The following is a 144179-nucleotide window of genomic DNA, read 5'->3' on the forward strand; positions in this document are numbered from 1 at the left end:
TACTCTAGGCTGGAAACAATCTCTCTTCATGTCTCTTAAGAAAAATTTACACAATAATGATTATTATATGTTGTCCAAACTCAATAAATCTATTTACCTAACCCGCCATGTTAAACTTCCCTATCCCAAGCGTAAAGTTTCAAAAACTCAGTCGGTGAAGTAATGAAACCCATTCAAATAACATTGAGTGCTCAACTTAATAAAATATACCTCTATGGAGCCAACATCAACACTAGAAATCAGCTGTGCCCTTGAATGTTATTGTTATGCCTTAAATTATTTTCCTAACAAATCAAATCAAATCAATTTATCGTTGTAGACATTTCACAATGCATTAACAATAGTCACAAAATGCATAATGCTGTTATTAAATACAGCAAATGAATACTTACATGTAATCAATATAATATCAATATAATCAATCAATCAATATAATAATACAGTACAATAAAAAATTATATATATACATATAAAATACAGGCACAATTAAATAGAAATATTTTGGCATGAAAAAAAAAACTCCACTGTATACGGGCATTTTTGTATTAAATATGTTTTTATTTTTGATTTGAAAATTTTTTTCAAGGACAACTCCCGAGACTCCACTGATAAATTATTAAACAATTTAGCTGCCATGTATTGAATGTTTGTTTGACTGTTTGAGTATTTACAAAGCACTGTTTGTAAGTTGTCTTTAAAACTGGTTTCATAATTATGTTTATTTGAATTTTCTGAAAAAAATTCCAAATTATTTTTTGACATACAACAAAACTTGAAGAATATATATTGCAGGTAAAGTTAAAATTTTGAAATGTTTAAATATAGGTTTACAGTGAGTTCTAGAGTGTACACCACTTACAAGCCTTATCGCCCTTTTTTGCAATTTAAATAACTTTTTGGAATATGATTGGAAACCCCACACCAATATTCCATAACTCAATTAACTATGTATCTGTGCATAATATACTGTTCATCATAACATTTTGTGTTACACAACCTTTTAATCTTCTTAAACAGTATACACCTTTCGACAGCTTGGTTGAGGTTATGTCAATGTGATCCTTCCAATCTAGTTTTGAATTTAAATTAATTCCAAGAAATTTTAAAGGTTTTATCTCATTTAATAGGGGCTGCCTATTTGAGAAACAAATTTCCAAATCTTGCAATTTATTTAGATTTAGGCATAATCTATTTGCATTACACCACTGATAAATCAGATCTGTAGCATTTTTCAGGATGTGATTCATTTGATCTCTAGATTCAGAACAAACATTCAAGCCTAGGTCATCAGCGTAAAGAAAACTATTAATATTTTCACCTAACAAATTGTATGGCAGATCATTGATGTAGATATTAAACAGTAGTGGCCCTAAAGATGAACCCTGAGGAACACCAACGTTTATATTATTTCCTAGAGATAGCTCATTTTTTAAACTAACAAATTGTTCTCTATTTTTTAAATACAAATTGATAAGTTTAATTGAATTGTCTTGAAAACCATAAAATTTTAATTTGTGTATTAATATGTTGTGATTAACAGTGTCAAATGCTTTTGACATGTCAAAAGAGCGAAAACAAACCAGTCTTTTGTTCTCTATATTTTTAACCACATCTATGACTAAACTAGCAACAGCATCATTTGTGCTCTTCCCAGAGCGAAACCCAAACTGCCTATCAGTAAACATTTTATTACTTAAAAAGTATTCATACACCTGGTTATGTTAACATAACCTAGCTTTTGTTTGTAAAAGAACGTTACTGTTAGAAGATGAGTGAAAGGTATACGTTGTGTTTTAAAAGTTGTGTTTCCAAGTAAAAATACCATGTATTTTATTGTAATCAATAAAAACAGTTCACTTACTGTAAAATCAAACCAGTTTACATTTTGAAGATTAACTTATTTACACCCCCGTCCTGTATATTGTGGGGACATGAAAAATATTGTACGTAACCCCTGTATATTGTGGGGTCAGGTAAAATCTTGTACATTACATATTATGCAAGAGCGTGTTTACATCACTTAGGTGAATTAAGCACTGCGTGATGTAAAAACGCTCTTACTACACTTGTAACCTAAATAGCTATAAAAAGGTTAAAAAACCTGCTATTAGGTAATTCAATCTTGTTGAAAACACAACTAGTTTCGGCTCCTAAGAGGAGCCATCATCAGGCTGTACAAGGACGTTTTTCTTTCTTCATACGAAGGGCATCATATTATTTAACACGAAAATAAATAAAAATGTGTTTATAACACTGATATTGGGAGGTGTGTGGTTGCTGTAAAAAGGATTTCATGAACAATTACTTAACATTTTACTAAAATATGCTATTTTTATAGCATAAACTAAATCAATGGTTTAAAATATTAATGTTTTCAAGCTACAGGCCTATGAAATATCAAGACTCATTTTCTGTGAACCAATTGAACATTTTCAACCAATTGATAGAAAAATACAATTTTATTTAATGAGAATTTAATTTATTTGACTTATTGTCTGACACTGATAAATATATGTGTTTTTTTTTATATTTTTACCCCTTTTAAACTTTTATTGTATTTAAAAAACTTAATATCTCTTTAAAGTTGTTTACTGTTTGACAATAGTTTGCAATTTTGGAAGGTTTTATAGGTTTGCAAAGGATATTTTTTTTACTATTCATCACAGTGGGGGGGCTTTTTTGGTAGTTAGTTTTGTTTCTTTGATTTTTTGTGTGTTCTTTAAACATTTTTAAGTCCTTTGAAATATTGTTATCACCTCTTGCAATTGTAGCGGCTGAATAAGAAGTACATAAAAAGACACTAGACTTAATAGTGTCAATCATAGAAATGTTATCAGTTTTTGCCAAAAATAAATGTTCTACATCTGATTTGGTTTTTTTAACACTATTTTTCAGATTTGATTGGTAATCTTCATGAAACTTGTTATTACGAGTTTTGACTAAAGTTTGTGTATAGTATATTGCTGAATAACTGTTCTTCAGTCTAGGAAACAAATAGTTGTCAGTAATGTTCCTTTCTAGCAAGCTAACTGAATCTGCCTCGACTCTGTACATGTTTGAGCAACAAGTTAATACATGGGCTGAATTTGTATAATTCAATCCTTTTCTACTGATAGAAAGATTTTGATTAGCGGTATTTATAAGTAAACTTATGTCACAGTCCTCTTTGATTGGATTTGTTTCATTCAAAACACTTGATTTGTGGTCAAGCACTACTTTACTGATCTTGCTGTTTGGTTGATTATTGATCTTGGAAAGATTTGCTTGTTCTGTGGTTAATAAATAAACATCATCGGCCGTTTGTTTCTGTGAATTATTCTTTTGCTCTGTATTCTTTGTCTTTTCTTTACTGCTTCCGTCATTTTTGTTTTTCACTTTTTGTTCTGCTATGCTGGCTGTTCCTTCAGATCTTATCACTATTTCAACATCAAGAATGAAAGACTTGTAAGTCGCACCTTTTGAGTTTCCCAGAATTGCGTCCTCCATTGATAAAATTGCTTTTTCTCATTTATTTTTGGACATTTTAATATTAGTAATAGACTTTGATACAAACTATTGTTCCCGGATAAACCTGAAAAAGTTAATACTTGTTTTTAATTACAGTACTTGAAAATTGCAATTGTTTTGGGCCATAAAGTAGACCCCCATTGCTGTATAAAGTACAAACAGGTATTGCAATTTTTGTGATTTTCCTATAAAAAAACATACGCCTAGTTACTTTAATAGGTACTTTACTTTGAAATAGGGACCATTACTCCCACTGCTTACCCATGATAAGGGTTGTTGACAAGCTAATGGGAGAAAGTATGTGTCAGATTGCTGATGCCGTTTATTTTGTCTGTATCAAAATTCTTTCCAATGATCAATATTGTTGCATACGCTTGAATGGAAAATATTAAGAAAAAAACCAGATCAAAATTATTTTTTTTCTACAGTTACCTGACAAAGTGGGCTGATTATGGCACGCCAAGTAGCTAATTGGTGCATTTACTTACTTTTGCTGCACTCATTTTTTTCCACATTCCAGTTATCCACAACAGAAAAAGTGTGCTTTTATTAGCCACATAATAAGTGTACGCTTGGAAATAAGTTGGCAACCCTTAAAGATACTACGACTACAATCAGCTGGTGCAGCGTTTCACATTTTGTTCAACACTTGGATTAAACCTAACCTAAAAACGTGTTGTATAGTATTTGAAAGACTTATTATTTATATGCTTAAAAACTCCAGGAAAAATATAGCCTACTGTAGAAAAAATATAATGTGTAACGCTTCGCACACTAGTTACACAAATAACCATTGTGTAACTAGTATACAAAAGTGGCACTTTGCTGCACATGAGAGTATAATGTTTACGCAAAAGCCGCAGGCGAGTGTGGAAAGGTTCTTGAATGCAGCAAAGGCACTTTCCACTCGCATGACACATTACATTTTCTACAGTCACTAAAAAGCATATAAATAATTAGTCTTTCAAACACTTTACAACATGTTTTTAGTTTAGGTTAAATCCAAGCGTTGAACGAAATGGGAAATGCTGCACTAGCTGATCGTAGTTGTAGTATCTTTAAGTGTTGGCAACTTATTTTCAATCATAAACGTATTAGGTGCCTAATAAAAGCACACTATTTTGTGTTGTCTGGATGAAATACTGGAGTGTTGCAAAAAATAATCAATGCGGCAAAAAAAAAACGAATGCAGCAAAAAACAAGTACGCCAAAAGTAAATAAATGCATCAATTAATTAGCTACTTGGCGTGCTATAGCCAGTGCAAGGAAGCCCACTTTATCTGGTAACTGTATGAAAATAACTATTGTTTATTGAAATTGGTTATGATACATATGTTTTAAAATGTGATTTTAAATGTTAAATTTGGCTAGTTTTATTTCCCAGAAAGCTAATAATATGAAAAACGGTGGATTTCAATGTTAAAAAAATATAAAAAGTCATTTTCTAAAGTAATTTTTACAGTAATTTAAAAAACATATACTGTACCCCTAATAAAGAGACAAAGTTTTAAAAGATAAAAATGCATTACAGTATGAGCCAGGGCAGGTGGCATTCCCTACCAGGCTGCTTTGACTACAACAGGTTTGATCTGTTCAGGATGAAAATGGGAAGCTCCCTATAAAACGCTAATAAGATAATCTGTTTAGCTTTATATTTCTGAAATAACTAATCATTGTGTAATGATTTTTTTAACTACTGTAGCTATTTAACCACATATTATGCATTTAGAGGATATGGAAGCTAGGTAAACACATTTCAATTCTTAATTTTATATTTTATATTGAGTGTCTCTTATGTTACACTTTTTTTATTCCTTTAAAAAAGCCAAATTTATGAGCCTGTATTAAGAAAGTTACTGATCAATGTTTCTTCATTGATACTGTAAATGAATCGGTTGTATTTCTGTCTGTTTGTTGGTTTCGTAGATGCCTTATGATTTGTTACTGCACTGTTTATGAACACACCGGTCTTGTTATCTGATAATTCATAAAATACACGTTTTGGATCAATATTTTTCTCCCTTTAACGATTTACTTATTATTTTAATTCAGTACTTAGTTAAATTTTCATCTAGGTTGAATCGTCAGATTTCTTTTTCATTAGTACTCACTAGTCTAACCTTATCATCATTTCCATCCTTATTAATACCATTGTATTCTTCAAATATTACAGACATTTTAAAAATGATGTAAGGAAATGTTTGCTGATTACATCCAGTTTCATTATCATTGCTGTTGTCAGTATTTTGATTTTTATCAATATAGTTTCTTGAGTGTGTATGGTTGGAGCTAACATCAACTATATAATTAGGAAATATATCATTTTTGTTTTTGTTTTGCAGTTTGGTTTTTTGTCCAATGAAATTAAATCTGTGTTCACAGTTAGTTACATAGTTTCTTATAATTCTTTCTTCAAAAATGTTTGCACTCTGAGAATCTTGATTAACCATTAGAATTCTCTCTTTTTCATCATTAACTGGGGCTGGATTTTTATTATCTGATTCTGTTAATTGAATGTAGGAGGTAACCGTCCTTTTATTTTCCAAAGGATTACAATGTAAGGCATTTAAATTGGGCTCACATGTATCTTCTTCATATCTAGAAATTGACTGATGATCATTCCAACTGGAAAAATTATTCTTAATTGCCAAACTAAAATCGTCTTTTTTGTTTGGATGTAACATGTTTTTATTTGTTATGGAAAATGATGAATTGGTCAAAGTGTTTCTATCTTGATTATATTGAATTGTTTCAGAATGTAACTGTTCATTATTTGATTGAAATACTATCCGATGTGTTTCATATTTAAAACCTGTTGTTTGTTGTATATCTAGGTGATGACTTTTCGCTGATTTTATGTCTTCAACATAAGTTTTTACGGTGGAATCATTGTAGTCATGAGGCAGACATTGTAAATTAATGTTTTTTTGTTTAGATTTGTACTCCCATAGATTATATGAGGACTGGTCCACCGTTTTTATAATATAAGGGAATTCATGTAAAGATTTGTTTGCTAAAAATATGTCATGGCTATAATTGTTTATTCTAGAGTATTTTTTACCTGGAAATATAGGACTAACAAAAGATGATGAGGTAGTTTTTTTCTGGCACTCCAACGAATTATGTTTTTCAAGAGTGGAATATTTACTTTCTGAATCAATTGAAACAGTGGTTGTTCCATAGTAAAATGCTTTATATGTATTTAAGTTGGACTTGAAAAAATTTGAAACCTGGTTGGGTGTTGCAAAAGGCTCTTGGAGATTACCGTGAACTGGATATAACTTCTTTTGTATTCTGTATTCTTTTATTTGGTGTTGACTAAATCTGTCATTAAACATATTCATGTCATATTCCAAATAATTAATAACATTTTCTCTTGTAGAAGATTTAGTTATAATAAATGTATTGCTTTGTAATTTTTTGGGTTTTGGTGGGGTGCCAATATGACTTTTCAGTACATCGCCATGAGAATGACAATGTGTACTTACATGTCCAGTCATCCTTGTTATCCCAGATACATCCATTGCTAAATATCTGTCAGTTTGTACAGCAACATTGTTAACATTTTTTGCTTTTGATATTGGAACTTCTGTGTCACTAGATTTTGAAATTGTTAAAACTTTCTCAGATATGGATGGCAAAACCCTTTTTCGTTCCAAATCTGAGTTTGTGTTGGTTATGTCGCTATTGTTACAAACTTGTGATATATTTGTGTTGAGATGGCTGTCCCAACAGTATGAATCAGAATTAACATTTTCCTCATGGCCAGTTCCAAGACACTTTGAGCATTGACAGATTTTACGAATTACACAGTTAGCTTTAGTATTAGAGCACTTGTCTTGTGCTAAACTGGCAAATAGATCACACCCTGAGGAGTCATCATGTAATTTATGTTGTTTTACACGGGAATAATCAACTTCCTTAGTTATATTGTGTAATCCTTTCAGGCCAACCTTTTTACCTTTTGAATCTCTGGCACTTTTGTTGCTTATCTTTTTCTGAACTGATAAATCATGTACTTCTGAGTTGTTAATTTGACATTTAGATGTGTTATTTTTCAGAAATGTTGATATTTTACAGAACTGACTTTGAGACACATCCAGTTCTACAACATTTTCAAAAATGTTATGAGAAGAAATAAAATTCTCTAACATTGAATGTTCTGGTTGGTATATTTTTTCAACAGTCTTTGAATTATCTTTTGGTTTGTATAAAATAGTAGAATACTTCCCTCCTAGTAATTGATTTTTCTCAATCATCTTTAAATCCATATACCCATTATTTTTCTGCATATTTTCAGCCGCATGACTTGCTGATTGAGCTGAATAACCTCTTGTTGAAATCAATTTTTTTGAAACCTTCTGATTGGTCATGTAACGTCTGTAACAGTCTTGACATCTGCAGCTATCCTCAAATTGAATCCTCCTAGGTTTGGTGGTAGGTTCAGTAGATTCATACGTTTTTAGATTTTCAACTTTTTTTACTTCCTCTGAAGGATAAGCTCTCTTTACATTTTTTGTTTCACAAATGCTGTGAGTATGTTTAAATCGACCTTTAGTTTTGGAATTCCGTTTATTGTTCTGGCTATGACAAATACATTTGTCTGCTTTATTATTCTTCTCAACCACCCTAAGCCTTTTAGAGTTAAATTTAAATAAATTGCAAAAGCAAGTTCCATAATATCCTATAGATTTTGTATTTGGATTGTTCTGTTTGAGAAAAGAAATTTTTCTTGCCAAGGAAATTTTAAAGCGATTTTTTGTTTGAGTTAAACTAGAGGATTGTTGAATCCTCAATGGTTGGGAATGCGACTTGCTCAGTTTTTTACATATTTGTTTTTTATGTCTCACGACCATTGGGCAGTGAGTGCGACTTATTGAAAACTCAAGCAAGTCTTCAGTACTAAGAGGAATTCTTTTTGTGATATAATCTTTCTCTTTTACATAATATTTTTTTTTAACATGATTAGTAGATTTACCTAAATTTTCACATTCATATTTTGACAGAATTGATTGTACACAACTGACCAGTGTATGGGCATTCGGTTGGTGTGAGCTCGATTTCAAAATTTTCTTAGTTGACATTTTATTTCCTACTCCTCTATGACAGGTCCTTAGTTATGATTGACTTGTTGTATCATCTGGGGAACTGCTAGATTCTCTTTGTAGAATAGCAGTGTTCCTTTTTTGTTGTTCTGCACTACCAGTGCTGGCTGATAATTGTATCAATTGTTTTTACAGTTCCTAACTTACCTGTATACTGTACAAACTTACCATTACTATTTTTGATCTCGCAAAAAAACACACCAATGATGGTAAAAAAAAATACTCAAATGATCGGCTAATAGTTCCCTTAGAAGTTATGATTTGTTTGAACTAAGTCGGTTTGGTACAAGCGGTCTGTTAAATTGATGAAATTGTAACACGCAAGGTTACTTTGGAGTGTAAGAAGGAACAGATGAAAGCTAAATCCATCTCAGCTTTTAGAAATTTTAACTAATACCTTCAACACTATGTGTTCCTATCTACAGTCTAGCTAGAGGTAAATTAGCACAATATGGGAAAAAAAATTTTGCATTAAATTCTACACTTAATCGCTAATTTATAATTTGAACTAATACGAGGAATTTCATTAACTTACAAATTTAGAACCACAATAATCACAAAAAAATGTTGTCACTTCCAATTGATGAAAACAAATAAATTAATCATATGTTTTTTTTAGTTTAATTCTTTTATCCACACATTTAAATGAGTAAGATTTTTTATGATTTTTCTATCAATGTAATAATTATTTAAAATTGATTTGCTTTATGTCTTTTAGCATGTATTTCAACACTATTAATACTTGGTGTGTTACGAGCCGAGCTGGCCTTACGCACCTGTGAAAGGTACAGCCGCACAGGGCCCCAAACTATAGGGGCCCGGTACTTGGGGCAAGAAAAGTTCTTAAAAGTCAGTAAATAATATGCAGATTGAATATTGGAGTGCAAAATATTAGTTTTAGAATAATAGTCTAAAGTACAATAATACCCCCGCCGCAGCAAACCTGCTGACTGAATTTCCATTTGTCTTAATTGATTTTCAATTAAATCTATTTAAATAACATTAGAACGAGTACCTAGGTTTGCTGCTTAAAAGCACGGGTCACACCAGGCCCGTCAGTGGTGAATTAAAAGAAGTCGCTACTGTCAGCTTAATGTGACCACAAAATTCGCAGCTGGCGCCACCAACCGGCGAATACTTGTCAGCGGCTGGCGAAGTCGGACATGTTCAACCTCTAGAAGCGTGCCAGCGGCGACCAAAGGTAATTTTCAACCTGGTTTCATACAAAAGCGCCTACTGTATCTCATTTTTAGTGAATTTCCCATATAGGGAACAAGCTATTGCCGTAGGTCTCATAGTAAGAGCTGGACCTGGGACCGATTTACTTTTTCATTTAGATGTCCCCGGAGACCAAAAACAACCATCCGTTCATATTCATATATATATATATATATATGTGTGTGTGTGTGTGTGTGTCTGTGTATGTCCGTTAGCACGATAACTCAAGCAAAAATAATCCGATTTTATGAAATTCGGTACAAACGTGTAAACCTACGTTTATTGAACGATTTCACGAACCAACGTGATCGGACCGGGATTTTATGGAGTAGAGTGAAAATTCGTTTCTCTCATTTTTGACCCTCAAAACATAACATTTTCTAACTTCTCTCTAAAACATTTTGAAGAGCTTAAAAAACAAATAATATTTAGTTTATGTTAACACGTTCACTGCGTTGTATATTTTTCTGCATTATTCCAATGGTGCGTTACAAGATCTACAGGTTTTGTCTGCTATGATTACCCATGTGCGGATACAAGACCCCGAGATTACATTGCGCAGTAATCATTTTTGCGTATAACCTCACAAAGAAAGGAGAGATTTTTTTTATGACAGCATTTATTTCTGGTTTAATGATGACATTATTCACAGAAGTGTTAACAAAATAAACAAGAAAATAACAAATAAGAACATCGTGGGTTTGCCCAGACCTGAGACACCTGTAACATAATTAATTTAGATAAAAATATTTAATCTTATTTAGGTTTCATTCATCCAATAGATCTTGAGGAAGCCTTCGACGTAGCCTCCTGTTCTCAGTTGCTTCGCCAAGATGAAAAGCTAGTGCACCAGGAACATTTGTCTAAAGACTTCAGAAATTTGGTGGTGGTTTTTTCTATAAAGGCCGAGATAGACTCCACTCCTACCTCCTCATGTAGCCTGTTTCTTACAAACCAGGGAGCATTCACAGCAATTCTAAGAATTTTGTTTTGGATCACTTGAATTTTGAAGAGTTTGTTTTTGATATAGATAATCCCCAGATAGGAGATGCATACGTAATCAAAGGCCGAATTATTGATTTGTAGATTAGAACTGTACAAGCTGGCTTCAGAGTAGATTTCCTATTGATCGAAGGGAAAAGCTTTGCTAGGCGTGCATAACCTTTGGGACAGTTTTTTATTAACGTGGCAGTTCCAATTAAGCTTTTTGTCCAGCCAAACTTAAAGATATTTTATGGCCTGGTCATCAGGGTTCCACGGTAGAAAGTGACCATATATTTGAATTCCATGTGGCAATGTATTTTTTTTTTCAAGGAAAATGTTTTGGTCTCACATTTAGTTGAATTTAGGTGAAATTTCCACTTGTAGAACCAATCAATGAGTGCATCCACAGAGTATTGCAGAGAATACATGGCCTCGTGGATGTCGGAATGTTGGCACAGGATAGCAGTGTCGTTGGCGTAGAGAGCTAATGAGGTGTCTTCTGGAAGAGGGATGTCTGCCATGTATAGATTGAACAATACAGGGCCCAATATTGAACCTTGTATTTATTCTTTTCCTACAATAATAAATTAAGAAAAATATAAATGTTATCTGTTTATTTACGAATTCCTTATAATCCTAACCGTAGTAAAATACATGGTGGAAGGAAAATGGTGGATAGATGTATCCTTCCACCATGAGTAAAATATATATTTTATCTTTCTATTATCACTTTTTATACTAATACGTTTCCTTACGACTGATTTCAGGCTAAATAAAATACAAATTAAATATGTTTACAAATTACTGTATTTATTTTGTTATAATTTTGGGGTTGGGCAATGACCTCGAAATGAGTGCGTGCCACAGTGAGTCGAGTTGGCGGGGGGAAGCGTTGGGTGCAACCTTGAAGCTATAATTTGACTTGCACCACTTCCCTAAAGGGCTGGGAAAGGGGATTCCAATCGCAAAACAAAAACCAATGATACAAAGTTGTTTATCGGAAATTCCTTGTCCGGTTTGACGATTATTTAGCAATTGATTTGTGTATGATTTAGTAGGGACCAGGATAAATATTCGAATTAATGTACCGGTAATGTTTTGCTTTATACATCAAAATACAACATTGCACAATCGTGATATTTTTAGGTCATTTACCAGTGACCTTTAATACGCATCCATTTAGTGCTGTTTTAGAAGAGACACACGTCGATGGTTAAAAAGATTTTTAATCCCGTAGTTGAAAACGATTAATATGTAAACCCATAAAACATTAGATAACTCATAAAGATAACAGCATGAAATGTCTTTATTCCTTCTCTTTGTTCTTTAATTATTTCTTGGTTAATAATCACCCCATTAGCCTCATGCGGTGCTTGGAACAACTATTTTTGATACGAGACCCAGAGGTCTCATATCGTAATACAGTAAAAGTTTATTACTTTCAGTGCGTTACAAGATCTATTTACCTCGTTAATTTAATGTTTACTATAGTTGATACATCAAGAAAAATGCATTATATATGTACAAGTTTCATTTCTTTACGATAACTGTACGCCAAAATATCGATGTCGTAACTTTTTGGTTACCGGTAGAAGCTCTTTAACTGTTCCTTTTTTTGTATGCAAGGCCTGGTCCACTAACGCCTCTTTGTGCGGTTACGCATTTTAAAATAAAGTTCTTTCTCTTTCATAAACATCCACAATAGTTGAATAATCGATTAAGAACTCGTTACGAGGTCCCACGGAGGCTGATCACCAGCGGCTGACAAGCAGCCTAGTGTGACCCGTGCTCAAGCCGTTGCTTGGTGGCGCTGATGCTGATACTAGCCGCTGATCATCAGCGGCTGGAGAGCAGCATAGCACACTCGTGCTTAAAGGAAAATTAGGTAGGAAATAGTACTTAACCTATATTATTGCATATAATTTAAACAGGTGTCGGGTTGGCAGCCCTGCGCTGGGAGAGAGAACTCGTGGTTCATGTCGTGTGCTATTTAATTAGTGATTAACTGTATTTATTGAACCATTTCGCAGTATTTTCATGGAGGTTTAAGTTATATTTCAATATCTGATTAACTGGAAACTGGTTTCACAGTCGTTTGTGCGTGGTATCAGCAGTAATTGGTGATAACCTGACCGCTGCGGTTCGTGTACGACCAACGTGGTTTGCCTCGCCAGTCTCATCAGGACGGTAACGGACGTGAGTGATTATCGAGTTACTTATATTACATCATAGTGCCTTTAGTGAATAGATGACCGAAAAAACTATCAAACAATTTTTTACCCCTCAAAGTGACAGGAAGCGTCAAAGATCGTATTCGTCACCCGAGACTGCGGCGGTTTGTGCGATGCCTGTGTCAAGTGAAAAGGTAGGCGACTGGACTCGCGCCGAACTCATGGACGGCTTAGGCCAACTATTAGACAGTAAGTTGACTGTGTTTGAAGCGAAATTAGAGTCTAAACTAGCTACTAAGGAGGACTTTTCAGATCTTTGTGCTAGAATTAATGTGCTTGAGGAAAGTAATAACAAACTTAAAGAAGAGGTTAGTAAACTGCGAGCACAGGAAAAAGCAACTGCGATGAAATTAGTGGATTTAGAAGCCCGGTCTAGGCGTAATAATTTAATTTTTAAAGGACTTAAGGGTGTAGCCCAAACTAAGGACTACAAACATTTAGTGAAACAGTTCTGCATGGACGTGTTAGGTAGTGGCGACAACATATGGATAAATCGAGCACACCCTCTGGGCAAAGACAAAAACGCAATAATCGCGCATATCCCCGACGATGCGGGCATAGACTATATAATGAGCCGGTTATATTACCTTAAAGGTACAGGATGTGTGATCCATAGGGACTACCCGCGGGAGGTGAGAGAGAAGCGATCGCATCTTGTGGCAGTGCGTAAAGAGGTAGAGCGGTTGTGTGGATGGCGCCGTATGCCGTTAGTTTTTGACCATCTCACAATAGGAAAGACGAGGTTTACGTGGGAAGAAGGCAGATTAAGAGCTGGTCAAGATGACGGTGGTCAGGTTCTTTCTACTATGCTAAAACGAGACTTTAGTGAATTCCTGGATGAACTCAAACAGAAAGGACCGGGCGGAGACCGACCGCCGACACCCCAGGCTGCAGCTTCGGATCCAGGGTCGTACGCAGAGGCAGCGGCGAGGGGAGGCCAGAGGACGGAGATCAACTCCATCAACAACGAGGACGTCCACAACGGCTAGGAGATCATCGCCAATCCCCGGACACGACAACATGGAGAGGACCGGATAAACAGCATGAGTATAGAACTGAAAATTTTAGTTTATAATGTTTGCGGCCTATAGGACAAGATTAGTGATGGCCATTTTGTTAGTTTACTTAATAATTATGATATTGTAATTTTACTAGAAACATTTATTTTAGAAAAGGATAAAGATTTAATTGTAAATAGCTTTGCAGGATTTATTGTACATTTTAATTTTGCAGTAAGGTCGTCCCATTTTGGAAGAGGCAGTGGGGGGTCGCTCTGTTTAGTTAATTTAAAATCTAAGCTACTAAGTAAAATTGAAGTGTTGGAAATCGAAAACTATAAGATTTTTAAGATTAAAGATAGTAACAGTATTGATGATGGTTGTATCAGGCTTCTCCCAGTTTATCTAAATTTTGGGAACTGGGATAGTGAATTTGAGAAACTCACAACTTTTTTGTACAATAATGATTTTAAATACCCCCGCCGCAGCAAACCTGCAGACTAAGCGAATTTCAACTTGTCTGATTACTATTTTACTAAAATATTTCCATAAATAAGACATATTATTCCCTATTTAAATAAAATTAGATTTAACAAGTGCTTAGGTTTGCTGCTACGGGGAAGGTAAAAAGTGTTTTTTGACCACACATCTATAGTATAGGATGAAATAAATAAATTTGCCAAATTTGATCACTATATACCCATAAACAAGTAAACTACAACAATTTTCATTTTCTCCATAAGAATAACATGGGAATTTTTAATTACACAATTTTTGAATTTTCTCCATGACCGTTAGGCATACAACAGCGCTTCAATATACTAAATTATTTCTTTTTTTAAGCTCTACAAAACGTTTTAGAAAGAAATCGCAAATTTTTTTGTTTTTAGGTTCAAAAATGGGAAAAACCCATTTTTACCCCATAAAACCCCCCATAATCCCCCGTTCCCATGGTCCGATTATGCTGGATCGCGAACTCGTTTGAATAAACGTAGGTTTACACGTTTGTACCAAATTTCATCAAAATCGGATCATTTTTGCTCAAGTTATCGCGCTAACGGACACACATATATATATATATAAATATATATATATAAATATATATATAAATATATATATATATATATATATATGAATTTGAACGGATGGTGTTTTTGGCCTCTAGGGACCTCAAAATGAAAAATTAGATCAGTCTCGGGTCCAGGTCTTACCATGAGTACTACGGTAATAGCTTATTCCCTATATGGGAAATTCGCTAAAACTTAATATTGTTAGGGGATTTAAACGGGAGAATTGGAAGAGAACAAAGCCTGCCTAATGAAGTAATCCCGGAGGCAATAAAGAATGTTAATTTTGAGAGGTATTCAAAGGACTTAATAACAAATCAGAAAGGTCGTAAAGTACTAGAATTAATGGATAATTTGGGTCCAATAGTATTGAATGGGAGGACTTACGGAGATAAAAATGGGGAGTTTACTTTCGTGGGTCATATGGGAAGCTCTGTCATAGATTTGGTGGGAGTGTCAATCAATTGTTTGCATGCTGTCAAAGATTTAAATGTGTTAAGTTTTGTAGGATCTGACCACCTTCCTGTTGACCTTAGTTTAGAGATAACAGCTCCTAGAGCCGAGGATGAGATTGAGGACAGGGAGGAGAGTAATAAGATATTTTTGCTTCCTAGATTAAAGTGGGTAGATAATGATAAGGAGAGGTATTGTAAAGTAATTGGCGAGAAACTATTAAGTGTGCAATTAGGAGACGACGCACAAAGGAATGTCGATTCAATTATAGGCTGCATCACTGAATCAGCGCGAACTAAACAAGTTGTACCCAAGAACAAATGTCTTATCAGTAAAAAGGCTTGGTTCGATAAGGAGTGGCAGTCAGCTCGTAGGCGCTCATTCAAACTCTTGAATAAGTTTCGGAAAACTAATTTAGATTTAGATAAAGTAAAATACTTGGAGGTGATCAAATTATTTAAAGCACTTTGTAAAAATAAAGAAAAAATCTTACTACAATCAAATTATAGATAATGTGTCTCAAGTAACGAACAGTAAGCAGTTTTGGAGTGCAATAAATTCTTTCAAATGTAAAATTCCAAACCAAATTGGTAAAATTGCGACACAGGATTGGACGAAGCATTTTAAGAGTTTATTAAATCCACCCTTGTTAGTATCTACTGTTTCGTATGCACAGCCAGTAGTTTGTGACGAATACCTCGATGCAAATATTTCACTAGATGAATTAAAAGCTGTGTTGTTAAGGGTAAAAAATGGCAAAGCACCTGGCATTGACAGGGTGCCATATGAGTTTTTTAAAAACGCACCGGATGCATTACTTAATAGTCTTATTTATATTTATAATAGTATTTTTGAGAGTGGCAATGTCCCACAAACTTTCAAGGAGTCTATTATTTTTCCTTTACATAAAAAAGGCAACATTAATGACGTCAAAAATTATAGAGGGTTGTCCTTTATCAACTGTGTAGCTAAGATTTTTATAAACATTTTAGATTCAAGGTTAAGTAATTGGGCTAGTGATAGGCAGTTAATAAGTGAGTTTCAGGCGGGATTTAGGAGAGGTTATTCAACCATCGACAATATCTTTAACCTAAATGCGATTGTGCGCCTAAGGCTGGCAAGGACCGGAGGTAAGCTATATGCTTTCTTTGTTGACTTCTCGGCAGCATTCGATACTATTGATAGGAAGTCGCTACTGTTTAAGTTATCCTGTATAGGTGTTTCAACAAAATTTTTAAATATTTTTAAGAACTATTATGATGGTACTAGAGCGGGTGTGTGGTGTGGAGACAGTGTGACAGCAAATTTTGAAACTTCGACAGGTCTTAGGCAAGGATGTTCTGCGAGTCCTTTAATGTTCACTTTATTTATTAATGATCTCCCTGAGGCACTTGGTGGCGGCTGTAATTTTGGAGGGACTAGGATAAACATTCTTTTATATGCCGACGACGTCGTGTTGTTAGCGCCTACGTCCACCTGCTTACAACTTATGATAAGAAATTTAGAAACTTACTGTGAAACATGGAATTTGAGAGTTAATCTTGAAAAATCAAAAATAATTGTTTTCAGAAATGGGGGTAGATTGGCCTCGTCAGATAAATGGTGGTTCAATGGGAAACGTGTAGAAGTAGTAAACAGCTATAAATACCTCGGAGTGTTATTCACAGCGACGTTATCTTGGCAATCACATTTTAAAGATAAAGCGAGGCAAGCAAAATTAGCAATTAACTCGGTGTGGAATAACTTAATCAATAATAAATCTGTGCCTTTATCATCTAAAATTATATGTTTTAATTCCGTCATAAAATCAATTGTTAGTTATGGGGCTCAGGTATGGGGTTGCTTCGAATCTGAATTCCTAGAATCCGTTCAAAAATTGTTTTTAAAGAGACTCTTCCGATTGCCTTATAACACGCCAAACTATGTGATTTATTTAGAAAGTGGATTTAAAAAATTGTTTTTTTATAATATGATTACGAATTTAAATTACCTATTAAAAGTACCTACTACATTTCCCCGATAATAGACTTCCTTTGATTCTAGCCAAACAAATTATAAACCATAACTTAGATTGGTGCAGACAGTGGAAGATGCTAGGTGAGAAGGTAGGGGTTGATGTAGATTTTGGATCAGAGGCGGTAAAATCGAGATGTCTGACGGTGGTGGAAAAGCTGAGTGACGTATGGATAGGAGAGTGTATAGGGCGCGCACGCACGTCCATTCACCACAGTCAGCTGATCAGCCTCGACCTTGGCCTTGAACTTGGCGATAGAAGCTACCTTACTGATAACGCCGATGTCAGCTTCGTTTCCTGGATAATTAAGGCTAGGGCAGAGCTGCTCTATTTGAATGGTAAACCTTGGTCAACGGGAAATAAGTTCTGTTCTCTTTGTAATATGGGTGAAATTGAAACCACATTTCATTTCATCGCCATTTGTCCAATTTTAAGTAATCTTAGATTAACATTTTTACACAATAGAGTCCTTTCTGAACGGGATTATATTAGTTTTTTAAATGGCAGGGATTGGCGAGCGTTAGTAAATTATTTAAAAAACGCCTGGCAATACAGGTGGATTTTAATACAAGAATTTAACAATTGAGGAAAAAATATCATAAAAAATTTAAATATCGTACTCTTCCAAACTTCTAAAAAAAAAAAAAAAAAAAAAAACCGATATAACTAGAGAAACTGGTTGGATTGTATTATATTTCTTAACTTTAAAATAATGGCCATAATTGTTAGTTTAAGGAAAGATTTATAATTTTATTTTAAAGAAATCCAATAATTGTTTTGATTTAGTTTTAGACGTGCCAACCCGGCAGACGACCGAAAGGTCATTGCTGTAGCGCGTAGGCACGTCCCCTGCGTGGGACGAATTATTGTGCACTGGGTATTTTGGAAATAAAGCGCTTTTTCTTTCTTTCTTTCTTTCTCTTTCTTTAAACAGGTGTCAGCATCGACACTCTGAAATGAAATCAGTTTTAAAATATTACACCTAACTTTTCTCTAAACAATTTACTAACTGATCAACATTACATTGCTATAAAGGTCAGGTATAACATGAGAAACAAAATAGCATAAATTACAATCTCATAGGTAGGGGTCAGCTATGGCTAGCCCCCAGACACTATATTGTCACTATTTTTGTGGGTCTCACTGTCAGGGCCGGCTAGAGGGTGAGGCAGGGGGCAGAGCCCCGGGGCCCTGGGTTCTGAAGGGGGCCCGGCCTGGCCAAATTCCTCTAAAATCTTTTCTATAGGCTACATGTAATCCATAAGTCAAAAATTTTAGCATGGTTTTCAAGATCACTTAGTAGTTCTTCACTGGAATAAAGCTGCAACTGTGAGCATGAGAATTAATCTAACTGAATTTTAGATATGTATTGTTAAATGTGTAACAAAACGGCACGGATGCGGTTGGACACTTAATCAGGAAAATAGGGGGCCCGGGATAGCTCAGCCCAGTGGCTCCTTACGGCTCTCGCAGGCCATGCTCACTGTAAGGCACTGTTAAAAGCATACATCAATGGAACACAGAATTCTTCAGAATGAAACAAAAATGGAAAAAAGGTTATAAATCTTGAGGCAATCTGGGTTTTAGCCGGCATCTTTGGATTTCAGAAGGTTGACCTGCTTTATAAAATCCAATGCTGCTGGTCAATGGAAGTTTTGTAAAGATTGTAAAGGTAGTTTTCTTGTTGAAATCTTCTCTAGGTTTGATTCCCAGTTCTAAATAACGTATTTGGCAGGTTCGAACATACTAGAGACATTTTAGGATTATCTTTAAGTATTTTGAAATTTTTGCAATTTAGGAATTGAGCTTATAATGAAGCAGATCCCAATACTATGGGCAGGCGTACATTAATAGTAGACGTAGAAGAGTTTTATGTACAGGGTTCCATTTTAAATAGACATACATGACTTTTTTTGATTAAATGAAATACTTTTGATAATCTGCCATAAGCCAATAAAAAAAAATAATATAGGCCTACAATTTCATTTTCGGTTGAAGTATACATAGACCTAAATATTTTGCTTGGTCAGGAGGGTTCCATATGCGATCTGTTCACCTAAAATTTAAATATTTGGAGGATCTGACAGGTTTCGGAGAGTGAAAATCTTCGCTTCACTCTTCATCGGACTGCGAAATTCCTTAGTTTTTAAATATCAAGCCGTGTAGTGCCAAACACATTCAAAGGCCTGGCTTACGTCAAGAAACACTGTAGGAGCACGGCGTCCTTTAACTAGTTTCTAAGTATTTCATATTTTTAACTAGTTAAAGGAGGCCGTGGTAGCAGTATGACATTTTCTTTCAAATACTTACTAACTTACACCAACTTTACTAAATTTAAAAACTTTTTTTCTTTTCCGAGTTCGTTTTGGCACTTCTATCCGACCGATTTTCATGATTGAGATCTCAAATTGAAGGTATGCTCACACAGATTTGCCATCAAGCACCGGCATATAATTATCTATAGTCTCACTCGGTTTATACGAAAACAAAATTTGCTCTCCATGTATTTCTTATGGGAGTTAAATTTGGTATCTCTTTGCCGAGTTCGTTTTGCTCTTCTACTCGACCGATTTTCATGATTGAGGTCTCAAATTGAAGGTATACACGCACAGATTAGCCATCAACCATCGGCATATAATTATCTATAGTCTCACTTGGCTTATACGTAAACGAAATTTGCTCTCCATTTATTTCTTATGGGAGTTAAATTTGGTTTCTCTTTGCCGAGTTTGTTTGGCTCTTCTACCCGACCGATTTTCATGATTGAAATCTCAAATTGAATGTGTGCACGCACAGATTTTCCATCAAGCATCGGCATATTTAAATCTCATATCTATAAATCTCTCATATATTTAAATCGGCATATCTATAGTCTCACTCGGCTTATACGTAAACGAAATTTGCTCTTCATGTATTTCTTATGGGAGTTAAATTTTAGTATCTCTTTGCCGACTTCGTTTAGCCCCATTCTACCTTCTACCCGACCGAATTTCATGATTGAGGTCTCAAATTGAAGGTACGCACTCACAGATTTGACACCAAGCATCGGCATATAATTATCTAACGTCTCACACGGCGTATACGTAAATGAAATTTGCTCCCCATGCATTTCTTATGGAAGTTAAATTTGGTTTTTCTTTTCCGAGTTCGTGTTTGGCTCTTCTACCCAACCGATTTTCATTATTGAGGTCTCAAATTGAAGGTATGCACGCACAGATTGCACACCAAGCATCGGCATATATTTACCTACTGTATTACTCGACCAAAAACATAATTTTGATTCATTTTAGAATTCTTACTTCAATTTAAGATGTATTTCACCAGTTATAATTATATAATCCTATATATTTTGGTCTAAGAACCTTCAGTGAAATACCGGCTTTTATTTAAGCTATTAGTTATTCAAATCGGACGAGTTTCAAGCAAACGCAAGGTGAACAACCAACATAAAATTTATTTTTCACAAGGGTTTTCTATGATTAAAAATCCATAGCTCCAGTATTGTTCATGTTTTTTTATATGTATTAGACTCAAAATATTCAGTAAATTATAGGCTTTAATTTGAGCTATTGATCATTGAATCAGTGCTCAAGATACTGTATTACTCAATAAAACATCATACATTTGATTATTTCTCGGATATTATACCTAGTTATTTTAACGCTGCGGAGCAGCATGGGTCCTCTAGTTAAGCTTAACTAATTTGATTTATTAGTAAGGATTAACATGTATTAATAAGTCAGCTGCAACTGTTTTTGCGTGCCGATATGTGGTATGGAGACCGGTGGGGTATTCGGGAGGGACTATGGCTAAAGGTGTGGTGACGGCATACCTCTAGTGGCTAATGGCATGACGTCACTCTTCTCTTGAGGGAACACCATTACAGTAACGAGAAGATGTGATTCCAGCGGCGTTCGTGGCGTAGATGATGGCGTCTCGGACTGATGTACTGGAGGTCTCCAGTTCGATACCAGCCGGGGGCTTTTACTTTTTGTCAAAGATATTGCTTAGAATGCGAGTACGGTACTTCTTAACTGTACATCTTTTGTTAGTATTTAAGGCATTTATAATTTTAATAATGAACAGACATCTTTTTTTAATAGTACCTAAACCTTTATTCGATTTTCATTTTATATTTCTTTTTTATATTATCAGAAAGTTTGGTTGGTTAGGTTAGATGATGATGATAGTTTAATTTTAAAATACTAAATTTTAAAATTAATTTTATAATTGAAAAAATATTAGTAAACCTTCATTCGATTTTTATCTTACATCTTTTTTATATTATCAGCAAGTTTGGTTGGTAAGGTTAGGTTATGATAGTTTAATAATATAATAACAATTTTAACATTAATTTTATAATTAAAAAGTAAATTATAAAATTTATTAAATTTTTTCAACTTAGTGGTTCTAGCGGAAAACGCTAACACTACAAGATATGACGTCGCCACACGTTTAGCTATAGCCCTCCCATGCCCCACCGGTATAGAGACTATACCGTATAGTCAATGGTGGTATATAAATCCAGTCACAGTCACGGCCACCTTTAAAGGCAGCCATGTCACAGTACTTCGGGACTTATCTTTTCAAAGTTAGTGAAAACGCTGCAGCTGTTTGTGTGGAACTACATTCAAATCGTTCCTCTTAGATTTGAGCTGCAGTGCAGCTACAAAATTAGTTCTAAGTGGAATTGGATTGAGGCAGCCGCAGCGACACACATCTCTAGCACTCTAGCACTACCTACCTACTACCACCCAAGGCCCCACTAGAAAAACCATTTAATAAAGATATATTTTTTTAAATTCAATAAACAGTAATTTTAACAATTGCCGTTTCATGTTACAGAGGTATTGGTATGACCAAGGCAGATCGAGACAATAACCTTGGAACCATTGCTATGTCCGGAACCAAGGCCTTCATGGAAGCCCCAATAGAAAAAACGTTTTTCTAGTGGGGCCTTGTTTGAATTATAGCTCAGTGAGGGCGAGTTTACAAGCTACACGCAGGCAATTTTTACACGCTGGCGAGTATCTTGTAAACTCGCCCCGTGTGAACGAGGCTATAGATGAAGTAATATTTATTCTATGCTACTGTATGTTTTGTTTTATCTATGCTACTACAGTAGTGGAGTAGTGGTTACTGGTTATTGGTTTGGTTTCTGGTTCTGGTTACTGGGTTACTGCTTGTGCTTCTGATTCATTCTGCTGTTAAGATTTCGTCATGTTCATGTTCATGTTTTTATGTTCTGTTGTCTGTGTCTGTTCTGTCTGTTCTGTTGTTCTCTATCATTGAATGAACAGGAATAACAGGATTGAGTGAGAGTGAGAGAGGATGATGGAATGAATGGATAAAATTGTTGATACTGAAGTTGATAGGAAAACTTTATTCTGATCCATTTTTAATCTAATTGCTATTTTTTGGTTGTCAAACTGAAAGAGTTGAATTTAAAAATCAAATGTCTGTATTTCACAAGCCTACTAGTTTCGTATAGTAAATTTGTTGGATTAGTAAATTTTACAAGTCATATTTTCATAACCTTACTAAATTGCTGTAACTGATAAAGACATAACCTATAAAAAATGAGTTCATCGCAAGTTTGTTATAAGTTTGGTCGATTAATTTTTGGCAACTCAAGAAATTTGCAAGGGAGAATAAGGTAAATATTATTTTGTTTCATGATTTTGGATTTAGACCTATTTAATATAAGGTAGCGTAGGTATTAGGTTAACGAATTCTTTGAAAATGCAAGGCAATTACTCAATAGCCTAAGTTATGCATTTTACTATAGGCTTAAGCTATACCTATGTTTTGTAATTAACACTGATGTAATTAACTCTAATACTGAAACCCTCCTAGGCTGACGCTAACCGAAACCTCCGGTCTGTGAGACCCCTTTTGAAACCGCTTAGAAACACACAAACTGAAACCCTGGGCCTGTGAGACCCCTGTTAGATATTTTAACAATGCAACATTAAATGTAGTAAATCAACTTTTCTTTATTTAATGACAATTCTATTAAGTAGGCCTAACTGAACCATCATATAAACAATACACAGAGGATACGCGTCCAGTAACCAGACGTGGATTAGGCGTCCGGTAACCAGACGTGGATTAGGCGTCCGGTAGTGACGTCAGCGGGTTGTGGGGTCCCGGAACGCCATTACCACAACGATACGATGTTCGGCCAGCGTTGTTCGTGGTGTAGTGGATAGAGTGCTTGGCTGATATCCAAGAGGTCCCTGGTTCGAAACCCATCGGTTTCTTTAACTTTTTGTCACAGATTTTGCTTTGAATGTACCGTACTGTAATTTCTTCTTAACTGTACATCTTTTGTTAGAATTTTTGGCATTTATAATTTTATGTTATGAAGAGAATTGTTGAACCTTCATTTGATTTTTTTCATTATCAGCAAGTTTGGTTGGTTAGGTTAGGTTATGACAGTAATTGCCAGACACCTAATCCACGTCCTGTTACCGGACGCGTATCCTCTGCGTAAACAACAACAAATAAACAGAACATACCTATGTAAATTAACAATTATAAGTTAGTAAAAGCCAGTAGGCTACATTTGGAATGGACTCATCAATCCTCCCCCTTAAATTTGGAAGGTAACATGTGGTTGATATGCCGCCTCCATACTTATAGATCCATCATCCATTTCAAGAACGTAAATTTACTGTCCATACTTGCTCTTTACTTTACCAAACATCCACTTTTTTTCATATCTTGTCTCTGAAATCATAAGCTTGAACTCTTTCCCCCTTTTTAAAGTCTCTTATTCTCTTTGCACATTTTAAGTCATTATTTCAGGCGTGTTATTTGTTACCGGTATCATCAAATCTAGTCTCGTTCTCATATTTCTCTGAAATATTAGGAAATAAGACTTTGATCCAGTGGAGTTTCTTGATTGTCTCATTTGCATCAAGAAAATTTGTAACTTTATTTCCATATCCCTCCTTCATCTTTCATGGCTAGTAGACCTTTCTTTATAGTTTGGACAAATCTTTCCGCTTGACCGTTGGAAGAAGGGTGGAACTTGTCTTGTGTAAAACACAGTAGTTTTTCAAAAATGTTTCAAAAGTATATCCACAAAATTGTCTGCCATTATCTGACCCTAAAGTAAATGGAATTCCAAAAGTAGAAAACAATTAGGCCTAATTGCCTTAATTTTGTGATACACCAATCAGGAGAAGTTGTATTAATTAGCTTGTAGATTTTCAGTGATGCAATCAATTTGATTGGGTGGGAACAGAGCTATGTTGCATACTTGGCATATGAAGCATTTGGGCAGTCCATTATCTCGCTTTTATTGATATAAAAGTCACAAATAAAAGATAAAACACGGTTAAGTCTAATAGGCCTACTTTCAGTGGAATAGATTATAGTACTAGGCAAGAGTCAATAAAAATTCTTATTTTAATAACTCTTAATGTAATGTATCAATTGATGCTTTCCAAATCCATCTTACTTAATACAGAGCCTACAGAATCTACAGTAGAACCTTTTGTCGAAATTAAAGATACAAGCAACCATTTTCTTACGAGACAAGGATGTTTATTTATAGCCTCTCACTGGAGGCTCGATCTTGACCTTTGGAGTTGTTAACCCCCCTTCCCTGCCCTCCCTACAAGTTGCGTTGTTTGTCTAATCTTTAGCGATAAGATAAGCAGTTCTCAAAATCGTAACGCACTTTACTATTTTATAAATTTGCCGCACATATAACTAGTCAGATCAGATGTGCTCACGTTAGGAACGATGATGACAAACTGACAATGTGCTATATTTTTTTGTGATCAATACAAAATAACTTATTCTTAGTCTCATCCTGTGGAGATAAGCATATGTGTTATGAACATATAAATCAGTTGTTACCATAGCAACCAAAATGTTAATCATCAAATGCTGTTTACTTTTCTATTCTGATTTCTCATACAACACAGTTACTTCTATTTCAGCATTTTGTCTTTTTATATTCTAATATTTCCACTCGAGTCATCTTAGTTGGCGACGAGGATGGGATAAAACTATTATCAATTCTTGTTTTATTCTATTATTTTCAAGATATTTTATTTTGTTAACCCTCCAAGTGTTATGTGTAGAAAAATCGACACATAACACACTTTGTGTAGTGTTTTGTGTCGATTTTTTGATTCACAAACACTGTTTACGGCGAAGGCTCTATGACTGACAAAATCGGATTGAACTGGATCGAGTTAGGTATCGTTTTATTTGGCAGATTCTAAGCTTTCTCCTGAGGTCTGTCTCTAAGCGCTTTTTTTTCTCGAGCAGATCATAATTGTAGCAGACAGCTGACGTGCGTATTTGTAAACAGCTTGGTTAACCTCGCACCGATGACTGATGTGTTTTATTACGTTTATCATTGTTTTAGTGTTAAAAATCAAAAGTAGTGATATACGTGGTGCATTAAGAAGATTTAAGTGATTTTGAAGGGCTTGTTGATGATCCTGAAGAAGTAGGTAGTGATATTGATGTAAATTATCAGCCAGATTCCTAGTAGCTATGGTTCTGGCTATGCATTCTTAGCTAAACGCTATGTACTGAAATCCGTTTTTTGCCCATAACTTATTTATTTGCAAATCTACTTCCTTATATTATTATATATTTGTAATCCTCATAAAATTTAGAACAAAGTGGCTATTTTCAAATATTAATAGGCCTATAATTTATACAATTTCATTGAGCGCAAACTTATTTTTGTTGAAAATTTTCCAAATTTTTTTTTTACTTAAAAAATTGTTTTGAAACAAATGTTCCTTATGTTTTATGTATAATATTGAAGCCCATGATTTTCCAAACAAAATGGTATATAGGCTAGAACAGTATAATTAACATTGTTTTTAAGCTTCTCGGATCCGTTTTAATAAAACCTTGCAAATCCGCAAAAAATAGGCAAACATTAAGGCCAAAACTAGGGACACTCGGAGGGTTAAACATTTCAACTTAAAATGAATGAAGAACAATTTGAAAGACTCATATATGTTTTGGCTGCAGCTCTAGGTAATAAAACTTCAACTCCTCAGATCAATCCTTTTGAACATTTTGATCCAAATAATGATAAATTCAAATCATATTTGGAACGTTTTAAAATTTTTCAATTTGAAAAACATTAAAGAAGACAAGATGAAAGCTCAACTCCTGTGCTCATCCATTCGTAAGGAACATTACAATAATCTGACAACTCTTTTAGGCCCAGACAATCCTGTAAAAGACCTTAATTTTCAAAATTAATCAAACATTTCACAGTGATGTTGTCACCTACAGTATCTCATATTGTTGCACAACACTATTTCCTCAGTGTTTCACAACAGTTGCATCAATCTATCTCTGATTTTGTCACAGTCAGGGCCGGATTTCCCAATAGGCCCGGTAGGCCCGGGCCTATGGGCGCAAGGTCCCAGAGGGCGCACGGACGAGAGTAAATTTTTTTATACCTATGCTATCTAACAATAAAAATAAATAGTCATAGTTGATAAAAAAAAGCTCCAAAGCATTGTGATTCTGAGGTTCATAAGAAGAAATAATTGTTAGGAAATGTAAACTATTTTTCAGAATTACGCATCAATTTCGTTACAAAATTGGTAACGAACATCGGTTATACGGGAGTAGGCTGTAGGGATGTTGACCTTGACGAGCGCCCAAGGGGTACGCATCATGTATTGCCACTGCACTGCCGCCACTATGCTGGCTCGGGCTCGGCACTACTGATAAGTGTGTTTAGGGGCGCATACGTGCTAGACATTGTTACCACCCTCACCTCACAAAACAAATATTTTGATTAGTTTACAACAATCTGCAGGATCAAGTTAGAATATATAATAAGTTGTGTTGCATATTAAAACAACGATGGATTTACCTTTAAAATTAACGAAACAATATTAATCTCAGTTTGCATTAGATTTAAGAAAAATTCAATACCTTCCAAAGCACCATTAATGCTGTAATTTTCTCCTCAGACCTAAGGATCGGTACGGTTGGCCGGAATATTGCTCTGTTTTGCTTTGGATGTAGTAAGACCATAGATTAAATAGGTACAGTATAACTCAAGTCGACTTCTTATGACATTGTTAATTCAAACTTTTTCATGTCAAGTTGTTGTTGGTGACACTGGACGTTGGTTTTGACGTAATTTTGTTTCTATAATTTTAGGGTTAGTTCTATGATATGTGTTTTAATTTCTTATAATATAAATATGAGACGACCTATTGTTGATGATTAGATCGTTTTATTTTGGATAAACTAGGTTTAAACATGGATAAAACATGTTCCATAAATAACAAGAATTGTATTCAGCTAATCCAAAATGATGACAAATCTACTGAAGGAGTAGGTTTAATCTATGGTATCACGTACTGTATGGAGTTCATGTTTTTGGGCTTGGAATTGGAATCAATTGCCATGTTTTTTTTTTCATTAATGCTCAGTGAGTTGAGTTGTTTTGTTTCAGTCCCATGGCCACAAACGTGAGCATTTATTAAAAGCATAAAATTGCTAATAAGTGTTTAAGACGGCAATTTGTTAAGGCTAAACAAGTCGATTCTAAAAAAAATGCAATGATTCCAACGAGGAGTGGTATTCAAGCAATTAACTTAGGCCTATAAGCATGATATAGTTTTTAATAAAGGTTTGAAGGAAAGTAACTGTGACCAGACTAGGGGGCGAAAAATTATTTGGGCCTAGGGGCGCAAAAACTCTAAATCCGGCCCTGGTCACAGTCCTGAAAAGTAACCTGAATGATTGTAATTTTTACACTTCTTGCAATGAATGTGAAAGTAAAATTTCAATTGCTGATGAATTTCTCTGCCCTCAATTTATTAGAGGACTAAAAGACAATTGGATACGTGAACAACTTCTACAAGAAACTAATTTCAAAAGTTTTGACGTACTCCTCAAGAAAGCAATTGCCCTAGAAGCTTCCCGCTATGAATCAAATAAAATTTGTAATCCTGTCACACAATCATCAAGTGAAAATGCAGATATACACACAAAATTGATAGGCATTCAAGGTCTAAGACAAAGGAATATCAAAGTTTCAAGCAATTTAAAACACAAAAATATGATAACCGCGTTTCCAATAGATATAGATCTCAATCACAACATTTCCGTAACAAAGGCTTAAAAAGATACATTGACTACAAAGCTTTGGGTATTGATGGACTTTGTTTTAAATGTGGTCAATCAAACCATCAGTCTAATGAATGCAAAACTAATAGGAACTATCTTAAATGCACTTCCTGTGGAAAACAAGGCCATGTATCAAAAGTGTGTATAACGTCTCTACTAAAGAACTCTAAAACAAACACCCTGTTGTCTCACTACACAGAAGATGAATCAAGTCACCCAGATAAGTATGGAATCACACAAATCAAAGATGTAGAAGATCTTTACATAGTAGGACCAGACTCAGACAAATACATGGTTACAGTCACTATCAACAACAAGCCTCAAACATTTGAAGTAGACTCTGGTGCACGATTTTCCTTAATCTCAGAAACGGACTTTGATAAACTTGGACTTAAAGTGCCACTTCAACCGACTCCTATCTCATTTCGCTCCTACTCTGATCATATAATAAAACCTAAAGGTAAAGTAACTGTCTCAGTCTCTTACAATACAAAATCACTAACAACTGATTCATATGTTCATAACAATATGGTTCGGTTCTCATCGCCCACTGTGGGAGCGGAAATGCCGAGATTGTTAGAAAGCAGCGGTTAAACCGAACTGCACTCAAAGCAAGGGCGGTTAAAACAAACTGTAATATTTTATGATCGAAGGCGGATAATCCGATAATCGGTTAATATGAGGTCGGTTAAGAGGGGGTTTACTGTATATAGGGTGGCTGAAAAGTAACTTGCACCCCCCCTTAACTTGTCAACCATTTGAGATATTTTAAATCTGTTTGTGGCAACCTTCTTAGATATGAGGGGTTATAATAATTATGTCCGCACTGGTGAGTATTACGACTATCCGCAGTACTATCCTGATAATTAGACCAATTCGTATATACCAAGGAAAAAATGTGGTTCGGATTCCACTATAAACTGTAGGTCCCTTAGTTACCATTAGCTGTTTGGGCTATTAATTAACAGCTGTGTCTAAGGAATGTCGGCCTTAGTCACTAACAAGACTACAAGATCGCGCCACTCATCCTACACTCATCTCCATTCATACTTGGCTTAAAATACCTACATTGTATGGTCGCCATTTCATAAGAAAGTATTAAAAGTATTAAGTATGGTCAATTTTGAAAATTTTGCCTTTAGGGGTAGGGGGGATAGGGGATAGCTCAAAGTTTTTAAATGACAAGTACAGTCAAGTTTGGTATCATTTTACAGGTCTTGACAAAACATAAAAATTTACATAAAGAAAACCAAAATCGGCCCACTAATAACAAAATGGCGCCCTAAAACGTTTCAAATCCAAATAACCATGAGGGTGGCTGAAAATTAACTTGCACACCCTTTAACTTTTTAACTATTTGAGATATTTGAAATCGGTTTGCGGCAGCTTGTTTGGATATGAAGGGCTACAATAATAATTATCGTCAGTTTTGAAAATTTTGCCCTTAGGGGTAGCGGTGGTAGGGGGTAGCTCGAATTTTTTAAATAGCAAGTAGGCCTATAGTTGAGTTTAGTATCATTTTACAGGTCTTGACAAAACATAACAATTAACATAAAGAAAATATAAATCGGACCATTAACAACAAAATGGCAGCTAAAAATGGTTAAGACAATGGTTATTAAAAGTAATTTTGAACTGCCATTTTGTTATTAATGGTCCGATTTCAATTTTTTTTTTTTTGTTAATTGTTATGTTTTCTTAAGACCTGCAAAATGATACCAAACTCGACTATACTTGCTATTTGAAAATTTTGAGTTACCCCCTACCCCCGCTACCCCTAAGGGCAAAATTTTCAAAATTGACCATAATTATTGTAGTTTTTTATATCCAAACAAGTTGCTGCAAACCGATTTCAAATATCTCAAATAGTTAAAAAGTTAAATGGGGTGGAAGTAATTTTTTTGCCATCCTCATGGTTGTTTGGATTTGAAATGCTTTAGGGCGCCATTTTGTTATTGGTGGCCCAATTTTGGTTTTCTTTATGTCAATGTTTATGTTTCGTCAAGACCTGTAAAATGATACCAAACTCGACTAGGCCTATACTTTTCATTTGAGAATTTTGAGATACCCCCTACCCCCACTACCCCTAAGGGCAAAATTTATTAAAAGACAAATAATTTATTATAGTGAAGTGTTTTTCTGCGGTTATTGATTACGGAGTAAATTCTAAAAATTGTAAATTTAAAATTCTCATGTTATTCTTATGGATAATATTGTAAAATGTTTTAGTTTGCTTGTTTATGGATATATTTTGATCAAACTTGGCAATTTTTTTCATTTTATACTAAGCTATTAATATTTTACCAAAAAACACACTTTATTAGCCTCCCTGAAGCAGCAAACCTAGGTACTCGTTTAACCTAAGGTTACCTATTTAAATATAATTAATTGTATATCAATTCAGGCAAATCGAAATTTGCTTAGTCTGCAGGTTTGCTACAACGGGGGTATTGTTATATATTAGTGTGTGCCACATTTTTTTAACAATACCAAACACTGTCTCAGAATAGCCCCATACAGCATCTCACGTAAGCCCTAAAGTGTCTCATATTTAGCCCCTCAACTTTGATGGTTTGTATTTTTACATGACATATTATTACTAACAATAACAGCTTAAAATACTGGACTCATTTATCTCCCTAAATGCATAGCAATATTAATAATTCGTTTAGTTCAATAATTTGTTCATTTAATAGAAAAATTGTTGAAATCTCCTACAGAAAGTTTTTTTGTGTAAAGTTGCATGTCCTTGGTTTTTATTTTTTGTTGTACACAAATAAGTGATCTTTAAACTGATTTGATATGGACTTTAACTAATAAATGTATAAGCTACAAAGTGGCATTTTTTATAGGCCCTACTTCTAATCAAACAAATCCTTAAAATCTATTTAGGCCTACATGAATCACATTAGCCTAATTATTTTGGTGTCTCATATTAGCCCTGATTGACCCCATTTTTAATTCCTGTCCGTAACCGCTCTAGGTGTAGCCTACTTAACTGTAAGACTGACCTGCCGCTGGGTTTTGCCTGGCACTACTGTTCTAACTGATTGTTGGAAATTGTATAGTAGATTGCGGGAGTAACTTACGGGTGTCAGCATTTGACAGCGAATCACAGCAGAGACTTCGTTGATCTTGCTACGAGCGCCCATATCAATCGTGTCGAACGGTGTTACCGCGACACTCGTGACTACTTCCCTAAATACAGGGTGAAGTCCCAGCATATCATTGGGTACCTAGCGGAATTCAAGAGAAGAAACCCCAATAGGTAGTAAAAGACTCCATGCCTGTTACAAGGCCACAGTAAGAACGTACGGATCGAAGTAAAGTAAAAATATTTTCTTTAATGCTTATTTTACCGTAAACTGGTTATCTTATCGCTAGAGTAAACAATGTTATTATAATTTCTGAGGGGTGATTAAAGGGTAACATAATTGAAATTTACCGTACATTTTCTGACAATTTAGTTAAATAGGCTTTATGGCAAATTTTGGTACAAACAAAGACGCAAGTTAAAATTATATCACTAAAATGAATGAATGTAATGAATAGGCTATAATTGACATCTAACATTACAAATTTTATTACTAAAATTAAGAAGGAAACATTGTTAACTTAGAATTTTCGGCTCTGCTAATGGCCGAAGATTACTGACGACTGCTCCTGAAGAAAAGACTTCAGCTGAGAAAGAAGAGAGTAAGAAGAGTGACTTAAATGAAGCTGGATTAAAGATGGAAGAGCTTCTAAAACAAGTTGAAACTTTAACTGATGATAAGAAGAGTCTTGAGGTAAGACTATACAATTCATCGTCCTATATTTTTTATGGAATATTTTTTAAGGCCTAAAATTAAGTCTTATCGAGACTGAACAATACCTAACCTAGATAACATTTATTTGCAGAAATTTGTTATATCTTCCCCCTATGGTTGCTTGGTATTTAAAAGAAAATGAAAATACCAAAGACCAATTCTAACTCACTTACTTAACTTAGGATCAATAACTGAATTTTCTCACTGTTTTAAGGATCAATTCTGATAATGCAAATAAGCAGCTGTTTGGTAATTGATTCAATCATTTAATCTATTATGATTGTGTTACTGTACATTATACAGGGTGAGTCAGTGAAACGGGCTATTTTCTTATAACGTTAGTGAATAGAGGGGAAGAAGGAAAGGGGCCGAGTAAGTTACCCTGCGTTCCCAACCTCTGGAAGTTTAGTTGCCATACTTAGTTGCCATACCATCAGCAAAATATGCAAGATGGCCCAGAGCTAATTCACAGCCTATGGATGAGCGATGAGGCTCATTTTCACTTAACGGGATGTCAATAAGCAAATGTTTAATATTGGTCGGTCCACAAGCACTTCATGAATGGCCAGTTCACTCTAATAAAGCTACGGTTTGGTGTGTCGTTTCTTCCCTTGACATGAAATGGGGATATTGCCTGGCCCCCTTGATCCTCTGACCTCAGCTCCTGTTTTTTTTTTGTGGCTTGACTAAAAGTTTAAGGAGTTGACTCTGATATTATTTTCAAGACTTGATGCTTGTTTTGTTGGTTCAACACAAACTTCCACTCAATTACTACGTTTTTTAATGACTAAATCGATCGTATGATGTTTGACCTTTTTTTAATACTTACCGAAAAATGGCCCGTTTCACTGACTCACCCTGTATAAAGGAAATTGACACTAAAGCAGGCTTACCTTTAAATAAGCCCATAGAGACACATAAAATATAGAACACAAAAGTAGAAATTTTCAACCACTAGTTTTTCTCCAGTGGTTAATAACTTCTGGCAAATCAAATGCCCTATCTTTTTATCAGATGTACATTACCTATATCACCTACCAGTATTCTAAGGTTATGTTTTTAGGAAACTGCATTTAGCTTGGATTAAATAAATATATAGGACTAGCTGTAACCCGCGGGCTTTGCCCCGTTTAACTTCTTAATTTTCAAGATTATCTCGTTCGCATGGCTCAATCACGTCCTGGTTGAAGTTTGTTCGCTACGCTCACTCACCTTTAGGTTGGAGCTCGTTCGCTACGCTCACTCACCTTTAGGTTGGAGCTCGTTCGCTACGCTCACTCACCTTTAGGTTGGAGCTCGTTCGCTGCGCTCACTTGCCTTCAGGTTAGCTCGTTCGCTACGCTAACTCGCCTCCAGGTTGAAGTTCGTTCGCTACGCTCACTCACCTTTTGGTTGCAAATTAGCTGTTGTCATAAATGTAAAAGAAATAATAGTGCTGCACCCTGTAGGTAATCCTTGTAACTTTAATGCTATTGAACATCATAGAACAGAACCAACTTGTTTAATTGAAACAGCTGTTAAGATTCAATAATTCCATTTCTCATAAGGTTAACATGGGAAACTCCAGAGCCACTGGGGCGGAGCCCGAAAGGATTTTTGAAATAAGAATATGCCTATATGTTAATCGGGAATGTGAGCTATCATCATGCCAAATTTCAGCCCAATCCGACCAGTATTTTTCGAGTTTACTTTTCCCATACACACATACACACATACAGCAACCACCTCTTTTTTATAATAGTATAGATAGATGGAGAGGACACAGCTAACTCACATGATGAAAGGTTGCAGACAAGTCAAAGAACACATAAAACACACACATAATAATACTTAATATTTCGCCTCTTTCTGAAACAAACTCTTTCTTGCAAAATTTGTTTTGTCCATGAAAATAAATACTTAATAGTTAGCTGTGAGGGTGAGGATGAAAGGATATTATCTAATGTTGAGGTTAGGTGGGGTTCTGGAGTTGGTCACAAACTGGTAAGCTATTTCCCATCTTCTAAGCATTGAACTATTGCATTGGTTTTTTGGCAATGATTTTAGAGCTTTTATGGTGAAACAGTCATCAAATAGAAGTTGGTGGGATAACACATGTTGTGCAATTGGTTTTTCTTTGCTAGTTTTAACATCATGTCGATGGCCGTTCATGCATTTTTGGAGAGTCTCGGTTGTTAGGCATGTACTGGGCTGGACAATGTGAGCATTGAAGCTGGTAGATAAGGTTTTCTGAGCTGCAGGTATGATGGCCTTGGATTCTGTAGTTTTTATTATGGTGTGTGCTGGTAAAAGTTTCTGTAGGATAGTGTATCTGGCAAGATTTACATCGATTTTCATTGCATGGGTATGAGCCCGGTCTAGGTTTCTCAGATGGTATTTTTTATAGATTTGGGAGTTTTAGGTGGACTAGCATATTCCTCAAATTTGGAGGTTGCCTATGGATTATAGAAGGGGCTCTTGAAAGGAGGTTTTTGGTTTGGCTGGAGGACTCTAGGATTTTGAAACCAGTTGTTGCAGGCCAGGGTGGTAAGTGGTTATCAAATTTATTTGAAGATGGTTGGTATTTCTGAGTTCTGAGCTGCTTGGATCTGAGATTTTACGAGAGTGCCAGGATAGCCTCGGTTTTCGAAGGCTTTTTGAAGTTGGGTTTGGTATTGTGTATGATCTTTCGGTTCTGAAATTAGGCGATTTCCCCTTAGGGCAAGACTGTAAGGAAGTGGTCTCTTTGTGTTATTCGGATGACAACTAGAAAAATGGAGGTATTGTTGGTGGTTGGTCGGTTTTATGTGGATAGATGTGGTGAGGTCATTGTTCCTTAGATGAATTGTAAGGTCTAAAAAGTTTATGGAAGTCTCAGAGAAATCACATGTGAAATTTAGCGGTGCAAAACTGTTGAGGTCTTCCAGGAACTTCCGTAGTGATTCTTCACTGTGGGTCCAAATTATGAAAATGTCGTCAATGTACCTAAACCAGCAGATGGGGAGGTGTTCACGGCTAGACAAAAACTTTTCTTCATAATTCCCCATGTAGAGATTGGCATAAGATGGGGCCATTCTTGTACCCATGGCAGTGTCCTTGATTTGTAGGAAGTGTTTGTCCTGAAATTGAAAATAGTCCTTTTCCAGAATTAATTTTATCAGCTGAGTTATAAACGAAGTGGTGGGTAGAGATCCCTTGGGTCTGTTTTGAATGTAGTTTTCTGTTGCTGTTTGGCCGTGGACATGAGGTATGTTTGTGTAGAGTGAGGTGACATCAATAGTGGCCATGAGAGTATTAGCGGGGAGTGGTTGTCTGATATTGTTAAGTTTTTGCAGAAAATCATTGGAGTCCTTGATATATGAGGCCAAGTTTTATACTAGCGGTTGTAGATAGGTTTTCTACGTATGAAGATATACGTTCCGTTAAAGAACCGCAGCTAGATACTATGGGCCTTCCTGGCGGTGGTGTTGTGCCTTTGTGGATTTTTGGTAATACTGTATACTGTACTGTGTTTTGGCAGATGGGTTCTTCTGGTATTAACAGATTTGGTTTCTGAGGAGATATTGTTGGATTTGGAGTGTCTGTAAATGATTTCCTTGAGTTCAGCAGTGTACTTTATGGTTGATGACTGTTTCACCATAAAAGCTCTAAAATCATTGCCAAAAAACCAATGCAATAGTTCAATGCTCAGAAGATGGGAATTAGCTTACCACAGTTTGTGACCAACTCCAGAACCCCACCTAACCTCAACATTAGATAATATCCTTTTATCCTCACCCTCAAAGCTAACTCTGTATTTATTTTCATGGACAAAACAAATTTTGCTTTTCAATATAGATATTATATGTAAATACAACATTGCAATGTGCCTGTATTTAGTGCTTTGTGTAGTGTCAGTTGGACAACCTGTCAGACATTTTGAATTCAAACTGTGTCATCCTATTTTAAACTGGTGTTATTGTAACTGCCATCTGGGCCTACTTCTGAAGAAGCCTCTTTCAGAGGCGAAATATCAAGTATTATTATGTGTGTGTTTTATGCGTTCTTTGACTCGTCTGCTACCAGTAGCCTAACTTACTCTAGTAAGCTCCGGTATCTTATGTACTAAAAAACTTTTGAAAAACTTATGACAGCTAGCCTGGCCATATTAGTGGACCGAATTACACGTCCGATTGGTACCAAATGAAAGATATTTTCCTGTAGATGTGCAGAATCCCTTTATAAATGAAAATAGGCTCTAAAGTAAGCACGAAAAATGAATTTGAAATTTCTAAAAATTGACATGGGCCTTATGGGTTGCTATGCTGGTGACAAAACAAAAAAAAATATAAACAAACAAATTCCAATCACATGTTTTAGGCCTATTTACAGTGTGGGATGAAAATTGAGAAGTCTGTACATTACATATTTTTGGTCAAATTTTCGACCATGGGGCGACCTCTAGGAATCAATATAAAAATAACCTTTTCTTATGGAAATTTAACATGGGGCTAATTATTTAGCTTAGAACAGCCAACCTGACCATACTACTGGACTGAATAACACACGAGTTGTACAAAAAGAAAGGTTATATCGGTCCTATATGTGCAGGTTTTATTTTTGAAAATATTTATGTTAATTGGGACAAAAATGGAAATTTAACTTTTCTTATTGAGATAACAAGGGGCCAAATTTTTATGCTTACGACAGCCACCCTGACCATATTACTGGACCAATTTACACGCGGGTTGTACCAAAAGAAAGGTTATCAGTCCTATGTGCAGGTTTTATTTGTATTTTGTTTTGAGAATATTTATGTTAATGGGGTCAAAAATGGGAATTCAACTTTTGTTTTGGAGATTTAACATGGGGCAAATTCTATAAATTAATAGACAAGCATGTTTATTGAAAACCTTTTTTCTCAGCTCCTATGCATCTCAGGGAAAATCTACGCATAGCCTACTGTTAGAAAGATATTTGCCTGTAGATGTGCAGAAATAAGCACAACAAAGAATTAAAAATTAAAAATAAAATAACATGGGCCTTATGGGTTGTCATGTTGGTGACGATATAACAACAAATAAACGGAAAATCTAAACAAATGGAAGAAATTTCAACCACATGTGGGGTGAATTTTACAGCGTGGGGTGAAAATAGAAAAGTAAGAAAAAACTCAAGAACTAACTTTATAATTAAACAAATATAAAAGCTACATAGGATAATGCAGCATAGATACAGCATTTACATAAATACAGTGATGCAGCCAAGTAAAAAACAGTTTTTCCAACTATTATATAACATCATCAATCATCATATTCACAGACCAAGCGACACAGTTGAGTGACAGTCATCCCTGTAGACCACTGCAAAGAATTCAGGGGCTTCAAATATACCGTTTCAAAGATAATAAGCGTTTTGATAACATTGGAACAACGACGCAAATATCAATCTATTTTATTTTTTTATCTATCCGTCAGTCTATTTTAATGTGACTAGTCTATGGGTAGAAACCGGCTGTCGCATGTGTGCGTCGCTGGTCCATATGAATGAAAAAAATTTTACTATTGTGGTAGCGAACTTGTTAATTAATATTTTCTATTTAATATAACTAAAATAGTAAAACTTAAAGTTAATACCACATACTCTTGGAAAACAAAATCTCTCCAAAAATCTCCAGTGACTAGCAGATTTAATAAATTTTCTGTCATAAAAATTAATGGGAGCTGTGTAATAATATTTTGCATTATTAGTATTTAAATGAGTACAGTAATTAAAAACACATAGCAGCATACATTTAAAGTACATGATGAAAACCTATAAAAAAATGCTATGATAATCAGAAGATCATTAACAGTAAGTCCTTTATTTGCGATTGAGAATGAAAGGACATTGGCGAGTGACTATGAAATATTCCAATTATAATTAAGCGTTAATGTAATTTCTTTTAAGAAGACTTACCCAATGTACAGGTAACCCTACCAAAAACAAAATGAAACCTATTCTGGCGTAGAACGGTTTTCCAAGAATACCTAAACATACAGTACACAGTTTTCTTTTTTACAGGACAAATACAAAAGGGCTTTGGCAGATGCAGAAAATACCCGAAGAATAAAAATGACAGAAGTTGAGAAAGCCAAAAACTTTGCTATTCAAGGATTTTGCAAGGATTTGATTGAGGTAGGTAACAAGGATGTATGTAGAAAGCACCATTTTGCTATTCTTATCCTACTAAGAAACGTGCAAAATACAGCCTCAACTTCAAAGTGATAATCAGTGTACAGAACAGCACACCATTCATAATATAGATATACATTATGTTGGGTGATAAGAAGGATTTAGCTTACCATCAATCGTAGGCTTAAGCGGCCAGTATCATCCCTAAACTCTCAATCTTCCAGTATGAGTCTCTTCAAGTCGGTATTTACACTATTTACAAAAACAGACGTTTCTTCTGTTCTATGATTTGGAATCCTCAGTAGCAAAGCTAAGACTAAGAAGGAAAAGGCGAATCATAGTTAAATACTCATAGGCCTACAGTAGGAATATGGGAGGGGGGCTAATCTTGCCAGGTAGTCCCTGGAATGTGACTTATGTTCACAGGGGAATACAGGGGTATTTTTAGGCAGATTTAAATTTCTGAAGGTATTATTTTGTATGTCTTAGGTAGTCCTAATTTTATGCTGTCATCTCTGTTTAAGTTATTTCCATTTTTATAAATTCCTATAACCTTTATGAATAGTTGGTAATAATGTGAAGGGGGTATGTACGTGGGGAGGAGGCTTCAGTTCTCAGTTTAGTAAGAAATATTCTATCAGATTCTAGAAATTAGAGATAACGACAATGTTTTACCTAGGAGGAAGTGAGGAAGACTGCACACGGCTCTGAAATATGATGACAAGCCTTCCGATCCTATTTAAGTTACTGTGACTAGAACAAACACTTTTGGACTCAAATTGGCAATTGCAGAAATGAGTGGAGGTCTGCCAGGAATCTGCTAAACAGAGGGAAGATAAATATAGGATAGTGTGGGAGCCGTTTGTGGCAGTTGGATTAATGTATCTGCAATACTTAAATGTTATGGGAAGGGAGGGAAAAAGGTCCACGACTTTGGAAGTGGTGAAAGAAGTGGTAAAGGCGAGCGGTGCAGAGTGTGGGAACTGTTTTTAGCATTTAGATTAATGTATTTGCAATACTTAAATGCTATGGGAAGTGGGAAGGGAGGGAAACAGGTTCACGATGTAGGAAGTGGTGAGGGAAGTAGTTAATGCGAGCAGTGCGGAGTGTGGGAACCGTTTGTGGAAGTTGGATTAATGTATATGCAATACTAAGACTGCTCTCAGAGTCAACTAATGATTTTCTCCGAGCAAAGCTCGGTTCCCAGGTACTTGTATTTAATTGACTGTTTATGTTTTTACAACTAAATACATGTGTTCTATGAGGTTAATTTTTTTTGCAAATCAAAAGTAAACATAATTAAACCACATTATCATTGTTATAGGCTATTGCGGATGCGCGGGCAAATAGTAAAATTGCTTTTTTAATTTTATGATTCGTATCAATATTGCCGGTGGGGTGGGGGGAGGCACTAACTCTCGGGCCCATAGCGTATGTTACTAACCAAGGGCCTTTTTGGAGACAAGTAGCACATCAGCCAAAAGGGGAGTTCTAGTATCTAGAAATTTCAATGGCAAATATAATGGGAAGAGAAGAGACTGGACAGGACAGGGTAGGCTGTCATTAGAAGCAATAGTCTTGAACCATGGTGGAAATTCAACTTTCGAAAGGAGAGGCCAAATCAACAATTGATTGACAATGACTAACCAGCATCTTGCTCAGTTCATTGGAAGCTCCCAAGGAAAAAGTGAAGTCACAGAGAGTGGCAATCATAGAACTACAACAAGTGGAATGCCGGCTCAAGCTGCGCTAGGCGCTTAGAAACGAGCCGTCCCTATTCGGCTCCCCCCACCACAAGTCAGTGTTGTGGTGCATAGTGTACTATGCGAAACATGCTCCTAGCCTATGTTTCGCATCACTAGTTCACTAGCCTTATTGTTTAATTAATCACTTAATTGAAAACTGTTTAATACGATGACATGCCTGTATACTGCGTGGACATACAAAGGCAAAAATTATCTTGATATGTAAAAAATATGTTCTGCAAACAAAAGAATGTTTAATGAGCTTTCCAAAACTCACACGCATTTTTTAATAACAAGGAAATTAAGGTTAGATTAACAGGACATATCTTAAGTAACAGTGTTACTGATGCGTTGAGAGTTTCTGTTAATTAGCACAAACTCTGATTTTGAATTTTGAGGAAACAATATAATTTATTCGAATTATATACATATTATTTAATTTGATGAAGACTCTTATGACGGCTCAAAAAAAATACCCATGAGACTATATGCGTGGGTTTGAAAAAATTTGGATCGATCATATTTTTTTAGAAAAAGCAAATTCCATTGATCACTTTAAAGTTTGTGATTTAAAAATTCAAAATGCTGTTGAGTCATTTAACACTAACCATCCTCAGTAGAATAAAATGTCTCATTATTAAGAAACTTCACAAAGTGGGAAAAACTTCTTAAATATTAAAATTTCTATAAAAGTATACAATTTGTTTTATGATATAAAATTTGACGGTAACAATGGCTATTGAAATATTTGTGTAATACTAGGCCTTGCTATGTGTTCCCTTTGTTTGGAGTTACTGTATAAAAATGCACGGATGAGTTCGTATTAAGCATTTCAATGTTCTTTTTAACAAGAAATACTTGAATGATGAACAAATATGTAAGAGTCAGTATGCTAAGATTAGGGAAGTTGGTTGAGTCTTATGAGTAGGTACTGTAAGTAAACGGGTAATTTAACCCTTTAAGTGCCAACGTCCGGGGAACCGGACGTTTTTAAAACGAGCCAAAAGTGCCGGGCTGGACGTTTTTAGAACGAGCCAAAAGTGCCAACGTCCGGCTGACCGGACGTTTCGTAATGATCGAACAGTTGTCATAACAACCGAATGGATACTCGGATTCTTTTAACCCATATATTAACATTGAGTCGAAAGTTACTAGATGCGATACATCGATTTTCGTTGGTCGAAATATTGAAAATTCGATTTTTACGAAATTTTAACCTAAAAATCGCCAGATCGCGCTCGGCATTTTTAGCGCGACCTTCGGGAAAAATCATCGGCATTTTTTGAGCGTTACTTTTATTTCTCGCCTGGCACTCTAAGGGTTAAGGGATCAATGTTTTATAATATACTAAAAAACCTTCGCACCTGTTTTTTAACACGCTTTAACCTACCAAATTGTTAAGTAAAAGGCTAATTTAGTAACTTAAATTATAATTTCATCTTAGCAAACAAAGTTTCATAAGACCAGTTTGGAGCTATTTTCTCTTGTATACGAGCCAGGCACGGGTGTAATAAAAACTGAAACATAGTAAATTAGATTGACATTTACGCAGTTAATAATTAAGAACCAAGTAAATCCATTATCATTATTATCAATATCAATTATTGAGATGAGGATTCCACCTAGGTGCGTATTTTATGCCGAATATACAAGTGGTGTGAGTAAGTTTGAGTGAATAATGAAGCAAAATGTTCTGTGTGGAATTCAATGCACAACAAACAATAAAACCTACTCGTAAAAACTAGAAGTGTATTTGCAATAGTGTGGTAAAGGAATCATCATACAACTACAAATCACCACAATCAAGTTCTTAATAATGATGATAAAGCCTGAAAACCTGACGGAATGTGTAGGAAAACGTAACGCGCCCATTGTAATACATGGGACAGTGCCGCTACGTACACTGACTTGTGGTGGGGAGAGCCCGTCCGCGGGCGGCTCGTTTTCGCTGCATTGAGTCAGCGTTCCATGTTTATAGTTCTATGGTGGCAATGGAGTCACTGGTAAAGGATAGAATGCCAGGAAAATAGCCAACGCAAGTTGAAAACCGTGACCGACACCCTAAGACACAAAATCTGAACAACGTTCCAGAGACAAGGCCAAAATGCAAGCAGCTTGATAAGAGATCTAGACGTGGACCTAAAGGGGTTGTGCAAAGCAACCATGCCAATGATTAAAGCAGCAACAAACGCACAAAGAAATCAATTTACTGGTGGAATGACAGGACTGCAGAACTGAGAAGGAACTGCCTGACAGGAGTGACAGGCAAAATAAAATCTTCAAGTTCGAGGGAAATGTAGGTCATTCAAGTAAAAACGATGCAAGCAAATCTAAAGATAGCAAAAAGGAAAAACAAGGATATTCCATTTATATTCTGCAATATTCTTAAAACCAAAATAAAAAATCTTTATTGCCTTATCATACACTATTCTATTTATTTTCTATTCTTCTGTGCTGGGTGATGGTGTGTGCATTAAGGTAGCTGTCTGTATGTGTGGGTTTTCTGTAAACTGTGAGTCCTAATAAGCCAGCTTGTTTCCTTTTTAATATGTCCAAAATGAGCAATCTATTGTTGTTTTCAATTTACAATTGTAGGTTTTTGTGGATCGAGTTTAGATGGTTCAAAATCTTTAAGTTTCATGACCAGCAGATGGAGCGAGCAGCCATGGGGTTTCCATTATCTCCCGTAGCAGTCCATTCATAGTTGAAGAGTTTTGAAAAGATTACTCTGGAATCATGTGAGCTGAAGCTGAAGAAGTGTTGCTTTGCTATGTGGACAATGTATGAGCAGCTTGGCCTCATGGAAGAGCTAATCTTGAAAGGCTTTAGCACCATCTAAAGTTTACAATGGAAATAGAAAACAACAATAGTTTGCCCTTTTTGGATTGGGCAAAACGTTTGGTTTTTTAAATACGTTAATACCAACTTGACGCTGCTCTCTCCGGAAGACCAAGAATTTAGTGATTTAGCTATCCATATTGAACAAGTTAGGTTAGCTAAAACTTTAAAAAACCCATTCATGTGTAGTTGTTAGACTTTCTAATAACCATTTTCCTCTTGAAATAAGATGTTTTTGCCTTTTGCTCGTTAAAAAAATGTTATCTTTTGTTTATTGACAATCCTTTTTAACATGTTAAAGAGTATTATGAGAGTTGTTTGCATTGGTGATATTGTTGTTAATGTTTTTGTAGTTATGTTATTATAGTTGATATTTTGATAGCTTGTGATAATTTTTTTTTTATTACAATACTTTTCTTGATAAGGTCTTGTGCACTATATTTTGTGTTCTAGGGCCAATAAATCTCTTTACGTCTGGCTCCATTGCACACTCTTAACTTGTGTCTAATTAAGTTTACTGGAATTTAAAAGTAGGCTTCATAAACAGCTTCTCAAGCATTTACAACAAAAAAAGAAGTATCATTTAGTGCAAAAGTTATAGACATAGATAAGCCTATAGTTATTTCTTAAACCACTCAAATAAATGTTTTGAAATTAGAAATTACTCAAAGAGCAATAATTTTTTACATTTTCTCCGGAGTTAAAATGTAGTTTACAAAAAGTTAAGTAGGCCAATTAATTTTTCAGTGGACCAAAGCGTACGCACATGTTCATTGACAATCAAGAAAAAATATAAAGTTGACAATTATTTCATCTGTCTAGGTTGCTGATACATTGAATAAAGCAACAGAATGTGTGCCAAAGGAAGAAATCTCTGAAGAAAAAAACCCACATCTGAAAAATCTTTATGATGGTCTTGTGCTAACAGAAAATATTTTGCAAAAGGTGATGTATGAATAAATTACTTAAATTTTTGTTGTTGACATTGTAAAAAAATTACATAAGCTCAAATGTGGTATATCCTGTAGCATTATTTAAGTCAGAATTGAAGGAAACCAATCCTGATGTTATAGATTAGTTGACCCATCAATTCTTTTCTAAGGGACGTAGAACGCTCTGTTGTATCCATTAGTTTTAAAATTTGATTTACCAAGCCCTTTAATTAGATTAATCACATCATAAAACATTCTAAAAAGAGCTATATTATCATGTTGATGAGAAACCTAAGCAGGATCCAAGATTGGTTGTAGGTCACATGGGCACCTACACTATCAAAGCAAAGTTGGGTGACTCCGGTCAAACTGTCATACTACGCAATAGTCCGTAATCCTTTCAAACTGACTTAGATGTTTTTTAAAAGAAAAAAGCAACTTGGCTTTAGAATTGTTATGGAGGAGAAAGGAAGGATACACAACTAACTCACCTGAATAAAGATCCCAGGAGGTCAATAGAACACATAAATAGTACACATTAAACAGATATTTCGCCCCTTTCAGGGGCTTCTTCAGAGGTGGAAGGTAGACTGGTCTAATGATTCTACGTTATATCTCTGAAGAAGTCCCTGAAAGGGTTAAAATATCAGTTTAATGTGTACTTTTTATGTGTTCTATTGACCTCCTGGGACTCTTTATTCAGGTAAGCTAGTTGTGTACCCTTCCGTTCTCCTCCATAAAAAACTGAATAAGAAGGAATTTCCTGTAAAAGTTACCTCTGCCATGACTTTAACACGTTCAGTGCGAGGGGCGAGGCGGTACCGGCGCTACTGGTGCGGGGCGGGAAATGTGTCCTTTACCAATGCCAACAACTTCGCTTCAATGTGAGCTCAGACATTGCCAGGGAACGTTGTAATTGTTGCCAGCCTGTAGCTTAGAATGCGAGCTTTATTCTGGTGTAGGTTGGTACTAAAATTTCCCGTAACATCCCGTCTAGCAATGCTTTTCACCCGGTTCCGGGGATTTTCTCTCTCCGAGCCACGTTACAAAGACACTGGCTATGGATCCAGGCAGTGCTGCTACCTTTGGCTGATTCAGTGAACTACGTCTACTCTTGGGGTAACGCAGCACAATCACCGTTGCTCTTTTTTATTTGTCAGACTGAAATATTTGAATGCCAATTGCGTTTGCCGATTTGGTTGCACGCTGGAGCATTAGCAAGCGCCTGTTTGAAGGTATGCCGCACTGAACTGTTAAATAAGGCACATGAACAGACGCTAACAAAGGAAGGATTGTACATGCCAGACCCTGTGTTTTTTACACATTCAGTATTTTGCGGCTTTTTCAAGGGTGCACTTTTCCTTTTCAGTAAAAACTATGTCTGTGTAAAAACAATGCCAGCAAAACAAAAACCGTATATGGCCATATTATTTATTACTTCAGAGTGTTCAAAGAGGTTCTGTAAACATGTAAAAATGTGAATAACTTGACATTATATTTTGAAAAGGTTAATCATCTCAAATATAAACCCACATCGGTACTTTTGTATTATACGGAGGCCACTTTTTTTACAGCGTGCTGTGGCAGTTACGCTGGGTTGGGTTATCATAAATATGTTTGTAGGACTTGCCTCGTTTCATTATAACTCTAACGATACCAGATGAGTCTTAACACGTTGACTGCTAACGCCGACTTTAGTCGGCGTCGCTAGCGCTTCAATGTGGCGCGCGCCGACAAAAGACGGCACCAGACCAACAGAAATATATTGAGTCAGTGTGAGCTTAGCCTCAGACGGAGACGTTATAATCGTTGCAAGACTGCCAGCTTAGAATGCGAGCTTTACTTTGATGTAGGTTGGTACTAAAATTTCCCGTAAAATCCTGTCTGGCAATGCTTTTGTCCCGGTTTCGGGGATTTTTTCTCTTCAACCCACATTACAAAGACACTGGATACGGATCCGTGCAGTGCTGCTACCTTTCGGTGTTTCAGTGAACTACATCCACTCTCGGGGTAACGCAGCACAGTCACCACTGCTCTTTTGTGATTCGTCAGACTGAAATATTTGAATGCCAATTGCGTTCGCTGATTCGGTTGCGTGGCGGGGCTTCGCCCGCCACTGGGGAGCGCCTGTACGTTGTTTTCAGCAGTCAACGTGTTAAACAAATTGTGATAACCCAACCTAAACTGACTGCTGCAGCACGATATTTGGGTGGCCTCCGTATAGTGTGAAAGTACCCTCACATCTATTCCTGAAGTAAGGACAAATATTTGTATCAACTCTGTGCACTTACCAAGCAGTATTAACTGTATGTTGTGAACTTCAAAAAGTGGTATATTTGAGGATTCAGTGTGAATGCTTTGACGTGCTGGATAGTTTATAATAAATGTGTAACTCTTAAAGAAAGATCTACCTACTTCAATCAGGTCACAGTTGTCAAAAAATAGCCTATTATAATTACATATTCATAAACTGTTTAACACATTCACTGCTAATGATATGTAATACTTTTATAAATGGCTAAAAAACATTAACATTAACATGATCATGTTAATTGAGTGACAATATATCTTTAATTAAATAAATTTCATACTATAAATTGTGGATTAAAATATATTATGTAATTATATACATCATGTATTATATATCTGCTAATATACTTATGACGCACAAGTGCGTCATTAGCAGTGAACGTGTTAATTTCTTTTTTTTCAATCTGACTGTGTACTGTGTACAGCCTTGAGAGTGTACTGTAATGAAAAAAAAAAAATATTAGCAATACAACATTTTGGAGTTGTTGCTGAAGGATCTCTTTTTTTTTTTTTTTTTTTTTTTTGCTCAGCAGGAAAACCAACCTCAGAGGTACCTCAGGGTTGTGTGAGGTACCTGTTTCAAATCATATTTATATTTGCACAGAGTAAATGTGTAGTAAATATGATATAAACAAAATAAATAGCAAACTGTGTCATAACAATTATTTTTACCTACGACCATTTTTTTAAGTAGCCGTTTCAGTTCAGTTCTTAGAATTGAAAAGTATCACATAACATCATTGTTTACTTTCATAACAGTATAGTTTTACTCATAACAACACCGGTAACGGACCAATGAGGTTCAAGGATTGAGAGATAAGAAGAGATACATAACAGCATAGTTTTACTTAACAACACGTGTAAAAGAGGTTCAATCAAGGATTGAAATTGAAAGAGAAAAAGTAAAATTGTAATGATTCGAACTTCAACTCTAATTAGCTGTTCAGGCCAAGTTAATTGTTGAGTGGTGCAATTAGTGTTTGGTACAATGTATCGTTGCATCACTGTCAGTGGCAATGAGAGGTTGTAAACGAAAACATAACCTCTCTTAGAAGTTATGAGTAGTGATGTTTAGTAATTAAAACACTATCGAAGGTAAAGTAGTGTACGCAACTCGCGTAAATAGTGTTAAGGACACAAGTAGAAAATTTAAGGTACAAGCCTTTTAAACTTAAAAATAACCTTAATCACCTTAAAAACTTCTATGGGTGTCGTTAACACTATCTTTACGCTATAGTTGTGTAAACTACTATAAAATACCTATAAATAAAACTAAACCCTAAATATAAATCATTTGTTGCCTTACTACTCTGTTTTAATGGACTTTTAATGCATGGATTTAGTCCGGAAAGCCTGCTTAATCAAATAGGATTCCATTACCGTACTTACTACTTTGTCTATACCGTAATGTATTTTGCCGGCATCAGCTTATCATAAAAAAACGTATGCTAAAAAAATTGTTGTTACTGTAGGGGGCTGTTCAGTTTTCTAATTTAGTTTACTTTTCCAGGTGTTTCAAAAACATGGTTTAGCACAGTGTAATCCTATGAATGAACCATTTGATCCCAACTTTCACGAGGCTCTGTTTCAACAGGTAAGAGCTGATATGTACTATAGTGCATCGTGTACCATGTCATTCATTCATATTTTAGAATATGTAATGCATTCAAATTAATAAATTTTTAGGTTCCTGTACCTATTCCACACTACACCTTTAATTTACTGTTTAACGTGCAGGTTACCATTAAAATCTCTATAGATATCTGAATCTCTTTATCTGTAGGATGATGAACATTTTCAATTGCCTATTCCAATAATCGTATCTAGCCATTTAAAGAAATAGGACAGGTCATTGTGTGATGCATTTTTATGTATACAGTATAACTTAGGCCTACTTCTAAAAAAATTAATTCAGTTTGTTTTAAATATTAAAGTACGCTTTTTTACTACGCCCAGTTATTGCACTAATCCAACAACACAAGTTCAATAATGATTTAGAGTTTACAAAATTGTTAAGTAAGTCTGAACTAAAGAAGCCATGCAAGCAGCCATTTCTTGTCATGATATTGTAGTAGATTACCATGTGCTATGATCCTGTCTGTAATATCTTATTTCCCTGTGAATATTTCAACCCTTGTTCTTTTTACCCAAGTATCAGAAATAAAATGAAGTTCACACTGTATACTATTGCCAATAATGTGAGTCTTTGCTATCTTAACTAGAGTCTTATATTTTGCAGGAAGTGGAAGGTAAACCTCCCAACTTAGTGGTGGTGGTGTCCAAGATCGGTTACACACTCAATGGTCGCTGTATTAGGCCAGCACTAGTAGCTGTCTCCAAAGAGAAGAGTGCATAACTTGTCTTTGGAACAAAAGATAATCTGTGGTTATGTTACAGTTAATTGTAAAATATAGTGGTGAAATTTTTTTTGTTACAGTTAAGTGTTTTATTCCTTTTCTCCTGATATTTTATTTGTATTGTTAATGTCTAAAGTATTGAACATCTAATACCAAAACATTCTCATAATTGTTTATGCTACTTCTAATATTTTTGTAAATGGGGAAAAACCAATTTTGACACCATAAATCCTCGTTCCCATACAGGTGCATCATACTTGTTCGAAAAATGTAGGTTAACTTTTGTACCGAATTTCATCATTATCGGATGAATTTTACGTGAGTTATCGTTATCATGCTAACGGACATTATATGTATTTGAATAGATGGTGTTTTTGGCTTCTGGTAAAATAAAGAATAAAATACCCCCGCCGCAGCAAACCTGCAGACTAAGCGAATTTCCATTTGACTGATTGGATTTACACTGAAATGTCTACTTAAAAATATAACATTTATTCTTGATTTAAATAGAATTAGTTTAACAAGTACTTAGGTTTGCTGCATCAGGGAGGGTAAAACTGTTTTTTTTTGTAAAATGTGAATAGTTAGTAAGAAATAAAAACATTTTCCAAATTTGATCAAAATATGTTCACAAACAAGCAAACTACAACAGTTTACTTATTCTCCATAAGAATAACATGGGAATTTTAAATTTACAATTTTTTGGAATTTTCTCCGTAATCATTAGGCGCATAATAACGCTTCAATATACTAAATTATTTGTTTTTTTAAGCTCTACAAAATGGTTTGGAAAGAAATTGCTAAATTTTATGTTTTTTGGGTCAAAAATGGGAAAAACCTATTTTTACCCCATAAAACCCCCCGTAAACCCCCGTTCCCATGGTCCGATCATGCTGGATCGCGAACTCGTTCGAATAAACGTACGTTTACACGTTTGTACCAAATTTCATCAAAATCGGATCATTTTTGCTCGAGTTATCGTGCTGACGGACACATATAAATATATATATATATATATATATGAATTTGAACGGATGGTGTTTTTGGCCTCTAGGGACCTCAAAACGAAAAAAAAAATTGGTCCCGCGTCCAGGTCTTGCCATGAGTACTACGGTAATAGCTTATTCCCTATATGGGAAATTCGCTAAAAGGGTCACCAATAAAGAAAAATTGGGCTTTTAAATTGTATTAAACGTATCAAAACTGAAAATGAAGATCATTTCAGGTAAAACCAATAAATTATATTTTAGTAACATGAGCTTAACTAGAGTATCAAATTAGTTTTGTTTCAATGTCACATTATTTAGACCTATTCTCCTATTCTACATGTAGTTAAGTATAAAAACTCAAAAGTAAAAACAAATCTTTTGAATCATAACACATAGTCTCTGGAGCATGAAATGTAGGCGTGGCATTTGTCAAAGAGATGAGTTGAAGTAACTGGAACTGCCACGCTCATGTAATGACACTACCGCTGTTAATTTTAGGGATGGAGAGGTCTCCACATGTTGAACAATTTGTGAAATTAAAAAAATTGTTGGTTCAAGCAAAATTGACTTTGCTCTGAGACAAGATAGGTGACCGACTAGGACGGTGGCGTCAACCTGTAATCCAGCTACTAGGAGGTCACGAATTGTGGATATTAAAGGGATGCACTGTGGATGTGATGCCGTGGATCAACGTCTGCACTAGTGATTACTACGACTGTCTGCAGTACTATTCTGATAATTAGACCAATTTGTTAATTACAAGGAAAAATGTGATTCGGATTCCACTATAAACTGTAGGTTCCTTAGTTGCTATTGGCTGTGTATGGGCTATTAATTACGAGCTTTGTCTAAGGAACATGTCGGCCTTAGTCACTAACAAGACTACAAGATTGCGCCACTCATCCTTCACTCATATTGGGGTTAAAATATGCACATAGTGGTGTCCCGGTGTCCCCATCTTAAATAATTGATTAATATAAATGATATTGAGATTATAAAAAAAAAAAACACCTTCGCAAAGGAAACGCAACATCAACTGCACTGTATTGCAGACACATTTTTCTAAGGCGTTTTTTAACTTTGTACATCTCAAAATCGGTTTATCTGGTAATTTGTTTATCCGTTATGATCCTGGTCCCGTCTATACGGGATATAATAGGTTTTACTGTATATGATACATTGAGATCAGAAGTAACACTGTACAAGCATTGACTACTGTAGGGGGTCACGAGATGGCCCCCCGGTTGGCCAAAATACAATGCGGAGTTGAGTAAAGTGTGGTGAAAGTTGAAGGCGTTTTACCGAAACCTGACAGCAGGCATGCTAAAAAGGAAAGCAAATTATTGTGTATTTTTATGTTTTTTGTCCAGTTAAAGGAACAATTTAGGCCTTAACTTATTACTTTCCCATAAAAATCAATAAAATAACGGAAAAATCGGATTTTCTAGAAAATGGCCTGAACAATTTTCATAAAAAAACGACTATGTTATAGTTCTTTAAATTCTGAACAAAATGGTACAAATCTCATTTCCGTAAAAAATACGGTTCAAAAATTATTCCCTGATCAAGATTGATAGAAGTAAATCAAGAATGCTGATCAAGAAGTTACAAAAATTATTGTAACTTATGTTAATTTCCCAACAAAAATCAGATTTTTTAGAAAAATGTTGGTTTTGATCAAAATTAATATTTTATGGTTCTTATAGTTCTAAAAAAAATAGTACAACCCCCTATTGCAGCAACAATTACGGTTCAAAAGTTGTTGCTTTTGTGATTTTTAACGATAAAATATATTTACTCCCACCGCTTATTATAAATGTTGTTGACAAGTTTATGGGAGAGAGTATGTGTCAGAATGCTGATACCATTTATTTTTATAATTTAATTTAAAGATTGCTTTACATTCAACAGAACTATTTAGCAGATTGCGTAAAGAAATGTTTATTAAAATCTTTCTTTATCTGGTTATAAAAATAAATAACTTATTCCCTATATGAGAAATTCGCTAAAATGGTTTTCACTTCATTGAATACAAAGTTATTATAAAGGCTGTACTGTAACGTTTTCTAAATGGACCGATTAGGCATGCATTTTTCAATTATTATGAGTTGTAAATTTCTTAAAAAATTTAAACTGAGTTAAAAACTAACTTTATAAATAACCCAAATATTTTGGGACTAGATATGCTTTATATGTTCGGTCTATGAACGATAACTTGTTGACACTTTTCATTATATTGTTTGAGTTTTTTGGTGGTTGATTTGAAAGCAGAAGAATGAATTTTTAGAGGATTTATAGTAGTTGTAGCGTAATCAAAAGGTTATTGTAGAAATAATAAAGTGGACTGTATATGGGTTATTAATTTAATTTTGACAACAGAAAATATTGGACTTTTGGTATAATTTTTAATTCTGAACTATAGTTATGTTACCACTTCATGACGTTAAGGTCTTGAAAGAAGATCTGGTCGAATGTTGGCTCTAGTTGAGAAGATAATATGTTTCATTAATGTCCAAATGTTCTCACAGTAGGTACACAGAATTTAAAGTGAAATTAAAAAGGGTTTATTTAATGAACACAAAAGGAAAAGGTAAATGAAATAAGTCAAAATAAAAGGAGAGAGAAATGAATTATGTTACACAAAGAAACGATATTACAAGAGAGAAAAGTTGCACTTCTTGAACCAGAATGTTTTTCTTGGAATGTTTATATTTTCAAATTGTTATTATTGTATTGTTGTTGACATGTGAGGATTATTTTAATATGCTCATATGGTCAGCTGGCCTTTACTGAACATACCGGCCTCCATAAAACGATAGTTTTATAACAATGAACACCAAATTGTGTAAAAAACGGAGCACTGAAGAATATTCTGAATATTATTTACAGCTATTTACAGGTCCTTCCAAGTTGTATGGCTTATTTTTGAGGGAGAGGGAACACTTTAACACCTGGTCTAGTAAGGTAACCATGTTGAGTCTTCAGATCAACAACCCTGACTTGTCCATCTGTGCCAGGATGCAACTGTGTGACACGGGCAAGGGGCCAGGACAAAGGAGGCGATGAAGAGTGGATCAAGACTAGATCTCCAACTTTTATGTTTTCTGTCTTATGAGTCCACTTGGATCGTTGCTGGAGTGTATGAAGGTACTCTAGTTGCCAGCGCTTCCAAATCCTTTGGTGGAGAGCTTGTACTAGATGCCATCTTTTGAGCCGAGTTAGTGGAATATCAGTATGGTCTTCTTCTGGAATTGATGCCAGCGGAGATCCTATGAGGAAATGTCCTGGAGTGAGTGCTGAACAGTCATTAGGGTCGTTAGATAATGAGGATTGCCTCTATTTGTGTAGTCAGAGTCATGAATTCTAGGAGAGTAAGAATGTGTTCACCCATGACACGGCGCAGATGGTATTTGACACTTTTCACTGCTGCTTCCCACAGACCACCTTGATGGGGCGAAGCAGGAGGATTGAAGTGGAAATTTATTTTCCTGGATGAAGTGAAATGCAACAGGTGTTCTTCAGATTCTTTGGTGCTCAGGGTGTTTTTGATTGTTCGACGCAGTGCAGAATCAGCGCCTACGAAGTTCGTGCCACAGTCGGAATAGATATCTTTACAGAATCCTCTTCGGGAGATGAATCGTGTGAGTGCAGCGATGAATCCCTCAGTTGTTAAATCTTCTACAACTTCTAAGTGCACTGCCTTTGTCACAAAACAAACAAAAACACAGATGTAGGTTTTGATATGACGCATTCCGCGGAGATTGACAACTTTCATGTCAAAAGGGCCACAATAGTCAACGCCACTGGTAGTGAATGGTCGAGCTGGAGTTACTCTTGCGGTAGGAAGATCTCCCATGAGTGGAGTGATGTTCTTTGGTTTCACTTTGAAACATTTTACACATTTATGAATACGTGTCCGTATGACTCGACGAGCCGAAAGAATCCAATAGTTTTGGCAAAGGATTGCTTGGGTCAGTTGTGGTCCGGAATGTAAGTGAGTAGTGTGGACAAAGTCTATGAGAAGATCAACGATATGGTGCTTCTTTGGAAGTACTATTGGGTGTTTGACGTTGAATTTCAGCGATAGCTTCTTAAGCCGGCCTCCCACACGAATTATGCCGGAAGCATCCAGAAAAGGGTCTAAACGTTGAAGATTAGAGGTACTGGGTTTGTTTTTGTGAAGTAGAGTCAATTCATTCGTAAAACATGTAGCTTGTACACACTTGATGATGGTACGCTCTGAGTTCTTAAGTTCAGAGACGGTGAGATGCCCATGTCTTCGGTCAGAGCTACGTGCATTGTGGATAAACCGCAAGACATAGCTTGTTACTCTAAGTAGTTTGGACCACGATAAGTACTTGGAGAGAAGATCCCATTCTGGAGGTTGGGTTGCAACTAGGACATTTAGAGGAGTAGTTTTACATTCTTGAGTGTCTTGCAAGTTTATGGGAACGAAGCGATTAGATGGCCAATGATCATCTGAAAGAATTAACCATGGAGGGCCATTCCACCATAGAGGATGATCAATGAGTTGAGCGGGAAGCAAACCACGTGACGCACAATCAGCGGGGTTGTCTGTTGAGGGAACGTAGCGCCAGGAGTGAGAGGGGATCAATTCTTGGACTTGAGCAACTCTGTTGGCAACATATGTTTTAAGTCGATATGAGGGGGTGTGTAACCAAGTGAGGGTTACTGATGAATCACACCACAATGTAGTTTGAGAAAGGTCAATATTTTCTTTGAAAATTGTACAACAGTAAGTTGTGAGTTTTGCAAGTAAGTGTGCACCACATAGTTCCAAGCGGGGTAGAGTAACACGTTTCAAAGGAGCTAAACGTGTTTTTGCGAGAATCTGACGAGTGATGATTTCTCCAGTTGAAAACTCACAGCGGAAGTATAAGACTGCTGAGTATCCTACTTCGGAGGCATCTGAAAATCCATGGAGTTGTAAGGAACATGTGGTTGTGAAATGGAACGAGCGAGGGATCTTAATACATGAAAGGAGAGAGGTTTCATCAACGAAAATGTGCCATTTTTCGGCAAGTTCTTTTGGAAGAGTGTCATCCCATTGGATACCCTGTGACCAGAGTATTTGCATGAGGGTTTTTGCCCACATGGTCACGGGTGACAAAAATCCGGTAGGGTCGAAAATGCGTGCTATAATGCTCAGCACTGATCGTTTTGTAGGAGGACCATCAGGGAGACTTAAGTTGTAAGTGAAACAATCTGAAATGGGTGACCAATGTAGTCCAAGAATGGAGGGTGATTAGTGGCTTCCAAAAAGACTGGTGTTTCTAGATGATCTTGAAGCAAATCTTGGAGTATTTCTGGGCAATTGGATGTCCATTTTCTTAGCTCAAAACCACCACGTGCAAGAAGTTCAATCAGCTGATCTCGTAGTTGCTTAGCTTCGTTGAGTGTATGAGCTCCACAGATGATGTCATCCACATACGTATTATCCCGTAAAACTTTGGCTGCTGCTGGGAACGACCCTCCTTCGTCGTCAGCAAGTTGATGTAACGTTCTGATGGCATGGAAAGGTGAACTGCTTAGACCGTATGTAACTGTCGTTAATTTGTATGTGGAGATTTCTTGAGTCTTTGGATCACGCCATAAAATTAACTGATACTTCTGGTCGTCAGGATGAACTTGAATGCAACGATACATTTTCCTTATATCGCAACTGAACACATAATTATGCGAACGAAAATTCAACAAAATGTCACAAATGTCAATTTGAAGTTTGCGACCGGTTAAAAGAATATCATTTAGTGAGACACCGGTACTGGTTTTGCAACTACCATCAAAAACTGTACGAAGTTTCGTTGTACTACTGGTTTCTTTCAGTACACCGTGATGAGGCAAATAGTAGTGTGGCTGCGAAAGATCGGAAGGGGATGCTTTGACCATGTGTCCGAGATGTTCATATTCAGTCATAAACTGTGTATACAATTCCTTGAAATTAGAGTTGGATTCAAACTTTCGTTCAATTGAGTGAAGTCTATGTTCAGCAGCAGATTTTGAAGTGCCCAGTGGTTGATGTTGGTCCTTGAAAGGGAGTCGAACCACATATGTTCCATCTGGAGAGCGGGAGTGAGTTGATTTGAAGTGATCTTCAGCGATGCGATCGTCTTCAGAGATAAGATTGCACTGCGGTACCTCTTCTTGTTGCCAAAAGCGAAGTAGAGTATTATGTAACTCGTCTGTAGTGGATAGTAGAGACGAATGGCATGAGGTGGGAGAAGAATTAGACAAAGTTGGTGCATTGCCCATTAACACAAATCCCAATCGTGTTCCAATAACGAATGGAAGGTTTGAGCCCAATGGGTAGGATTGATGAGTAAGAAGTTCTGGAAACAAAGCACCTCCTATGAGAATGTCAATATTCTGAGGAATATGAAAGGTCGGATCTGCGAGGACAAAAGGTTTTACTAGTTCGTAAACCTCAAAAGAGAGTTGAGTACGCGGCAAAGGAGCGGAAATTCTATCTAGAATATGGAAAGGTTGATTTGAAGCAATTACTTCACTGCCTAGTGTGGATAGTTCCAGGAGTGCATGTCCCTTTGTCGAGGATTGCGATGCAGAGATTCCCACAATTGTGTGAGTAGAGCGGTGACGAGAGACGTTTAATAGCTGTGCTGCCCTCTCTGTCATGAAGTTGAGTTGACTTCCACTGTCGAGCAGACATCGAAAGACATGAGAGATTCCATTACTAGCGGTAATTTTAATGAGAGCGGTGCCTAGAAGTACCGTAGTTGCAGGCTGAGAAATCGAGAGCGACATTTCTGGTTGAGCAGAAGCGACTACAGAAGGTGTAACAGTTGAAGGTTTTGAGGGTTTGGCTATAGGAGGAGGCTGCACCGACTTTACAACATTTTCGAAATGTAACAAGGTGTGGTGTTTTTGTTTACATTTAAGGCATGTGCCTGTTGAGCGACAATCTTTGAGTGTGTGATTGCCAAGACATGAAATACATTTATTTTGCTCCTTTATAAGTTTGTAACGCTCGTTTGGAGATTTCTTAGCAAAAACCTTACACATGTAGATTTTGTGATCGGTTTGTTGACAGGCAAAGCATGATGGAAATGTCTTTACAGAAGTGGAGTGATCATCTGAGCTTACAAGTGCAGTATAGCGGGTGCTTGGTTTGGAGTAATTTTTACTAATGTGAGGGCAGGCTTTGAATTAACCTTGTGACAAAAAGTTGAAGAGTGTAGGTTGGCATCTTCACTGTTTGAGCATTCTTCATTGAGAAATTTAATGATTTCGCCCACAGATGGTAACGAATGAGTTTCACATGATTTGAATGAGCGGTAATGTTCAAGTTTTTGCCGTAAATTTCTATCAAGTCTACGGAGCAAATGAGCTGACAGCAAAGGATTGTCATTTGTAGTGATGTCACTTTCTAAAGCAATAAGTGATTGTGTATGTTCCAGGAAATGATTTAGAAATTCACGTATTGATTTTGTATTTTCAGATGTGGCAATGGGAAGATCCAATATAGCATTTAAATGTAAAGAAGTTAAGCGTCTGTGATTGTGGTATCGATCGCGCAACAAATTGTATGCGATTTCGTAGTTAGATGCACTGATGTTTAAGTTTTTAATTAAATTTAGAGGTTCTTCAGTTAGACAGCTTAGTAGGTATTGAAATTTTGATACTGGAGACAGAGATGTGTTGAGGTGTACAGCGCTATCAAAAAGATTGATGAAATTAATCCACTCGGCTGAGTTTCCCGAGAAGGTTTTCAAGTCAAGTTGCGGTAGGCGGACAGGTTGCATGAAAGCAGTACAGTTGGAATTATTCACCATTTCTTGAGGAGGAGATTGAGGTTCGTCAACAGGGATTAGTGACTCTATAGTACTACAAAGATGGATACATAGCTCACCAACAGTGTTTTCATCATCATTTAGAATAATGCCATCGACTTCTTCGTCAGAACAATGTTCTAAAACGCGCCTGAAATTTAGTTCAAAGTCGTCTCGCTTTTTCCTGATTTCATCTAAATAGTTATGAAGTGATTTTATTTGCACAGAGGATAGGTTGTTTGCTTTAGCACTTTCATTAATAGAATCTATATTTTCTTGAATTTTTCCAAGCCTAACTTTGAATTGTTTGGTTAGTCTTTTATAAGTAGAAACCTTAATCGGGGCTAGGTTAACAGGAGCCATCATTGAACACAAATACAGTCAAAATACACAAGACACAAAAGTTATTTCACTTCGTTACATAAAACAAAATGAATTAGGCTAGTTCAATTAAACAGTTTGTGGGCCTTAACTCGGAACCAATCAACAAAAATATATAAACACTAAAGGATTGGTACAATGTTTACAAAATGACTATAATGTCACAGAGTCTTTCAGTCATTGGAGTAGGCCTATTAGGCTAATGTGATCGAGAGAGTGAGAGGGATAGAGGTAGAGGAGGAGTACAAAATATGCGTGAACGACAATATTGAGAGTTTATGAGGTTATGTTCGTCTTTAATCTTCACCAAAAGTCCACATAATTAATCCAATCAATTGGTTAATCAACAATCCGACGCGAACGGACCAAAGATGTAGCGTAATCAAAAGGTTATTGTAGAAATAATAAAGTGGACTGTATATGGGTTATTAATTTAATTTTGACAACAGAAAATATTGGACTTTTGGTATAATTTTTAATTCTGAACTATAGTTATGTTACCACTTCATGACGTTAAGGTCTTGAAAGAAGATCTGGTCGAATGTTGGCTCTAGTTGAGAAGATAATATGTTTCATTAATGTCCAAATGTTCTCACAGTAGGTACACAGAATTTAGAGTGAAATTAAAAAGGGTTTATTTAATGAACACAAAAGGAAAAGGTAAATGAAATAAGTCAAAATAAAAGGAGAGAGAAATGAATTATGTTACACAAAGAAACGATATTACAAGAGAGAAAAGTTGCACTTCTTGAACCAGAATGTTTTTCTTGGAATGTTTATATTTTCAAATTGTTATTATTGTATTGTTGTTGACATGTGGGGATTATTTTAATATGCTCATATGGTCAGCTGGCCTTTACTGAACAGTAGTAAATTGACTTTTTAGTAATGTCACATTCCTAACAAGTACCTAATAATACAAATTTCCCCCCTGTCCACAAGGAGAATAACTTGAAAAATGTACGCAAAGTACATAATTTAATCTGGAATGTATTGTTCATTTTTACAACTCGTCAGAAAAATGTCCAAACTATTTTCCAAGAAGTCCGGTCACAAATGTGCGTCATGCAGTATTTACGGCAAACTACCCTATGAGTCATGCAGCCCTTGGACCGTATTGTTTTTAAATTTAAATTTTAATTACAGTAGAGTCCCGCAAACTCGGCGTAATGTGGACTGGAAGGGTGCTGAGTTTGTGAAATGCCAGGTTATCGGGAACTAGGACTACATATAAGGACAATACAGTTTTTAAGCTTTTTACCCTTCTTTTTTTATATTACAAGTCAGTATTAAGTCATCAGATATAGTTAAAAAAATCCTTGGTACGAGTTGTGAATGATTTTACTTGAGCTGGCTTGAGTCCATGTTTAACTCGGACTCAAAATATCACAAATTTTCTGAGCCAGGTGATGGCCGAGTTATCCAGACTGCCGGGTTATCGAGTGCCGAGTTTGCAGGACTCTACTGTATTTTGAATTTTGATTTGTTAAACGGTGTATTTATTATTTGAAATGTTTCTAATAATAAGTCTTACAAATTTCAAGAAGAAAAGGTGTTTTAAATAAATTTTTTGTTTATTTTTTAAATGTATATTTTAATCTGTAATTAATTTTTATTTTGTTAAACGGTTTATAAATCTGAAGTGTTTCTAATAATAAATGTCTTACCAACTTCTAGAAGAAAAAGGTTTGTAAATAATACAGTGGCCTTTAATTTTTGAAAAGGTACCTTGGGCTCTATCCCAGTGGCTTTTAAGGTACCCATGTTATCTTTATGAAGAACATATTTGTTTACATTATGATCAGCTGGATAATTTAGTTGCTGTTTCTATTTTTGCAATTCACGGAAAAGCATGTATAAACACTGATTTGGTTGAATTAAATATTTACTATTTGGGTTTGCATAGCCTACATATTACAATGAAAGCAATCGATAAAGCTTAGACAATTTGATATATTTCACCAAATAAAAAATAAATGAATTGACACAGTACTGTATTTCTTGAGCAATCCTTGAAAGAACCAATTTGCAAACTATGGAAACATTGAAGTCATAGAACCCCACCAAGTACAAGAAATGGGGATAGTTTTTTTTTTAAGAATTAAGAATCGTTCTTAGCCTATAATTAATGACTAACCACGCAAACTATAGGTCTCTATCTCAATCCAGTAAAAAATGACAGCCAATTGAAATTCTCAGAAGTTAAATTTAACTTACAGCTTTCCAAGTCTGGAGACCCCCTGTAAATGTTGTAACGGCTCACACTAGGAAAACTAAACTCTTCACACCTTTATGGCATGTTATGAAGTACTTTTTGAGCCTAATTGCTACTTGGTTCCTAAAACAAAAATGGGGGATTTTGGGGGAAAGTCAAAAATTTTAAAAGTTAAGCCCCATCGAGTTATCCCTCATTTTAAAGGTCGTGATAAAAGAAAACTAACAACGCAAACTAGAGGTCTCTATCTCAATCCAGTAAAAAATGGCAGCTGATTGTGAATTAACTTGCAATTTTATTCAATTAATAATTTTTGAATGTTGTTTAGCAAAATATAAGGTGAACAATTTTAAATTTGTACTTGTAGGAATTTATAGAAAACCTCAAATGCAAAATGTTGAATTTCCATCTAGATTAGATAGGCTATTAGAAATTTTACTTGATTTGAAGGATGAAACCAACTTTATAGTAGCTGGAGATTTTAATTATGATGTTTTGAGTTCAAAATCAGAGGTTAAAGATTTTTTAAATATTCTTTATGTGAATGTCTTTCATTATTTGGTTGATTTTCCTACTAGAATAACTCCCAATTCAGCAACTTGCATTAGATAATTTTATTACCAACTTAGATAAATTTCAAACAAATGTAACAGGAATAATAACAGCTCTTTCCAATCATGATGGCCAGGTTTTATAAGTAAATGAGCCCATAGACCATAAGTTAAAAATTAATTTTAAGTATATTGAGAGGAGAGATTTCTCAGAAAGGAATATGAATGTTGTTGCATAATGAAAACTGGTTACCTTTGTATATCGCTAATGTAGAAGATAAGTTTACAGTGTTTGACAACATATTTAAATATTATTTTAATTTAGTTTTCCCTAAAAAGCGTGTAAAAAGGTTTTCAAATAACAAAAATGACTGGATGGATTCAAATCTGATAAATGAAAAAAATGAAATAGCGGAATTGAAAAAACAAGCCAGATGTACAGGTGATAATGAGCTTCTACATATTTGTAAGCAGAGAAACAAAGATTATAAAAATAAGTTAATAAGACAGAAGAAAAGCTTTTATGATGGAAAAATTAAAAACTCTGACAATATTTCTAAGAAAACTTGGGAAATAATAAATAAGGAAGCAGGAATAAATGCAAGTAAGTCAAATAGTTCAATCACTGTTCTGAAAAAGGAGAATAATATTATAAATGGTCCCTTAACCATCTCAAACACTTTTAATAATCATTTTATTGGAGCCATTGAAACATTGATACAAAAAACAGCATAAAATTCACCCTCAGCTACAGGAACTAACCTGCCCAAAAATGCAATAACAAAGCCATTTCGTTGTAGCCCAGTAATAGTAAATGAAAATGAAATAAGTAAAATAATTTTATCTTTTAAAAATAAACTATCTTGTGGTCATGATGAGGTTCCACTAAAATTAATTAAATATGTCAAAAATCTATATTAAAACCTATTGTGCACATAATTAACTGCTCTTTAATAACTGGAGTTTTTCCTGACAGATTAAAAATTGCTAAAGTTATTCCAATTTTCAAGACAGGGGAAAAAAACTGAGGTAAAAAATTATCGACCTGTATTTTGTAGAGCTTTAAAAAATAAATAATTTTGTATATTGAAGTGTTGTTGTATGCCTAACAATTACGGAGATAATAAAAAAAAAACTTTAAATTTATAATTCCCATGTTATCCTTATAAAGAATTAATAAACTGTTGTGGTTTGCTTGTTTATGGATATATTTTAATCAAGATTGGCAATTTTGTTTATTTCATACTAAGCTATCAACATTTCAATAAAAAACACACCTCAATACCAACCTAGGTACTCATTAATTTATGTTTTTTTGGAAAAAATCTGACCATTTTCAGGGAACATCTTTGTAGAAATACAGACAGGTAAATGGAAATTCGCTTAGTTTGCAGGTTTACTGCGGCGGGGGTATTTTATTTATAAAAATTACAATTACTACAATTGTTATATCCTCACTACAAGATGTCTCTCAACAAGTGACTACTTCCAGGGATAACTTAAACTCAATGGTTTACCTGATATGTAAGAACTTTTACCCTATTTGGACGTTTATGTCCTGGCATTTCACTGTTGTTGACCAATGACCATCCTCACAACCACTCTCTAGTACATATAACATCTAAGTTCTAAATGTGCAATCCATAAGCTTACTAATGTAAGACTTAGCTGGTAGGACATTCCTTGAATAAACTGTATCCAGTTTGGGTGGATGTTGCCAGCATAAGAGAGTTTATTAGGCACTGCACACATTATCTGGTTTGATCATTTTTACTCTATTATTGAAACATATGACATTGATATAATCTAAAGAAATTTACACTGATACATAAAATTATAAAATTGATAAAGGTTAGGTTATATACAAACAAACTAGTGTTAAAGAAAGTTTAATAAACAAAAGAATTCATTTACAATAACTGTACAGATACATAAAGACTAAAAATAGCACATAATCTCAAATTTGCTTTGGCCATTTACCATTACCGTACTCTTCTATGTGCAAAGCTCTCATGATAATATTTAGTGAGACAAAAAAGAACAAAAGAAAACTGGCATTCTTAAATAAAAACATCAGGTTTGAACTATCAACCAGCAGTCTGAATATACAGATAAAAATGAGAACTCGAGATCGGGTAATCCATCACATGAAAATGAATTACTTAACAAGCCTGAATTGGCACAATACATTCAAATTCAACTGGAATCAATTTAAGTGTAATAAGGGGTTGCAGTTTAAAACCCTTCTTGATACTGACGAGTCTCCATTCTGGTCTGCAAGATCTCGAGTTGTCTCTTTGCTTCGCACTGAGGGAAGTTTTGTAGGTCGTAATATTGCGGTGCAAGCTTCAACAGCCACTCAGGCTTGATGTCGGTGACTGTGCGGATGTAATTCTTGGTGGTCAACACAAACTCGTTGTACACCACCCACTCTGGCTTGTGGTCCAGACACGTGGACGGATGTAACTGAACCACCTGATTGTCCTTAATGGTCAAGTAGTGGCCTGTCCTCTCTAGATGAGCTACCTAAACATACAACACATTCACAAATCAATAGACTGAAGAACAGAACAGCAATAACACCAGTTTCACTCAAATGGGTTGTGTTTTAAACAAGTAAGCGCCTAACATAAAGTATTGTCACACATTTAGGCCTGGTGTAGCAGTTGTTAGGATTAGCATCTTCAGAGAGTGCCTTAACTAAGAATACACACTACCTTATATTTTCTTTGGAGCAATTAATCAACCAAGTTGAAATATTTCCTTACAAAAACCTTAATAGTATATTACTTTACTAGTCCGATAAGTGGTATTTTACAGTACGCCTCGCACAGGATTTTTGTGCGGGTACGGTAAAGCTTACTAAGCGAGTAACGTACAATACTTTACATCATGCTACATAGAAAAATTAGTATTAGTACATTTTAAACTCCTAATACAATTGATTAAAACATAACATAAATTAATTATATTCCTACTAATATTATAAATGAGAAAGTTTGGATGGATGGATATTTGTGACAGGTGTGAAACATGATAAGATGATAGCTCACATTCCCGATTAACATATAGGCATATTCTATCTCAAAAATCCTTTCGGGTTGTGCCCCAGTGGCTCTGGAGTTTCCCATATTTACCTTATGAGTAGGAGTGTGCGAATATTCGAAAGTTTGAATAGTTGAACGAATACTTTAGTATTCAAGCCCGACTAGATCTTAATAAGTTTGGAGAGAAAGGGCTTATTGCCTGAGAATAGGTGTGAGAAAGCATAGGATAAGCAGGCTTACCTTAAGAAATGTAAGAATGCAAGAAAAGTAATGTTTGTGTCAAAAAAAGTCAGCTGATCACTATTTGTTTTTGGTGTATGGAAATATGGCGATATTCAAAGATCTTAGCTGTATGGAAATGGGCTATTTTCGAATACAGAGTGATGAAAAAGTGCATTACCTTACTTTTCTGTGTATGGGCATGGTAAAGGGCAACTTTCCCGCCTATCAATACGGATGGAAAAGTACCGGTTTTTGTGTAGTATGAGGTAAAATGCTTTATCCACACAAAAAAAAAACCTAAAAAAACCTGTCTGTAAAGTTTACTTCATCTCCATTGGAAAGTCAAAATTAGCATCGCCAAAATGTTCGTCTAGGTGTGTAGATTTGCAAACTGACCTTATATATTTTTTTAAGTCCCTTGGGCTTTTCCCCAGTGGCTTTTCAAGTTCCCATGTTAACCTTATGAAGAACGTATTTGTTTACATTATGATCAACTGAATATTTTAATTGCTGTTAATTTTTTAGTTGCAATTAAAGGAAACGTGGGCTACAAACATTTATTGACTTGGTTGAAATGAAATATTTACTATTTGAATTTGGGTTGACAAATATAATTACCTGCATAAAAAACCCAGTGACAAGTGCTTTGCGAATGTTGATGTAATAATCTTTGGAGGTGAACTCGGTGGAAGTACGCTTGAGGTTGAAGCGGTCCATGATCCTACTCAGCTGCTGTCTCACATTGTCTCCAGACTTAAGAGAGCGATAGTTGACAAAGTTGTCATAACACCACTGCGGGTCCTCAGAATCTGATAACCACATTACTATTAGTGAACTTATAAACAATATATTCTATCACAGCCCAGCCTTTGCCACCCATCAGAAAAACTAAATATAAAAAAACAACTAAGCTTTGTAAGATTTTAGGGAACTTAATGAGTCTGAAATAAGTTGATGTTATAATCGTAATATTTATTGAAGTATGTTGTGTAGTACATAAACAAAAGAAAGAAAAGAGTTAATGTTTTCAAGCATTTTAATCAAAATATTGACCATGAAGTGCCTTTTAGCGAATTTCCCATATAGGGAATAAGCTATTACCGTAGTACTCATGGTAAGACCTGGACGCGGGACCGATTTTTTTTTTCGTTTCGAGGTCCCTAGAGACCAAAAACACCATCCGTTCAAATTCATATATATATATATTTATATATTTATATATATATATATATATATGTGTCCGTTAGCACTATAACTCGAGCAAAAATGATCCGATTTTGATGAAATTCGGTACAAACGTGTAAACCTACGTTTATTCGCGATCCAGCATGATCGGACCATGGGAACGGGGGTTTACGGGGGGTTTTATGGGGTAAAAATAGGTTTTTCGCATTTTTGACCCAAAAAACATAAAATTTAGCAATTTCTTTCCAAACCATTTTGTAGAGCTTAAAAAAACAAATAATTTAGTATACTGAAGCGTTATTATGCGCCTAATGGTTACGGAGAAAATTCCAAAAAATTGTAAATTTAAAATTCCCATGTTATTCTTATGGAGAATAAGTAAACTGTTGTAGTTTGCTTGTTTATGAACATATTTTGATCAAATTTGAAAAATGTTTTTATTTCTTACTAACTATTAACATAAAAAAAACAGTTTTACCTCCCTGATGCAGCAAACCTAAGTACTTGTTAAACTAATTCTATTTAAATCGGGAATAAATGTTATATTTTTAAGTAGACATTTCAGTGTAAATCAAATGGAAATTCGCTTAGTCTGCAGGTTTGCTGCGGCGGGGGTATTACTTATTTCCTGGAACAACATACAGGGTTGCCTTGAAAAAACTACCTACAGATGCCCCTGGTGTTCTGTTCTATATAACATTTTTAAGAATTTGTATATTTTATTAAAAAACAAGATTAATTACATTATGTAAAATTTAGTACCTTGCAGTGCCGATCAACAATTGAATCTAACAAAATTAAACAGTAATTAATTGTGACACTTGCTTCACTTACTTTGTTTGAAGGCATGGTAGACATTTAGGAGTGTCAGGTGATCTCCGTCGATGTGAGCGAAGCGCATCTTGGCGTCGTCAGCTGCCTTCTTGGCCTCATTAGGACGCACGAAGCACTGCGGGACTAAACAAGTGGGGAGGAGGGGGGAGAAGACCCGACCATCCAACCCATTTAGTAGCCTTCGCGACAACACTAGCCACCTACAGACCTGATGTTAGTTAGGATCTTGCTTGAGCAGTCATTTCAGTTTTCTGTCATAAGCATTACGATTTTTAAATAAAACATTAAAAAATTCAACAAATAAATAAATTAAGTAAGTAGGTAATATACAACGCTTTCAAAGCAAGATTCTAACCATCATCAAAATAGATGGCGGAAAAGGAAGAATGCAGGGGTGAATAGATGAGGAGAAGATATTTATAGCGGAAAAGAAACTTAACTATGAAAAATTTACCCTTAAACTTTGAAAATTAAAAAATAGACTCACAAACTTGGTTTAGGGGATATACAAGACAAGTGTTACAGTGATTTTCAACAGTTTCATATGTATTTAAATGGATTTGTAATGTGTAATAATAATAATGTAATATGTAATTAACAGATGTATGGAAGAAAAATGTGGATGTAACAGGACTGCACTGAATATTTTAATTTGAATATCATTTTTTTTTCAGCAGTATTAACAAACATTTAAATATAACGAATAAGTTTTTACCAAAGTTTTGAATCCAATATGAAAAATCCAAAATAAAAAGAAATATGAAAAAAGTATGAAACTGTACTTTCAATAAGTACTGGGTAAATGTAATCTAGAAATGTATTTTCCCACTATGAGATTTGCCTTTAACGTCCAGTATCTTAATTTTTTTTATATGTTTAAGGCGTATCAATCTTTTTGTTATTACTTTAAAATTATTTATACAATTAAATAGGTAAATTTGATATAAAATTAAATATCCTACTGTTATTATTGTTCATTTAGGACTTAGAAAAAGACGGGTCACATATTAATATATCAAGGTAGCCACAGAACTCCAGGAAAAAAATATACGCATATTTCCCAGAAAAATTTTGTTTTTTTGGTCATAATACCCGGTTGCCAAGTATACGTTTTATTTGGGGTCTGCAGTCGTCCGATATTTTCTGGTTGGGTCAGACCAACAGTTAGACCCTCATGATTCCATTTTGACTGCAGACCATGTTTATGTGTTTTTATGTGTTGCCATGTGTGTTTGTGTTATGTTTTAGCCATGACCGCAGAGGAGTTTCACGAATTTGCCATCACTGTGAGAAACTTAACCGATTTTGCAGTGTCCGTGGAAGACATTTACAATTTGGCCTTGGTATCAGAAAATTTTCTCGATTGTGGGAAGATATTTAAAATTTAACCGTGACCGCATAACTGTGCCATGACCATGGAAGATGTTTAGGATTTCACCATAACTGCGGAAAATGTAATCGATTTTCCATGACTGCGGGTAGACATTAACAATTTTGCCGTGTCTGTGGAAGATGTTTACGATTCTGCCGTAGGACAATTTTCCTGCAACTCAGAAAACTGTGATTGTAGGAAGACACCATTTCACCGTGACCTGAATAATTTCACAAACAGTGATATTATTTTGGTGCAGACTCGTAAGCGCGCGCCCATGTCTGACGCTGGTTGGTTGTATAAAAAAGTATTGCCTAACCTTACATTATGTCTACTGTTGCTAGATTGGTACATTTGAGTCAGTCAACACTAAGCAAATACAGAAGCCTTTTCCTAGAGGCGATTATTGGTACCTGACAGCATGGCTGTGATGGATAGAATCTCGTTGGAACAGTTGAGTGAACAGCTTGAGATGAGCAGTTTGGCCAACTGAGGGTCCAGCGGCAACTCGGCCATCACAGAGCCAAGGTCTGTGAGGTTGCCATCATCATCCAGAGCTGCCAGGTAGTTGAGCAGCTCTAACGCCCTCATCAGCGTCTCAGGTGCTATAGCATCAAACAAGAGGAATGATCATTCAATTTATGTTCATAAACTTAAAACATATGACTGTATGATTTGCATATTTAAAAAAGAGGTTATTTAACCTTGATATTGTCTAATGATACCCCAACCCACTCTAAGGAAGAAGCTTATCTCATATTGAGAAAATAATTCTTGACAATGATCTGAAGAAGGCGACATAGTCACAGAAACGATCCACATGCATCCTTAGAGGAGGTTTCAAAAGTATGTCAAAAAGCTGTATAATTGCATTTTAAAAGAAAAAAACACATAAAATAATAACTAATTGCATATATAGATAAGCATAAGAGGCATCCAAACTACTATTACTAGGTACTAGCTAATAAACCTAGTACATATATTGAGTCTAAAAAACACACCTGGAGGATCCATGAAGTCAAAATGAACCAAATCATCAATTCCTAACTTCTTCAACTGCAGAACAACTGAGCCAAGGTTTGATCGGAGAATCTCAGGATATGTATTTTCCTGCATTTCATTTTTGTATGCTTTCTCAGTATACAACCTTTAAAAAAACATTGGGTTGAGAATCACATTTTAAACTGCTAAAGACATAATAAGTTATATTTATTTTATTGTTTTTAAAGTCAATAATCAGTGTTGCAGTTTTTAAGCAAAATCACTCAATAAGATATCACAGGTTTCACACCAGTTGTGGTTTCTTAGCTTAGTGTTTTCAATAAAATTGTGATTGCTTAAGGTTGAATGATGTTAAAATAGTATCACCCCTTTAACCTTTCAACAATAATTTAAATAACATCGATTTCATGTGTAAAGAAAAATAAAACTCTTTTTTCTTGGTTGGTCAACTGACTCTCGATATATATATTTTTATATATATCTCTTTGCTAATATTAATTTACATCACGCCGATATGGAATATAATTTAATATTCCATATAGGTGTGAAAATGCAAAAAGTTGCCCCCTGGTGGGGTTTGATGAATTTAAATAAACTTAATAAATATACAACTTATGAGGACATTAATTATACAGAGCCTGCACAGTGGAATATGATGTTGAGAGTGTGGGCCAGTATAATTAAATTAACTCAGAAGTCCAAATGGGGATCGTGAGAGATCTGATAATGATCCTCCTCCAAACACCTTCTTGATCTTATTACTAACTATCACTTCTTAATAATTAATACCTTTGTTTTGTTTTAAATAATACCCAGGATGTGACATTTGAATCTTGAAAAGTGATAACAAAATAGATACTGAATCTTTTTAAGATTTGAACTGTTAAAAGTTGTTGGATATTGATAAAATAATTTATGTTAGGTACTCTTTTTTTATTTTTTTTTTTTTTATTTAATACTTGGTACAGCACATATGCAATTAATTTATAATACTACAAAAACCAACAACTTTTTGGGCATAAGCCTTAAAAAAGGCTTGTCCGCAGCGTTTCTTATAATACTAATTGTCTTTTCCATCTTTATCTTGATCTTGAGTCAATGAGAACTATTAACTGTACAAAAATCGGGTTATTTATTTTGTATTTAAATTACCAGACAAAATGTATTAATATCAAGGCTGTTGTATGAAAAGGTTTCGGTTAAGCCGATTACTCTCAAAATTATGTCACTCTTTAATCATATATTATATAGTCAAACTGCAGGTAAATGAAAGATGGTATTTGAGAAGGATTGTATATTAAACTTCTGGCCAAACAATCATTCTAAACTTAATCATCTTTGCCGGGTTATCGGGAAATAGGGTTAAAAATAAGAACAAAACAATTTTTAAGCTTTTTAACAGCCTTTTTTATTCATATTTAATTGAAGTCGTCACTGTGCGTGATTCAATTGATTTGATATCACGGACGATTACTTAATATTAAACATAAGAAATGACAAAATAAATATTAACAAAAACCATCTTCTTTATTTCATTCATCAAAACAACACAACAAACTATTTACTGTTTTTTTTAAACAAAACAATTGAAAAACATATGATTGTTTATATATTAATTATTACACAGTCTTTTGGCAAACTTATATGGAAATATCTATTGAGGGGGTTTCTCTATAGATGATTTATCATCGTACGTCAATCATATATGAATAAAAAAGGCTGTTAAAAAGCTTAAAAATTGTTTTGTTCTTATTTTTAACCCTAGTTCCCGATAATCCGGCATTTCACAAACTCGGCACCCTTCCAGTCCACATTACGCCGAGTTTGCGGGACTACTGTACCAATAATCCACTAAAAAAGGAGTAACAACTCATAACAACAAGATTTGTTGCTACTTCTTTACTTCTAAATAACAGTTAGTTAATTAACATTCGTAATTGGAAGTTTATTGATCTGTCTTTTGGTATTACTTAACACAATTAATTTTCAATTTGGTACAATAAAACTCTCAAAGCAGTAAAATATAAAAACAGATCAAATAGTTGAAAATAAAATCTTGACCATCACTAAAAGAAATTGTCCCTCCCCCCCCTTTACATAACAATCCTTGTAGATTATTAATTAACTATTTCTGCGCTGACCTGAAGCACTTTCCAGGGCGTGTTCGACCGGCTCGACCTGCTCTTTGTTGTGCTGAAGCTTTACTAATGGGAGACACTAGTAGAGACTCAACACGAATGCGAGGATTGTATACCTGTTGAAGAGTACAAATAAGAATTATTTCACAGGGTGTTCACCTGGGCAACCAGAAAAATTTCATGAGTAATTCATGAGTAAAAAAAATCCCGGTAGTTCAGTTCGTACTTTTCATAATTAAATTTCCAACGTAACTCCCGCAATGCTGTTTTAGCGCTAACAGACCTTGCCAGACTCAAAGATATATCGTGAGGTTATATCGCGGTGACGGAAACGTCATCGTCGTCTCCTGCGGTCATGGAAACGTCATCGTCGTCTCCCGCAGTCACGGAAATGTCATAGTCATCACCTGCGGTCCTCAAAACGTCATCGTCGTCTCCCGCGGTCATGGAAACGTCATCGTCGTCTCCCGCAGTCACGGAAACGTCATCGTCATCACCCGCGGTCCTGAAAACGTCATCGTCGTCTCCCATGGTCACGAAAACGTCATCATCGTCTCCCGCGGTCACAGAAACGTCATCGACATCACCCGCGGCCATGGAAATGCATTGTCTTCACCCACGATCACGAAAACGTCATCGTCGTCTCCCGCGGTCACGGAAACGTCATCGTCGTCCCCCGCGGTCACGGAAACATCATCGTCGTCTCCCGCGGTCACGAAAACATCGTTGTCGCCTCCCACGGTCACGCAAACGTCATCGTCGTCACTCGTCATGCGCGATCGCGGCAAAATCACTAAAAAATCCCACGGCCATTTGGACATCGTCATCGTCTTCCGCGGTCACGGAAACGTCATCTTCATGTGCGATCGCGGCAAATTCAAAATTCCCGGTAAAATACAAAATTCACGCATAATTCCCGGTTTTCCTAGATTTCCCGGTCGGTGGACACCCTGTTTCAGAGCAATAAGATAATGGATAAAATTTTGAATAGAGTCAAAACTTCTGGCCAAACAATCAATCTAAACTTTATCATCTTTGCTTGGTTCCCAAACTGAATAGCTTGATAACACCTTGTCATGAACAACCAGTCAGTAGTGGCATCTGACTTTGAATCAGTGAACTATTTTAAACTAGGACAGTGTACAGCACATAGTACCGTAGTCGCTAGATTTTTTACAGCTTTTTCCATTCATAGTGAATGCGGAAAAGGTCAGATGTATTTTTTTCAAACAACAAATCTATGAAAGGTCGACTATGGAAGGTTATGAACACTGTAGAATTTCGGTAGCGTGTGGAGTGGACTGTATTTATAAGTTAAGCGGAGTTTGATTCTTCAAATTAGAACCACTGAGATACAATTAACAAATAGTTTTAATATTAACAAATAAACTTTCAACAATTTCACAGAGCTTTACATTTACATTACAAAAGAGAGAGAGGGATCTTGAGTCTTGATGTGTTTGTTTTCAACTAACAAAATTATTAATAGTTAATTGTTAAATCACATGTTGTTTTATATCATTAAAACAAGTAAAAAATCAATGCCATCTGTATTTATTTTTAGATGAAAGAAAGCATTATTATAACAAATGACAATTACACTGAATATTACAGAACAAACACTTTAAAAACCATTTAGTCCATAAAAACCATTTAGAATATGGACCTAAGATTCCAGTTGACAGCTTCCTGGGTATTTATGAATTCGAATTAGAGTAATTAAGAACATCACTCTTAACAGCAGAGGGCAAAATGAGGGATGGTTGGTTGCGATTTGTGAAAAAATACAGTAGCAGAAGCAAGGTCTAATGGGTGTTAAATAAATCTCACCTTGAAGAGTTAATCAAGGTGAGACCACGACTTGCTCTACAAATTTGATAGTATTAGGATTTATAATAATTGTATTTTAGACATTTGAATTTAAGGGAACTTTGACAAAGATTGTTTTTGCCTTGACCAAATAGTCTATGTCTAGTACAATAATTGTGGATATTGTTGAAGGAAGTATAGAATTTGTTTGATGTTTAAAGCATCAAAGTTATAGTCGAACAGTTTAACACGTTGGCTACCGACATGTTAGAAATATTCCTTCACCACAGACCAGCCTCAACTATGGTTGACATTGGGATTATTGCTACAGACCGGTGTGGTCAAACCACTCACTGGACCGACATCAACTATTGTTGACGCCAACTTTATGACTTGTTACAAATGTACGCTTTATTTTATCGACTTGGTTGCCAGTTGTAGGTCTAATGGAATAGCCCATAAACTAGCAACATTTTTTTCAACATAAATTCTCGATGAGTTAGTTGACCCAGTCCTCTTCAAGTGAGTTAGTGTGTGTTGATCATTTTATGTGTTTTATATCATGGATAAAAATATACCTAAGTTACTACTAATACAGGGGTTCTCATACTGCACCTACTCAAAGACCCCCGTAGTTAAATATGTAATGCAGACCCCCTAAAATTACCCCCACCCCTACCCCCTATTAACCCAATATTTCCCTTGCTCATAGGCATGTGTTGAGCCAGCTACGTATGGATTCTGTAATACAAACCAAAACTGTTATTTTCAGAAATAGGTGCCTTTGGTGTGAGTGATTAAAATAAATTTGATTAGAATGTTTTTTGCGGACCCCCAAAAAACTGCTCGCGGACCCCTCGGGGTCCATCCTTGGGATAAATAAATCTTATTTAGACTCTAATTGATAAGAAAAATAATGCAAAATATTGGTTTGTGGGTATGATTATTTCAATAAACATGGTTCAAAAGGGAAATCTGGACCCAAGGTTAGGGTAGTGACTTTAAGCCTCGCGACAACTATAATTGACTATCGGTAGCGAATATGTTAAAGCATCAAAGTTATAGTCAAACAAACAGGAAAGACTGACCTTTTGTTTGGCAAACCCAGGATCGATTACAAAGACAACTCCATCAATAGTGAGTGAGGTTTCAGCAATGTTAGTGGACACAACCACTTTGCGTCCAATGGCTCCATTAGCCTTGTTAGGGGGCGCAGGTTCAAATATTCTCTGCTGCAGGTTGGGGGGCAGAGTTGAGTACAATGGTATACACTTCAGTTCCCCAACTTCTGGTCCTAAGTTGTCAATTTCTCGCTTGATCCTTTTACAAGCTTCTTCTATTTCCTGAAAAAAATTGGAAACTTTACAGCCTTTTTCTTTGTAAATTGTAAAAAAACATGTGAATCAACTGATGTACTGATCACTATCATACATCAAATTAATTCTTATAAAATCCAAGTTACTGTATTGAGTGTTACTCAGTGCTGGATTTACCACTAGGTCACAGTCTAGGGCTACAAGCAAGAGGGGGCCGCAGAGCGTTGACAAAAATAAAAAGAATAAAAAAAATATTATTTTTTTTATTATTTACTGCGGTCACGTGTGTTGGTGATTATATTCCCTTCTTTTAGAACATTTGTTCACGATTTCTCCCAGGATCGTGGGTAATGATGATGAGGTCCCTGTGATTGCAGCCCGTAAGAGATTTTCATGATTAGACGGTGGTTGCAAGTGTCGATGATAGCTTTGCCGTGATTTAGTGTACCGCAATGATGATGTCCCCTTGCTACAAGGGAGATGTTTACAATTTCTTTGCGGTCGTGGGCGACCATGATGTCCCCTTGATCAAGGGGAATTTCAAGATTTCACCACAGGGACGGGGGCTGAGTAATTTGGCCTAGGGCCATAGGTATCCTAAATCCGGCACTGGTGTTACTTGTGAATTTACCAGCTGTCCTACTCAACAACAGACCTTAAGCATTTGATTCTTCCCAGCTTCTGAACAGTGTTAACCTCATAGGACATTGTTTATAATTTAAATTAATTCTTAAGTTTGGCCTAAGAATTGCATTTTGTAGGACCAAAATTAATAGTATGGAACCTTTACCAAAGACGGTACTAAGTATAAATTCGCTCCTATTTTATTGATAGTTTTAGCGAATTTCTCATATATAAAATAAGCTATTACCGTAGTACTCATGGTAAGACCTGGAACCGGGACCGATTTACTTTTTTGTTTTGAGGTCCCTAGAGGCCAAAAACACCATCCGTTCAAATTCATATATATATATGTCCGTTAGTATGATAACTCGAGCAAAAATCATCCGATTTTGACAAAATTTGGTATAAGCGTGTAAACCTACATTTATTCTAACTGGTTCGCGAACCAGAATGACCGTGGGGGCTTATGGGGGGTTTCATGGGGTAAAAATTGTTTTTTCCCATTTATTGACCCAAAAAAAAAAAAAAAACATAAAAATCTAGCAAATTCTTTACAAACCATTTTGTAGAGCTTGAAAGCCTTTATTTATTACTAAACTATTAACATTTTACAAAAAAAAAAAAAACACACCTTTTTACCCTCCCTGTTGCAGCAAACCTAAGTACTCGTTAAACTAATTTTATTTAAATAGGGAATAAATGTGATATTTTTAAGGAGACATTTTAGTGTAAATCCAATCGAGCAAATGGAAAATTCGCTCAGTTTGCAGGTTTGCTGCGGCGGGGGTATTGGTACTAAGGGTGAAGAAACATTTCCCTGCAGATTGGTAACCATCATCCATTTTGAAAATCTCCAGTTGACAAGGGACAGTTCTCGTAAATATTTTTTGAATAAGCCTGATGTTCAAATTACTTAGAATGTTAATTCATCAAGAGATATTTAATTTAAATTGAACTCTTATTCTATTTTTTTTTCTTTTTTAAATTTTTATAACTTTTTTTCTTTATTCAATCCAGTCCAGCCAGTCTTTCTTTTATTGCTGTCTGTTGAGAGTTGAATGGAATAATGAAAGCTATCAGCTGACAACTAGGCTACGACTGTCATTGTACTGAATTATGTTTTTAAAAGTTTAAATTAATCACTCAGTTATTGTGTTAGTTGGAATGAAATTGCCAGTTGTGTTGAATTATTTTGCCAAATTGTTGCATAAAATATGTTTAGTTCCAAAAAATTCTTAACCTAATTTCAAAACCACTTTATCACGGCCATTACTTATCTTAGTAGTAAAATAGGTATAGCCTTTATCCTAACTGTGTTTCTTTTGTGACACAATCCTGTTAGGAGTAAAAGGTTTTAATAATGTGTGGTACACTGTAATTATTATAAGAAAATCATAAATAATTAATGTAGGATCAGTGGCGGATCTAGAGCAGTCACAAGGGGGGGGCGAACCAGGGAGTCAGGGGCGGTTCAGGGGTACCCCTCCGAAAAATGTGTGTAAACTAAGTCTCCTAAATCACAGTTTTTTACCATTTCTTTGTCCAAAGTTAGTGTGACAAATTATTTTACGCAATTTGTATGCACTACTGTATTACATGCAGTAAAAAATATATGTATATGTATGCCCGAGGGGGGGGGCTGTCGCCCCCCTCGCCCCCCCTCTGGATCCGCCACTGTGTAGGATACTATCTTTGTTAATTGATACGATGACTTTAGTATCCAATATTCAAAGATCAATCAATCTTCATAGTAATGTAAAAAAACAACTACTTTTAGTGTGTCCATTACAATTATAAATAATTGTTTTTAAAATACTGGTAGCCACGTGCGCACCATACTGATTTTGTACCGAGAACCGAGGTACAATATGTATCAAAGGTTATTTCCAAAGTAGCTTAGTCGAACTTTACATTCCCACCCCGTCCTGAGATCAATATTGCAGTCTCGCAGACCCCTAATTACTTACATTGTAATACAGTAATATTAAGACAAAGGAATACACAGATACAAGTAAGGGAATTGATAAGTAGAGTACTGTAGAGTAACAGTGATATACCTCTTGACCAGTAAGGAAGAGCAGGACGTCCCCGGCCACCTCCTCACACATGTGTATCTGTATGACTGTGCGGATGGCAGCCTCCAGGTAGTCTCTCTCTGGCTCTGGGGTGTAAAATATCTCCACCGGGTGTGTGCGGCCAGGGACATTCATCAGAGGTGCGTTGTCAAAATATTGCTACACACACAAAACCAAACTTGCAACTTTTGTTGTAATAATGTAAGTTTATATTTTTATGGTGATTTAAGATTTATCAATTGATTATGTCTGGAATTCTCAACCTTTTAGACACTATCACTCTTTTTAATGCTGTTTTGGTGACTGATAAATTTTCATACCTATTAAAACTAAAATTAAAAAGAATAAAAGAAAACAACAAACCATTGTAATCTTTTGTTTATTAATTAGTTCATAAAAATCCAATTGTTTTATTCCATGTGGCACTTTACACACAAATTTGTATTACAATTTTTAATAGTGAGATGGGAAAGAATGTCTATTTGATAAAGCTGCAAAAGATGCCAACCTCACACTTTTGTTCTAGCTCTGGTCTACTGGGAAATATAACGGTTCAAGCACAATAGAGCATTGAAGTAATAACCCCTCAAGACATCATTGGGACAGGTACCTACTGGTTAAAAACTGCAGACCATCCATCTATTATCTACTATTATAAAAAATTAGAAGGTCTCTGTCTATCACGGCTAAGCCCCGTGGGTGTACAAAGTTCTGAGGTGAGTTTTTTTACTGTTTTTAGAATTAAATATTGATTAGCCCCATAGCAGGATAAGAAAACCTACAATGTTTAGATTTGTGTGTTGATAAGCAACGTAAACAAGCAGTCTCAAAAAGAACTGCAAAATGGACTTATTTTACAGTTCCAGTCAGACAGCAGATCAGCGCCTCCTATATTTTTGTTGTAGGTAACGTAATAAGTTATCCTTGTCCTAGTTGAAAATAAGATAATGTTATCAAACTAAATTCTAAAGTTGATATTTGTATCTAAAACAAATAGTGGATGTGTTACTACTTTATACAACAGATTTGAAGAACAACTTTTTCTCTTACGCGTCCACTCTCCGTTACAAAGCATGGTTACCAGCTAATATTATATAATCTCAGATCAAACACATAATTCACCTGGAACTTTCCAGCGTCGAGAGTGGCTGACATGATGATTAGCTTGAGGTCCGATCTCTGCTTTGCCACCTCCTTGAGCACTCCCATCAAGATATCTGTTGCCAATGTCCGTTCATGGGCCTCATCTAGCAAAATCACTTGGTAGTTCTCCAACATTGGGTCAGACATACCTTCTCTCAACAACATACCGTCAGTCATGTACCTGGGAAGAATCCATTAATAGAAACTGTATTGTTATCATAGAAGACTTATAGACTAATAGTGTCATTCAGTAAACAATTTATTTCCGTTAAGACTTATGACAACAAAATACTCGTCAAAAAATACTATCCAACAAATTACTGACCAATATGGAATGGAAAACTGTAAACCTATAGTAACTTCAATAGTTTAGTGTCAATTAACATAACAGTAAATATAAGAGTATTGCAAACAAGGTAACAGTAAAAAAAATTACAATTCCGGCCTCTTCGGAATTTCCCTGACTAAATTCTAAACAGCTGTCCTCTCCTAGGTTGCTCAGAAATTCAGTACTAGCAGGCATTCCAACAGGCGCTCGCCGATGGTGGCGAAGCCCCGTAATAGCGAGCGCAATTGGCATTAAAATATTTCAATCTGACGAATTACTTGTTTCCTACCACCCGTCACACTCCTCTGTGTAAGGACTCTTGTGTGACCTGGTAATGAATGTGTTAAGTTCTTTGCTGTATTACAATATATTTGGAAAACATCATTACTAAAGGTATTAAAATAAGAATTTTTATTGACTCTTGCCTACGACTATAATTTATTCCACTGAAGTATTTGGCTTTACCGTGTTTTGGATTTTTATTTTTTTAACTATTCTATCCTCAAAATGCACGACTTCAAAATACTGATTATATAATTTTTAATGAATAGCACTTCATTTATTAAGGCTTTTAGGGATTGTCCATTTAAGCCAACATTTCGGTTGGTTTTAGTCCTGTTGGGTCGTTTAAGAGGGGGTCTACTGTAATCACACAGTGCACTTTAAACCCTATAGTATAGTGCCATGCCTTGTTTACTTACTTCAACAAAGTTTTGGCTGACGAGCAATCCTCGAAACGAATGCTGTAGCCAACTTCTTGACCTAGGCAAACGTCCATTTCCTCTGACACTCGCTGGGCTACGGACATTGCTGCCACTCTACGAGGCTGAGTACAGGCCACTCCTCGCTTACCTACTGACCTGGAGTACTCTACACACCTGCAAGTACCAGTAATACAGTATAAACTTTTATGTGAATTGGGAAAAAATATTGATGCCAATAAAATTGTGTTCTCCCTAGTTATTCCAGTAAAAACCATTATCACCTGAGCTGCATTTTATAGATAAAAAAAGTAAAAAAAATAAAATACTGTTACTATATTACCTGTAAATCTTTACTGTACTTACCATTGAGGAATTTGTGTGGTTTTTCCTGAACCGGTTTCTCCGACCAAGACAATGCATTGATGTTCAGCCAACAACTTCATAAACTCATCCCGATATTCAAAGACCGGAAGTGTAATTCTTTTCCGAAGAAACTCGTGATACCTAGATAAACATTAAAATTGGGCATAAACCCTCAATTAATTTTGAAACAAAAACTCAAGTTAACATTTATGTTTTCTACAATCAGATATTTTTTTTACAAACATAGGCATATGTTTTAAACAGCTAAGTAGAACAGCAGACTAATTTTATTCATAGACTTTTAAAAGGTTAATTTTCCAACATGACAACCTAATTTTCAAAAGTTACCAAAGATATGTTTCTGAATGAGACCACAAGTGCATAGTATCAAATTGGGAATCTAACTTTGAATTTTTCACTGGTATTTTTGTGAAGATTTACTAAGGTTTAAAGTTTATTGAGCTCTCATCTAATTCATTTAACACTCATCATTCAATAACCTTTGCCTTAAAATAAACACACTGGTGTGTCTAATAAACCTCTGTGTATAACCTCTAGATGGAAACTAATGGGTAACAAATAACAGGTCTGGTTGATGAACTATGGACCGGCTAAGTTACATTGATATGTCCATTGGTAATAACACAGCTTTCAAACAAACAAACAACAAAATCATGATTTCCTTACCTTGGAGTATAAGGTAAACCAGTAAATGGATTGATCTGCATGTTCTTCTGTGTTGTTTGAGGAATAATAGCTGGAATTATTTGCCTGAAAAAAGTAGATACTTACATTATGTTTTGTTGGTGTTCAGCAGATGATTTTGAACTTATATTAGTACGGTGGGTACAAAAAAAAAACTTGTGTATTTCCAAAACTAACATATATAAATGTAATACTTTGAAACAAAATTTGTGGTAGAAAATGGTTTTCTTGGGAAACGGACTTTCGGCCTGCGCTGCCCCTGACTCGGCCTGGGCTGCCCCTATTATGTGGTGTAAAGGGTAGGTTTCTCGGGAGTAGGTACCTGACCTGAGCTTGCGTTTTACCCACTAAATCCCAGGAATCTCCCGGAAATACCTGTGGGGTGGTGGACAGGGTCGTCGACACAGGAAACAGGGCAAATAGCATTGGAGCCAACCTTCTAGGAAATACATTACTATTGTATTAGAATACTGCTGTAATCTTTGGCATTAACGACTCAGGAAGTGATGGTGTCTACGGGTGGTGGATATCCGCCCCAAATAAACCTATTTTTGTTTCAAAATTTTAGATTCAAAAATACGCAAATTCTTACTACATATAATAAATCTTTTATGCTTCTTTTAATACTGTATATGATAGTGGTTTTTAGTACTGTATTGTGACAAATTTAAATGTAAAATACTTGCAGTTATTTGAACTTGAATTCATTATTTCTTAGACCGCGAACGCTAAATATGTAACAGATGTTCGTGTACAGTAGTTAAACAATAAAAAATAGTGCATTTCATCACTAGAGGGTACCTATTTAACAGTACTGTATTACGAAACATTTATATGTAAAATACTTGTAGTAATTTGAACTTGAATTCTTTATTTCGTTGGCCGCGAACACTAAATATAAAAGTAACAGATGTTTGTGTAAGGTAGTAAAACAATACAAAATAGCGCATTTCATCACTAGAAGGTGTCTATTTAACTTTACTGTATTACGAAACCTTTAAATGCAAAATACTTGTAGTAATTTTAACTTGAATTCTTTATTTCGTTGGCTGCGTACGCTTAATTTTGGCCGTAAAAGTTTAATTTTGATACTTACTTGTTCTGTGTTATTTCACCTAATAACAACAGTACATTTAATTCCATCCAACATAATTTTTGTTGGAAATGCGCAATGTTGAATTGTGTGTTCCAATTATTAAATTGCAAATTACATTAATTAATTGTTGAATGAAATGCATAGGGGCATTTAATTCCATCCAACTGAATTTTCTGATTTTGTATATAACAAACTGTAAATTTCTTTTATTGATTGTAAATATCTACATCACTAGAAGCCTTTTTGTAGTAATTGATCATTTAAACACTGCAGTTACAAGTTTAATTTTAATATTTTGTTGTACCAATACACCAGACTGTTAATTAATATATAGGATTATATTTTAAACGCATTTTTATAACATACTTGTCTCTTGTTACATTGGTTTAGTTTTTAATTTCGTATTTTATACTTAGTGTTTATCTGGTTTTTACATAACAAATTGTTATTTACTTTCACTTTGTATTTGCTTGTAAATAGGACACTACCAGAAGTTTTTTTAGGTAAACATTATTTTAAACACTGCAGTTTTTTGTTTACCAGACTGTAATTTAATTAAAGTAGGCCTAACATTATTTTTATACTACGTCTCTTGTTTAAATTATCTGAATGAATGTACTACGAATGTACATTCAGCTGTTAAACTACAATTCACACTTTAAACTGAAACAAGAGGTTCTACCCGTGAATTCACGGGTGAACAGAAACCACCATTAAATTAATTTAATCAACTTTGACTTTATATTTCATTTAAAGGGCCCAAGTTCGAGAAATTTTCATGTGAAAGGATGTTAAAGGCAGTGGAACCTTCATACCTTACGTCCTAAGGTTGGCCGAGGTTGTACCTGAACACGCAGCTCTCTTTCACGACATCTTTAATACTTTTCACATAACATTTCTTTGAATTTCAAAAACCAGCATAGGTAACTTTTCACAATTTATTATCATGCCATCTCTGTTGTAAATACGTCGCCGAATCGCAAACACGGGATTGTTTCTTCTAGGTAGAATTTTATGAAAATCAAAATTAAGTAAACAGAAAAAGTAAATATTAAAATGACAGAAGGGAAACAGGCTATTTTTATGAAGACAGATGTTTTTTTTTTAGAAATAAATCATATGTTAGGTAATCTTAACAAATTTTTACTTGTATATTTAAAATACGTGAAAACTTTTAAGTCCAATGGGGCAAAGCACATTGAACTGAGCGTGACAAAAGTTATTCCATGACTTCTACAGAGAATTCCCTTTAATTTGACACCTTAATCATCAAAATCGGTTCATAAACAAAAGAGTTTTGCTGTGCACAAGAAATTCCTTACGGAATTAGTATAATAGATAATAACTTCCAAAACATGCAAGGCGTAGCCTTTTGAAAATCAGCCTGTGGGGCAGAGCCCTTAGGGAGTTCGTCCATATCAATACTTTTCGGCAAAATCTACACACTCTAAGCTTCATTTTGATATGCCATATGCCTATATTTTTATTTGGTAAATGGCCTTAACCGTTTACATAAAATTTGATTGTATCACTGTAATAATATAATATACTGTTGTATGGATAATATTTTTGTACTATTGAGTGGATGGATTCTTGTAAACAAGCCTTGAAATCATATTAAGTGAGACTAATTCGTCAACGTTTGTGATTTATGAAAGCTATAGTGACAATAGGCGGATGGTGGCCCCACCTTCTGCAGTAGCCTATCTATACAAGCTATAATGTATATACAAAACTATAATATCTATAACTAATATTATGATGGTCAATTTATACATATCCACTGTTTTTGTATCTTGAACTGAGGTGACACATGTGTCGTCAAATCGTCGTTAAAATTGGTTAAAAACTGTTTAAATATACAACTTTTAGCACGGTGTTTGTAACTAAACTAGCCCAAAATTAGATTTAAATCCATCGAATACCTGGCCTTGCTCTGGAGTGCTCTGGGGCTCAGGTCCTTCTTGGAAGTACCGTACCTAATCCTATTCATAGTTTTTGGCCAGCTTGCTGTGTCAAACACCCCATATCAGCCCTTCCCTACTTCCCTCTTACCCACAAAATCTTTTCAATTTACCTATAGGGAATCTTTTGGGGACAGCAGACTCAGAGCAACCCACGTTCCCTATTGTTTGTTGCGGAGGGTAAGTTTCTCATAATCACCCCAGGCCGAAAGTCCTACACTCGGTTTTCTTAGGCCTACTGAAACAGATTTTAACTTTACATTTTTTTGCGTTAGATCTGCCAATTACTTATGATTAACTGTAAACCGGTAAAAAACCAATAACTATTACAATTAAAATTATGTATTTTCTAAAATTAACTAAACTAAAAATCAAAGCTAAAACATCAATTCAATCCACAGTGGAGTGTCGATTGGGAATCGTATTGTCATCACATAAAACGTCGTGTCGTCTGTCTAGTTTCTACACTCTACAGTACAGTTCCGCTATTGCTTGCTACACGAACGCACAACGCGAACGCAGATAAATCCTTGTTGCGGACAAGGTTAAGTCAATACCGACAATGGTGGCAATAGTTGCGCATTGAACTAGAGCTACAACGCAACTGAAGGTATCACTCACCACACACAATAGAACTCTCTGTGGTATCACTGAATGCGAGAATTTAGAGACGTTGGCCCCCATATGCACTAGGGGAATAGTACTTTGGAACTAGGGGATTGTGGGATAGCCAATGAGCTGGTTGATTCTTCTAGTGGTACCAACATAACATTTTACAGCGTCTTGATTTTCTAACAGAGTTGCACTGTGCCAGTGCTACCTCCAATTGGATGTTGTCTACGACTATTTCGTTTCGTAAAAAGCAAGAGTGGCTCCCTGATTCCGTTTACTTATCAGACTTGGATACGATAAGTTAAATAACTGCGATCGCATGATAATTTTGGGCCGGCATGAACTACGTCGGTTGTCTGATTCAGAATTCAAACATGGATGATAAAAAACTATGACAATGGCAACTTCCTAAAAAATATGAGTTTTTACATGGAATCAGTATCAAGAATCGAGAGCTGACGGAGAGTCGACGTATTCTGTCTGCGGACCCGAGTTTCGATTCTCAAATCTGGTTAATTTCTAATCTGAATCTTCAGTAAATATACATTCACTACCTATAACATTTTTTGGATAAACTGGCTCAAAATTGTTAGAACTATAAAATTCCTCGTAAATAAACGAACATTAATGATAATATTTGATATTCACAAAAAATCCCCGAGTAAAACCATTTTCACGCATGTTTACCGGTTTTTTCACGGCAGTTAAAATTCACGCATAATTCTTGATTTTCCCAGAATTCCCGGTCGCTGACAACCCTGGCTCAGTATTTTAATTAACTGACAAGCTTTATAAACAATATTAAGAGTTTCTAAACACAAAAGTTAAAACTAACAATAAAAACACCTGCTGTGATGTATTTTGACTGATGACCTAAATAGGCTACAATAGACGCCTGCTAACCCAAGAAGTTGGGGACTTTGGTGATCCTGAATTATTGAGCCTCTTCTAAAAACCAATGTAATTGCGAGACTAGCGGAAATACTGCTAAATAAAAACCGCATCTCCACCAACCGAACATGTCCGTAAACCATTCTTCGGTGTTGGTTTGGTTGATACGCCTTTTCAAACATTCTTAGCGTCGTGGTGGGAACCGGATGTTGGCTGTAAAAGTTTGCTCCCTCCCAGACCGAACATTTTAGTCAAAATCACGTTTCTCCTCGTGCAGCTAGTATTTCATTGTTTCTAGTGAAGTTTGGCATTTGCTCGTGTTTCTTTTTATTACACAAGTGTTTTGTATTAGTTTTTTATTGATTATCAAATCATTTTCGGTTAATTATGGCATTATAATTAGTAGCTTGTTTAAAATAGTTGACACAATCAAAATAAAAGAAAGTATAATATAAGTTATATACGTATTAGTGATGCACGATTGTGAGATATTACAATTGAAACATTTCGATTGTTTAAACCTCTCTAGACGTTTCTATTGTATTTTTGCTTAGCGAGAGGTTCTTACCAAGAGGTTTTTATTGGGATATTTGTAGCGATTGTTTCGTTTCATAACGGCATGAAAATATAATTTGTCTCGTATTTGTCTAAAAGAGAACCGAGAAGTCCTTACCGAGAGTTTTAACGAGATGTTCATGGGGATTGTTTCGTTAAGTACGGCACAGCATTGCACATTAGTAATTATTAGCATTCAATTTAATTAAAAAGATTTTTGAAACCTGAGAGCCTGTGAGTTGAGTTGGTATTAATATTCTTTAAAAACATGTGTTGTTTATTATTAAAGAATAACAATTGATTCTCATTCTACTCATAACATGGGCTTTGTTAAATAAAATAATACTAATTTCTTTATCCATCTTTTATTGTTTTTAATTGGTTATGGGCTACAGAAAATATTAAAAGAATGGATTTAAGAGTGAATGTTGAAAAACTAAGCAATTCTCAATCATGGAGAAGGTGGAAGCGCCAGATGGAATTAGTTTTGAGACATCATGGAATTAGTGATCTGATTACTGGTGAAAGGACAAGGCCTGAAGAAACAGAGGAGCAGAAGCTTAAGGATTTTAAGAAAGGTGACACCTTAGCTCAGGTACTTATTGTAAATGCTCTAGACGATTCACATGTAGAATTAACAGCTACTTGTGATAGTGCACATGAAATGTGGCAGAAGCTGTTGAGTATATATGAACAATCATCAAGTCAGAGACTAGATAGAACAATGGAACAGTTCTTTACATCTAGTATAACTGATGGAGAAGATTTGATCAAATATATCTCAAGATTGCAGTTAAACTTCAGAGAAGTGAATGATGAACTTAAAAAGCATAAAGCTTCAGAACTGCCAGAACTTGTGTTGATGTCAAGGATTATGAGTACACTACCTAAAGAATTTTTTGAGTTCAAGAGTGTATGGGAAAGCATACCAGTGAAAGACAGAAGTGTTGATTTGCTAATAGAGAGAATTCGTCTGATTGAGTCCAGGCTACCTAGGTCTATGAATTCTGATAATGGACAAGCCTTACAGGTTAGTAGAAATAGCACAAGTTCATTCTCAGAAGGCAAAAAGCATTCTATAAAGAAGAAAATAAAGTGTTTTATTTGTAAGGGACCACACTATGCTAGTCAGTGTCCAAAGAAATCAGAAAAAGAAGACAAGAACAAGACTGAGCCTAGAAAATGTAACAGTGGTCCATTCTTGTGTTTTGTAGCAAAGGAGCACAAGAAAGACAACTTTATTGCAGACTCTGGAGCATCGCAGCATATGTGTTTCCGGAGGGACTTCTTTCACACATATCAGAGGTTTACTTCACCAATTAACGTCACTGTGGGAAATGGTGATGATATTGAGGCAGTTGGAGAGGGAAGTATTCGAGTAAGTGTGAATATTGGTAAGAACCGATACATCACAACTTTAGAGAATGTATGGTACGTTCCCAAGCTAGGAAGGAACCTGATGTCAGTCAGCACAACAGTGAAGAAAGGATTTAGTTTCAAAGTAACTAAAGAAAAATGTGTCTTCATGAAGAATAACGTTGCACAGCTGTATGGACATTGTGTAAATGGACTCTATGAAGTTGAAATGGATGTTCTGTTGCCGCATGCAGAAGCTAAAACAGCGTGTAGTAGTAAACTGAAAACTGTCCAAGAGTGGCATGAATCTCTGGCTCATCAAAATAAGACACATGTGTTAAAAACTCTTAAAAGCAGGGGAATACGTGTCAAGGTAGAAGATGAATTTTGTGGAGGTTGCGTACTAGGCAAGCAACACAGAGCTACATACCATTCTCGAACTGTAAAGCCAACAATTGCAGGAGAAATAGTAAGTGGAGATCTCTGTGGTCCTATGGAAAACATTTCTCTAGGAGGAAGTCGCTACTGCCTGGTTTTCAAAGACTACTTTACTAAATTCAGAAGAGTATTTTTCATCAAAAATAAGACGGAGGTTACAGACTGTATTGAGACATACTTGAATGAATGTCAAACTGCTGGACATGTGGTAAAAATGTTTATGAGTGATGGTGGGACTGAGTTTAATAATTTTGCAGTGAAGAAATTGCTCGCTAAACGAGGCATCACTATGAGAACTGTTATGCCTTATACACCAGAAGAAAATGGTTCTATTGAACGTGAAATGTGCACGTTAGTTGAATCAGCAAGAAGCATGTTGTATTCAAAGAGATTGCCAAAGAGCTTATGGGCAGAGGCAATGAACACGGCGTGTCATGTGATCAATCGGACAGGACCAACAAGTACAGAAGGTACACCTTATGAACTTTGGTATGGAAAAGGACCAGCCCCAATTGAACATTTTCGACCGTTTGGTACAGAATGCTATGTGCATATCCCAAAACAGAAACGGAAGAAATGGTCAGCAAAATCAGTTCCAGGAAAATTGGTTGGGTATTGCGATGAACGAGATGGATTTCGAGTCTACAACGGTCACACAATAGTGGTCAGTAGAGATGTTGTCTTTAAACCTTATCAGAAAGGAGAGGTTGTCAGAGCAGAGGGCATCACAGAAGATTGGGCTAAGACTGTTCCTGATGAAGACAAAGAACTTGACAAAACCTTATCCATTCCTATCCTATGCGAAGACAAGAGTCAGCCAATCAATTTTCAAGAGGAAAATGAAGAAGCTGAACCTGATGAAATTGAATATTGTGAACAACCAGAAGAGGAAGATCGACCTGATGAAATTGAATATTGTGAACAACCGGAAGAGGAAGATCGACCAGGAAGGAAAAGGCAACCACCTAGTTATCTTCAAGATTATGTTCTTGTAGCTGAAGCTGGACCAACATATAATGAGGCCGTTAGTAGTGAAGAGTGGTTTCATTGGCAGGCAGCTATGAATGATGAGATGGCATCTCTTCAGAAACACCAAGTTTACAAGCTCGTACCGTTACCCAAGAACAAGAAAGCAATTGGAGTAAGATGGGTTCTTACAAAGAAGAAAAATCCAGATCGATACAAAGCTAGGCTTGTTGCAAAGGGCTACGCTCAGAAAGAAGGAGTAGATTATTTTAGCACCTACAGTCCTGTAGCAAGATTTGATACTCTAAGGACAGTATTAAATATAGCAGCACAGGAAAGCATGTTTTTGAAACAATTTGATGTAAAAACAGCATTTTTACATTCAAAGCTAGATGAAGAGGTTTATGTCGAGCAACCTGAAGGTTATAACGACAACTCCGGAAGAGTGTGGAAACTACAACGTAGTTTATACGGCCTTAAGCAAAGTCCTAAGTGTTGGAATAAAAGACTTTCTGAGTTCATGAAATCTCAAAATTTCAAACCGAGTACAGCAGATCCTTGTTTGTTCCTTCGTGAAGGAAATGGTGAAAAGATGTTTGTCATAATTTATGTGGACGATGGACTCATATGTGGTACTTGTGAAAAACAAGTGAATGTATTTGTGCAGAACTTGAAACAAAACTTTGAAATCAAAGTATCAAAACCTGAAACTTACCTTGGAATCGAGATTGTTCAAACAAGTGATGGAATAGTTCTCAGCCAGAGGGCATACTTAGATCAAGTTCTAGAAAGGTATCGGATGTCGAACTGTAACGCAGTGTCAACACCATTTGACAAATCCGATGTCAACACAAATGCAAAGCCTCTATCAACAGAAGTGCCGTATTGTGAAGCTGTGGGCAGTTTGCTATATTTGACAAACACTCGCCCAGACATCTGCTATGCAGTTAGTATGGTGGCACAGCATGTGACTAGTCCAACCATCAAAGACTGGAACCAAGTCAAGAGAATCCTTCGTTACCTGCAAGGTTCTAAGGACTACGTTATACGCTACACGAAGCAGAGCGATGAACCGAAGATTCTGAAATGTTACACCGATGCAGACTTCGCAGGTGATGAAAACAGCAGAAAGTCACGTTCAGGATGTCTATGTTTGTTTGCTGGCGGAGCCATTAGTTGGTTTTCAAAGAAACAAAATTGTATTTCACTATCAACTACTGAAGCGGAATATGTTGCTGCTAGTGAAGCTGCTAAGCAAGTAATATGGCTTAAAGGCTTGTTAGAAGAAATCAGCAGTTCATCGATCGAAGCAACTATGTACATTGACAATGCTGGTGCAGTACAATTAGCACACAATCCTTCAACGCATGGAAGAACGAAGCACATCAGTGTTCGGTTCCACTTTGTTAGAGAGCACTTCAACAACGGATGTTACAAAATGGAACATGTTCCTGGAAGACTTCAGTTGGCAGACTTCTTGACAAAGAGTTTACCTTCTAGTCGACTGAAGGGACTTTTGAACCTCTCAGGTTTGAGGGCAAATTAAAAAGATTTTTGAAACCTGAGAGCCTGTGAGTTGAGTTGGTATTAATATTCTTTAAAAACATGTGTTGTTTATTATTAAAGAATAACAATTGATTCTCATTCTACTCATAACATGGGCTTTGTTAAATAAAATAATACTAATTTCTTTATCCAACTTTTATTGTTTTTAATTAATTTCTATTTTATCTGGCGGGGATTGACCCCCAATGTCTTTCTTAACCGAGTAAGGGAGGGTTTATGGATGTATTAAGTTACTTACTTTATCCGTGGGATAGTGACTTAATACCACTCAATAAAAACTATTGACGAAATATTTTACAAACAGAATGTTTGTATCTAAATCAAAATGTTATTTATAACGAGACTAGAAGCTCTTGTAAATATCATGTTAACATTATTATTAACATTTTTCAAAATAGTTTTTTATTTTTGCTGATATGACAGTGGCATAAGTGTTTATTCAAAATAATATGTTGTAAATAATAGTCTATTATTCTACAAGAAATCTATAATAATACCCGCGCCGCAGCAAACCTGCGGACTAAGCGAATTTCAACTTGTCTGATTACATATTTACTAAAATATTTCCATAAATAAGACATATTTATTCCCAATTTAAATAACATTAGATTTAACGAGTGCTTAGGTTTGCTGCTACGGGGAAGGTAAATTGTGTTTTTTGACCAAACGTCAATAGTATACAATGAAATAAATACATTTGCCAAATTTGATCAACATATAAACATAAACAAGTAAACTACAACAGTCTTCATTTTCTCCATAAGGATAACATAGGACTTTTAAATTTGCACTTTTTTTAATTTTCTCTGTAACCATTAGGCATACAACAATGCTTCAATATACTAAATTATTTCTTTTTTTAAGCTTTACAAAATGGTTGGGAAAGAAATTCCAAAATTTTATGTTTTTAGGGTCAAAAATGGGAAAACCCCATTTTTACCCCATAAAACCCCCCATAAACCCCCGTTCCCATGGTCTGATCATGCTGGTTCGCGAACTCGTTCGAATAAATGTAGGTTTACACGTTTATACCAAATTTCATCAAAATCGGATCATTTTTGTTCGAGTTATCGTGCTGACGGACACACACATATATATATATACATATATATACAGATACATATTATATATATATGAATTTGAACGGATGGTGTTTTTGGCCTCTGGGGACCTCAAAACGAAAAAGCAAATTGGTCCCGGGTCCAGGTCTTACCATGAGACCTACGGTAATAGCTTATTCCCTATATGGGAAATTCGCTAAAAAGAATCAACATCCTAGTAACAGCTCCCATGCAATGTAGACGGGGCTGCAGACAGACGTTTTGGTTTAACAAATGCAACAATTGAGAGAACATCTCGATTACAAAACTCTCGCTAAGTAATCGAAACAATCTATAAGCGGAACATCTCAAGAAGGAATATTTCGATTGTTTGAACATCTTGCAATCGCGTATCACTAATAAGTATATATAAGTAATTCAAAATCCTTGAACAAGAGACAACCTTGGGGGGTTGGACATATTGCAAAATTTGTGAAAAAGCAACTCGCTCTCAGTTTTGCACGAAATTAGTACTGTGCTACTGTACCCCCAACGAGGAGGTCGACGAGTGAACATGAGCAAATAAGCAGCTGCTATGCACGCTAAATAACGACAACGATGTGTAGATGTACTCATCACTACAAAAGATCACCCAACTTATCGAAATGTTCAGATCTCTTATAATCGAACATTGATCATTGAACAAGGGAATTTTGGTCCATTTTTTATGTTTGCGAACAATGTTCAGCGTATATGTTCGGTAGGTGGAGACAAGGCTAAAGACTTCCACCGGCATCTTGGAATGATCACGCTAAAATGACACGAGAAAAAGATCATATATATAGGCCTACAGAAAACTTTCAGACCTTTTAGACCAAATGCCCGAGTATTTAATGTGCCAGAGACCCTAGGTTGCTGGATTAGCGGGCTTTTACTGTATACCTACAAGTCAACAGTGATTGGACTTATATGTATATAAGTTAGTAAAAAGTATATAAGGTAATATAATAACGTATATAATAAAAGGTATATAAGACAGTAAAAAGTTATCTCACCTGACTGGTTCTGATGACCCCTCAGAGCTGAAACAGGAATGTATTACTCAGATGCTGCATCTTGAGTTAAGACAAGGAATCAAGACTACTTGTCATTAACACTGTGGAGTAAGCCATAACTTATAAGCAATTGCCAAATTATTTTGTTCTTATTATGCATCTCCAATAATGGTCTCCCAATAAGTTATTCATGATACAAGTTATTTTACTATTTTTTTATCACGCATTTATGCCATCTTGCTATAATTGGACATGCAAATGCTATAATAGGATTGCTCTTGTATATGCCAAAGCCTAATTGGTGTAGGGCCAAAAATGGTATAGGCCTTTGGAAACAAATAAATGTAATATTTCTAAAATTTTGAAAGAAGTACCTAATGAAAATTCAATTTTACATTGTTTTAGGCTAGTTAATGAATACATTTTTAGGCCTAGACTATTTATAGTTCTACAAAAACGTCTTTAATTTGTATAGAAAACTGTCATTTGACTTGAAGCCAAACCAGAGTGACTCTTAGTCTAATAAAAAAAGCTTATTTACTAGTAATCAAGGTAGGCAGTACCTTTAACCTAATCTTTACTTTTCAGGCACTAAGTTATGCCTAGGGGCCTAGTTTATATTTTATAATTCTAGTCTATATTTTCAAAAATGCAAGCAATTTTGAAATTATTATTGAGATAACATAAATCAACAACTCTATTCATTATAACAAACATTACCTTCCTAATCTAACCTAACTTTAAAACACAAAATACAGTCACGAATCCACATAACACCCAACCTACCTACCTCAAATGTCTAAATGTGAACTAGGCTAATAACTTAATCAACTTCTCTACCGCTTTGTCCTCTTTGTACAAACTTAATGTTTATTGTCTTAGGTTTCTGCTTCTTCCCTAGACGATCCTTTCAACCGTTCATGTCTGTGTTGGTATTCAATTCACTTAACACAGTAATGGCGACAGAGACAAGCAGACAAGAGGCATTTACACTAATAAAATTCAAACGATCATAGTTTATTCAGTTTTTGTGATAACAGAAAAGTTTTTGCACAATTGTTTTCAGATAAAAATCTAGTTTCTAATGATGTGTTATTCGTAGATTTAACCCTCCGAGCGTCACTCGTCGAAAAATCATTATCATCATTTTGACGCACGAACATCGTTTACGGCGAAGGCTCTATGACTGACTGAATCGGATTGAACTGGATCGAGTTAGGTATCGTTCTTTTCGTTATATTCTACGCTTTCTCCAGAGGTCTGTCTCTAAGCGCTTTATGTTCTCCGAGCCGATCGTAATTGTAGCAGACAGCTGACGTGCGTATTTGTAAATAGCTAGGTTACCCTCGGACCGATGACTGATGTGTTTTATTACGTTTATCATTGTTTTAGTGTTAAAAATCAAAAGTAGTGATATACGGGGTGCATTATAAGGAAAATTTAAGTGATTTTGAAGGGCTGGTTGATGATCCTGAAGAAGTAGGTAGTGATATTGATGTAAATTATCAGCCAGATTCCTAGCTATGGTTAGGCTATGCATTCTTAGCTAAACGCTATGTACTGAAATCTGTTTTTTGCCCATAACTTATTTATTTGCAAATCTACTTCCTTATATTATTAAATATTTGTAATCCTCATAAAATTTAGAACAAAGTGGCTATTTTCAAATATTTATAGGCCTATAATTTATACAATTTCATTGAGCGCGAACTTATTTTTTTTTTTTTTAATTTTCCAAAATATTTTTTTTACCTAAAATTTTTTTTTGAAAAAAATGTTCCTTATGTTTTATGTATAATATTGAAGCCCATGATTTTCCAAACAAAATGGAATATAGAACAGTAGAATTAACATTGTTTTAAGCTTCTCAGATCCGTTTTAATAAAACCTTGCAAATGCGCCAAAAATAGGCGGACATTAAGGCCTAAACTATGGACACTCGGAGGGTTAATTTAGTTTTAGTATAGCCTACATTTGAGGTACTTATATATAAGAATACTTATACGTTTACGTATAGGCCTACTCTTGTATCATAACTAGGCGTACAGTAAAAAACTGTTTTATCTCGTACAGTATTAACATTTAGTAGTAGGGCCTAAGAATGGGGCCATGTTTGTTTTTTTAACTAATTAATAATAGGATGTTAATAATAAGATGTTGACAATCCTGGTATTTATTATAGATCAGACCACGAAAGCGATGTTAAGTATTTTTGTAAAGCTTGTTTAAACAATAATCCAGGACTTCATATGGGCGAGGAGGTTGAGGCTCCTAAGTTACTGGCCTTCCAGCAAAGGGTAATGTTACTAAGTCATGCATGTAGAAATAATTTTAAATTTTGTAGAAAAAGTCAAAACCACCGACATTTTAAGGTATTCATGGAAATGCCACAGACATTTTTTATGTAGATACCGGTACCCAAAAAGAGGACGTTTCCAGGAAAACAAGGACTTAACTTATGGGATCCCTAACTTAAATAAAGTTGGATTATAAAATTATGGCAATTATTCCGTATGTCTACACTGGGAAAAGATGGCATTTTTATGTCTACAGTACCTTAGGCCTACTGAACTTACCATTTTGCATCTCCACTACTTAACTTAAGCCTTGTTCACACGGGGCGAGTTCGCTTGTATTTGTTCACACAATGCTTTTTCCTCTCGATCAGTAGCTGGCTTGAATCAAATAGGCCTACTCCAACATCTTTGAATAACATGCGCACAAGCAACAGTGTTCACACTGGGCTACTTTACTTGCCTTCTCGCTCAAAAGCTGGCGAGTTAGCAAGTAGGCCTATAGTAGCCGCAGAGTCAACTTTTCCAGAGTTTTTTACAAGCACCTTTTGATCGAGTATGTCGTTCACACGGAGCTATTTACTAGCTGCGTGTAAAAAATCGGTGTGTAGCTTGTAAACTCGCCCCGTGTGAGCGGGGCTTTAGGGCCTAAGTGTTTGATAGGTAGGCTATCGTATAATTATGTTTTTATGTAGGCCCTAGGAAGGTAGCCTGGAAGGTATGGGCGTTAAGTGAGTGGGAGAACCTTTCGCGCTGTTCTGGCTAAACCTCGCATGTGGGGTTGGTTCGGCAGATTGGCCACACCTTAACTCCAACTCTCACTTGTTAGCTGCGGAGAGCTACCTTCTGCCACTGGGTGTTGGTCCACCTACAGAACCAAGTGAGGGGGGCCCTAGACTAAGGTGTAATGCGACCGTGTCGAGTCTTGTAGCACTGGGGGCCTAATATTCAGTGTCTTAACTGAGCCTTCTGAGAACCCAGTCGTATATGCCCCTTACCCGGGGAGGTGTACCTTAGGCCCCTATTACACGAGGTAGCCTGGCGACGTCGCCAGCGGCAGTAGCTGGCGACGCACTGGCCACCAAACCTATAACCAGTTGAGTAGCCAGTTGAGTAGCCAGAATTTTACCGCCGTGGCGCCGTTGTTGTGAGTGCTTGTCTTTCACTTGTACTTGTTATGAGCGGTGTTTACAGTGAATAATGAGTGATTATAAGTATCTTCTCCTTCTGTTACTTGAACTGAACTGATGAACTACCTAAATGTACGTTCATCCAATGCTTAGTGCAAGAGAATCAAAAGGGTTATATTACACCCTTTTTGATGAGCTCTGTGCGGACAATAAAAAATATTTCAATTATTTTCGTATGTCACAATCCAGTTTCTTCGAGTCATAAAGGATGATATAGACATTTTATCAACTGAAGTGAACAATTCACACACTCACAACACAACAGAACGCAACACAACAGTGTGCAAGTACCCCCGTGATATGAACTAACCGAGTGGCGACGTGATACTGGCGACCTAGTGTAATAAGCTCCATATGCTACAACGCAGCGTCGCCAATATGGGTAGCCAGTGGCTACCACAGTAGCGACGGGGCTCGGTAGCCAGTCGGTCGCCAAAGTGTGGCTGCGTCGCTGGCTACCCTCGTGTAATAACATCCATAAGAATCAATGCCCCGTGACAAGCTGAGTAGCCAGTTTGGTCGCTGGCGACGTCGCCAGGCTACCTCGTGTAATAGGGGCCTTAGATACCCGGTATTCGTGGGAACAACGTAGACAATCTGACCCCAATGGAGGAGGAAGGTCTACTGAAATCTGGCGATGACGACAAGCTCACAGTAGAGATGGGCATTATTTAACATAGGTAACAGGATGAATAACAGTGTTGCGGCCGCGGCAACACGTTGCGGAGAACTCCCTGTTATTACAGTAGAGTCCCGCAAACTCGGCGTAATGTGGACTGGAAGGGTGCTGAGTTTGTGAAATGCCGGGTTATCGGGAACTAGGGTTAAAAACAAGAACAATACCATTTTTAAGCTTATTAACTACCTCTTTTATTTATATTTTTATTGCAAGTTAGTATCAAGTCATCAGATATAGTACAAAAAACCATTTGTACGAGCTGAGAATGATTTGACTTGAGCTGGCTTGAGTCCATGTTTAACTCAGACTCAAAAAATCACTAATTTTCTGAGCCAGGTGATGGCCGAGTTATCCAGACTGCCGGGTTATCGAGTGCCGAGTTTGCGGGACTCTACTGTATAATAACGTAGGTATCTATCTACACCATGTTGCAGGAAAGCCGCACGGACAACGAAAACATGCATTGCCGTATGTGCCGTTGCCGCAACACCAACAGAGCAACAATAACTTCGGAAACGAACTACAGTAGAATTAGAATAACGATGCATCCTGTCTGGACAACGCTCGACTCCCAACTATAACTGTAAACTGAACTGATCAACCAACAACGATAACTGAACGCCACGACACCGACCAGTGGACAACGGTTTTTAGCGGCAACGAGTTGGCAATCGTTATTAAAATAACAAGTTGCCGCAACACGTTATTGGGCAGCTGCGTTATCGTTACAACCGTTGCCGGAAAACAACGATAGGCCTAATTCCAATCTCTAGCTCGCAGAAACAAGAAGGGAAAAAAACGACTTGTTCCAGGGGCGAGTTGCGAAGACGGAGGATGGCAGGTGCTGTAGATAAAGGCTAAAAGGTTTTATCCAGAAGTGAGAGGAGGCTGGCGTGGGCTGCTAAGCACCCTAACTCTGCTCCCTGCAAAGGCCAGTTCTTCCGGGAACCAGGAAGCTGGGAAAAAGCAGGGCGAGGGCGGCACCCCCAAAGCTGACTCTAATGAAGCCTCCAGGAAGAAAGGTGGAAAGAGGGTGCGAGAGTATCTGACACATGAGGATGTCTGGAGCAAAAAAAAAGAAGACGAGGACAAAAGAGGGAGAGGGAGAGGGTGTTTCAACCAGAGAGCACACCGGTCAGCTCCTACCTAGCTGCAATGCAATCCCATGGTCACTTGTAAGCCTAAACCTCTGTTAAAAAAATAAAATAAAATAAATAAAAAAGGCCCTATAGGCCTTGAGTAAGTTTAACCCTCCGAGTGTCCATAGTTTAGGCCTTAATGTCCGCCTATTTTTGGCGCATTTGCAAGGTTTTATTAAAACGGATCTGAGAAGCTTAAAACAATGTTAACTTAATTCTACTGTTCTATATACCATTTTGTTTGGAAAATCATGGGCTTTAATATTATACATAAAACATAAGGAACATTTGTTTCAAAAAATTTTTTTAGGTAAAAAAAAATTATTTAGGAAAATAAAAAGAAAAATAATAAGTCCGCGCTCAATGAAATTGTATAAATTATAGGCTAGGCCTATAAATATTTGAAAATAGCCACTTTGTTCTAAATTTTATGAGGATTACAAATATATAATAATATAAGGAAGTAGATTTGCAAATAAATAAGTTATGGGCAAAAACAGATTTCAGTACATAGCGTTTAGCTAAGAATGCATGGCCTAACCATAGCTAGGAATCTGGCTGATAATTTACATCAATATCACTAACTTACCTACTTCTTCAGGATCATCAACCAGCCCTTCAAAATCACTTAAATCTCCTTATAATGCACCGCGTATGTCACTACTTTTGATTTTTAACCCTAGAGCTGGCAGTAGTGTAACGCTGTACTGGCATAGGGATTTTATTAACTAGTAGTACGCTTATTCTGCGCGTAACAGGATGAGTGAACATGAGCGCAATAATGAAAGAGTTTACCCACACCTAGCCCACTTACCGGTGTCACTGGTGTACAAAAAAATGTTATTTGTATGGGCAAATCAACCCATGAGTCGGAGCAAATAATGGTGAGTCGGTGACTCAAGTCGGTAGCGTCACGCGAACTTCGGGCCCAAGGCAGCGATGTCGTAAGTTCGGATCCTGGTCACTGCCACTAAATTTTATCAGTACAGTTCACCTTTGTACTGTTCTGGCTCACCAATTGCTTTGCTGTAAACGATCCACGCACGGGCGAGGTTAAAAGAGGCTGGACCAACCTCTTAAAAAAAACCAAATCTCAGTCAACAACAATCCTAACTTCTCGTCCATTAATTAACCAAAGTCATTGGTAATATACGTAACGTATTTCCTGTTTCCCTCTCTTCTCATAGCATTTTACTATTGCAGATACGTTAATCTAACTGTCACAAAGAGTTCCCACACTCTGGACTGTTCACCTTGACTACTTCCTTTACCACTTCCTACGTCGTGGACCTGTTTCCCTCCCTTCCCATAGCATTTTTAGAATTGCAGATACTGTACATTATTCTAATTATCACAAAAGGTTTCTACACTCCGGAATGCTCGCCTCGACTATTTCCTTCACCACTTCCTACGTCGTGGACCTGTTTCCTTCCCTTCCTATAGCATTTTAGTATTGCAGGTATATTAATCTAACTGCCACAAATGGTTTCTACACTCCGGACTGCTCGCCTTGACTACTTCCTTTACCGCTTCCTACGTCGTGGACCTGTTTCCCTCCCTTCCTATAGCATTTCATTATGGCAGATACATTAATCTAACTGCCACAAAGGGTTCCCACACTCCGGAATGCTTGCCTTGACTACTTCCTTCAGTACTTCATAAGTGTCGTGAACCTGTTTCCCTCCCTTCCCATAGCATTTTTAGAATTGCAGATACATTATTCTAATTATCACAAAGGCTTCCGACACTCCGGACTGCTCACATTGACTACTTCCTTCACCACTTCCTACGTCGTGGACCTGTTTCCCTCCCTTCCTATAGCATTTTAGTATTGCAGGTATATTAATCTAACTGTCACAAAGGGTTTCTACACTCCAACTGCTCGCCTTGACTACTTCCATCACCGCTTCCTACGTCATGGACCTGTTTCCCTCCCTTCTCATAGCATTTTAGAATTGCAGTTACACTAATCTAACTGCCACAAAGGGTTTCTACACTCCGGACTGCTCGCCTTGACTACTTCCATTACCGCTTCCGACGTCGTGGACCTGTTTCCTTCCCTTCCTATAGCATTTTAGTATTGCAGGTATATTAATCGAACTGCCACAAAGGGTTTCTACACTCCGGACTGCTCGCCTTGACTACTTCCTTTACCGCTTCTTACGTCGTGGACCTGTTTCCCTCCCTTCCTATAGCATTTTATTATGGCAGATACATTAATCTAACTGCCACAAAGGGTTCCCACACTCCGGAATGCTCGCCTTGACTACTTCCTTCACCACTTCCTAAGTGTCGTGAACCTGTTTCCCTCCCTTCCCATAGCATTTTTAGAATTGCAGATACATTATTCTAATTGTCACAAAGGCTTCCCACACTCCGGACTGCTCACTTTGACTACTTCCTTCACCACTTCCTACATCGTTGACCTGTTTCTCTCCCTTCCCATAGCATTTTTAGAATTGCAGATACATTATTCTAACTGTCATAAAGGCCCCCCACACTCCGCAGCGCTCGCCTTGACTACTTCCTTCACTATTTCCTTCACTACTTCCTACATCGTAGACCTGTTTCCCTATCTTTCCATAGCATTTAAGTATTACAGATACGTTAATTTAACAGTCATAAAGGGTTTCCGTACTCCTTTCTTTTCACTGCTCACCTTTCCGCTTTACTACTCTCTACGTCGGGGACCTGTTCCCCCCCCCTTCGCATAGCATTTTAGTATAAAAATATACCAACATTTTTGAATATTTAATATTCAATGCCAACATTAAATTGAATAATGTAAAAAGCTGCTTTGTTCTAAATACATACATACTTATATACTTTTAATTAAAAGGCGAAATTTTAATACTGAACATAAACGGTATATAACTGCCGACTAATATTGTTAAGTTCAATTTATTATTATGAAAGTTGTGAGATTTAATTAGCTTAAATAACATTATTCTGAAAGCTGTGAAATTATAATGATATATATTCATAGACGCCAAACTGTTTACTCCATGAATGAAAGAGCTTAGAGTAAAAGTCGTTCTCTCTGTCTTAAGTAGACAACAAAATTGTTGGTCGCAAAACGTAAACAAATAAAAAGAAGAAGAAGGTAGCTCCTAATGTTATTCTTATGGGACAAATTTAAAAATGTTTTTTAAGTATTTTATAATTACTACTGAGCGGAATCGTCTAGAATTTTAATGGTGTCTTTACACTGGTGTCATAACTATTTGTGCAAAATTTGAACGCTATAAGTGCAACGGTTCTTGAGTTTTAGGTGCGAACACACACACACACATACTCCAGCGGACAACTTTTCTCCGACTCCGCTATACACGATACATAGATTCGTTCACTTCGTTCACTCATCTATTATGTATTATCATTTTTAAACCATCATAAAAAATAGAAATAGCAACATAACTATGGATTATTATATATCATTTTGTTCAGAATAAAACAAAGAACAATAATATAGGTGGTTTACATGGTTACCACAAAAAATTTTTTTTTTTAGTTTTTCCGAATTTTAGGCATTAGGCCTACTAGTTTTTTTATAAAATGTTTTATATTCCGTCGTGTAGCTAAGTGCAGGTTAGACTTATCATCATAAGGTAAATTGTAAAGTTGTAGTAAATTTTATGCTGATTCCAAAAATATATAGTTTATATAGCTTACTTTATGTATTTTGTTTGATAACCCTATTATTATGTTGATCGTACCCCCGCGCTAGTACCAAATAATCATCCAACCCAGGTAATGTACAAAACCGTACACCTTATATAATATATAATTCCAGGGTACTCTGGTTTGAATTATTTAACTTATTTATTACAACAGTAGCCCTAAAAAGCGAACAATACTAAAAAAAAAAAAAAAAAAAAAAAAAAAATTATATAGGCCTACTGTAACACCTGCATTGGCGCCGTATATCCGGCGTTGCCATTTCGGCCGCGGCCGTTCGCGCTGTATATCCGGCGTTTGCCAGCGCTAGGGTTAACACTAAAACAATGATAAACGTAATAAAAACAAATCAGTCATCGGTCCGAGGTTAACCGAGCTGTTTACAAAAACGCACGTCAGCTGTCTGCTCAACATTTTCTGAACTAAAATGAATAGCGCTTAGAGACAGACCTCCGGAGAAAGCTCTGAATCTAACAAAAAGAACGATACCTAACTCTAACCAGTTCAATCCGATTCAGTCAGTCATAGAGCCTTCGCCATAAACGATGTTCGTGTGTCGAAAAATCGACAAGTGACACTACAAAGTTTGTCGTGAGTCGATTTTTCGACAGGTGACGATCGGAGGGTTAAGTTTCAGAGGTACCCTAAGTTGGTCCCATTAATAGGCCTAGCTTAACAGACGAAATTTTCTATAATAACTTAATTTATCGTTGTTTCAACATAAGTTAGGCCTAAGTTAACTTATGGGCTTGTAAGTTAATGCTTGGTCCAAAGTCCTAGTCCCATCAGCTTATTAATAAAAGCTTTAACCAACCAGGCCTAAGTTAGCCGCACATTATTAGGAATGGGTCTAGGCCTTGTGACTTTAAGCTGTTTGAATTAAAATTCCTATACCTAGGCTTATGATAAACATAAAATCAAAAATCAGTTAACTTATATACTCCATATAGGCCATATCAGGAGTCTTAAACATGTAAAAGCCTAAACAAAATTAACAAATGTAGGTAAGTTAAGTTAGCTAATCCCTGGCAATGCCAAGAGTAAGTTAATCGATTCTCACCTCCTTTTCTTAGTTACGTATGGATCTATAACTTCTATCCTCCGTTTAGACATTATGACGATTTTGTAAAATCAATTTTGATTAGAAATTCAACACAAAAACATTAATTTTTCTTAATTTTGACCACCCAATTTACATTTACGAACACAAACACATGCAAGAGGAGATGGACGCAGTCAGTCGCAGAGTGAAGTTGAAGTGTGTGTGTGTTAGTGTTGTGTTGTAGTGTTGTAGTAGTCACAGTGTTGCCAACCGACCTCTTTGGTTTTCCCCGCATGGAACGACGGAAATCCTCGATTTTCCTCGCAAGGATTCTAAAATTACTCCCAAAATCCTCGATAGCATCTAAAGATTAAAATAATTTGAAATTTCCCCATATTTACATGATAATATACGTTTCCACCTATTCTTTTTTTACTAGAGGTGCAAATTACCAAACAAAGATGCATTAACCAGATTAACCTATCGTACTTTAAAAATTAGGGGCTCTGGTAAATAGTATGTGTGAGTATTGGTCTAGCCAATAGCCATAGACCAATCAACACAATGGAATATATTTAGGCCTATCTATGATTTAACGCATGCATTATAATCAATGGTAAAAGTATGTTTTCCATCCCTGTGCCCTGACATTTTTGTCAAATCTGAATAAGTAGTTTATCTTGGTTAATTTGTGGGTGTGCTGATGTCGACGTCGAAATTCTTTAATAAATCATAAACTATTTTTTTTTAGGGTATTCTAATTTAGGTAAGCTCGTAATCACGCCTTATACGTGGCCGTGGCCGGGTCGTGTCTTAATACTATACAAATAAGAAAAACCCCTGTGTTTATACGGTACCTGAAAAAATACATTATACATTATATAATACTTATAATAATAATAATATTTGTTATTAACTTTGAAAATTAACAAATTCTAAATTATTGAAATGGGGTCGCCATTTTAGGTACGTATTTTTACCCAAATTTGAGTGAAAGATGAGTGTAGAATGGTGTGAGATGATCTGTGTAACTTTGTTACTGACTAATATTTCATCAGCCAGGATAATTGATTTAAAGTCCAATCATCATGAACAGCTGAGTAATAAATCATAATTTGTTAGGTTCTACCGGGTTCTACTACGTAGGCCTACGTGAAAGGAAATTTGAACTGAAGGCAACCAACATACGACAAGTTTCTGTACAGGTGAAAATGCTAAAAAGGTGTGGTAGTTTATTGTTAAACACATATCGGCCCCAGTCATATCCTCAGTAGTTCAATTCGAATTCACATTCACTTCATAATTACAGGCTTATAGCACACAGCTCAGCTGAGCTGACAGCGACAGCTGGAGCTGAGCATAGCATTACTTCACCTCACTTCAGTCAGTCCAGTCCAGTTTCCAGTTCGGCAGTTAGTTAGTTTTAAGTTCACCCTCATTTCATTGTCTTCTTCTTCATCTACTTGTTCTTAGATTTGATTGGTTGATTCATTGTATCATTGATGATTGACTTTTTTCAGTTGCGGACGCTGTTCATTCAATGCTTAGATTTAGAGGGATTTTCAATATATTTTTAAAGAGACCTAGGCACTGAGAATACTCGATTATCAGAAAAATCCTAGGTGCTTTACCTGAAAATCCTCGAAAATACTCGCAAAATCTGAATCCTCGCATAAATCCTCGCAGGGTCTGGAAATCCTCGAAAAACGAGGATTTTCCCCGCAATTGGCAACACTGAGTAGTCAACTAGTGAACTAGTCAGTAGTGTAGTGAGTGTGTGTGTGCTCGCTGTTGCCGTCAGACCGTCACCGCCCACCTTCGTCTGTCTAGAAACGGGACAGCGGAATTGAAATCCGAACTGAACAGTGAACATCTCTGATCGCGGGTTTCTGTCATCACCGAGCCTGTTTTAAATTACGCGGGAACAAAGTACAGTAGCCCACAGAGAAGTGCCGTTTACTGTTAAAGTACCTGGGGACCGAGCTTTGCTCGGGGGAAATTATTAGTTTACTCTGAAAAGTATTGCAGATATTAATCTACTCCCAATCTCCACACTGCTCACCTTCACTACTTACTTCACCACACCCTACGTCGTGGACCTGTTTTCCCTCCTTCCCTATACCATTTTAGAATTGCAGATACATAAATGACACAGACAGTTCCCACACTCTGCACTGCTAGCATTACTACTTCCTACACCATTTCCTACGTCATGGACCTGTTTTCCTCCCTTCTCGTAGCATTTTAGGATTGTAGATACCTTAATGTAATTCCCATCAACAGTTCCCAGAATCCAGACTGCTCACCTTTACTACTTCCTTCACCACTTCCTACGTCGCGGACCTGTTTCTCTCCCTTCCAATGGCATTTTAGGATTGCAGATACACTAATCTAATCGTCATTAACAGTTCCAACACTCCGGGCTGCTTGCCTTTACTATTTCCTTCACCTCTTCGTACGTCGCAGACCTGTTTCCCTCCATTCCCATAGAATTTTACGATTGTAGATACCTTAATCTAATCGTCATAAACATTTCCCACACTCCGGACTGCTCACCTTTACTACTTCCTTCACCACTTCCTATGTTGCAGACCTCTTTCCATCCCTTCCCATAGGATTTTAGGATTGTAGATTCCTTAATCTAATCGTCATAAACAGTTCCCTCACTCCAGACTGCTCGCCTTTACTACTTCCTTCACCACTTCCTACGTCGCGGACCTGATTCCCTCCCTTCCCATAGCATTTTAGGATTGTAGATAACTTGATCTAATCTTTATTAACAGTTCCCACACTCCGGACTGCTCACCTTTACTACTTCCTTCACCACTTCCTACGTCGTGAACCTGTTTCCCTCCCTTCCCATAGCATTTTAGGATTGCAGATTCCTTAATCTAATCGTCATAAACAGTTTTCACACTCCAGACTGCTCGCCTTTACTACTTCCTTCACCACTTCCTACGTCATGGACCTGTTTCCCTCCATTCCCATAGCATTTTAGGATTGTAGATTCCTTAATCTAATCGTCATAAACAGTTTCCACACTCCAGACTGCTCGCCTTTACTACTTACTTCCTTCACCACTTCCTACGTCACGGACCTAATTCCTTCCCTTCCCATAGCATTTTAGGATTGTAGATAACTTGATCCAATCGTTATTAACAATTCCCACACTCCGGACTGCTCACCCTTACTACTTCCTTCACCACTCCCTATGTCGTAGACCTGTTTGCCCTCCTTCCTTATACTATTTTAGAATTGCAGATACATAAATGCCGCAGACGGTTCCCACACTCTGCACTGCTAGCCTTACAACTTTCTTCCTCATTTCCTACGTCATGGACCTGTTTTCCTCCCTTCCCATTACGGGAAACGGACTTTCGGCCTGCGCTGTCCCTGACTCGGCCTGGGCTGCCCCTATTATGTGGTGTAAAGGGTAGGTTTCTCGGGAGTAGGTACCTGACCTGAGCTTGCGCTTTACCCACTAAATCCCAGGAATCTCCCGGAAATACCTGTGGGGTGGTGGACAGGGTCGTCGACACAGGAAACAGGGCAAATAGCATTGGAGCCAACCTTCTAGGAAATACATTACTATTGTATTAGAATACTGCTGTAATCTTTGGCATTAACGACTCAGGAAGTGATGGTGTCTACGGGTGGTGGATATCCGCCCCAAATAAACCTATTTTTGTTTCAAAATTTTAGATTCAAAAATACGCAAATTCTTACTACATATAATAAATCTTTTATGCTTCTTTTAATACTGTATATGATAGTGGTTTTTAGTACTGTATTATGACAAATTTAAATGTAAAATACTTGCAGTTATTTGAACTTGAATTCATTATTTCTTAGGCCGCGAACGCTAAATATGTAACAGATGTTCGTGTACAGTAGTTAAACAATAAAAAATATTGCATTTCATCACTAGAGGGTACCTATTTAACAGTACTGTATTACGAAACATTTATATGTAAAATACTTGTAGTAATTTGAACTTGAATTCTTTATTTCGTTGGCCGCGAACACTAAATATAAAAGTAACAGATGTTTGTGTAAGGTAGTAAAACAATACAAAATAGTGCATTTCATCACTAGAATGTGTCTATTTAACTTTACTGTATTACGAAACCTTTAAATGCAAAATACTTGTAGTAATTTTAACTTGAACAACAACAACAACAACAAAACAACAACAATTCAACATTGTGCATTTCCAACAAAAATTATGTTGGATGGAATTAAATGTACTGTTGTTATTAGGTGAAATAACACAGAACGAGTAAGTATCCAAATTAAACTTTTACGGCCAAAATTTAGCGTACGCAGCCAACGAAATAAAGAATTTAAGTTTAATTTTAATATTTTGTTGTACCAATACACCAGACTGTTAATTATTATATAGGATTATATTTTAAACGCATTTTTATAACATACTTGTCTCTTGTTACATTGGTTTAGTTTTTAATTTCGTATTTTATACTGTTTATAGTGTTTATCTGGTTTTTACATAACAAATTGTTATTTACTTTCACTTTGTATTTGCTTGTAAATAGGACACTACCAGAAGTTTTTTTAGGTAAACATTATTTTAAACACTGCAGTTTTTTGTTTACCTTACACCAGACTGTAATTTAATTAAAGTAGGCCTATCATTATTTTTATACTACGTCTCTTGTTTAAATTATCTGAATGAATGTACTACGAATGTACATTCAGCTGTTAAACTACAATTCACACTTTAAACTGAAACAAGAGGTTCTACCCGTGAATTCACGGGTGAACAGAAACCACCATTAAATTAATTTAATCAACTTTGACTTTATATTTCATTTAAAGGGCCCAAGTTCGAGAAATTTTCATGTGAAAGGATGTTAAAGGCAGTGGAACCTTCATACCTTACGTCCTAAGGTTGGCCGAGGTTGTACCTGAACACGCAACTCTCTTTCACGACATCTTTAATACTTTTCAATGAAATTGCGATCTGTTAAAGATCGGTGACAACCTCTTGGAACGAACAACATACATGGTTTGTTAATCTCATAGTCATCATGGTTCGAACACCTTTAGTTACTCACTTGTAACAAACAGCTATAAATAGCTTCACTGTCCATTCACCGCGACTCTTTTAAGAACGTAAAAGTAAATAATAAAATAAGTAAACAAAAAATGTAAACAAACAAACTATATTGTCGATTGCATTGGCCAGCTGTTGTTCACTACATTAATCAAATAATAACTTCCAAAACATGCAAGGCGTAGCCTTTTGAAAATCAGCCTGTGGGGCAGAGCCCTTAGGGAGTTCGTCCATATCAATACGTACAATACGTACCGTATATTGTAGAATTACATTTGTAGTGTGGTAATATGGTGTGTATATATATATATATCTATATAATTAATACGCTACATGAAACTTTGTCGGTTGGACTCCTCCGCCATTTCTTAACCGATTTTATCCATTGAAATCTCATTGGAAAGAGCGTGTCGCGTAGATTTGCCAACTGGCCTTACATTTTTTACAAAGTCCCTTGGGTTCTGCCCCAGTGGCTTTGAAAGTTCCCATGTTATCCTTATGAAGAACATAATTGTTTACATTTTGATCAGCTGTATAATTTAATTGCTGTTATTTATTTTTCGATTCAATGAAACGCATTGAGTAAATTTATTTACTATTTGAGTTTGTGTAAACATAACCCCCAAAACGAAAACGGACCGTGTTAGTATGGTTGTATCTTGAATTTATATATTTATCGTTGCTTTGTGTCGCTATGACGGATCGTGTTAGCATGATTGTAACTTAAATTTGTGCATTTATCGTTGTTTTGTGTAGCTATAATTTGTTTATTTGTTGTTTTTTTTTCTTTTAAATGCCTCCGACGCGACAACAACGAAACATAGAAAGGAGGCGTACACGTCAGCACCTGACCCTGGACAATCTCAACTATTAGGTTACGAATGCGAGCTAACACTACCCCTAAAAGACTTTTCGTTCTCAATTTGACCCTCTATCAATGACATGTGTTGCCTGTACAGCGAGGCATTTTGAGAAGGAGAAAACCAGCCGGAATGCTTTAGGTTTATCAATAACGAAGATCAGGGATTTAGGTAATCAGGGTCTGAGTTACACAATGGTAATATTTGAGTTGACTCTTTTTAAACTCTTTTTAAACTTTGAGTTAAACTTTTTTTAATATAACTGTTATTGGTTTTGAAATAACCCCTGTAATACTTTGCAATTGCTTGAATTTGAGCAACATGTACACTAGTATATATATAGGACCTGTGTATAATTTTGGGTAACATGGAGGTCAATTTACCTTGTGTAGGCCTATATCAAAAAAGTTTAATATCTTAAATTAATCCAAACGATTCATAGTAGCCAACAGGCACAAAGTATTGTAATTATGCAAGATGTTGTAAATTTCAAACATGTGTAACAGTTAAGTTTACTGCAACAGTAGTTCGTTAGGATTGCCTATTTAAGTAAGTTGTTATTAGGTGTATAAGTCGTTCATCAAGCGTCATGAGAAACGAAATCTGTTATAGAAGTGAAAAAATACAGTTAATCAAATGGTGATGTATATAAAATATCTGCAAATAAAATTAGAGTTTTGTCTGTACACTGTTCAGAATGACACATTTTCTGTTGTTTTTGCGTTTATACATTAAAAAACTTTTAATGTTTTTTCTCAATTTCTGTCTGTCTGTCCGTCACGGCCCAGAAGATATTTTACGTAGTGTTTGCATGTAAAGATGAACAAGAGGTCTTCTCCTGAAATACGAATACGAAATACGATAGGCATTTAAATAGTCTTTTTGTATTCACTGAATTGGCGAGAGTGTATTTAGCCAAATATGCATCGCTACATATGAAATAACCTGCCACCTCGAGTAAGCCCTCCTGGTACTTGTGTTGTAATCAAACATTGTCACATGTTTACACTACTACAACAGAAACAAATGACCTTAAACTTGTCAGATAATGAACATCAACATCAAGTGAAGACAATATTTTGACACTTGAGATGATATATCAATCACTAAACAAACATTCTCCCTTCCTACCCATCAGTGCTTGGTGTGTTTATAATGGCCGTCACTGCCCTTCCACAGACAGGACCACTGCATTCCAAAGCAGCTGACTGGACTTTCTCTTTCCTCACCCCTGCATTGTTTGTATATAAGGGCGCTGACCTCTCACGGCCGCACGCAACCCTCACTGATCACGTGAAATAAATAACCCGTATTTGAGATGCTTCCCAGGCCTTACTCAATTGTCCGAAACCATTATTATTTTGACGTTGGTTTTTTTGATGGTACTACCGAAGAGCGAGAACCAATTTTAGAAACAACTACATCACTATTTACAATTTAATTATCGTTGTTGTCCCATCTTATTTTTTAGTCATGTTACATTTAATTTATGTCATACCGTACTGTACAAGTTTTGCAATCTGTCTGGATTCCGAAATGTTAGTTCAAGCTACAAAAGTTTTAACACATTTGAGTGAACATTTTTTAACAAACCGTCATGAAATACTTACGCTTTACATTGTTTACGTTGCGATACTTATTTTACCTGTACTCCAATTTGGTTTAATAATATTAAATGTCATAATTAAATTCTGTACTTTTGTGTAAACTGTGTATCTCTGTTGTGAACGCATTAGGGTGCATATTATTAGTGGATCGCGAAGAAGACAAGAGCATCTTTGTAAATGAAAATGTCAACCGAAATTAAGTTTGCAATGGTGAACTAATTTATCCAGTCTGTGTGAAGTAGTTTTCAAATTTACCTTAAGACTATGCGTCATAGATCTATATATTTTTTTAGTTTAATCATTAGATATAAATAAAATATAGACTAACATGATTTATATCCAGGTATCATTAACATGCTAAGCATTTGTTTTGGTTTGAAACCGTCAGATATGGTATTTACGAAGTTGTATGTGTATTATTATAATTATTTTGCCTATATATCTAAAAAATGCACATTAAATATGCAAACCAACTGATTTTCTAATTACAAGAAGGTTTTAACTGACTACAAGATTCCCGTCCGTAGAACCATTAACAACGGACACGCAGCTATTATAGTATGTATACATTTGAACTGATAGTTGTTTTACCTAGAGGAACATCCAAATGAAAAAGTGTATCGCTCCCGGGTCTAGGTTTCACTGTTCCAACTACAATAACTATTATAGTTAATTTCCTATAGGGAAATTTGCTAATATGAGTTGATTCAACACAACGCTATTTAATGCATCAAATGTAAAATACATGATATTGGGAAGTTTTGTATTAAGATCGTGTCATTAATAGTTTATACGTAACAGAAAATGGGAAGGTAGATGGAAAATAAAACCGCATGATTGGTAAAAAGGTAGCATAGGCTGAATATTTTTCATTTAATTATGTAATAAATATAAATAATGTAAACAAAGTAATAAAATTATTTTTCTCCAGTAGGTTTATCAAAATGTATGTTTACAATTTACAGAGAATGTATGTAAATGTAGGTACAGAATTCAAATTTGTACCAAATTGAATTGTAATCGGAAAATATTTATTAGAGTTATCGTGCTATCGAACGCATATAAATATATATGAATTTTGATGGATGGTGTTATTGGTCTCCTGGGGCATCAAAAAGATAAACTAAATTGTCCCGCGCCCTGATGTGACTAAGAGACCGTCATTATTGGCTTATTCCCCCAATATAGATAAATAACTGAAAATAAATTAATAACTCATATTGCACAGATTGTATCAGATACCATGATTTCACCAATAGTATGTGTAAAGCAATTAAAAGAAAACAAACTATGGTAAAAAGATTTGTATACATATTAAACTTCAGATTATAATAAACTAATATTTTGATTTCCAATAAGGTGAAAATGAAGTGCAATGTAAGAAACCCCAACAAATTACAAACATTAACATTAAAACAGAAGAATTATAAATATTTGTAAATCAACGTATTGTTTGTATTTATTTTATTATAATGAAAATCTATATTTTTTTAAATTTAAAAAACTCATTGCGACCGTATTCCAAAGAGCATAGAGAATATATGTGTAACATTAACTTATAGCATACAAACTCATAAAAACCAACATTGATTTGTAAAACTTAAGCACGGTGAACGTAATACCTACGGAAGTAAAATTAATTAAGGACAGTTGTAAGCAGCAAAAGGTTATAAAACCAATACAGCGATAATAAATATACAATATTAAAGTGGCAAAGTACATTGTTTCATATTGAAAGTGTACAATTAACAATTAACAATAAACAATAAACAATTACAATAAACAGCAAAAGAATATAAAACTCATACAGTGATAATAAATATACGATATTAAAGTAGTAAAGTACATTGTTTCATCTTGAAAATGTACAATTAACAATTAACAATTAAAAATTAATAATTACAGTAACAATTAACAATTAACAAGAGAAAAATATTGATCGAGATAGACGAGATTAGTATTAACAAAAATAAAATAGTATCACAGTTTCCATAGTCCGATCATGCTGGAATGCAAACTCGTCTGAATAAATGTAGGTTTACATTAAATGTTGTCAAGATCGGATGGTTTAAGTTTTACGTACAGAATATTGATATTTAATATGAATTGTACACATTATAAAATTATGTATAAGAATTCGAACAAATTGTGTTTTTGGCCTCTGGAGACCTCAAAATAAATGAGTAAATCAGTCCCCGGCCCAGGTCTTACCTAATAGTTTATCATATTATATTATTTGAGAAAATTACTAAAAAAGAAATATTTTAACCAAGGAAATAACTTTGTAAAAAACATAAAAATTCCAAACCTGATGCAAATATATCCAAATTCAGTAAACCAAAAAATCTGACTTATTCTGTAATCTAAAAAAAATTACAAGGGACTGTTTTTATTAAGATCACAGTTACCATACCCTAAAAAACTGATCTGCCATTAGGTTGCACAAAGGGCACCTTTGCAGCTCTTGGTGTCTAGGAAGTTCCTCGGCACATATTTGGCACATACAAAAGTGTCCACATGGTATCGCAATGTGTGTGGCTGGCTGTGCCAAGCACACAATACACATTCTGTCAGGTGGGGCGGCTGCTTCAGGTGCAGGTTGGTCCTGCGCACCTCTACCTCGTCTACCTCTCGGTGCTCGCGGCCTTCTCTCTCTTGCACCTCGGCCAGGAGGTCGCCCACGTCGCCCTCGCCGTGGAGCTCTGAAGACTCCTGGTGGCTGCAGAGGAATTAGGGGCATTATCTCTTCCTCCTCTTCTTCGGCGTCTACATTAGCAGGAGCAGCATTTATGATTTCTCTCTGAAGGAGAACTTCTGCCTCAGGTTCGTCAGCCAAATCACCATCCAGATCACCCTCGTCGAAAGCAACCAGTTCCTCATGCCGGAGGTCCTCTTGTACATTTTGCTGTGGGTGAGCAAGCACATTTATGAGGTTATCAACTCTGTGTGCGAGCCTCCTCAGAAAATGTACAATAGTGATCTCTCTGTGAATGAGCATTCTGATTGCATCGCGAATTGCTGGCGAGTTTAATCTGTCTGGTTGAATTCTTTGGCGGCGAATAATGATTTCATTCTCCAATCTTTGGAAATCAGTGAATGCCTCCTGCTCAATGCGCTGCAGACGTCCTGAAATTTAAATTCAGTTGTAAATATACTTACATTATATTCTATTGTATTGTATTGTATGGTATTGTATCAACACCAGTTTAAAATTTGTTATATTATGTTTTTACAGGACAGTCTGAGTAGTTGCCTATTGTTGTAATGTTATATATTTTGCTTCTGTACTTCTTATATTAATCCATATTATGTTAATTATTAACATTGTTCATGTAATAATATTTACTTTCCAGTTATTTGAATCTAATACGAGTAATGTTTGCTTGTATATGTATGTATGTATGCTTGCTTGCAGAAAGATCTCGAAAACGGCTCCGACGATTTTGTTCAGATGTTGTAAATACATTATTTTTGGCCTGAAAACAAGTTTACTGCAGTTAGAACTGCCAACAAAAATCTAATTACGTAGAAAAATAAAACTGAAAGTCACATTTTTTAACATTAGTCTTATGGGTTGCTAAGTAACCATCTTATATATTTAAAAAATTTGGTTTTTCTTTTCCGAGTTCGATTGGCTCTTCTACCTGCTCGATTTTCATGATTGAGGTCTCAAATTGAAGGTATGCACGCACAGATTTGCCATCAAGCATCGGCATAAATTTATCTATAATCCCACTCGGCTTATACGTAAAAGAAATTTTCTCCCCATGTATTTCTTATGGCAGTTAAATTTGGTTTATCTTTGCCGAGATCGATTGGCTCTTATACCCGACTGATTTTCATGATGGAGGTATCAAATTGAAGGTATGCACGCACAGATTTGCCACCAATCATCGGCATATATTTAACTACTGTGTTTTTCGACCAAAAAACATCATTTGATTCATTTTCGGATTCTTTCTTCAATTTAAGATGTATACCACCAGTTATATAATTATATAATCCTATATATTTAGGCCTAAGAACCTCCAGAGAAATACCGGCTTTCATTATTTAAGATATTCGTTTTTGAAATCGGGCGAGTTTCAAGCAAACGTTAGGTGAACAACAAACATTTTTTTATAGGGCATTTCTATGATTGACAATCAATAGCTCCAGTATTGAATTCCATATTAAATTCCATGTTATTGTTTAGGTTTTTTATACGTTTTGGACTCAAAATAATCAGTAAATTATAGGCTTTAATTTGAGCAATTGATCGTTTGAATCAGTTAAGCTCAAGATACTGTTTAACTCAATCAAAAATCAAGAACTTGGTTACCTATATCTCGGAACATACATATGCAACGTATATCATGATATAAGAAGAATATCATGATTCATTTTATCGTTGCGGAGCAGCATGGGTCCTCTAGTGTTCCATAAGGATGGTAAGGTATCTGCAATCCTAAAATGCTATGGGAAGGTAAGGAAACAGGTCCGCGACGTAGGAAGTGGTGAAGGAAGTAGTAGAGGCATCACAGAGTGGGGAAATGATTTCCCCGGGTACCAAATATATATACACGCTACAAGAGCTCATATTTACTATGTGCAAAAGCTACTGGTTAGATAAAAACATTTATCAACTGATTTCGGTGTTATGTTCTGTGCTGCAGTTACAATTTTCAGTTTGGGCTTATAACGCTTTATTGTAAGAAGGAAAGGATAAAAACCATTGTTATTAGTCATCGTTGAATTTTGTCAATCTGTTGGAGTGATCATTATTTTCTTCTTAAATAACGCAAAAAAATGTTCTGTACTCCAGGTAATAATATCTAGGTGTTGGAGCGTAATAACTTTTTTGTAGTATAACGCAAAGATTTAAACCATTACTCCGTAAAACTAATGCATGTGATTTGGTTCATACCGGTCCATGAATATGTATAAACAATAAGCAGAATTGCTGAAATAATTAGTTAAATGTATTTATAAAAATATTTCAAATTACATTAATGTAAGAGGTACGGTATTTATTTGAACAGTTTTTTAAGCACAATCTCCAATATCAAAATACTTGAACCTTTAATACTTTACACTGAATTGGCGACCATTCAAGTTGGTATTTTAAGCAAAGTAGTTAGAGTGCGGGACTTCGGTCCCTGAGGTTCCGGGATCAAATCCCGCCAACTCACCAATGGATTTTATCTAAATGATTATGCCGCAACCCTAGCCTGAAGTAATGTGAAAAACAATTCCAAGCTCGTGTCTAGCGTATTAGGAAAAAAACTATCATCCGTAAAAGGATAAAATAAATTACTTAACGCTAACAAAAACATCTACTAAAATTAAATTATCTTTTGATAATGTTGTGATTAATTTAAGCACTTACTCATAAAGTCCCAGATGTTGGAATGTAAGCCAAAAACTGCTAAGAGCTTAGCATGGAAGCTTTCAATGTTGTTGTTGGTCCTTCTCGGCAGGTCAAAAACAGAAAACGATGCTGGACCCATCCTTCTAATCCAGAATCTTCTAACATACTGCATCACATTAAGAAGTCTGCCGTCAAGGTTTCCCTCTCTAATAAAAAGGTTGATGGCATTCCACCCATCTGTTACAGAATGCTGAGGGATTGTGTTGCTGTTAGGAGGTCCTCTAACAGGTGGAAGGTGGGGCAACGCCATTATCATTTTTATTACCCTCATAACAGCAACATCCCCTCTGCATGTTTGGACCAACCCAAATCTGCACACAGATCTCCAGATTGCCTGGAAAAGTAGTGAGTCCTGTTAGTAAATTTTAGAGTTTACAGTAAAGGATATTAAATAAGTCTGTGGTTATTGGTGTCGTACAATGATTAAAATGTCTACTGCATTGATAAAAATGATATCATACGAAAGAAAGGTTAATACCAGAAGTAAGTAACAATTAAACAATGATTGCAAAAATATTTTTTTTAAATAATACTAAATGAAATAATTTAATGTTGAAAGCTACAACCATAAATCTGTTAAATTCCATTACCTTCATGGTTGTGTTGTTTTTTGTTAAGTTGACAATGATATTGGTATGATTATTGTAAAATTGATGCTATTTAAACCTCTAAACGTTGTTAATAAACATCACTGATAGTAGTATAATGGTAGTATTGTAATATAATTAATGTCTTGATCAATTGTGGTGGTTTTAGTATGAAATTTGTAACAGGTAATTAAATATGGAATTAAATGTTTTTTCTCCATTATAATGTAATTATTTTTCCACAAATGGGAAACATTTCTTTTTTGGAGTCTTGACATTAAGCGGACTATAATTGTTTGTAAAATGTTCGTATTTCTTCTAGAAAAACCTATCGTAAAGGAAATTATCAAAAGTTTAACTTGTTATAAAGACTATGTAGCGTTCTTTGCGTTGATAAACATGTTTTAAAAATATAATCTTTAATCTGGTGTAAACTCGGCTTTAGAACTAATTGCCATAAGTGCTTAACTACAAAACCACCAATACGATTTTAATACTATTTAAAGGTTCTTCCAAAGAAGAGATACCAGATAACATACTAATAATAACTCCGTTTACGTACGGTACGGGGAATATTTTATTAATTAAATGATCAACCAAATTTGGCAACTACCGCAATTAAAATCATTGTTGTTTTTACACTTAATACTCTTTAAACAATGCTAAATGGTCAAAATACGGTAGTAGTCATCTCATACTGTATTTCACCCAGTTTATCGCAGTTAGCATTTTATCTTTTATATTCAGAATGTTATACTCTCGAGATAAAAAGAGATAAGCTGTTGCAGACTTACATTTTCAGTTTTGACCCATTTAAATTATAAATAATTAACAGCTAAATTTTATTGTTTATAATTCACTAAAGCAATTTTATAAGTTTATCAGGTACAAAACAGAAAAACGTTATACGTCAGGCCAAGGAAGCAAGATTCGAGTTTGGTTTATAAAATGCAGTAGCTAGAATACTGAATGTTTTCAAATAAATTAGACAATGACATATACTACATTAATTATTTAGTCCTAATTGAATCTTCTTTCGTAAGTCACACAACATTGTCCCTAATTGACATTATGCCAGTTTGTTTGTTTTGATTTTACCCTCTAAATATGACATGTGAACATTTAACAAACGATCACACTCACTACAGCCAAAAAGGTTCATCCTCAAACTCAAAGATAATCCAATATGCCTCAACCGCTTCTAGCTAAAAAATTCCACCTGTAGGCCTACATATTTTTTGCCGAGTTTTCGACCACTGGACGAACTCTAGTTAAGAAAAAACGACATACATTAGCAAATTTCACAGTAAGTTAATGTATTCCAACATTCTAAGACATAAAGAAAAACGTAATTATTGTAGACAAGCGCTATCCCTGGTCTTTTTATAGTTTTTCAGTAAATTTCAAAGTTAACTGGGAAATAAATACCGGTAACCCAATTGTTAATATTGAGTAACATGTGAAACATTAAACATTACCACCTTTAAGATTAATACCACTTACAGTAATTTTGGTACTTTTATGTTGATCATAAAAAAATCTAGGGTTCAGTTTGGTCAACGGGATGCCTTTACTTCACACTAATTTTGTTAAACCTTAAGAAATGGAGTATAAACTTAAAAATATTAACTGTGACGAGATGATAATTCAGCGGGTTTTACCAAGAACTAAGCTTACCTTAACACCCTTTATTTGCCTTATCATATTTTAATAAGAGAATTTCCAAAATTCCAATTAGGGAAGCATTTTTTATCATCATTAACCACAATACCAAAGCTGCCTTAATAGATCAGTAGTAATTAACAAACAATTGTAATATGTATGCTGACGTGAGCAAAGTTAACCCTATATACTGATTCAAATTATTCATTGAAAATAAAACTTGTTTTTACAAAATATATGGTGTACAGGGATATCTATTCTGACACATAGATAATATATTTCGGAGTTGATTTAGATATTGGATTAATTTGTTTTACATTATTGAGGTTTTTAGGGACTTATGTCCCTACAAGCCACTAGTTTGACATTATACCTCTATTTTTTATTATAATATTTTCAATTCAACTCATGTTACTGCCGTAACGGCGTGTATACCTTTAATCTAGAACAACTCAAATCTTTCAACGGCTTTTTGAGAGGCAAGTTCGTGAGGCTCAAGTAATTTGGAGGCAAATTATTACATAACGTTATTAAATATTTAGATATGTAACCACATTATTGTACTAAATATATGCACGCAAGCATACCGTTTGGGAAACGTGGTATGAGATACACGCAATTTAATGAATGACTTTAACGAGATAAATTTAACCAGATACCTCATTATTGGTAAAACTCTTTTTTCTTGTCAAAATGTTAACATGTTTGTTTCCTTACAGTTTTGTGTAATGTGTACAGTATTTATATATATAAAAAATGAACCTTAGAGTACGACTGTGTTACTAAAAGTTTTTCAGTCATAAAAAAAGCATCGGTTGAGTTTACATCATACACATTACAGTAAATAACTTATAAGGAAATATTGAAATATAAAAATATTATGTCTGTGGAGAGTGAGTAAGACTTGCAGTGAACATAATGTTTGGCAGTGTGTGAGCCAAGTTTTGGCATTTGTATAAAACATATAAGTTAATTTAAAAGTAATAAAGTAGTATACGATGTAGTAGTAAAATTAGAATATATAAATTTTAGTTTAAGAAGTAGTGATATGTGTTAATAAAAGTAGTATTACGAAATAGCAAAATTGATAAAAAACCTTTTTTAAAACTAAAATATCAAATTCTCCAAAAATTAATTACAAATTCGATTTATTGGACTTACCTTAGCAGTCGTTGAAAGCAGCCAAAATAAACACACATAACTCAGGTGTCCTAGTGGATGTCAAGAAGATAGTTTAAAGATGCACAATCAAAAAAACCTTGTCAAGTTAGAACGAATGTGACGGCGCACGCTTCTTAAATCTGCAAACCCCCACCCCCTCAGTTTCACACTTCAACCCCCACCATCCCCACATGGCGCTTCACCCCTTAGCAGGTGTGCATACCCGCTGATTGTTTTAAAGCTATAGACTGATACCAAATATCCGTTCTTTCAAATTAAATGTAGCAATATGATAGAATTAATTATACACAATAATTGTAGACAACAAATAAAATAATAAACTCTTAATGCGGCAAAATGCTTTTTTAGTGATACAAATGTACACATTTAAATCACACTTACATGGGTTATTTACTCAAAGAATATGGTGAATTATTATGAAAGGAATTAACCAGGAAATTAAATATACCAACCAGTTGGGCAATTAAAGCAAATATACGTAAACCCATGGACAAACCAACACGTTTGATTTTTGCCATTGTAAATGTACATAAATCTGCAGAGTAGGGCCTGCAATGTTTTTATTCACGTACTTATACAAGGATGCAATATAGAGTACCTATTATGTTACTAGGATTGCGATCATAAGAGTGAAAGCCAATCAAGGTAGCAATACTTTAAAAGGCTAAAGAAATACATTAAAACAGCACTTTATATCTATATAATACAACTTGTCTCAGAACCATCAACACATACAAGAAGTTTCACAAATAAACATTTGTACATTACTTACATTCGGTATCCTTTGTATCGTTTTTTTTCTATGATTGTTTGGTAATGTCATTTGATGAACCTACAGTTCTGGTTTATATATAATCGCACAAACAGTCTTCACAAAACCTTATAAGGTCTATTATATTAAATTATGTACATACAACTTATATTAATCATTAATCATTAATCATTAATCATTGTTTTTAAGCAATTGTTCTACATTGAACCATAGATAAAAGGACTTCTTTTAATCTACGATAGAACTATCTCAAAATATTGCCATACGTAGCTGTTCATGCATTTCGGCTATTTATTGCTCGTCTTCATTTCAGGTAGTTTTTGAGAATGCATTCCGAAATTGTCCTTAATATTACACTCTTATGTGACTTAGGTATTTTCTTGTTAAACGTCAAAAAATTACTTTAGGATTACTTACTTGGGCAATCATATATACCCCAAGTTGCGATCAACACAACATGCCGATCTAATGTGTTCCCAATTTCAAACTTCACGATAGGTTAGGAAGTATAGAATGCGATGTTTAAGCTCAGTGGTGGAATTTCTTGTGCATAGCAAAACTCTTATATTTATCAACCTATTTTGATGATTGTTGTGTCAAATTAAAGGGAATTATCTGCAGAAGTCATGGAATAATTGATGTCACGCTCAGTTCAATGTGCTTTGACCCATCGGACTTTAAAGCTACCTTGTATCTATATATATAAAATCCAATGTATGTTTGTATATTTGTATGTTTGTATATTTGTATGTTTGTCCTTTATGGACTCCAAAACCGCTCGACAGATTGTAATGAAACTTTCAAGCATTATTAAGTATTATTCAAGGATGGTTTGTGTGAAGTTTGGTGCAGATCCGTCAATAGGGCTCCGCCCCAGTGGCTCTGGAGTTTCCCATGTTAACCTTATGAGTACTCATATTTAAATTGAATTAAAGAATCTTAACAGCTGGTGCAACTAAACAATTTGATTCTGTGATGTTCAATAGCATTAAAAAGTTAATAGGTTTACCAACAGGGTGCAGCACTATATTTATTTTTAATTTATGAGAACAGCTAATTTGCAACCAAAAGGTGAGTGAGCGTAGCGAACGAACTTCAACCTGGAGGCGAGTTAGCGTAGCGAACGAGCTAACCTGAAGGCAAGTGAGCGCAGCGAACGAGCTCCAACCTAAAGGTGAGTGAGCGTAGCGAACGAACTTCAACCAGGACGTGATTGAGCCATGCGAACGAGCTCATCTTGAAAATGAACGAGCATATGACATAAAACCACAATAGGACAGGACGACGTCTGTCGGGCCAGCTAGTTTTTAAATATAAGTGAACATTTAGTTAAGTTTATCAAACATATAATTCATTTCTAAAAAAAAACATCTGTCTTTATAAAAATAACCTCTTTAAATATTTACTTTTCCTGTTTATTTATCAGTTGACTTTCCAATACAAGGATGACTGATGAAATGGGATAGTTTATTTTTGCAGTTTCATTCAGAGTGGTAGGGAGATTTATATCAGGAATTGTAAAGAAATACTATGGGATGAAGCTCATATGTCTATATTAGTAAGCTTTATCGTCTGTAAAAAGATTACTGCGATATATTGCCAGAAGAGAAGACCAAGAAAAGCCTTTTGGTGGAAAGGTGATTGTTTTGGCTTTGTGACGAAATAAATAATAAAATAGTTGAGCAACTAAATGATGACAGCCGATTTTACTACTCAGTGGACACTTTGATTCAAGAAGAGGGAGACCAGATACATGTGCCTGATGAATTTCTTCACACTTTAGCACCAAGTGGTTTACCTCCTCGCAAGTTATGTCAAAAAAGGTGTAATTGTAATTTTACTAAGAAAATTAAATCCAAAAAAAGGACTTGTTAATAGAACCAGATTAATGGCAAAAGTTATGAATGATGAAGTCTTGAAATTATTACTTGAAGTTCAGCTGGAAAACGAGTGTTCCTCTAAAATTCGTCCTCGAAAAGTTGGTCTTTATCTGCTAGAGCTGCACCCCTGCTTACAGCACGGGGAATTGTACGTAACAATTTCAAGATGCCGCGCTTTTGATGATCTAAAAATAATGGTTAAAGAACAACGAAACCAAGGCCATTTGGCTAAAGACGTTAGAGTGTTTACAAAAAGACATGGTATGTGAAGAGTTTCTTATTTAACATTTTAAAAGTAAGATGAACATTTTAACTGGTCTGTCAGTCAGTATTCTAAGCCTACTCTGTTAAAACCTTTATTAAAACAGTATTGAGCTTAAGATTTTTATTTACGGTTAGTTAAAAGTTAAGCGCTTAAAATTCTTCCTTTTTTTGTATTGAGAAGTTATAAGGTAATTAAAATTTTTTAATGATTTTTAAATAGGTACTGTATAGTTAATATTAACTGGAAACAACTAGTCTATACTAGAGTAACAAATTACAAAATACAATACAAAGGAAAAGGGCATTCCTATGAATGCTATTGAGCATTGATTATTTAATGTATTTGGGTTTTATGATGTATTACTAACCAAAGGAATACTTACTAACCAACCGCGATACCAGTGACTTAATACCGGTCAACAGATGTTGGGTATCACGAGCTTAAAGGATCGCTAGACAAAGTTGCCCGAATCGCATGGATGGTAAAAGAACTGCTGGCGATGTCTAGAGAGATTGTTATTCAGAACACATGAAATCCTTTCTATAACATAAATGTCGGCTAATCGTGTGATTCCAAGTACTTTCGCCTGATTTGAAACATATTTCCAAGCCCGTGCCAATATTACTTGTTTCTGTTCGAAAAGGCCATTGCTGTGAGAATATCAGGTAAAACTAACATAGAAACTTGAAAAATACAAATTAACAATAAATTGGCAACATAATTAATATGGAGCATTACTGATATCGCTAGTAAAACAAAAAATACTTAACTATATAAGTAATCACAATGGGAAGAGAACGCGGAAGAAAATGATGTCTGTATATGCTGTATATGCTGTGTATGCTAAGATCTGTATAGTCCTTGCCTTATATAATTGACTAATGCTTATATTTGCTCCAAAAAAAAAAAAAAATACCAAACCCTTCAACTATTTAAGTTGACGGGAGCGGGACCTACCACTTCTAAAGAACGCCACCGTGTCTGTCATCCCTATTCTCTTACTTAAGAACACCCCTAAAAACCTTCACCGAATAGGTAAGGTACTATCGTAAAAATAACGAGGAACTTATATAAATCAGTTTTAATTTACAATTCTCTGGACGTACATCACTGTGAGAACCGAAGCCTTGGGGAAAGTCCACGGGTGCGGGACTTGCCACTAGGGCGGTCAATATCTTCAAAAGAACGCCACCGCGTCTGCTTTCCCTAACTTAACAACACCCTTATAAGCCCTAAATGAATAGAGACTATCATAAATATGACAAGCACCATTTACAACTTCTTTCCATTTCCAATCAACCTGACCTGTCCTTCATCGGCGTGAGAACGAAAGTATTGGGGAAGTCCAGGGAGGCCTAGTACTGCGTAGATGAAAGAGAAGCCGCGTTGGATGACCTTGCCACCCCTTCGCATACCTTCATCAGCAATATGTCATAGTGAGTTTTTACAACGCAATTTTTGTTGTCAATTTGTCTGATCTGAACAATTTAAATATTTCAAAATTAACTAAGCGAATAGCTGATTATAATTGATTATTTTTATTGGCATTTGTGTAGCCACAATATCCGGATTGAGCGTAGTAAACGAACATCAACCAGGACGTGTTTGATTGATGCGAGCGAGCTCATCTTGAAAATGAAAGAGCATTTGACATTAAACCACAATAGGACCACATGGTATATTGGATTAAAATTTGCACTGGTTATCAGTGTTCGTTGACTTTGGAAATAAGTCAAACGTCACAGTGTCTAATGCTATTCAGCAAACATTCCACATAATTAGTTCCACTATTCGATCAACTTGAAATGCTTACATTTCTTAATAACGCTGCCATTGATTTTTATCGTATTAGCTTATCTAATGGCATAGTAAATAAAACCCAAGGCTTCACCTGCGGTGAAGCTGCCATGAATATTTTACAGTACATAAGAAATAAACAGAGTATTACAATCATGACAATAATCACCCGTAGTGGCTTAGCCAAAAATGACAAAAGTAAGATATTATCATCATTGTGTCACGCACAGTTTAAATAGACACAGTTTAAATTTCGATCATAGTTAGTTGTAATTATCAATCGGCATATTTTGGGGTAGGAGTTAAGAATTTTATATTTGAATATCAACGCAAAATATCTTTTAAAATCAATATTTGATTTTCTCCGTAATTTTCTCTCTACAGCTTAAACCATACATTTTCGAAACTTTGAAAATACCAAAATCGTATTCCCCACCTACTAAAACATACATTTCGACATACGGATCAATATATTTGTACAATCCGTTCCTTAATAAAAACCTATATATTTTCATATTCGTCGCGCGAAATATAAGAATTTGTATCGACCTTATGGCTACATTTTCGATCATAGTTGTAATAAACATTATGAATCGGCATATTTTGGGGTAGGAGTTAAGAATTTTATATTTGAATTACAACACAAAAAAATCTTTTAAAATCAATATTTGATTTTCTCCGTAATTTTCTCTCTACAGCTTAAACCATACATTTTCGAAACTTTGAAAATACCAAAATCGTATTCCCCACCTACTAAAACATACATTTCGACATACGGATCAATATATTTGTACAATCCGTTCCTTAATAAAAACCTATATATTTTCATATTCGTCGCGCGAAATATAAGAATTTGTATCGACCTTATGGCTACATTATCGATCATAGTTGTAATAAACATTATGAATCGGCATATTTTGGGGTAGGAGTTAAGAATTTTATATTTGAATTACAACACAAAAAAATCTTTTAAAATCAATATTTGATTTTCTCCGTAATTTTCTCTCTACAGCTTAAACCATACATTTTCGAAACTTTGAAAATACCAAAATCGTATTCCCCACCTACTAAAACATACATTTCGACATACGGATCAATATATTTGTACAATCCGTTCCTTAATAAAAACCTATATATTTTCATATTCGTCGCGCGAAATATAAGAATTTGTATCGACCTTATGGCTACATTTTCGATCATAGTTGTAATAAACATTATTAATCGGCATATTTTGGGGTAGGAGTTAAGAATTTTATATTTGAATTTCAACACAAAAAATCTTTTAAAATCAATATTTGATTTTCTCCGTAATTTTCTCTCTACAGCTTAAACCATACATTTTCGAAACTTTGAAAATACCAAAATCGTATTCCCCACCTACTAAAACATACATTTCGACATACGGATCAATATATTTGTACAATCCGTTCCTTAATAAAAACCTATATATTTTCATATTCGTCGCGCGAAATATAAGAATTTGTATCGACCTTATGGCTACATTTTCGATCATAGTTGTAATAAATATTATGAATCGGCATATTTTGGGGTAGGAGTTAAGAATTTTATATTTGAATTACAACACAAAAAAATCTTTTAAAATCAATATTTGATTTTCTCCGTAATTTTCTCTCTACAGCTTAAACCATACATTTTCGAAACTTTGAAAATACCAAAATCGTATTCCCCACCTACTAAAACATACATTTCGACATACGGATCAATATATTTGTACAATCCGTTCCTTAATAAAAACCTATATATTTTCATATTCGTCGCGCGAAATATAAGAATTTGTATCGACCTTATGGCTACATTTTCGATCATAGTTGTAATAAACATTATGAATCGGCATATTTTGGGGTAGGAGTTAAGAATTTTATATTTGAATTACAACACAAAAAAATCTTTTAAAATCAATATTTGATTTTCTCCGTAATTTTCTCTCTACAGCTTAAACCATACATTTTCGAAACTTTGAAAATACCAAAATCGTATTCCCCACCTACTAAACATACATTTCGACATACGGATCAATATATTTGTACAATCCGTTCCTTAATAAAAACCTATATATTTTCATATTCGTCGCGCGAAATATAAGAATTTGTATCGACCTTATGGCTAAATTATCGATCATAGTTGTAATAAACATTGTGAATCGGTATATTTTGGGGTAGGAGTTAAGAACTTTATTTTAGAATTTCAACACAAAAAATCGTTTCAATTATATATTTGATTTTCACCGTAATTTTATCTCTACAGCCTAAACCATACATTTTCGAAAGTTTAAAAATACCATAATCGAATTCCTCACCTATTAAAACATACATTTGACATACGGATCATGGTATGTCCGATTCGTGGTTTAATTCGATTCGTTACAAATTATTCAATTGAAATGCAATCAAAAACTACTTTCGGCCAGATATTTGGTTGGAATGTGGAATATCTTAGCTATTGTATAAAATTATAGCTTAACTAGTGTACATGTTGCTCGAAATCGAGCATTTGCAAAGAAGTACAGGAGTTACATATAAACAAATGACTTGTTAAAAAACTAATAACAGTCATAATTTCCGATGATTTTAAAAGAGTCAACTAAAAGATTATTAACTAATGGAAATACTCACAATTTACATAACAGTCCTATTCCAGTTTAAAGGGTTATTTTTTAACTATCAAACTGCCCATGGACGGGAAATGGTAAGCTTACAATTTAAGTCAAAATAAAAAGTCTGTCAGCTTTTATAATGTACTGTACCTAAGTTATTTAGCTAATTTGTAGACAATAAGGTGTAGGCTACAAACTCTACAGAACTCTCATGCTTCCATGGGGAGCAATTAATTATTAATATTTAATTCCTGACAACAGCTGGAGTTTCAAAACAATGTTTGTTTCCCGTGTTAATCTTATGGAGAAATACGAAACTTTAAAGGGTCCCAGGGCCTCACTCTTTAATTATTTACCTAAAAAGAAAGTTTCCTGCACAACTTCACGTTACGCTCTTTCCAATGACACCAAAAACATGTCAATCGGTTCAGTAGTTTCGGAGGAATAATTGTCACAAAAATCTTGCTTGCGTATTAAATAAGTATAGATGTGACTGTGGACCCAATTTTGTACTAAACACACGCTGTTGTTTGATCTCGAGTAGCCGACCCAGTGTCATCAAGAGGCCAAACACTAGGAACGTAGCGCCAGACACGTCCCTTTCACTTTCAGCAATTTTACAACCCTCGCCAACCCTACACATCCAAAGACAGAGAGAGAGAGGGAGAGAGACAGTAAAACAGCTGTCGAAGTCGATCGGGTCGACCTAGCCTCGGTCGTCAACTCGCTTTCTTTTTCTTCGCCTACAAGCGTTTGAATAGGGGCGCGGGAAAACTACTTGTGTGATGCGGCACGCGTAATACCGGAAAAGGCCTTCGGGTAGTTCTAGAGCGCCGCCAGAATTGGGTCGCAGGAGTCGCGTTTTAGTTGCCACTTTACTATTGAAGACTCTTAAGTGGCAAAAGAGTTTATGATGAAATATACCCCCACCGCAACAAACCTGCAGACTAAGCAAATTTCTATTTGCCTGATTGGATTTACACTAAAATGACTTTTTGAAAATATCACAGTTATTCCATATTTAAATAGAATAAGTTTAACAAGTACTTAGGTTTGCTGCAACAGGGAGGGTAAAAGTGTGTTTTTTTTTGGTAAAATAATAACATTTTATAAATAAATAAATGATTTTTTTCTAATTTAATGCAAATATTTTCATAAACAAGAAAACTACTACAGTTTACTTATTCCCTGGTGTGAGTCAGGGTATACATTCAACTCTAGAAAATAAGCTGGTCAACGAACGACAAAGAGCCGCCGATGTCTAGAGTTTCCTTGGATGGGCCGACCGACCGGTGGTCATAGGGTGACGACACAAAGGGGGTGGTAGGCGGGTATCCGTGTCGGCCAGTGAGTCAGTGTTACCGGTGTTACTTCAAAGATGAATTATTGCCCTCGGGGAATCCCGAGGTAGGCGCGGCGCCGCCAGCTCGACACTTGTTTCGGTCACTGGTCTTGGTTGATTGTTTCGTTTTCGTTTTACTATCTTTTGATACTTTTACATAAACGATATAGCCATGATATATTACTAATGAAAATTCAATAACAAACATAAACATAAACCAAATAACATTTTTTTTTACTAGAAACGATTTGCAGGGTCGTCCAGATGAACTTGGAAATAGTACCATAGATAAAAGGAGTAGACATACTCTGTCATACATACATGTCTATACTCCTTTTATCTATGACAGTTCATTAGAAAATCTGAATATACAGTAGTGCCGTGCATTTGAAGTACTTACTCAGAATACAGACTTACTTGAGGACAGTTACACAATAAAACGCAAAGATCCACGGAAGTAAAGACTGCATTATTTAGTAAAAAAAAAAAAAAAAAAAAAAACAAGGATGCGTCAGTTAGGGCCAGTTAGACAATTGAAGTACACAGAATTGAATCACCATAGTATTGTCCACGCAACAACGTGAGAGGATAAAACATGTACTTCTTCAATTATAATTACATGTTTCTGTGTAAAACCGAAGACGTCTACAGACTTTACTAAGAAAAACTTCTCCCCGGTAACACAGGCAATGGGAATTCCTTCTAGACAAGGTTTTCAATAGGCCTACAACAAAATCATAAAACAAAAGATGTTTCTCAGGCTAAGTAGCACACTGTGCACTTCAGCAAATAAATAGTTTACCGAGATAACTATTGCTTACCAAGACAGCAGTGTCATTTAAGGAGAAATAGTACAAACTAATGTCACCAAAAGTCTAAATTCATTCTTTATTTTATTTTTTAAGAGAGGGAAAAATAGACAACAAAGCTTTAAATAACCGGTATTATCAATTTGTATTTATCTCTCAATTGAATAAATGTAACGGTAGTTACCTCACCACTGTTAACAATATTTGACCCTCCTATTACATAAATATGTTAGTTAATTTAATATTCAAACTCGTGTACATGTTGCTCGAATTCGAGCAATTTCAAAGTATTACAGAATTTATTTCAAAACGAAAAAAAAGTAATATTAATGAGTTTAAAAGAGTCAACTCAAAGATCACCAGTGTGTAACTGCTGGAGATACTCACGATGTATATACAGTAATCAACATTTCCTGTAAATATTTTATCAAATTTCATAAATTGGTATTGCTTTTTAATGTTTCTACAAATGTTTCCTGACTTATAGCTGCATAAGGTTGTCCATGTTTATCTTATTTATTGATAAACCTATGTATGGCACAACCCTTGTCGCCAGCAGTAAGTTTACAAATTTCAGTAATTTTTTAATAAAGATAAACACTTTTTTGATCATATTAAGGACTTACTGTTGGCTGTAACAATTTTATTTGATCAATCGGCGTATTTTTATTTATTTAGCTAAATAAAACATTTATTTCATTGAAGTAAACTAATATAGGCCTATTTATATTCACTGTACTGTGTATAACAAAATATCGATTGAGAAACAAACAATTACACGTAATAAGAACCTCGCTAGTCCGCTGCATTGTGATAGCTGAAAATCGTCGGAATGAAAACCGCCGCTACAAGATACAGAAGTTGGTACGCCTGCAGTGCCCTCCACAGCTGCGCGCGCCGCTGGCACTGCCGCTCAACACATCCCCACCTAAAAGACGAGCAAGTGGTAAGTCGGTCGGGAGAATTGACGACAAGTTGGTTTCTCGTATATAATAATTTAGATTTACAGGCCGGTCAACTGGACTGACGATGAAATAACTTGTCGACGTACTGGTTTTCAGTATTTATCTATTTAATTAAAAAAGACGGTCTAGTGGCAAGACGACCAAGTATCTTGTCGGTCAACTGGTGGCCCCCCCTTTTAGCACGGTGTTTGTAACTAAACTAGCCCAAGCTTAGATTTAAATCCATCTAATACCTGCTCTTGCTCTGGAGTGCTCTGGGGCTCAGGTCCTTCTTGGAAGTACCGTACCTAATCCTATTCATAGTTTTTGGCCAGCTTGCTGTGTCAAACACCCCATATCACCCCTTCCCTACTTCCCTCTTACCCACAAAATCTTTTCAATTTACCTATAGGGAATCTTTTGGGGACAGCAGACTCAGAGCTACCCACGTTCCCTATTGTTTGTTGCGGAGGGTAAGTTTCTCATAATCACCCCAGGCCGAAAGTCCTACACTCTCCCATTACATTTTAGGATTGCAGATTACCTTAAAAACAGTTCCCACACTCCAGACTGCTCGCCTTTACTACTTCCTTCACCACTTACTATGTCGTGGACCTATTTCCTCCCTTTCCATAGCATTTAAGGATTGCAGATACCGTAATCTAATCGTCATAAACAAATCACACACTCCACACTGCTACCCTTGACTATAGAATCGAGTAATCTTCAGTATAATCTTTGCTCAATAGTAACAACTGATGTTTTTCCTTTTGTACTGTATTTTGTTTTGCTAGTATACTGTGGATAGACAAATTACAAGTCTTTTGTTTTCTTTATCCTTGTTATTTAATTCAGCCAACATGGTTACCTAGCAACCCATAAGACTAATGTTAAAAAAATGTGATTTTCAGTTTCATTTTTCTACGTAATTAGATTTTTGTTGGCGGTTCTATTTGCAGTAAACTCGTTTTTAGGCCAGAAATAAACTATATACAACATTTGAAGAAAATCGTCGGAGCCGTTTTCGAGATCCTGGTGCAAGCATACATACAAGCAAACTTTGCTCGTATTAGAGTATAGGATACAGTATAAATCTAATATGTTAATTGAAGATTATTTCTAGAATAATTATTAACAATTACAAAAAGCTATATAAGTCCAAATAAAGATGAATTACATAAAAATCCTGACTATTATTAATTGTTGTTTACACTGTTTAAATAACAAAAGTATAGAAAGAAAAAGTTTAATTCCATGTCGTTCTAAATTATAGCTTACAGGTAGGCCTATTTTCAGCTGTGAACATTTTAAAACTAGTAACATACCTCGTGTTAAAATTCCTGGTCTTCAAAATAAATTTTTCTTAAAATGTAACAATTTAACACATATATTGATACACACTCACACACACACACACAAATAATATTTACATTTATTTACAACATATTTTCTTCATCTTGGAAACTGTAACAACAAAATGAACATAAAAATTTGGCTATTTTAAATGAGAAATATCTTATTGTGAATTGTCTATAGGCCTACTTGTTTATTTTGTTTGTTTGTCAGTGTCCCAAGTTACTCAGCATGGGTCTACGTTTATGTTTGTAGGTACCAGTATCTCTGTGAAAATATCTGGGATGTCAGTGTGTGTGTTCAAGTTCAAAAACTTTTATTTCAGTAAAAGATTTCACTAGCATACCACTGGGCCGAGTGAATACAAGTATAGCAAGTATTTACTTGCGAGTAAATACTTTCAAGTATTCTTTTGTTCAAGTAATCTCTTGTGAATAAAAGCGACTCTTTACTTGCAAGTAAATACTTCTTAAATGAGATGGTATACTCACTGATCTATCGGATATGAGGTATACTTGCAAGTGTACTCTCCATTTTAAAGTAAACATTATACAGTACAAGTATATATATATATATATTACCGTATAGGCTATATATGATAATTATATATATTATTGAAGGTCTAAGGCCTTCATTTAAACATGTAACATGTGAAGGTTTTGCATTATTGAGACTTGTGGATGGATTTTCATTAACAAATAGCTTGAACGCAACGAAGGAATACCACAAAGGTTCCATCTTCAACCCAAGCATTATTTTGCGGAAATCACTAGAGTCATACATAATTTAAATAAGTGTATTACACTATACTGAATTTAGTGAATTTGTTACATGCATTTATCAACAAGTAAATTTAAACAAGCATGGGTTACTGATAACTAGTTGAAAAACAAGTATTTACTCTTTAGGCAAGTATTTGCTGGTGGTTATTCATACCAAATTTATAAGTTTCTAGGGTATATTATATACTTCCTTGGAAAGGCTTTTTAGAAGTACAAGTAAATACTCATGCTTATTCACTTCTGTTCAAGTAAATACTCAAATTATGAAAATTCAATGCAAGTAAAAAATGTGAAGTACAAGAACTTTAACTTAGAAAATAAGAATGTGTCAGCTGTTACTATTTCATTTAATTTATAATTGACTAGCTGTTTGCCCGTTCTACGTACGGGAATCTTGTAGTAAGTTAAAACATTATATTCAGAACAGGAGTTGGTTTGCATATTTAGTGTGCATTTTTCGAGATATGATGGCAAAACTATAATTGTTTAGGAATACATATAAACCTTCTCAGATACAATATCTGACAGTTTCAAAGCCAAAACGAATGCTTCGCAATTAAATGTCACCCGATCGTGTTAGTCCATATTTTATATCTAATGATAAAAGGAATTGATTTACAGTATAGATCTATGAGGCATAGCCCTGAGGTAGGCCTGTAATTAAAAGTTACTTTTCACACTGGTTAAAAGTAGTTAAAACACTACCTCAACCTCACTACTGCACACTTTATTCGGGTTGAAATTTTTATTAACAATGGTGCTCTTGTCTTTTCCATGAAAAATAAGGACATTAATGCGTTACTAATAGACATACACACACAAATACAGAATCGAGTCCACACAACATTTTGGAGTCCAGACAGAAAACGCTAAAAAATATACAGTAAGACATCTATTAAATTTAGTAAGCAAATAAGGTGCAGTGTTTATAAATAAATAATGAAAATAGTGATGTGTTTGTATGTAAAAATGATTCTTACTGCTACCACCGGTCCTAAAGAAAAGTAGCAGTATCAAAACCAACGTTTACATTTGAGAAAATATGTTAACATATTAATGACAGTTTGAAGAAACCACCTTTATCCAAACAAGGGTTTCTTATTTAAAAGATTGCGTAATCTCTGAACGATAATCGGTACATATATCTAGCAAACATTCGGAGCAAATGTGACAAAAAACGCACAAATCTGGGGGTTTGTACGTTTGTAGTTTTATTTTCTAAGTAGGAAAAGTACCGATATCGTTGTCGAAATGTAAGTAAGTAGAAACCAAAAGTGACACATTGGATAAGCGAGTTTAGCTACATCTGTTAAGTTAAACCTCTGTTACGGTACGATCACAGCGAAATCAGAAAGATCTTCCAAGATCGCAGCAACATCCACGATCCACTGCAGTTGTGATTTTTTACTTTGCACTTAACACAACTGTAAGACAACTGTCCTTGAAGCGCCGTCAATGAGTGGAAACCTTTGTAAGCTACGGTATAGGTGACGATGATTAAAAAAATGTAAGTTTCCTTGCACTAATACAACACTGATTCACGGTATTTTTCCCCGGTTATCAAAACTCAAGAACAATCGCTGCACTTGCGATTAATTAAACCGTTAAGTAAGGCACAACGTTTTTAATCTCACTTGGTTTGGATGTGCTGACGAAACTTGATCGGAAATGGTTGCGGCATTTGTAAACAACTTTGAATGTAAACATATCACTGACAGCTAGATGAAGTGAGAACTAATCCAAACAGCTGATCGTTATTTCATGAAATGTAATAAACATTGGGAGAAAATTTGACAAAAATCGAACAAAATTGGGTTTTTGGTGGTTTGTTATTTTGTTTTCAAAGAAGCGAGGCCATGTTTTTATAGCCAAAGACACTCCCACCAATTCAGTAAAAACAGAAAAATGATTAGAACCTTGATCGGTACTCTAGTTTTCTAGGAGTAGGCCGCGTAAAATGACATTTTGGCGTTACAGACGAAGTCACAGAATGGACAGACAGACATACTGATAGAAATTGAGATAAGACTCGTTTCGGCTTTCAGGCTATGAAACGTAAAAATAACCAAAAACTGCATGATTCTAAGCAATGTACAGACAAAACTGTAATTTTATTTATATAGATGGTTGATTATTACGTAATGATTACAAATTATTAAATATATTTTTTTTGCAAAGTTTTATTTACAATCTGTTTTAAATTAAACGATAAGTAAATATGATGACATTTATATAAATTAAATAAAAATTGGGGGAAAAATTATTAAAATGTATTATCTATACTAATATATAAAAATGAAATGGTGTGTGTTTTTGTGTGTGTATCTGTCTGCTACTCAATAACGCAAAAACTACTGAACCGACTGGGCTCAAATTGCACACACATGAAGCTACAGTTCCGAGGATACATATAGAACTACTAGTGGCTTGTAGGGACATAAGTCCCTAAAAAGCTGAAATGTAAAACAACATATTGCAATTCCGGTATTTAAACAAACTCAGAAAAACATGATCTAGTGTCAGAATAGGCATCCCTGCACCATATCTTTTGTGTAAAAACCAGTTTGTTGTTCTTCTTTGTTTGCTTTTGTTGATGTCATTTTCAATAAATAATTTGAATCACTCCAGTGGTTTAACATGAAAAGGCAGCAAACATATCATTGTTTGTGAATAAATACTGGTTCACTAAGGTAGCTTTGGTATTGTGGTTAATGAGGATAAATAAAAGCTTCTCTGTTTGGAATTTTAAAAATTAATTGGAGGTTCGCCTTCAGATGAATTGAAGACGCCTGCAATTTCATCTACAGTAGGCTTATTATACCTACGACGATCCATATTTATCCTGTCTACAAACCTAAGTTCTAATTCACTGTCACCTTGTACAACCATTTCTTCCGAAGCTCTTTTGTAAATTTGTGCAAATGGATTTTCTAATAGAATTTCAGCTAGTTTTGACAATATTTCAGGTTTTAAGTCACTATTTTCTCGACGCCTTTGACGAATTTCCGTTGCTGTTGATGTGTCAATAATGTACAATTGGCCATACGGCCAATTGGTCTTCATCATGTTGAGGCAGCAAATCTGAGATTGAACGATAAATCTGTCCTTGAATTTTGAAACAGTATGGTCCTTTTCCTGGAATATCTTTCTTACTGGCTGAAAAATAAGCAAAAGCCATCGCACTGTTGTATTGTCGAATGAATTTATACAGTTGTGGGCTCTCTTCAAACAAATTTTTAAGTTCTACATTAGTTTTTGGCTGAGGAAGGTTAATAAGTCCGTTATGGCAACATGTCATAAAATGATTATTCGTTAGTTCTTCTCTAAAATGAAGAGCACTACATTGAATGCACTCTTGGTCCAGTAATCTTGCATCATGGATATTTACATTTCTCTCGTTTACCATGGGTCTCCTAAAAACGGGTTGTAACATATCTTGATTAAGTTCGTCATTATCTACTCTTGCTCTTCTACGCGCACTGTCATTCCTATGAACAGCTCCCCGCCTTTGTGGTCTTCCCCTGGCGTTCATATTAATTACCCATGTAGCACAGATGGTTGGGCCAACGTTGGTAAATTGTGGAGCCACACAGTTGGCCAACGGTAGAAATGTCACCTCTTTAAACTGTTTTCCAGCCAACCTTTGTCCAACAATGGCCCAACCAAAATTATTTCACACAAAATAATAAAGATTTAGTACGAAAAGCATAATTATTCGTTGAGTAAATTGATTAAATAGTTCATAAAAACAAATTTTGAAAAAAAGCTGGAACAAAATTTTTTGGCCCAGACGGGTCTCGAACCCGGGTCCTTCGACTTATGAGCCTCTTACCTTACCACTGAGCTATCTGTGATTGTTGATACTGAGAGTTTTCAAGTGGTGAAAGAGTAGCCGACAGTTGCAATGGTCGCAATACTTCAAACATTTTTGATACTACACAGTATAATATGATTCTGTTAATCTGTTAAGGCATCATAAGTAGTTATTTTTTTTGGAGTTAGAGAGGATACTGGTATTTGAATATAGATTAATTAATTACCGTTAGATTATTAATGCTATTATAATTGACTGTTATATGATTAATTACTCTTTCCCCTTAAATTGTTGCAAATAAGTTAAAGAATATTAATTTTAAAAATATTTGCATTATTATAATTATTAAAATTCATTGTTGTAGCCCCGGAACTGTAATATATAAAATATCTGGTTTTACAATACCTTTATCAGTTCCAAAAACTTTTGGAAACTTTTGGAACTGATAAAGGTATTGTAAAACCAGATATTTTATTATAATTATGTTGTGAAAGCTAGACCCAGAGAATGAAAGTCGTGTAAACTCAACTATGGACCATCGTTGGTCCAACAAAAGTATCTTTTGTTGGTCCAACGGAGTGAAAAACGGTTGGACAACGGTTGGCTTGATGTATGATACCCAACAATGCATATTAATGTATTTCATTAACAATGAACCGATGTTGGTCCACAGTTGTAAATATTGGTTGGCCCAACTACGAGATATACAGTTGGACAACGGTTGGTTGGTTGTGGAAGCTCCAACCAACCATCGACCAACTGTCCCACAGTTGGCCAACGTTGGCCCAACCATCTGTGCTACATGGGTACAGTACTTATAATGAAAAGAATATATATCCAGCAGCCTACATACCACAACATCTTGAATCCCTGGTGATTTTATAAAAGTATGGTCGAATATGATTACTCTAAGTTGTATATTCACTGCACTACAAAAATATTTACTTACGAAGGAATGCAAATACACCATTTTAGAACCAATAACATTTGTTGGTTATTTTAGTTGTATATATTAACACAACCTTAACCTTAAAATGTGTAGAAATATAAAGAAAACAACATCATTTAAAATAAACTTGAACATATGGTTTAAAAATAAAAACAAAACAGAAGTTAGATTTAATTTCGACTCTTTGATTATTTATACAGAATATTTATTCTATGTCGTTTATTCCTTTAAAACGACAATAACGTTAAAGCATGAAAAAATGAAACTTGAGTATATGATTTAAATATAAACAAAGAATGGAGACGTTTTTCCGATTAATCTTCAAGATTTCAGTTTTAATATAGTATACATTTCATAGTTGACTGGCTAAAAGTAAACCAAATGCGTGTATTGATCACTGTTTTCAAGATATAGCACGATCAGCTGTATTGAAGTAAACAGAAATCAGCAGTAAATGACTTCTGTTTTAATTTCAAAAGATGTAAACAAATTAAACCCCATGTTGTTTTAATGGGAAAAGTTTTATTCTGTTGCGAATTTATGGTAAAAAAATAAGAAAAATGAATAGTTTTCCCTCAAAATTCACGTCAAGACCTTTAAAATAAGACCCCTCCCATCCTTCTACGGCCATCCAGTCACTCACAATTTCTTTACAAAAATTTGACTTACGGAATTATATATATAGATTCCCGCTTCGATTGTCCTAGGGCTCTGCCCAGTGGGCTTTCAAAAATTCGAGGTTGTAGATTTAAAAGTAAATATTGATTGATGGTATCCATGGTAACAAAGAACAAACCTACAAAGTTTAAAAATATAAACAAGCAGAACTAACTGTCAAATGAGTTTTGATTTCACAATTCCACACAGCTGGTTCAAACATATTAAATACTGCACGAATATTAGAACAGAGAGGGTAAGGATTATACATTTAAAATAATGATGTCACTAGCCCGAATGTAAACATTATTTAACATTACTTAAATGGAACTGTCAAACCATATGTTATTGTTGACAAGACAAGCCAATAAACGATGAAGTACCCCACGCGACCACGCGACAGACAGCATTGAATTTGCTTTTAAGTTCGGCACTGCTCGGTAAGATTCGGAAGCGTTCGGCACAGCGCAGTAGTGGGGGAAGCGTTGTTCCGATTTCAAATTCCGCTGTCCCGTTTCTAGACAGACGAAAAAAGGGCGGTGACGGTCTGACGGCAAGGTCTCCTCTACTACGATTCTACACCACACGAGACCTTGCCGACAGACGACCACCGCCCACCACCACGCCGTGAAAAGCTTCCCCCACCACCGCGCTGTGCCGAACGCTTCCGAATCTTACCGAGCAGTACCGACCAAACCGAAGTCTTGAAGCACAGACACAGACAATAATACTTTAAGTGCTTGAAGTGTCAATTCAAGGCTGTTGCTGTCTGTCCCGTCTGTCGTGTGGTACACCACACTGTGGTGTACGTCATCAGTTAGGCTTGTCAACAATTAATTTATGCCGGTTTTGTGACAAGAGTTTTGTGAATCGGTGGGTTTTTTCCCGACACCATCGTGAAATACACGAATACAGTGAGGGGGAAAAAATTAGACCGAGACATACTACTTACTTGCAGTGTATGCAATTATGCATTTGAACTTACTACCAAGTTCAAATGCATTATTGCATACACTGCAAGTAGTATGCTGAAATACAATGTAATACAATGTACAATGAAATACAATACACTTGGCAGAGCAGGACAATATTAAGCTTGTCAAGTCGGTTCTTAGTTTTTCTGTATAGGTTTAATGTAATTTTCCTACAGCCACCCGACAAAGTTGGCTTCCTTGAACTGTTTATAGTACAGAAAGCTGCTAATTGCTGCATATTTATACTTTGTCGTATGGTTCATACTTAGGCGCACATCAGGATTCCAACGAAACAACACAAAACAGCGTGGTTCTATTATGCACGTATCCGTGTACGCTTGGAAATAGGTTGGCAACACTTAAAGATAATAATACTATGATCAGCTGATTGACTATTATAACAATGATTTAACCTGTCATTTCGTGTTTATAGTTTCAGTATTCCTGGACTTTTCTTTTAAACGTTTTTAAAAACCATTCCTACGATCTTAATAAACAAGAAAATACCTTTAAAGCATTTTTAAAGCGCGGAAACCACTTCAAATTACAAAAACATACGGAACTATATTCTCAAGTCGCGGAGTACATTTTTTGAAGAGGAAAAATAGCGGAGTGATACGGACCGGGTACTACTTTCTCTAGGGCACCTTATTTGTGTTGCCAGCTGAACCTATAAAAACGTGTTGTATAGTGTTTGAAAGACTAATTATTTATATGGTTTATAGTGACTGTAGGAAAAATACAGGGTGGAGCAATGAGAACGCCACAATTTGTTTTAGCTGTCACATGTTAATTGTTGCAACAACGAATGATCAGCTGTGCTTAAAACATCAATTAAACTATGCCATTTTAGTAAATATTATGCCCGAGGCTATTAACAATGAGATTTTGATGTGCAAACCTATTTTTAAAATAGTGGTTCTTGTGCAAAAACCCAGAGATTGTTTGGACCACATTCCATCCTTGGTCAACATGGCACTGTTCCAGATTGAAAAACAATGGTGAACTGGGTAAAACTATTTAGGATAAACGCTTCAACCTAGAAAATAATCGGTGAGTGCCGCAAAACTCTTTGTACACCAGCAAATGTTGAAAGAGTGCGAGTCGCAGTAACTCAAAGTCCAAAGAGATTTGCCAGGAAGCTGTTGTTGTTGAAAGCTTTAAGTTGGCTCCTTTTTTTGGACAAGGGGGGGTTTCTAATAAGCTACTTGAAGTTCGAGGTTTTTCAAAGTCACCCCACAGATTTGCTTGAACCGAAGCTAAGAATTGTCCAAAAACTAAAGTGATTCCTGAAGAAATGCTGGATGAGTATTTGATGGAGTTTTCAAGTGCCTAATGTCAAGGACAAGGACGTCACTTGCAGGATTTCGTTCTCAAGAAATGTAAAAATGACTTCGTTAAGTTAAAATGGGACAAGATAAGCTGTGTTTTGATGTGCTATTTATATCCATAGGGTGAATATTATTGAGTTTGTACTGCTTATAAATTGGGGCGCTTTCATTGCCCCACCCTGTATAATGTGTGACACGAGTGCAAAAAAGGCCTTTGCTGCACTCGAGATCATTCCGCACTCGCCTAGCTCTCGTGTGCAGCAATGTGCCACTTTGCCCACTAGCTACATAAATAACTATAGTTTATAATGTTTGTTATGATGTAATGACTGTATAATGTTTAATCACATCGATGCCCTTTGCGTAAAACTTAGTAGAGTCACTCATCTGCTTAGAGGCTCATGTGTGAAGTTCCCCTTAATTTTGTGAGACTCGCTTTCTTCTATTTTTCCAGTCCCACATTTTGTATGGGTCAAGGCTCTGGGGTCACTCCCCTCATGTTCAGAGAATCCTGATATGGCAAAAAAAAAGGCAGTGCGAGTTATATGTGGGGCACACTATCATGCACACTGTAAGCCATTGTTTGTACATTTGCAGATTATGACAGTCATTAATGTGTATATTTATCAATGTTTAATTGCCATCAAGTCTGAGGAGTCTAGCTTTGTTTTAAACAAGGAGGTACACACACATGACACAAGAAGCTCCAATAGCATACATTTGACTAGTCATAGGCTAAGTTTGACTTAGAAATGTTTTCCTGTCTGGTATACAATTTTTTAACAGCCTACCGATTGAAGTTCGGTCCTTGTGTACCTCAAAATTTTGTATGGTCATAAGAAAATGGTTGGTATTAAATCCTCTGTACAAAATTGAGGTTTTCTTGGAGGCTATAAGCACAGACAATGGAAACCCAGACGTATCACTGCACGATGCGTAGGGCTCCGTCACATCCTGCCTCTAGCGGAGAATCGAGGAAACACGCAGTCTCGTCTCGCGCTCGCCTCGCCAGTCGCCGGCATGGTCGGCGGTCGCTGGCTTGCAATTAATTGCAGAACTAGCAGTTCAACTCAACGCCAAATTCTCGTCTATCATTCATTCCTCCTCCACAACTCGCGCGGTTCACCGATACCGTACTCCCTACGACTACCCGTGCATCCATCCTGCCTGCGGACAGCATTTATTTTTCATTGTGTGATTATTTTAATCACATTTGCGACGCAGTTTAGCAATAAATTAAACATGGTGTTCAAAAAAGGTGGGGGGACATATTTTACCTAGTGATTCCTTGGGTAAAAATCAAGAGAAAATCAAGAATAATTTTTTCTAAAATTGCTTCGTTACCCAAATATCCGCCATTTTGTATTTTTGACATACACTTTTTTATATTTTAATGTTTTTTACTGATTTTTATGAAACTTGGTATGCATGTTAAGGTAGAAAAGACCCGTGTTAGAAAAAAAGTTCACCTAGATTCAACCTACAATTTCAAAATGATGGCCATTAAAACATTTAAGCTTAAATTAGTCAAAACTGGCTGGTTTTTTGAAAATATTCCAAGTACAATTTTAATTATCTATTATTTTAATTAGTATTATTTTAATTATCCTTTAGCATTTTTAATTATCTATCAAACGATACCAAGTTCAAAAAGATCAAATAAAAAATAGCTGAAATATTATAATTTTTAGTTGTAAAAGGGGCAAACCTGACTATCTTATGCATATATTCTACCCCATTTCAGCAATAAAAGTTTTAGCAATAAATTTTATTCAGTCTGTAGTACTGTAATAGAGAGGAGCGAAGCGAAGCTCGTTGGGATCGGCTTCAATACAAATTTCCATAGACACAAAACAAAAACACAAATCACTCAAAATGGCTTAACTTATTTTAGCCAAACTTTCCAAGATGCTTTGTTTCCACAAATAGGAATTCGGAAGATTTAAGACCAAACAATTTAAATTTTTGATAATCTATATAAATAAAATTACAGTTTTGTCTGTACATTGCGTAGAATCATGCAGTGTTTGGTTAATTTTACGTTTCATAGCCTAAAAAAGCCAAAACGAGTCTTCTCAATTTCTGTCTGTCTGTCTGTTTGTCTGTCATTGTGTCATTCTGTATGGACTCCAAAATGTTAGTTTTTACTATGAATAAGATAAAACATTAAGTGAAAGATTTGTTTAACAAGCCATCACGAATTTTTAAAGCTTTACGTTGTTAACGTATCAATGTTTTGTGGCCTTTGTATTTATTTACTTATTTATATATTTGCCAATGGAATCACACGAATTTTACAGTTGGATTACAAGTTGTGAATTGCTCAATATGACTAAATAGCATATAAATAAAACGAATATCAAAAGTAACAATAATAAGAATACAGTACATGCAAATACTTGGACAAAGAAAGAACTAAGAGTAACGAGAAGTAAATACACAAGTTGGTTGAATAACAATAATAATGAAAATATGTATACAATAAATGTCACATTGACCAATCTAGGAAATAATCTATACTATTATATAAAAATCTAATGGTGTCTGTCTGTATGTGTTACTAATAGGTGCAAAAACTACTGAACCAACTGGGCTTAAATTTTACAAAAATATAGCTATCATACCAAGAACCATTATAGGACTATTCACATTTCGATACTGACCGTAGGCTTTGCCCCTTTGGCGTTAAAAGTTCTGAGGTGAACATTTTAAAAGTAAATATTGATTGGTCTCCATGGCTGCGATGAGAACACTAAAACAATGTTTGTTTACATTTGCTTTGACATTTAAATGTAAACAAAAAGAACTGCTAAACTGCATATTTCACGTTTCTATTAAGGCTATAAAAGTTGAATTTTGTTTCTAAAAGGGTTGGCAGATGTGTAACTATTATATGCAACAGATGTTAAAAGATTAAAATGTTTTTTTTGTCCTCTTCCCGTTGCAAAGCACGGGTATAACAGCTAGTAAATAATAAAGATAACAATAACCATGAAGAATATTTTCGTGAAAATAAAAATAATATGTCAATGATAAATATTTGAAGTGAATAATTATTGTACATTATTTATTACCCATCTAAATCTTCTTTTGTACTTCGTTTCATAATTTATGCCGTAATTTCAACAACATTTCGAGTCATTTTCGGACTAAGCAAAGCAAATATAAATTGTCATTCCAAACGGCATTTTCACTGCACTATAAGTAGGCCTAAATACGATTATCATAAAATTTGACGACACTATCAAACATTTCAAATAATTATTTTGTAAATACTTTGCTTTGGTTGGTTAAAGCGTAGCAAATCCCCTAATTCAATTCTGTGTTTGTGTGTGTGTATGTCTGTTGGCATCGCATTAATGTCCTTATATCTCAGTGTTTCGTGGAAAAGACAAGAGCACCTTTGTTAATGAAAATTTCAACCGGAATAAAGTGTGCATGGTGAGGTTGGGGTAGTATTTTAACTACTTTTAAACAGTGTGGAATGTATTTTAAATTATAGGCCTACCTTGAGGCAATTTTTTATCATTGGATATAAAATATAGACTAACACGATAGGGTGACATTTAATTGCGAAGCATTCGTTTTGTAAACATTGTAAACCGTCAGATATTGTATTTGCGAAGGTTTATATGTATTCCTATAAATTAATAGCACAGACCACGGAAACCTATTACAGTATTATATTGTCTGTGGTAATAGTTTTGCCAGCATATCTGGAAAATGCACACTAAATATGCAAAGCAACTCCTGTTCTGAATTTAAAGGTTGAAGGTTTCAACTTACTAAAAGATCCGAGTACGTAGAACGGGCACACAGCTAGTGCCTGTATAATTTTAAAGAAACTCAACGTTTTTAAATTTTAACATTGGCCTTATAGGTTGCCATGATGGTTATAAAATAACGACGTATATGTAAACAAAACAAAGGATTATAGCATATGTTTAAAATTGGTCAATTGATGGGTCTTACCTTTTGAAATTCCCGAGTTTCCCCCAAAATCCCCCATTTTTAGGATGTACACCAAGTAGTGGCTATGCCCAAAAAGTACTTCATAACATGCCATAAAGGTGTGCCGAGTTTGGTTTTTCTAGTATGGGTCGTTAAAAAATTAACAGGGGGTCTCCAGACTTTTTACTAACCCTGTACATATAGTCAATGGTAGGAACAGAAAGTGACACATTGGAAAAGCGAGTTTAGTATCATCCGTAAACATCTGTTACAATCACCCACTGCAGTGGTGATTTTTTACTTAACACTTTACACAACCGCCATTGAAGCGCCGTCAATGACTGGAAACCTTGTTTCTAAGCTATTGGTGACGATCATTAATAAATTTAAGTTTCCCAGCCGTATACATCACTGATTCAAGGTCTTCTTTCTGGTTACCAAAACTCAAGAACAATTTTATACACAAAGAATCTCTGATTCCTGACCTGGATGATGCCTAGTTATTTAATTTCATTACATTGCACTTGCGATTAATTAAATCCGTTATGTAAGTAAAACGTTTTTAATCTCACTTGGTTGGGATTTGCTTTCAAAACGTGATCGAAAATGGTTGCGGTGTTTATAAACATCATATTTGTAAACATATCAGTTACAGCTAGAAAAAATAATCTTGTTCTGAACAGCTGTTCGTTATTTCATAGATGATTAATCTTCTATATACATAAAATTAGAGTTTTGTCTGTACATTGCTCAGAATTATATATTTTTAGGTTATTTTTACGTTTTATACATTAAAGAAGCTGAAACAAGTCTTATTTCTATTTCTGTCTGTCTGTCCGTCTACTGTCTGTCTGTAACACTCAGGATGGCATTTTACGCAATATTCTCCAGGAAAACGAGAGTACCTATCAAAATCCAAGTCATTTTAATGTGTTCACTGGATTGGCGAGAGTGTCTTTTGCGATTAAAATATGATCGTCCGTAATTTTATTTACAAAGTAGTGAGGCCATATTTTAATGGCTAAAGACACTCTCGCCAATCCAGTGAATACATTAAAATGACGTGGATCTTGATAGGTACTCTCGTTTTCCTGGATAAGATGGCGTAAAATTCCATCTTGAGTATTATAGACAGACAGATAACATTTTTCCAATAACATATATTTTCCACACCTCAAAATTTTCTGAGCCCATTAAACTGTTTAAAAACACTTATATCTCGAAAACGGCTTGAGATATGGCAACACTGTCTAAATTCTGGCACACTACGTGGGTATCAACTTTTGATTATGAACAATATTACAACATGAAATAATCAAAAAATTAAAAAAATAACATTATTTTATATCGGTACAAATAATAGTTACCAAGAAAATTTTCATAGTCCAGACTTGTTGACACTTTTTCACACCTCAAAATTGCAAATATAATGGAAATTACAAGTCACAACTTTTAACCTGTAGTCTTGTATGCGGTGTTTATTATAAAACAGGTACCTGACCTGTTCAACTAAATATCCTAATTTCCCAGCTGTTTGTAATGGGATCGTTTAAAACTTGGTGGCGTTTGATAGGGTATTTTAAATGCTAAATAAAAGTGTCCATGGCTTTTTTTCATAAAATCAGCAGGTTTTTTGTAATTCAAGATATAAAGTTTAAAATACCCGTATTTTGAAACAGAAACATATTTTCAATGATTATTTTTTCTTAAATACATTATAACGTATTAAAACTGTATACCAAGTTTCATAAACATGTCTTAAATATCTTCAAGAAGAACTGGTAATATTGGAATTAATATAAATTTGAAATAAAAACTTCACCAATAAATTGAGAAAAGTTTTCATATATTGGTGAAGTTTTTATTTCAAATTTATATCTTAAATAGTTTTCGATCCCCCATCCCTACCCTGTTAAAGGGTTTAAAAAATATTGTTGATGTAAAAATATTGCGGAACCTATGTTAACAATTAAATCGACAAACAGTTTATTTCTATCATCTCGGTTTTACAAATACAGATTTGTTTTTATATTTTCGAAATTGGTGCTTTTTCACATACATTAAATCGCATTTTGAAATACCTGTCATTTTGGCCAGGGGTGAGATATCCACCAAGGGTTTGCGTCATTATGTTTCTTTTGATAAATCCTTCAAAATGAGGGGTCACTCAATAGGGGTTGCTATTTGAAAACAATAAGTCACCCCTACCCCCACCTACCCTGTTAGGGGGGTTAACAATATTTTTGATGTAAAAAAACGGAACCTTTGTTAACATTCAATGCCACAAACATAATATTTTAATCTATTTCGGTTTAAAAAATACAGATCTATTTCAAGACTTTATTATAC

General features: G+C 35.4%; 5 protein-coding genes across 8 annotated transcripts; 1 reads left to right on the top strand and 4 right to left on the bottom strand.

The window, feature by feature from the left end:
• Positions 1-2482: 2482 nt before the first annotated feature.
• Positions 2483-9195, bottom strand: LOC128983648 (uncharacterized). 4 transcript variants are annotated; one of them, XM_054403023.1, is made up of 2 exons: positions 5628-9125; positions 2483-3571 (listed from the first exon to the last, which is right to left on the bottom strand). In XM_054403023.1, the coding sequence occupies exons 1-2, from the start codon at positions 8589-8591 to the stop codon at positions 3530-3532; spliced, it is 3006 nt and encodes a 1001-aa protein (XP_054258998.1). In that variant the 5' UTR covers positions 8592-9125; the 3' UTR covers positions 2483-3529. The 4 variants fall into 3 exon arrangements, with proteins under 4 accessions (XP_054259011.1, XP_054259006.1, XP_054258998.1 ...); XM_054403036.1 differs by lacking the exon at positions 5628-9125 and adding an exon at positions 9148-9195; XM_054403031.1 differs by having other exon boundaries at positions 6569-9125.
• Positions 9196-22879: 13684 nt separating this feature from the next.
• LOC128983681 (grpE protein homolog 1, mitochondrial) lies at positions 22880-48921 on the top strand. Its single transcript, XM_054403080.1, has 6 exons — positions 22880-23233; positions 32339-32507; positions 38550-38663; positions 44066-44188; positions 47996-48079; positions 48725-48921. Exons 1-6 carry the CDS (start codon positions 23157-23159, stop codon positions 48839-48841), a joined length of 684 nt encoding a protein of 227 aa, XP_054259055.1. The 5' UTR covers positions 22880-23156; the 3' UTR covers positions 48842-48921.
• Positions 48922-52750: 3829 nt separating this feature from the next.
• Positions 52751-53687, bottom strand: LOC129000053 (uncharacterized). The gene is made up of 2 exons (XM_054426914.1): positions 53219-53687; positions 52751-53127 (listed from the first exon to the last, which is right to left on the bottom strand). The coding sequence occupies exons 1-2, from the start codon at positions 53685-53687 to the stop codon at positions 52751-52753; spliced, it is 846 nt and encodes a 281-aa protein (XP_054282889.1).
• Positions 53688-55036: 1349 nt separating this feature from the next.
• Positions 55037-56614, bottom strand: LOC129000062 (uncharacterized). The gene has a single exon (XM_054426926.1). It carries the CDS (start codon positions 56612-56614, stop codon positions 55037-55039), a length of 1578 nt encoding a protein of 525 aa, XP_054282901.1.
• Positions 56615-62659: 6045 nt separating this feature from the next.
• LOC128983688 (putative pre-mRNA-splicing factor ATP-dependent RNA helicase PRP1) lies at positions 62660-101434 on the bottom strand. Its single transcript, XM_054403091.1, has 14 exons — positions 101233-101434; positions 91193-91219; positions 79636-79719; positions 78949-79089; positions 78583-78759; positions 77533-77734; positions 76393-76569; positions 73484-73738; positions 70590-70702; positions 68448-68593; positions 67860-68051; positions 66075-66197; positions 64674-64864; positions 62660-63312 (listed from the first exon to the last, which is right to left on the bottom strand). The coding sequence occupies exons 1-14, from the start codon at positions 101283-101285 to the stop codon at positions 63022-63024; spliced, it is 2172 nt and encodes a 723-aa protein (XP_054259066.1). The 5' UTR covers positions 101286-101434; the 3' UTR covers positions 62660-63021.
• Between the last annotated feature and the right edge of the window lie 42745 nt (positions 101435-144179).

The sequence above is a fragment of the Macrosteles quadrilineatus genome, unplaced genomic scaffold (genome assembly GCF_028750875.1).
Source record: "Macrosteles quadrilineatus isolate MER2022 unplaced genomic scaffold, UCM_ALF_1.0 Scaffold_1__1_contigs__length_201487025, whole genome shotgun sequence".
Taxonomy (NCBI): domain Eukaryota; kingdom Metazoa; phylum Arthropoda; class Insecta; order Hemiptera; family Cicadellidae; genus Macrosteles; species Macrosteles quadrilineatus.

Bases quoted from the DNA above. Each gene is read 5' to 3' on its own strand.
- LOC128983688 (XM_054403091.1), bottom strand. From the start codon at position 101,285: ATGTCTAAACGGAGGATAGAAGTTATAGATCCATACGTAACTAAGAAA. The intron at 78,760-78,948 runs GTAAGTACAGTA...TGGTACTTGCAG, and splicing joins ACCACACAAATTCCTCAATG to GTGTGTAGAGTACTCCAGGT. The intron at 68,052-68,447 runs GTGTGTTTTTTA...TTGATGCTATAG, and splicing joins TGACTTCATGGATCCTCCAG to CACCTGAGACGCTGATGAGG.
- LOC129000053 (XM_054426914.1), bottom strand. From the start codon at position 53,687: ATGGGAGATCTTCCTACCGCAAGAGTAACTCCAGCTCGACCATTCACT. The intron at 53,128-53,218 runs GTGAACACATTC...ATGACTGTTCAG, and splicing joins CCATCTGCGCCGTGTCATGG to CACTCACTCCAGGACATTTC.
- LOC128983681 (XM_054403080.1), top strand. From the start codon at position 23,157: ATGAGTTCATCGCAAGTTTGTTATAAGTTTGGTCGATTAATTTTTGGC. The intron at 32,508-38,549 runs GTAAGACTATAC...TCTTTTTTACAG, and splicing joins ATGATAAGAAGAGTCTTGAG to GACAAATACAAAAGGGCTTT. The intron at 44,189-47,995 runs GTGATGTATGAA...TTACTTTTCCAG, and splicing joins CAGAAAATATTTTGCAAAAG to GTGTTTCAAAAACATGGTTT.
- LOC128983648 (XM_054403023.1), bottom strand. From the start codon at position 8,591: ATGTCAACTAAGAAAATTTTGAAATCGAGCTCACACCAACCGAATGCC. The intron at 3,572-5,627 runs GTTAGACTAGTG...TAACTTTTTCAG, and splicing joins AGGATGGAAATGATGATAAG to GTTTATCCGGGAACAATAGT.
- LOC129000062 (XM_054426926.1), bottom strand. From the start codon at position 56,614: ATGTCGCTCTCGATTTCTCAGCCTGCAACTACGGTACTTCTAGGCACC.